Source organism: Sus scrofa, chromosome 2, assembly GCF_000003025.6.
Source record: "Sus scrofa isolate TJ Tabasco breed Duroc chromosome 2, Sscrofa11.1, whole genome shotgun sequence".
Taxonomy (NCBI): domain Eukaryota; kingdom Metazoa; phylum Chordata; class Mammalia; order Artiodactyla; family Suidae; genus Sus; species Sus scrofa.
The window spans coordinates 77,744,795-77,883,299 of NC_010444.4; the positions used below are offsets into that span (position 1 = coordinate 77,744,795).

The 138,505-nt window shown below is 54.3% G+C and overlaps 7 protein-coding genes across 12 annotated transcripts; 3 read left to right on the forward strand and 4 right to left on the reverse strand.

The window, feature by feature from the left end:
- Positions 9,023-16,642, reverse strand: GZMM (granzyme M). 4 transcript variants are annotated; one of them, XM_021077127.1, is made up of 6 exons: positions 15,658-16,642; positions 14,968-15,203; positions 11,528-11,687; positions 10,231-10,366; positions 9,803-10,066; positions 9,023-9,213 (listed from the first exon to the last, which is right to left on the reverse strand). In XM_021077127.1, the coding sequence occupies exons 2-6, from the start codon at positions 15,035-15,037 to the stop codon at positions 9,154-9,156; spliced, it is 690 nt and encodes a 229-aa protein (XP_020932786.1). In that variant the 5' UTR covers positions 15,038-15,203; positions 15,658-16,642; the 3' UTR covers positions 9,023-9,153. The 4 variants fall into 4 exon arrangements, with proteins under 4 accessions (XP_020932786.1, XP_020932781.1, XP_020932771.1 ...); XM_021077122.1 differs by having other exon boundaries at positions 9,023-9,246; XM_021077112.1 differs by having other exon boundaries at positions 9,023-9,275.
- Positions 16,793-23,538, reverse strand: CDC34 (cell division cycle 34). Its single transcript, XM_021084306.1, has 5 exons — positions 23,216-23,538; positions 20,514-20,600; positions 20,324-20,421; positions 19,706-19,840; positions 16,793-17,696 (listed from the first exon to the last, which is right to left on the reverse strand). The coding sequence occupies exons 1-5, from the start codon at positions 23,390-23,392 to the stop codon at positions 17,489-17,491; spliced, it is 705 nt and encodes a 234-aa protein (XP_020939965.1). The 5' UTR covers positions 23,393-23,538; the 3' UTR covers positions 16,793-17,488.
- Positions 31,475-38,640, reverse strand: TPGS1 (tubulin polyglutamylase complex subunit 1). Its single transcript, XM_021084307.1, has 2 exons — positions 38,257-38,640; positions 31,475-32,269 (listed from the first exon to the last, which is right to left on the reverse strand). Exons 1-2 carry the CDS (start codon positions 38,628-38,630, stop codon positions 31,735-31,737), a joined length of 909 nt encoding a protein of 302 aa, XP_020939966.1. The 5' UTR covers positions 38,631-38,640; the 3' UTR covers positions 31,475-31,734.
- Positions 39,816-44,242, reverse strand: MADCAM1 (mucosal vascular addressin cell adhesion molecule 1). Of its 3 annotated transcripts, none has more exons than XM_021081941.1 (5): positions 44,133-44,221; positions 43,671-43,946; positions 42,967-43,290; positions 41,580-41,984; positions 39,816-40,169 (listed from the first exon to the last, which is right to left on the reverse strand). In XM_021081941.1, the coding sequence occupies exons 1-5, from the start codon at positions 44,191-44,193 to the stop codon at positions 40,060-40,062; spliced, it is 1,176 nt and encodes a 391-aa protein (XP_020937600.1). In that variant the 5' UTR covers positions 44,194-44,221; the 3' UTR covers positions 39,816-40,059.
- ODF3L2 (outer dense fiber of sperm tails 3 like 2) lies at positions 59,053-66,557 on the forward strand. The gene is made up of 4 exons (XM_021084308.1): positions 59,053-60,017; positions 61,061-61,168; positions 62,872-62,985; positions 64,418-66,557. The coding sequence occupies exons 1-4, from the start codon at positions 59,891-59,893 to the stop codon at positions 64,900-64,902; spliced, it is 834 nt and encodes a 277-aa protein (XP_020939967.1). The 5' UTR covers positions 59,053-59,890; the 3' UTR covers positions 64,903-66,557.
- Positions 67,585-99,238, forward strand: SHC2 (SHC adaptor protein 2). Its single transcript, XM_021084309.1, has 13 exons — positions 67,585-68,131; positions 82,323-82,393; positions 83,917-83,977; positions 84,138-84,257; positions 86,123-86,176; positions 86,284-86,335; positions 86,425-86,551; positions 89,024-89,177; positions 89,808-89,865; positions 92,829-92,978; positions 94,423-94,733; positions 96,831-96,964; positions 98,566-99,238. The coding sequence occupies exons 1-12, from the start codon at positions 67,661-67,663 to the stop codon at positions 96,957-96,959; spliced, it is 1,758 nt and encodes a 585-aa protein (XP_020939968.1). The 5' UTR covers positions 67,585-67,660; the 3' UTR covers positions 96,960-96,964; positions 98,566-99,238.
- On the forward strand, positions 103,082-107,579 carry C2CD4C (C2 calcium dependent domain containing 4C). Its single transcript, XM_021084310.1, has 2 exons — positions 103,082-104,100; positions 104,693-107,579. Exon 2 carries the CDS (start codon positions 104,732-104,734, stop codon positions 105,992-105,994), a length of 1,263 nt encoding a protein of 420 aa, XP_020939969.1. The 5' UTR covers positions 103,082-104,100; positions 104,693-104,731; the 3' UTR covers positions 105,995-107,579.

Here is a 138,505-nt window from a genome sequence, read left to right on the forward strand (position 1 = left end):
ACAGAAGGACACACAGTGTGTGACTCCATGGATGGGAAATGTCCAAAACAGGCACATTCACAGACACGAAGAGTGGGTTCCTGGTTGTCAGGGGCTAGAGGAGGTGATGGGGTAACTGCTAATGGGGGAGGGGCTTCCTTTTGGGTTGATGGAATGTTCTAAAACTAATCGTGGTGATGAACCCTCAACTCTGAATTACCAAAACCCACTGAACTTATGCCTAATGGGTGGGTTGTATGGTGTGTGGATCATCTCAGTTAAAAAAATAGGGTGACATGGTTTGGGGGCAGTGCTTTAGATAAGGGATCTTGGGGGTGATGACTTGGGAGGTGACCTGTGAGTGAGGAAAGGGCAGCAGCAGGGGTAGGGGGTGGGGGCTTTGAGTTGAGCAGCCAATTAGGTTCCAAGGGGGTTGGGGGCAGCTGGAGGAAGAGGCCAGCAGGGTGCGGCAGAGGGGCCAGGACTTGCTGATAAGGAAGCTGTCAGGGGAGGACTGGGGAGACCCACTCAGAGGGCCTGGGCTGGGCTGCACAGAGGGGGGTCAAGAGGGACGTGCAGGACGAGGGAGGCAGCCGGCCAGCTGGCCTCAGAGCACCTCCTGGCCTGGGTGGAACTGCGTGCCCCCAGCCTCCTAGAGTTGAGGACAGATCTCTTGGGAAATATCAGGGCTGCTTGGAAGCCTTTGTCTGTGTTTACAAAACAAAGCCGAGCCTCTTTGAAGCCCTGGATGTCTGAGACCCTCCCTGCCCCCTCCTGCTCCCCATCCCTGCTCTGCTTAGTCCTGGCCCCACCCAGGTCAGGAGGGTTAGTGTCCCCTTCTGCTTTCATCAAGAGGCCTTTCAGGATCACCCTGTCAAGGGCGAGAACTCAACTGGAATCCATGAGGACGTGGGTCCTATCCCTGGCCTCGCTCAATGATTAAGGACCCAGCATTGCTGTGAGCTGTGGTGTAGGTCGCAGACCCAGACACGACTTGGATCCCATGTTGCTGTGGCCAACAGCTGCAGCTCTGATTCACCCCCTTGCCTGGGAACTTCCCTATGCCATGGGTACAGCCCTAAAAAGAAAAAAAAGAAAAAAGTAAAAAAAAAAAGAAAAAAAAAAGAAAAAAACCCAACAAAACACAGGACACCCAGTTACATTTGCATTTCAGATTTTTTTTTTACTTTTTTTTTTTTTGTCTTTTTTAGGGCTGCACCCACAGCATATGGAGGTTCCCAGACTAGGGGTTGAATTGGAGCTGTAGCTGCCAGCCTACACTGCAGCCATAGCAACACCAGATCCGAGCTGCCTCTGTGATCACAGCTCACGGCAACGTTGGATCCTTAACCCACTGAGCGAGGCCAGGGATAGAACCTCCGTCCTTATGTATGCTAGTCAGATTTGTTTCCGCTGAGCCACGATAGGAACTCCTCAGATTTAAAAAAAAAAAAAAAATCAGTAATTATTTAATATAAGTATATCCCATGCACTACCTGGTATATACTTATACTAAACACAATCTGTTGTCTATCAGAAATTCAGATTTAACTCGGTGTCCTGCATTCTTGTGTTCCACCTGGCACCTCTGATCCCATCTATTGAAGGCAGCCGGGTTTCATCCCCCTTTGCAAGTCCCTGGTCACTCTCTGACCCCCTGGGCATCCCATGATCCTTGCTGGCTGTTGCTGTGCTGGGAGGGGCAGGCTGGCTTGGGCTCGCTGCCAGATTCCCTTCTGCCCTCAGTGCGCACCCCAAGTTAACTGTGGGAGAGTGAGGATCCTATCTGGGTCCCCCCAACTCCCCCAGGCCCTCCACCCCCAGCCTCTGTGGCTCTCTCTTCAAGGGGTGGGGCGAGTTCCTCCAACAGAAGGGAAGGAAAGCAGCTCCCCACTTTGCCCAGTGCACAGACAGACCTTCCCTGGCTCCAGGGGCACAGAAAGAAGGGAGGGAATCGCTCTGGTAGCCAAAGCCAGACTCCTCCCTCCAGCCTCAGCACTTCTCTCTCCCCCAGGGCTTGGCTCCTGCCTCCTTGGCCCCAGTCCTGCCCCAGCCTTTGCCCAAGCTGAGCCTGCCGCCGGGTATGCCTTCCCAGGTCACTGGCTCCTGCTCATCATCATCACACCAGCCGCTCCCAGCCAGCCTGTCTCCACACTCACACTCACTCACACCAGCTGCTGTCTCATTACCAGGCATCTACCTTCTACTTTTTCTTATAAAACCTCTGGGACCCACAGACAAGGGGAAAAAAGACACAGGGTTTTCATTCTGTCACACCCATCTGTCCATTCCTAAAATGTTCCAGTTTCATTTTTTATGTGCATTTTTCTGAGAGGGTGGAGTTTTGAAACCCAACCCCTTCCCAGGTCATGACTGACGGTGAGGGTGTGAATTTTAAGCCCAGGGAGGGATGGTGGGGTGGGGGGAGGGGAAATCATACTCCAACATTTGGGAATTGGAGGGGAGGGGGGCCTGGAGGGGCTGGGAGTGCACCTGGGGGGACAGGATGGTACAGGGGTCCAGTGATTGCTCCCGGACCTTTGAATGGGGCCTTATTTGGACAAAAGGTCTTTGCAGATGTAACTAAGTTAAAAGTCTTAAAGTGAGGTCATTCTGGGTTAGGGGGACCCTAAATCCAGTGACCAGTATCCTTAGAAGAGACAGAAAAGGAGACACACACAAAAAAGCCACATGAAGACGGAGGCAGAGACAGCGTGATGTGGCTGCAAACCCCTGGCCACATGAAGCCCCCAGAAGTGGGAAGAGGCAGGAAGGACCTTCCTCTGAAGCCTCTGGAGGGAGTACAGCCCTGCCACACCCTGATCTCAAACCTGTAGCCTCCACAACCTTGAGAACATAATCTCTGCTGCTTCAGTAGCCCCAGGAGCAGGTGCAGAGGGATGGCTGTTTCATTCCTTTAGCAAGGGAGTGACTGATGTGGGTGGCGGCCTGCTTAGTTTTGGGGGGATGCCAGGCTGTGAGCCAGGGAGGCTCCCTGTAGGCAGAGGCCCTGAGACGCCCTGGCCAGCCCGGCTCGGCCTTATGAGCAGACACACCTGGGAAGGAATTTGCAGAAAGAGCTGCCCTCTCACCTCATTTTGCTCCTCCTTAGCTAGTGTTCTGCCCAGAAAGTGACAGGCTGTTCCCCTGAATGAACTGAGGTTCACATGGCTGTGGGCTGGTGGCCTTTCCTAGCGACTGAGTCTGACAGGTGACAACAGGACAAGACCAAAACACATGCACTGAAACTGAGACCCAGCTCCCAAACTGCAGAGACTGGCCTGACTGCGGGGAACTCAGGAGAGTCCTGAAGCCCTGGGGCTGTGGTTTAGGGGAAAATTGCTGAGCTTTAGGGTTTCCTGGCTTTTCAAGATGTCCCTGTGCACTGATGACTTGTCCTGGAGGAATGAGAGGAGGGCCCTTTGTTTTTGAGAAATCCTCAGACCTACAGGAATCAGGCAGACAGTGACCCCTTCCTGTTGGATTCCTAGCCCGCAACTGTGGTCACATTCGTGCCCACCCCCCCGCCCCCGTCTCCATCTCTGTCTGTCCTTGTCTCTCTATCTCTCCTTCTGTCTCTGCCCATCTCTCTATTTCTGTCTCTCTAGCTCTCTGTTTCTTCCTTTCTCTCTCTCTCTCTCTCTCTTTTTTTTTCTGTCTTTTTAGGGTCACACTCTTGACATATGGAGGTTCCCAGCCTAGGGGTCGAATCAGAGCTGTTGCTGCTGGCCTATGCCAGAGCCACAGCAATGCCAGATGTGAGCTGCATCTGCAACCTACACCACAGCTCACAGCAATGTCAGATCCTTAAACTACTGAGCGAGGCCAGGGATCGAACCTGCATCCTTATGGATACCAGTCAGTTTTGTTAATCACTGAGCCATGATGGGAACTCTTCTCCCTCTCTTTCTGTATCTCTTACTCTCTGTCTCTGTCTCTCCCTGTCTATCTCTATGTCTCTGCCTGTCTCTCTATCTCTCTGTCTCTCCCTGTCTCCCTGTCCCCCGGATACGGTGGGAGGGCTGGAACCGGAAGACTATAATTGCTATTGGATCCACCCTGTCCAATTTCCCAGAGGCTCCAGCCTCATCCTGCAGGGAAGTTCCCCCTGGGGTCCCAGGCCAGCCCAGGCCTGCACTGTGGCCAGCTGTCCCACTGCTTCCAGGCCTTATTCTGGGGCAGATACAGGTGCTCTGAGCACCAGGCATGTGGGGCTGGGTTTCTAGAAACTCGTGCCAGTGGCCCCTCTCCCTCCACAGCATCCAGCTGAAACCAGCAGTGACCAGAGCCCTGACTGCCACGCCACACAAATACCCTCTGTTCCTTTAGGCCCCTCAGGTTCCCTCTCACCTGGGGTGGGTGGCAGATAAGCTTCCTCCCCCAGGGGGCCCTGGCCTCCAGAGTCTGGCCTCCACTGCTCTCCAGCCAGTGGCCAGCGGGAGCCAGGTCCCTGCCCATGGCCTCCCCACCTCCAAATCAGGGTCTCGCTGGAGAATGTCAGCGATCCACAAAACATCCCCAGGGTTGACCCTGACCATGAGCTGTGCAGTCAGGGAGCAGCTTGTCCTTCCTCTGTGAACTGGAAAGTGCATGCAGTGAAGGCTGGGGTGAGTCCTGTCCTGTGGGTGGGGAGGCCCAGCCCTCTTCCTCCCTGCTGGGTGCTGAGGGTCTGCCGTGCAAGGCCCTGAACCTTTGGAGATGAGCCGACATCCCTCCCCCTGGGGTCCCCACGAGGCCCTGCTGACATGGGTCACCCTCTATGGGGGCATCCTGGGCACTGTGGGGTCTGGAGAGGGTGCCTGGCCCCCCCACTCAACACTGGAGCCCTGAGTTATGGGGACAACAGATGTCCCCAGATATGGGGCAGAAGCATCCCAGGTGAGACCTCTAGACTACAGGAAAGTGGGATGCACTGGGGGCACCTTGTGGGCTTGGCACGGCTGGCCCTCTGCCCGCCCCAGGCAGAAGCAATATTACCTAGGTGTTGAGGGAAAGACTCAGCACAGCACCGCACCCTTGGGATTCCGTCCATGCGAGTGGAACCGCAGGCAGGACCCATCTCAGGCAGGTCAGGAGCCCGGAGGTGGGGAGTGCGCTTGGCCGGGGGGCTCCTGCTCTGTCCTGACCTGGGTGCTGGGTTACACAAGGCTGTCCGCCTGGGATGTTTGTCAAACACCTAACAACCCTCCAGATTCAGAGGATACCAACCCCATCCTGGAGATTTAACTCAGTTCTGACCCTCTGCCCAAGTCAGTGCAGACTCCGAAGGTTATGGACTCAGCTCCACACAGGTCAGCACCCCCCCCCCCACAACAACCCCAAATCCATGGTGAGCCCTGAGTTTCTGACCGACCAGCTACACATCAGGGTGCCCATTCCCCCTCCTCAAGCTTAATCCGTTTGCTAGAGTTGGAGTTCCTAATGTGGCACAAGGGGATCAGCAGCGGCTCTGCAGTGCCATGCTGCAGGTCCCACCCAGGCCTGGCACCATAGGTTAAGGATTTGGCGTTACCACAGCTGCAGCTTACTTTGGTCACATCTGCTGCTCAGATCTGATCCCTGGGAACTCCATATGCTTCAGGGCAGCCAAAAAGAAAGAAAGAAAAATACGCTAAAAAAAAAAAAAGAAAGAAAAAAGAAAGACAGGAGTTCCCAATGTGGCTCAGCGTGTTAAGAACACAAATCCATGAGGACTCGGGTTTGATCCCTGGCCCCACTCAGTGGGTTAGGGATCCGGCATTGTTGTGAGCTGTGGTATAGATCGCAGACATGGCTTGGATCTGGTGTTGCGGTGGCTGTAGTGTAGGCCAGCAGCTGTAGCTCCAATTTGACCTCTAGCCTGGGAACTTCCATATGCTGAGGGTGCAGTCCTAAAAAAAAAAAAGAAAAAAAAAAAGTTTTGCTAGAGTAGGTCACAGAAATCAGGGAAAATAAACACGCCTTCCAGTTTATTACATAATGAGGGCATGGCAAAAGACACAGAGGAAGAGGCACAGAGGGTGGGGTCCAGAGGTCCCTGTGGGGCTGGGTCCCCCCCCCCATGGCTCGTGGATGTACCTGTGTGGCCTGAACTCATCAAATCTGTCCTGGAGCTGCTGTGGAGCTGGACAGGCTGATGGATGGGGCTCAAAAGTCTAGCCCTGTCATTGACATAAACTCAGGTGTGGGTGAAAGGGGCTAGTGAGGATGGTTTTAGGAGCTCTGTGCCAAGACAGGACAAAGACCATACTTGGCTATCGCCGTTTGGTCTATGAAAAGCCATCAGGCTGCTTTTTTTGCCTTTTTAGGGCAGCACCGGCTGCATATGGAGGTTCCCAGGCTAGGGGTCGAATTGGAGCTGTAGCCGCTGGCCTACACCACAACGCCAGATCTAAGCCTTGTCTGCGATCTACACCACAGCTCATGGCAATGCCGGATCCTTAACCCTCTGAGAGAGGCCAGGGATCGAACCCACAACCTCATGGTTCCTAGTTGGATTCGTTTACGCTGTGCCACAACAGGAACTCCAACATCAGGCTGCTTTGACCTGGGTGCGTTCTGTACACAGGTGACATGGCAATAGACAGCAGAAGGTTAACAAGGCACGCACCCCTCCCAAAGCCATCAATCTTGGGATGGGCTATGCAATCATGAGAAAAACATCTGAGGAAAAAATCTCCACCAAGGAACATTCTCCAAAGCCCCTGACTCATGTGCTCCACCCCCGGCCCAGACTGCCCAGGGCACATAAAAGGCATGTCCCAGAAATCCTCACAGCCCAGGGGCAGGAGGCTTGAACATCCTGTGGGACCCTGTGGGGTCCTGGGGCTGAGAGTGTCAGGGCAACCCCAGGATATGAGAATAAACTATAGCATTTATTTTATTTTACTTTATTAGCCACATCCACGGCATTCAGAAGTTCCTGGGCCAGGGACTGAACCTGCGCCACAGCAGCAACCCAAGCCATTGCAGTGACAAAGCTAGATCTTTAACCTGCTGCACCATGAGGGAACTCCCTATTTCTTCAACTTCTTCCTCATGGGCAGCAGTAACTATGCAAAAACTCAGGTCAAGATAAGCCTGAGAATTTTGCACAGCAAAGGAAACCATAAAGAAAATGAAAAGAGGAGTTCCCGTTATGGCTCAGTGGAAATGAACCTGACTAGTATCCATGAAGACAGGGGTCCAATACCTGGCCTCGATCAGTGGGCTAATGATCTGGCATTGCTGTGAACTGTGATGTAGGTCACAGACACAGCTCACATCCTGCATTACTGTGGCTGTGGTGAGGGTGGCAACTGCAGCCCTGATTCAACCCCTAGCCTCAGAAATTCCATATGCCATGAGTGCAGCCCTAAAAAGAAAAAAAAAAGTATTGGCATATAGTTTGCTTACAATATTGTGTTAATTTCAGACAGCAAAGTGACTCAATTATACATATAGATATATCCTTTTTTTTTTTCAAATTTTTTTCCCTTACAAGTGATTACAGATTATTAAGTAGAGTTCTCTGTGCTGTACAGCAGGTCCTTGTTGGTTACCTACTTTATTTATTTCTTTTGTTTGTTTTTTGCTTTTTTAAGGTTGCTCCTATGGCATAAGTTCCCAGGCTAGGGGTCAAATTGACGCAGTAGCCACAGGCCTAAACCACAGCCACAGCAATGCTGGATCTGAGCCTCGTCTACAACCTACACCACAGCCACAGCAAATCTGGATCCTTAACCCACTGATCAAGGCCAGGGATAGAACCCATGTCTTCATGGATACTAGTCAGATTCATTTCCACCACGTCGCAGCAGGAATTCCTGGTTATCTATTTTATATATAGCAGTGTGTGTATGTTAATCCCAAACTCCTAATGTATCCCTCCCTGCCCATGTGGTCATTTCAACATGGCTGTTTGAGCATTTTCATAATAAAATCAGAAGATTCTGCTGGAAAACAGCAGTTTCTCACATGGTGAGAGTCACCACACAGCCCAGCAACCTCACTCTGCCCGACAGGTGTGCACCCAGGAGAACTGAGAACACATGTCCACACACACCTGCTCGTGAACCCACGTCCAGGCAGCCAGAGTGGAAACAACCTGGATGCCCGCTGACAGGTGAGCAGAGGAAGACCATGTCCCCCACACATGGGAGCATTGCTTGTCCCTGAAGAGAAGCCCCAACACTCGCTACTACCTGGATGGACCTGGAGGCCACGATGCTCAGCGAGAGAGGCAGACACAGAAGGACACACAGGGTGGGATTCCATGGATGGGGAACATCCAGAACAAAGGCACATCCACAGACATAGAGGTCGGGGTGGGGGTGGGGGTGGGTGGGGTTTTCTGGTTGTCAGGGAAAGGGGAGGCAGGTGACTGCTGATGGGGATAAGCTTTTTTGAGGGAGTATGGAATGTCGGACTTAGAGATGCTGGTTGCACAACCCTGTGAATACTGAAAACACTGAATTACTTTTTATTTATTTTTTTAAATTAATTAATTTTTTTGGGGGGGCCATACCTATGGCATATGGAGGTTCCCAGGCTAGGGGTCTAATCGGAGCTACAGCTGCCAGCCTATGCCACAGCCACACCAGATCTGAGCCGCATCTGTGACCTACAACACAGCTCACGGCAACGCCAGATCCTTAACCCACTGAGCGGGGTGAGGGATCGAACCTGCAACCTCATGGTTCCTAGTCAGATTCGTTAACCACTGAGCCACAACGGGAAATCTCCTACACACCTTTTAAATGGATGAATTGTATGGAATGTTAATTACATCTCGATAAAGATAGTACCAAAAAAAAAAAAAAAAAAAAAGGAGAGAGAGAAATAAGATGTTTCTTCCCTGTCTCCCCTCCAGCTCCCCTGCCCCCAGCCCACCCCTCCAGAGAGAACCTGGCTTTGGAATCCAGCACTGGCCAACACCGCCCTCTGCTGTTGCCTCGGACCCTCGCCAGCTGCTGGGCACTCTGAGCAGCCTCAGAAGTGCAACCTCAGTTTTATTATCGGGGAGAGTGAGGTGGGCCCTGAGGCCCACTACCTGTGGGGGAAGAATCCAGGCAGGCTCACACGGTTTCCTCGTTACCATTTATTGGTCCTGAGACATGGCCAGGCCCCCGACTGCCCCTCCCTATGGGGCCACCCTTTGGAGCCTCAGGCAGGAGGTGGGACCCTTATCCGTGGATGACCTTCTTGATCCAGGACTTATAGGGGGCCACGGCTGTGGCCACGGGGGGCTTGAAGATGTCCGTGCAGGCCTTGGAGCTGAAGGACAGGATCCCAGCCACATGACCTCTGCTGCACACCACAGGCCCACCTGAGTCCCCCTGCCCAAGGCACAGAGCACTGCTCACTCTCGCTGCCTGTGGAGGGGTCTGACTATCCCGGGGTGGGTGGGTGGGGTTGGGAGGCGCAGGAGGCTGATTACAGGGCACAGACCCCTGCCCCGGGGCTATAAGACCCCACCCCCAGCACCCCTGGCTGTAAGGCCCTGCCCCCCAGCACCCTGTCCCTGTGCCCCACCAACTTCAGTCCCTCCTTCCTTTGTCTCTTTTAACTCTCTTTGCTCCTTCTCATTGCAGGGTCTTTGCACAGGGTAGATCCATGCCCTGATCTTCGGTGCTGGAGTTCCAAATCCAGTTCTGCCACCCCTGCCTGTGTGACCACAGGCAAGCCTCTTATCCTCTCTCTGCCTTAGTTTCTGCATTTGCTCATGCTGGTGCCAACCTTTGGGACCCCCAGAGAATGGAGGGAGCGAGGACCCAGGGAGAGTCAGGTTGTTGGGTTGCCCGGTAGCCCAGCCAAATGCCTCCCATCAGGTCCACTGCCTGGCACCCCACCCTAGCATCCTCACCTTGCAGGGGCCCTGGTTCGAGGAGTTGGCCTCCAGGCACATCATGCGGGGGGTGATGTCACCATGCCAGTAACGACTGTTGTTGCACATCCTAGCATCCATCACACGCACATCCAGCTCCCGCAGCGCCTTAGCCAGCTTCCCACCCTGGTGGGTCAGGCCCCAGCCGGCCACACTGCACCGAGCTCCTGCTGCCACCGCCCGGTGCCCTCGGGGCAAGTCCAGGGGCCGGATGGTCCTGCTGGGCTTCACCTTCCCGTCCAGCTACAGGGACAGGAAGGGACAGTTGAGTGGAGGAGGGGCAATGGGGGAGGGACCTGGGGAGGGCAATGGGGGAGGGGCCCTGGGAGAGGGGGAATGGGTAAGGGCAGCAGGGAGGGGTGATGGGGAGGGGAACCTGGAACTGTTATTTCTCCCATTGGCAGCACCTTCAGCAGTGCCAGGTCATTCTCCAGATGGGGTGGTGGCTTGTAGTCGGGGTGCAGGACCACCTCCCTGATGTGGCAGGTAAGGCTGGGGTCTCCCAGCACATGGATCCCCAGCACCAGCCTCAGCAGTTCCTTCCTAGGGGTGACAGATTAGGGTGTGCGAGGCAACCTTGCAGTCTGGGGATACCTCCACACACCTCAAGCCACGCCAGAGGCATGTGCTGTGTTGTCTAAAAATGCTGACCAATACCCCCTAGCCTGGGGCTCCAGACAGGGCTTTTGTTATGCCTCAACATCAGAATTTGTTCAGAGGCTGGTACATGACTGACTGGGCCCATCAGTACCTATCTTCATAAATTTGCCCAAACTATAGAGAAACAGGCTCCTTTTACTGGACTTAAGGAGGGCCCATCCTTGCCACCATGTGAGAGGGCTTTCCTAATAATGTGGCCAAGGGGCTAGACAGCAGAGGTGAGAGACAGGCAAACTTCTTTTGTCTGTGTGTGTGTGTTTTTTTAGGGCCACACCCCTGGCATATGGAGGTTCCCAGGCTTGGGGTCTAATTGGAGCTTTAGCTGCTGGCCACAGCCACAGCAATGCCAGATTCTTAATCCACTGAGCAAGGCCAGGGATCAGAACCCGCAACCTCATGGTTCCTACTCGGATTCGTTTCCACTGCACCACGACAGGAACTCAGAGACAGGCAAACTTCTGAGCACCTTATGTGAGTACCTGGATCAAGCCATGCCCGAAGGCTGTCTCCTCTTTTTGTTATAACTTACAGGAACCAACAGACCTCCTTTGGTTACTTTACCCTGTTTGATCTGTGGTCTTTATTACTGGCTAGACTAGAGGTAAGGTATCTCTTCTTTTTGGGGGCTTCATAATGGCATCAGGGACCCAGGTTCCTCTGTGCTGGCTCTATCATGCTCCTAGGCCAGCTCTAGCTCCATGGGCACAGGTAGGAGACACATACTTGGGTGTCACAATAGACCAACTCTGTCCATTTGGACGTTTCTTTTTTGTAGCAAATACACCTGTGGATGTGACACTAGGCTATGAGGATTCGCAGAAACTCTCACAGGCTAGTGTCATATATATATGCCTAAAGGTCGATGACATACGCATGCCTCAGCAATCAGTGGAGAGGAGAAGGGGATCCCCCCTCCCATGATGCTATAATTGGCTTAAACCTCTCAGGCCCCACCTCCTGGTGAGAATGGGGACCCTGGGATAGATGGGACAGATTTGAGGACCCCCAGGAATGACAGGGGTGGGGCAGGGCAGGGTCACTCACGGCTGGACCAGGCAGTGGGCAGCTGTCAACACCCATTGCTGGTGCACGAGGACACCCCCACACAGATGGGTGCCGGCTTTTTGCAGCGAGACCATGTATGGATGGGAGTTGCGGTTAGCCTCTCGGCCCCCAATTATGTGGGTCTCAAATGTGTTGCCTCCTGCGGTGGGGGGACAGAAAAAGCCAGGTTAGGGCTGGGTACCCCTCCCCTATCATGACCCTCTGACTCCAGTTCTGAGGTCCTGGACCCATAACAGATTTATCATCCAAACACAGTCCCTTCTGCTCCCCGAGATGATCAGGTTGACAGGATCCCTCCTACACCTTTACTCCCACAGCCTGGTCACCATCAGGTGACCATCCTACATCTATAGCACATCCCTTGCTTCTGGACCCAACCGAACCTCCCAGAGCACCACAGCCCAGCCCCTACTCAGCAGCCAGGGGAGCTGTTAAAGTGGAGAAACCGGGAGGTCCCGTTGTGACTCAGCGGTAATGAACACAGCTAGTATCCATGAGGATGTGGGTTTGATCCCTGGCCTCGCTGGTGGGTTAAGGATCCGGTGTTGCCGTGAGCTGTAGTGTAGGTTAAAGATTCGGCTTGGATCCTGTGTTGCTGTGGCTGTGGTGTAGGCTGGCAGTTGTAGCTCCGATTCGACCCCTAGCCTGGGAACCTTCATATGTCGTGGGTGCGGCCCTAAAAAGCAAAAAAAAAAGTGGAGAAATGGGGAAGAATGTGAGGTGTGAGACAGGGCGGCCACAGTGCCAACAGTCCAGCAGCTCCTCAAAGGTTAAATTATCACCTGCCCAGCAACTTCCTCCAGCAGATGAAACACGAGCACACAAAATGTGCACATATGTTCACAGCAGAACCATCCACAGCAGCCAAACTGTGGGACAGCCCAAATGTACATCAATGGGTGAACATATAAACAGACGTGTTCCTCCACACAAAGGAGCATCACTAGAGCACAAAAAAGAGAGCAGCACCAACACTTTCTACCACGTGGACGGACCTGGAGGCCACGACGCTCAGTGAGAGAAGCAGACACAGAAGGACACACAGTGTGGGATTCCACGGGTGGGAAACGTCCAGAACAGGCTCATCCACAGACACAGAGAGTGGGTTCCTGGTTGTCAGGAGTTGGGGGAGGGGAGGAAGAGCAACTGTTGATGGGGAGACGGTTTCCTCTTTAAGGAGACAAAATGTTCTGGAATTAGACTATGGTGATTGTGGCACAAGTTCGAATAGACTAAAATTCTCTGAATTTACACTTTAAATGGGCAAACTGCATCCTGCGTGAATGATATCTCAATAAAGCTGCTATAAAAATTGTTCTAAGGGAGTTCCTGCTATGGTGCTCTGGGATTGGCAGCATCTTGGAAGCACAGGGACTCAGGTTCGATCCCTGGCCTGGCACAGTGGGTTAAGGATCTGGTGTTGCTGCAGCTGCAGCTTATGTTGCAGTGGTGGCTCGAATCTGATCCCCGGCCTGGAACTCCACATGCCATGGGGTAGCCAAAAAGAAAAAAAAAAAAAAAAAGAAAAGAATATGGCATTGTCACCACTATGGCTCAGGTCACTACTGTAGCGTGGGTTCAATCCCTGGCCTGGGAACTTCTGCATGCCATGGACAAGGTAAAACAAACAAACAAACAAATAAAAAACCAGGCCTAAAACCATATATGCTCAGCAAATATGGATGGATAGATGGATGATGGATGGATGGATCCCTATCCTGCTGGGTCCCCAGTTTATCACAGACCATTGTCATCCAACCAGGCCAGGCCAGGATAGTGGGATGCCCACCACCCCCTTCCTTCCATCTCATGCTCCCAGGTGTCAGCTCTGGCCAAGCATACATGGTTTGGGGAGGCAGCCAGCTTGAGCTCAAATTCTACTCTGTTCCTCTCAGCTAGATGATCCTGGGTAGGTCACCTCATTCTCTGGGCTGTGGTTTGCTGCTCCGCAACTTGGGGTTGTGTATAAATGTGTGTCACAGATCCTACCTCCTGGGTACTGCCAAGGGGGCACATAGCCCCATGTTCTGTAAACCCAGCTCCAGGGTGAGGTGAGGAGCACAAGCTCTCCTCAGAGTCCCAGAGTCTCCCCTCAAGATAACTGCAAGGGGAAGATGAATGGTTTCACCCCAAGATGCCTGGTAAAAGTCAGCTTTCCAAGTGGTCCAGGTGACAGCACCAGGAAGTGGGTGAACACAGCACCCCCGCCAAGGTTCCTTGGGAAAATGCACAACTTGTACCCAGGCAGGGCATCAGCAGACTGGCCCTGGGGCATCACAGGACCCAGGAAAGAGGGAGAAACTGCCAAAGAAGAGGGGACCAAAGACAGCAGGACAACGGGTGACCCATGCTGGACCTCTGCTCCCACAAAGGACACCAGGGGGACAACTGTGATAGGTCTGTAGATGAGCAGATAGGAAATGACACCAAGAATCCACCAGTCACATAAAAGGACATCCTTGTTCCCCGAAAACACGTGCCAAAGCACTTAGGAGTAAGGGGTGGTGTGTCTGCAACTCACTCTCAGGCGGTTCAGAAGAATCGTGATTAAACATACATGTTTATATTTTACACACACACACACACTCACACACACACACTGACACACACACACACACACACACACACACACGGTGGGGGATATGATAAGGCAATTGTGGAATAATGTTTACAACCAAGGAATCTAGGGAAGAGAATTCAGAGGAGTTATCTGTAGGATTCTCTGTAAGATCAGAATTCGGTCCAAAGGAAAAGAATGCAGAATATCTGTCCTGAGGTGCCCTCACCTCTAGCTTGAGGCCTCTGCTCAGGCCTGGCCCTCGCCCTCGCCCTCGCCCTCGCCCTCGCCCTCAGGCTTCACCTAAAAGCTCCTGGAAATAAAATTCGCAGGCCCTCAAGTCCACATCTGAAGCTTTCAGCGCATGCGGAGTTGAGCCACAATCAGACCATGTGGTCCCAGAACACTGCCTCCCCCTAGAAAGAAAGCCAAACCGTGAACAACCCTCTTCCCATTGTAGTTTTCTTCTGTATCTTCCCACTAGGTCCTCTGTGTGCCCGGCACAAGATTCACGAAGTCCAGCTGTGTTGGTGAAAAGTGAAACTCCCCCCACCTCTGCATCCCCACCCCTGTGCTGGGGCCTCCTTCTAGAAATATCCCAGTAAACGGGGGAAGGGATTCTCACAGATGTCAGAAAAGAGCCCCGGGGACGGCAGGTTAGTTCTTGGCTTTTCCTGCAGTCTTGTGAGGCTGCTGTAGGGTAAGCACCTTGTGCTTTGGGGGGAGCTGACATCTCTTCAGTGGGTCCCCTTCTGAGGACAAGGGAGTTGTTCCAATCTCTGTTCCAACAACCAGTGCTCTGCCTCCCACCCAAGGACTCTGGGTCCCAAAGCCTCAGGCCTGGGTTCCCAGCCCTGCTCACCTGCCTGCAGGACCAGCAGCAGCAGCAGCAGCAGCGGTGGTGGCTGCAGTGAGGAGCTGGCAGCCTCCATGGTGCAGGGGAGTCTGAAGAGGTGCTGTCTGGGCCCCCGCTGAACAAAACCATCCTTCCTGTGGGGGAGGTGACATTCACACCCCTCACTGGTTCCATTTCATCCAGAATGTGTTTTTGAGACACATGGGCTCTCCAAAGACAAAACCCCATCACCACTGTTGCACCTGAAAAATGTACAAGAATTTCTCATTATCATCTGGTATTTCGTCGTGTTCAAGCCCCTCATCTCATATGTGGTGTTTTGTGGGTTCAATGGGATAATTTCCTTGCTCCTTTATCTTTTTGTGGCAAAACACACAACCATACATTTACCATCCTAACCACTTTTTTTTTCTTTTTAGTGTTGCACGTGTGGCATGTGCAAGTTCCCAGGCTAGGAGCCGAATCAGAGCTGCAGATGCCAGCCTATACCACAGCCACAGCAATGTGGGATCTGAGCCATGTCTGCGACTGCATCTCACAACACCGGATCCTTAACCCACTGAGCAAGGCCAGGGATCGAACCCACATCCTCATGGATACTAGTTGGGTTCTTAACCTGCTGAGCCGCAATGGGAACTCTGAAACTCTCCCCTTTAAACACTGACTCCCCAGCTCCTCCCCCAGCCCCTGACCCACCATCTACTTCCTGTCTCTGTGGGTCTGACTCCTCCAGGGATCTCCTGGGAGTTGAATCACTCTTTGTCCTTCTGTCTTTCCATGTCTGGCTTCTCTCATTGAGCATCATGTCCTCAGGTCCATCCACATTGGAGCTGGTGTCAGGATGTCCTTCCTTTTTAAGGCTGAATCATATTCCTTTGTATGGATGGACCAATTTGTCCATCATCTGTCCACGGATACCTGGGGTCTTCTAGTCTTTGGCTATTATGAACAAAGGTGGTATGAACTTTCCTGTGTTATTACCTGGCAAATCCCAGGGTCCAAGCCAGGCTCAGAGGCAGGGAGCACTGTGATGATGTCTGCCCTGGGCTAGGCAGGGAGGGTGCAGGTATTCATGACCCCAGGAAGTAGGCTCCATTGGTATTGGGGGAGGGGTGATCACACAGGAAACAATAATAGAGGGTGCCTGCTTACATTAGAGTTTCACACAGACAAGTAATTTTGCAGTAGAGTTATGTCCAGAAAACTTCATGGGATAACCTAGCAGTAAAAGCCGTTTACCTGAAACCCAACCCAAGGCTGAGGCCCAGAGCTGGGAGTGTTGGGACTCCAAGGCCTCAAATACCAGTGGGGTGTGTGTGCACCAGCTGGGGGGTTTTACACCCAGCTCCCACCCTTGGATAGCCCTGTGGAGGGCAGGTCTGTATTCCCTCCCCCAGGGGCTGGGGGCTGGCACCTGCTTCCACCTGTCCCACGTATGAAAGTGGTGCCATGTGACCCTGAAGGTGGTGGGGACGAGCTGTTCCTAAGCCCTCATCCTGGATCCTCAGGCAGGTCACCTAGGTGGTAGAGTAGAGACAAGCCAGCCCTATGTCCCTGTGCCCCCAACATGCACAAATCAAGCACAATGAGGGGTGAACGCTGAGTCTGGGGTGGTCTCTGACGCAGCAGTGGAAGCGGGGATGGGGAGCAGGGGTCCAAGTAGAGCAGAGGGGCTGGACTGGAGGTGTGAGGGTGATGGTAGGTGGGGTGGGGTGACTCCAGGACAGAGGGCAACCATCTTCTGCAAGTGGCCAGACACTCTGTTGCAACTGCTCAGTTCTGAGGCTGTGGCTCAAAAGCAACCAGATAGAGATGAAGAAGTGGGTGGGGCTTTGTTCCAATAAAATTTTTATTTACAAAACAGGCAGAGCTGGGGGGTGGGTCTGGCTGCTGAGGACTCCAGGGTCTCTCATTGCAAACTGGCAGCTCTGGGATGCTCAGTAGGCGACACCAACCCCGGGGATGCGGGGGGAGGAGGCTGCAGGCAACTGGTGGGACCCCCAGGACCCCTGCAGCTCTAAGACCACACCTGTAGGCAGCTGGGGCTTCCTTTCATAACCAGCTCCCTCCTGCCCAGATCCCAGATCAGCAACCAACAGAAATCCTCAGGGAACTTCCAGGCCTCCCTGCCCGCCAGGCTCAAAGGGGTGCTGCCCGCCGTGGTCACACACACATGGGCACAGGCCATGCGCCCGGACCCCGAGGTCCTCTGGCTTCTCATAAAGTCGCTTTATTTAGATTCCAAACAAACCAAAGCAGAGCGAAGAGTGACCCCAAGTTACTCGTCTACTCGAGCTGGGACCCCGAATCTCTGGCTCCAGCCAGCAGGATGGGTAGGCAGCTGGGGTCCACAGGCCCAGCTCCAGCAGCGGGTGGACGAGATGGAAGCAGAGGACCAGGGAGGGGCCTGGGGATGGCCGGGGGCCGCGCACCGCCGGGAGGTAGTCACAGCGGCAAGAGGCGCCGAGAGCCCACACAGTCGGGCGGCTGAGGTAAAATTTGTAAGTTTATTCGTGGGGATGCAGTGTCAGGACTCCTCGGTGCCCGAGTCATCCTCGTCGTCCCCAAAGCAGCTGTCGGCCTCGGCCTCGCCGTCCTCGTAGTAGTCATCGTAGAAGAGGTCCGAGCCCTCGTCGGGCACCGGGGCCTTGGTCTTCACGCAGTACTCGGCCAGCGTAGTGGGCACCTTCACGCCGTCCCGCTCTGCGTCCACCTTGGTCCCCAGGACCTGCTTCCTAGAGGGAGACGGGGGAGTCAGCTGGTCCTGTCCGGCCTCAGGGACTGGCCTGCAGGGACTGGGCACAGCTCTGGGGCCAAACAGGTGCCCCCCCCACCACCACCACCCGGTGGCTTGGGGGGACCACCCACCTTGGCCCCTCATGTGCTCCACATGGAAAACTGCCAGCAGCCTGGGGGTGGGGGTGGGGCAGCCACACTACAGGCGCATGGCCCCAGGGTGCTGCGACCAGAGAACCAGCAGACAGGCCAGCCCCATGGGAGGAAGCCTGAAATGGACAGACCAGGACACCGGGGACGCCCAGGACAGCCAGAGACTGATCCCTAGTGAAGCCCATGCCTGTCTGCAGGAGCTTGGGTTGCAGTCCTGCTCAGGCAGCACGTGGGACAGCCAGGGTGGCCTGAACTAAAGGACATGGGCTGCTCAATGATAGGCTTGTTAGGAAGACCAGGTCCCCAGGTGGGCAAGGGGGGAGCAGCCCCAGGAGAGGGCATGGCGGATCCCTCAGCAAACCCACAGTGTGCTCAGAACATCCCACCAGGGTTTTAACTTAAGCATCTTCCCAGCCAGCAGGATGTCTCTGCACCAGCTTCCTGTCCAGAGTTTCATCAACGCAGCAGCACCACTGAAGGCCAACAGCCCTGAGCCTGAGCTCTGCCCGTGTGGTTGCACAGCCAACTCCAGAGACAGGGGTCCACAGGCCTGCACATACGGCTCAGGCTCACCCTCTGAAGGTGCACATAGCAGGTAAATGTGGGCATGGGTGCAGGTGGGTCGTCATGTAGACCCATGTCTGACTTACTCACCTTCTACAAAGTAAATGCTTTCTACAGATTAAGGGACAGACTGAAAACCTAATTGGAATAGGCTTAACAAAGGGTTTAAGTTTGTCACAAAACAAGTCACAAGCAGAAGTTCCTGCTGCAGCTCAGCAGTAAAGAGCCTGACTTAAAAAAAAAAAAAAAAAGAGAGAGAGAGAGCCTGACTAGTATCCATGAGGACACAGGCTCGATCCCTGGCCTCACTCAGTGGGTTAAAGGATCACGCATTGCAGTGAGCTGCAGTGTAGGCTGCAGACTCGACTCAGATCCGGCATTGCCGCAGCTGCGGCATAGGCTGGCAGCTATCTCCAATTCGACCAGGGAATTTCCATGTGCCACAGGTGTGACCCTAAACAGCAAAAAAAAAAAAAAAAACCAACCCCCAAAAAAACCCCAAAACACAAAAACCAAGTCACAAGCTCCAGGAGGACAAGCGACAAAGGAAAATGGTCAGCACAGCTCACAAGACACAACACAACAGGGAAGATAGGAAGTCCCTTGGGGCATCGCTGGGGCAGGCCTCTTGTGCTCTGGGCCCCATACCCAGCCAAGCACCCATGGTTCAGGGAATGTTTGCACAGATGCCTCTGTGAGGATGGCTACCTGCTTCGTCACAGCAGGGACAGGAGACAATGAAAATGAGGGACAGTTAACCCTGGCAAGTTCCTAAGTAACGCACTGCTTCTATAACCAAGAAAAAACTGTTTTTCATGAAAGAAAGTATTTCCTAAACATGCTGATATCACATGGCTTTGTTCCCTTTTGCAAGTGGAAGTGACATTCACAGCTATAAGGTGAAAAAATAGATCACACAAAGCACACATGGAAAACACACTCCTGGAGGAGAGCAGCAGAGGCCACAGGCTCACAGACCTACTCTTGGGGGCGAGCATGAGGGGTACACGCAGGTGGAGGGGGGAGGGAGACACACACAGGCAGACTGGCAGGATCTCTGCCCTTTCTGTCACAAAGCAAAGGAACATGGCAAGACCCCCTGCTGAAATTCAGTGGTCACAGGATATTTATCTCTGTGCCCGTGTGAGGTATACACATGCACACACTCTGCGGTGCACATGGCACAGCCATGCTCGACGTGGACCACACACTCCCAGAACTGGAACGCCTCAAGGTGCGCAAGAGGAAGAGAAGCAAGGGTTCTCCAGAGAGTGGAGGGAGCAGGGCTCACCGGATGATGTCCGTGTACTCCCGGTCCCTGCCTTTGCTCTCTTTCCACTTCCTGTACATCACCGAGGCATCCACGTTGGCAGGTGAAAAGGTGTTCGGTTCGTTGAGGAGGGAGATGACGCTCAGGAGGATGGTCCTGGGGAGCAGGAGTCAGTGTGAGGGGTGTTCTCCGCCCAGCCAGCCTGTCAGGGGCATGTTCTCCTGGGAGCCTCACACCCTGAACCATGCTCCACCCCCCACCTCCCAAGCTCCTCAGACAAGATCTGAGGGAAGCCAATGCCAGAATCACCTTCCTTGCACTGAAGTAGGCCTGTCCCCCTCCCCAAGGCATCATCCTGCCTGGAGAGGGGGTCCCCTTATGCCACCCACTTTTGCTGCGGTCTGGGCCGGAAAAGACATGCAGCAGGAGGCAGGGTGCCCAGGCCTCTGGGGGTGAGCAGTCTGTCTGTGGACGAGGGGCTGTGATCATGGGCTGGAGGAAGACGGGGAGACCCCAGGGCAGGCAGATGAAGACGTGGAATTCCCAGAGCCATTCCTGAGGTGGGTGGGGCAGGGGTGTCAGGCAGAAGGTGGGGTCCCACGTTGCTACCACCAGCCTCTGAGCACCCAAGGACCTCACCTGACATTCTGGGTGGGGTTCCACCGCTCCGAGGGCAGCTCCCCACTCTGAGGGTCGTCAACCGGAGGATGGAGAATGGAGATGCACACGTCCCCAGTCTGCATGGTACAGGAGGGGGTCAGTGCCTGCAGCTCCAGATCTCACCCATAGCACCCCCTCCCACCCACCCCAATACAGGGGACCAGCTCACCTCATAGATGTTGGGGTGCCACATCTTGGTCAGGAACCGAAAGGCTGGTGGGGAGTAAGGGTAGTCAATGGGGAACTTGAGGCGCGCCTGGTGGGAGGCAGAGAGCATGGGCTCAGTAGGGCCAGAGCAGGCTGGCCAGGGACCTCGCTGGCCGGCCACAGCTCACACAAACCTGGGGCTTTTTTGGGGTCACCAGAGCTGTCCCCGGTCCCTGCCTGCTGCTGGGGGGCATGGGCACTGCCAGGGAGTAGCTCCAGTCCTGTGGGCCTGGGGGAGGGGCGGGCACATGCCAGCAGGGGCCTGGGCCTCAGCTTCCAGCTTGTGGGGGGATTAAAATAGCCGCGTGTTCACCGGGCAGTCATCCCCACACCTCCCTGGGCAGGCGCCCGCCGTGGGCGGACATGAGTCAGCGCTGGGCGGAGAGGCTCTCTACCCAAAGGTGTCGGTCCTGGCGGGGGGGTCAGGAAGGCGGACAGGAAGGTCACGGGGCAGATGGGGGAGGGCCCTATGGGTGAAAGCTGTGCCTTGGCTTCAGCCTATTTAAGCCCTAGTCCCAGGATCTGGTGGTGCTTCAGGCTCTCAGAGGCCAGGCAGCATACTAGGGGCCACACTGGATACACTGCTGTAGGTCCTTCAACCCATCTGTGGAGAACTGCTCTCCTATGCTGGAGACACAAGGGAAGTCCCTCTGCCAGCCTGGAACTCAAGCCTCAGACTCTGCCCTGGGGTCTCCGAAGCCCAGTGCTGGGTTTCTAAGTGACAGCCCAAGACCAACTGAAGCTTCCTTAGCAAGGCAGGGTGACAGGCCTCCCCTGACTAAGCACCTAGCACCCACCAAGTCCCAGGGTGCCTTTATTGCTGTGCAAACTGCAGCTCAGAAAAGGAGAGCACTTTGCCTGAGGGCACAGAACTCTGGAGGGGCTCCCAAACTTGGGTTTCCAGGGCATGCCTTCATCACCTGCTGCCCAGGACCCTCTGGCTCATATGGGGAAGTGGGTGAGGCCTGGAAAACTCAGAGGAGGAGGCTGGGAAGCGATGGTGGACCCCCTGGCACTTCCAGCCCCTGCTATTTCTGCATCTTTTGGGACACGAGGATCAGAGACCACCGTGGGTCCCAAGCTGGCCTGAGGACAGATGCTATAGCAGGCAGATGAGAAATGTGCAGCACCCTGAACCCAGTCCTTCCTTCTTCAGAAAAACAGGATTATTCCCCCCAAAGCCAGCCTAGAAGGCCCTACCCACAATCCCCTGTAAACAGAGAGTAATAGCCAGAACCACCCCCCTATTCCCCCCTCCCCATCCTTTCCTTTCCTTCCAGAGTCCTGGCCTGGCTGAAGAGTAGGACTCTGCTCTCCCAGCTCTGAGCACCGGCCCTTATCCTCACAGCCAGTTGTACCCAGAAGCACACAAAAGAGACCAGGGAGGGAGGCTGGTTAGATCACTTAGTGAGCAACCCTAAATCCGTGCCCTGCATGGGGAAGATGGATTCCAACCATAGAACTCAGCCCAGAGCTGTCCACACTCATCCCCCCATCCCACCTCAGCAATGCCAGTAGCTCAGGCTGTTCTGTTGAGGTTGCTGAACTAGCCAAAAGTGCAAACACAGAATCTGTCCAGGCGGCATCAGCCTCCCCACCCCCCAACCCAGGCCTCCCAGCCAGGCCTGCAGGGCTCTTGGCAGGGTGTGTGTGTGTGTGTTCGTTCCCAGCTGATGGTTCAGGCCCCATCTCTCACCCAAGGAGACCCCCTGCCTTGTCCCTCTGGCTCAAGGAGCAAAGTCCTTTTGATCTGGGAGGGGTCCCTCAAGACCACGGCTAGACTCAGATCCTCCCCAGGTTTTGGCTGGAGTCCATGACACACAAGTCCCCAGGAAAACACTTGCCTCCCAGCTCTGACAACAAGAGAGAACTGCTTGGATTTAAGCCACCACCGAGGGCCCAGAAACCACGAGAGCTTGAGATTCGGGCCACCACCGAGGGCCCAGAAACCACGAGAGCTTGAGATTCGGGCCCAAGAAGCCAACGACTCATTGGAACCTGAAAAAGGCCAGGACCCCAACCTTCTGAGGTGGAACCTGGGGTGGGTTCTGCTCCGTGGTTTCCAGGGACAGGGAGGAGGGTGGGAGTGACCGTCAGAGAGAGCAGGTTACATAAAGCTCAGGATGAAGTCAAGAGGGCCTGGCCGGCTGCTATCGGCAAGGGTGGACGCTTTCCAAGCAGGTCCCTGCTGCCAAGGCCCCATCCTGGCCTCTGTTGGAACCCGAGCAGGAGGCCGAGCCAGTCCCCAGGCCAGCGGGCCTCCCTCCCCCACTCCCTCCCTTCCTAAGCCGGCGCTCCCCGCAACAGTATTGGCTGGTTGTGGGGAGGCTTTTTTGTCTCCTCTGAGCAGCGAGCAGGGCCGGGAGGCGGGGAACACTAAGGGCTGGGGGAAGCAAGAACCCTGCACCCAGAGAAACACGGAGGGTCCTAGGTTTCCTCTCGGGGGCCTGAAGCGGGCTTAGAGGGGATGGGCGCTTCTCGGGGACTCCTGAGGCCAGACGGGGAAGAAGGGGTGACTGAGAGCCCCGAACTCTCCGGAGGCGGCCAGGCAGTGGAGCAGAGGGAGGGGGCCCCGCGAGGGGAGCGGGCAGGGAGCAGAGGTGGAGGAGGGGCCCCGAGGACCCGGAGCAGGGTCGCTCGCCCGCCCCCCTCTTCGCTGCTCACCTTGAAGTAGCCGCCCTCGTAGTAGGTGTTGGGGGGCCCGAAGATGGCCACCTCCCAGTTGTACAGATCGCCCTCGTCCACCAGGGTCACCCGGAAGCCCTCCACCGGCTCCTCCTGCAGCCCCTTGAGCTCCAGCAGCAGCGCCTTCTGCGAGCTGGGCACCAGCGGCCGGGCCATGGCGGCGGCGGACGGGCCCGGGTCCGGGGCCGGGGCAGGGGGCGCGCGGGGCCGCGGGGCCGCGGGACCGCGGGACGGGCCGGGGCCGGGGCCGCCTTCCTCCTCTGCGCCGCCGCCGCCGCCGCCGCCGCCGCCGCCCGGGGCACCCGGGGGCTCCACTCGCTCTGCGCCGCCGCCCGGCCCTCGCCTCGGCCGCCGCGCCCCGCCCCCGCCGCCGCCCGCGCCTGCGCGCAGCCTGCCCCGACCGCGCCTGCGCGCCCGCCCGCGGGGCACGATGGGAAGCGATCCCTCCCCCGGCCGCCGAGCGCGCCGCCGGGAGCCGGGGGCCGCGCGCGCAGGCGCCTTGGCGCTTCCGAGGCCCTGGGAGGCCTCCGCCGCCCCGGCTCTACGAGCTCCCCTGATGCCTGTGCGCGGGGCCGCGGGCAGGGCTGCGCTGCGCTGCCCCGCCCGGCTCGCGGCCCTTTTGGGCCTTTTTGTGACGTCCCGGCGCGGGGCGGGGCCGGGGCGGGGCCGGCTCGAGCCTCAGTTTCCATACTCATGACCCGGGCCCAGGCTGCCTCGGGCCAGCCAAGAGGGTCCCTCCACTTCCGGCCGTCTTCCCACTTAGGGTGTGCTCTGCCCCACAGTCTCGGGACCTGTTCTGGCCAAACCCCAGATAAAAACTTGACCCCAGCTGTGTCCATATCAGGCTGACCTTTGACTCCAGCTAGCCGGGGGGTGGGGGGGTCTGGGCTTCCCTCCACCTTCCGACCCCGCCTGGCTGACCTGACAGCACTCTGGCCCAGACACCCACACAGCTCTGGGTCGGAGAGGTGTGTATGTGCGCGCGCTCGGACCTGGTCTTTAGCCTTGCAGGTCCGCAGGTGACAGCTCCCCACGAGGGTGGGCATGGCCCCCGTGGCCTGTGATGGCCTTGCTGGCAGGTGACCCGGGCAGCCAGCAGCTGCACCAACACTTGAGGCTGGGCAGAGCTGATTCCCTCCCCCGCCTGCCTGTCACCTGGCCCTGGGCTGGCCCCAGCTGAGGACAGGCAGGTAAATCTGGAGAAAAAAAAAATGTCATCTCTGGGAATGAGCAAAGGAGCCTGAGGAAGAGCCATGGGCAGAGCAGTAGCTTCAGTGGCTCTCATCAATACAGGGGCTTGCCCTGCACACCAGGGGACCTGGAGGGGCCTCCCCTATAGGATGGGCCACACACACTTTGTCCAGAGTTCCAAGTATTCTCTGTCCCTTGTTCTCTGCCAGTGACACCAATGTCATAGTGTTGGTCAGTGGCAGCTTGCTGATAAATAGTAATTAGAATTAATTATGATTCTTCCAGAGAAGTTTCCCAAGATGTATCCCCATGTATATGGCAGGAATTATTGGGTGGGTGGGGAATAGGTAAAGGGAGGTACCAGGTTTACATACTCTGCATTCGGTCCCACTGAGGCTTTGTCTCCCAAGACAGCCTGCATCTCAGGCTCTGCAACGTCCTGAGGTTGTGGACATCCCAGGTTTCTGCCTGCCCATTTTCTGGCCATGGCACCTCCATTTCCTGAGGGGGCCCCCACTCTTACTCTGCAAGGTTCGAATTGGACTGATCCCTAAGCCCTGGCTGAAGTGGTTAGTTCAGCATGTGACTTGACTGTCTAAGGAGATGCAGCCTGGGATATTTTCTGGGACACAACGCTGAGATGGCTGAGCTGGGAGCCCTGGGCCTTGTGCATAGGACCATCTCATCAACATGAAATCTTTGAACAAAGCTGGCACTCAGGAAAGCTAAGCCAACTGATGAGAAAGTGCCAGTGACTGTGCTCCTGGATCCAGCCATGCCTGACCTCCCCTTGCAATGGTGCAAGTCAATAAATTTCTTTTTTTTTCCTTCCGCTTCTTACTAAGCCAGCAACGTGGGATCTGAGTCAAGTCTGCAACCTGCATCACAGCTCATAGCAATGCCAGATCCTTAACCCATTGAGCGAGGCCAGGAATTGAACCTGTGTCCTCGTGGATGCTAGTCAGATTTGTTTCCGCTGAGCCACGATGGGAACTCTTTTATTAAGCCAATTTGAGTTGAGCGTTCCATCCACGGGCTATAGAAGAGCCCTGGGAGTTCCCTGCTGGCTCAGTGGGTTAAGGTTCCAGCATGACTCTCGTTACTTTGTGGTGTGGTTTCCATCCCTGACCCAGGAACTTCCACGTGCTGCAGGTGCAGCCAAAACAAAGAAACAAAAACAAAAAACAGAGCCCTTGGAGTTCCCGTCATGGCACAGTGGTTAACGAATCCAACTAGGAACCATGAGGTTGCGGGTTCGATCCCTGCCCTTGCTCAGTGGGTGAAGGATCTGGCGTTGCTGTGAGCTGCGGTGTAGGTTGCAGACACGGCTCGGATCCTGCGTTGCTGTGGCTCTGGCGTAGGCCGGTGGCTACAGCTCCGATTCGACCCCTAGCCTGGGAACCTCCATATGCCTCGGGAGCAGCCCAAAGAAATAGCAAAAAGACAAAAAAAAAAAAACAACAACAACAAAAAAAAACAGAGCCCTGAATTCAAATCTAGGTTCTGCCTTGACTTTAGAAATGGTCCTCCAGGGAGTTCCTGTTATGGCTCATCAGTAAGGAAACTGACTAGGATCCATGAAGAGGCGGGTTCAATCCCTGGCCTCAGTCAGTGGGCTAAGGATCCGGTGTTTCTGTGAGCTGTGGTGTAGGTTGCAGACATGACTCAGATCCTGAATCACTGTGGTGGTGGTGTAGGCCAGCAGTTGTATTCAATCCCTAGCCTGGAATTTCCATATACTGCGGGTGTGGCCCTGAAAAGCAAACAAAACAAATGGTCCTCCAATGCTCAACTTGTTTATCTTAAAATGAGTTACATGAAATATAATGCTTGTAAGCCCTTGGCATGGAGCTGGAATATGTTACGGAGATTTGCGCAATAGCATTTTGCTGCAGTTGTGCCTGTTGGGAAAAGTCATCATCTCAGGAGGCAGTGGTGCTGCAGGGCTGAAGCAGGGGGGTGCATGGGCCCCTAAGTTCATAGCAGCACTATTCACAATAGTCAAGACATGGAAACAACCTAAATGTCCACTGACAGGCGAATGGATTAAGAAGATGTCCTGCGTTGCTGTGGCTCTGGCATAGGCTCTCTCTGGCCTGGGAACCTGCATATGCCGAGGGAGCGGCCCAAGAAACAGCAAAAAGACAAAAAAAAAAAAAAAAAAAAGGAAAGAGAAAGACAAATACCACATGATAGCTCTCATATGTGGAATCTAAAACAGCCACAAATGAACCTATCTACAGAATAGAAACAGACTCACAGGAGTTCCCGTCATGGCTCAGTGGTTAATGAATCCGACTAGGAACCATGAGGTTGCGGGTTTGATCCCTGGCCTTGCTCAGTGGGTTAAGGATCCGGCGTTGCCGTGAGCTGTGGTGTAGGTTGCAGACGCGGCTCAGCTCCCACGTTGCTGTGGCTCTGGCGTAGGCTGGTGGCTACAGCTCTGATGAGACCCCTAGCCTGGGAACCTCCATATGTCTTGGGAGCGGCCCTAGAAAAGACAAAAAAAAAAAAAAAAGAAACAGACTCACAGACATGGAGGGTAGACTTGCAGTTGCCAAGGGGGAGTGGGGAGGGAGTGGGATTGACTGGGAGTTTGAGCTTAGTAGATGCAAACTATTACACTTAGAATGGATAAGCAATGAAATGAGGTCTTTTCATACAGCACAGGGAACTATATCCAGCTTCCTACAGCTTCCTAGGACAGACCATGAAGGAAGATAATGTAAAAAATGGTGTGTGTGTGTGTGTGTGTGTGTGTGTGTGTGTGAGAGAGAGAGACAGAGACAGAGACAGAGAGAGACAGAGAGAGACTGGGTCACTGCTGTACAGCAGAAATTGACACAACATTGTAAATCAACTATACTTAAAAAAGGGGGGAAGGGAGAGAATGTGACCCCTCACAGGGAGAGGGACATGGAGAAGGAAGACAAAGGTTACAGGGTGGGCTTCAAGTTCAGCTCTGTCTCTTTCTGCAGTCTGCTCTGAAAGCTGGGTCCACTCAGCTACAGTAGTAGACAATAATGCCACAGAGGTCCACATCCTGACCCCAGAGCCTGGGTACACAATGCCTCACCTGAGAGAAGGAAATCTGCAGCTAAGATTCCACCCCTTGAAGTGGGATGACCTGGTTCTCCAGGTAGCCCCTGTGAAGGGGCCATGAGCCAAGGAGGCAGTGCCTCTGGAAGCTGGAAAAGGCAAGAGAATAGATTCTGGCATGGAGCCTCCAGAGGGAACCAGCCCTGCCCACACCTGGATCTTAAGACTTTTAACCTCCAGAATTGTAAGATAATGGACTTGTATCTAAGTTGCTCACTTTGTGGTGACTTGTTACAATAGCCACAGGGACTAAATACACTGGACCCTATGAGTGTCAGATTCTTCCTCTGGAAAATTGATTAATTAATTCATGGCCTTCCACGGACAATTCTAGGTGCTGGGGGTACAGCAATGAATAAAATATGCAAAAATCCTGCCCCTGGGGGGACGTGGAGAAAGGACAAAAAAGCTGATAATTTTTTTTTTTTTTTTGGTCTTTTCTAGGGCTGCACCCATGGCGTATGGAGGTTCCCAGGTTAGGGGTCAAATCCGAGCTATAGCTGCCAGCCTAAGGCAGAGCCACAGCAATGAGCCACGTCTGCGATCATACACCACAGCTCACGGCAACGCCAGATCCTTAACCCACTGAGTGAGGCCAGGGATTGAACCCGCAACCTCATCATTCCTAGTCAGATTCGTTAACCACTGAGCCATGATAGGAACTCCAAAGCTGGTAAATTCTGGTAGCAAAAATTGCTATGAAAAAAAATAAAGCATGGTGAGGCATTAGTAACAGGGGGTAGGGCAGGAGGGTTATTTTAGAAAGGGGGGTCTCTTAGGAGGTGGCATTTGAGCAGAGAACAGAATGAAATGAGGAAGTGAGACACATGGGTCTGGAGGAACAGTGTACAGGGAGGGGAACAGCTCATGCAAAGACCTGAGGTAGGGACAAGACAGACTAGCTAGAGACCAATGTGCCTCAATCAGAGTGAGGGGACAGAGGCAAGAAAAGAAACTGGGGATTCTCTTGGCTCAGCTCTCCTGAGTGCTCACTTTGTTCACAGGCCTTATGGTAAAAAGATAGCTCCAGGAGTTCCCGTCGTGGCGCAGCGGAAACAAATCCAACTAGGAATCATGAGGTTTTGGGTTCGAGCCCTGGCCTCACTCAGTGGGTTAAGGATCCAGGGTTGCCGTGAGCTGTGGTGCAGGTCGCAGACGCAGCTCGGATTCTGCGTTGCTCTGGCTGTGGTGTAGGCCAATTTGACCCCTAGCCTGGGAACCTCCATATGCCACAGGTACAGCCCTAAAAAGCAATAAAAAAACAAAAAACAAAAGACAGCTCCACCATCCAGGCCTAGCTTCTCCCAACTCAGCTGCCCTAGAAAAGGCCCCAGAGCGGCATTTCATTGGCCAGCTGGGAGTCACATGCTGTTCCTGAGCCCATCACTGAGGCCAGGGCAACTGGAGCACTCCTACTGGCTGAGGGTGCCCAGAGGGGTGAGGACGTGACTGGGCTGGTGTGGAAGGAGCAGGCTGGATGAAGCTAGGATGGCTGTGCAACCCACAGGATGAGAGAAAGGCCAGCTGAGGGGACAGGGGAGGCATCCAGATGGAGTCCCTGTTCTGGGCAGACTGGGGGGCTTCTGCAGAGACCACAGGCTCCAGAGGAGCCCCAGGTTCAGGGAGGCTGACTGGAGGCTTCCGTCTTGCATGTGGCAGGCCTGGGATGTCCTTGGCATGTCCCTGAGGAGACGCCCAGCAGGTGCTTGGCTCTCCGGAGCTGGAGCACTGCAGGGCTGGGCCTGAGATGTGAATTTGAGACTCCTTGGTGACCAGGCAGTAATTGAAGCCACAGGCCTGATGAGATGCCAGGGGAGGAAGCACGAGGAGAGGCAAGGCCCCTGGAGGAGCAGGAGGACACCCCTCTCTCAGGGAAGGGGCAGGAGGAGGAGCCTTCTGTGAGGGTTGTTGAAGGACTACACAAGGCAGGGAGGCTGAGTGTCCATGCTGCTGCTAGCCCGGGGAAGCAGGACAGCTGCACTTCCCCAGACTGTACCAGTAAAGGGCAAACCAAGACCTCTGGACCCAAGATCAGGCATGATGGTCACTTAGGAGAGGCAGTGAGGGAAGATGGCTGGGGCAGGGGAGGGGGGAGGCATCCTTGGCTGGAGGTGGCCACAGCCTGATCTGGGGTGCCCCTGGAACATGAATTGTCCCCAGAGTTGGCTGCCCCTGTGGCAAGCAGGCTGGCTCCTGGATTCTGTCACTGTCACTCATTGGCCACGCCTGCCCCTCTCTGGAGAGGCAGCCGTGAGCCAAGGCAGCTGGGGAGGGGATTTGGTGGCACCAGTGACACCTGCTACACCCTGTCCAGCCCAGTTCTGATGACCAGGAGGCGGAGGTCCCTCCCAGGGGACCACAGAGTGGCCCAGAGGATGCTGGGGCCCATGCGTCCGCAGGGTACTGCGTCCGGATCCTAGCCCCTAACGTGGGTGCTTGGCCTGGCTGTGAGCTCTGGGCTGGCGGGGATCTCAGCACAGCTTGCTCCCTGATGCCGTCCGGTCCGACAAGGTCCTCAGCCCACTCACACGTCTGGCCTGTTTTCTGTGTGCGGGATTGGTAACAGCTCATGCTTACTGAGCAGGGCACTTTTTCTGAATCTTCTGGTTATGTAATGAATGACCCCAAAACTTTGTGGCTGAATACAGTAACAATCATTTATTTAGCTCACTGACCTGCAACAGACACTGCTGGGCTTCCTCACAAAGTGGTTGCTGTGTTTTATGCCAGCACCCACAGGGGTACCTCTTGCCTTTTGTTACCCAGGCCTGGAAGCCATGTGCTGTCAGGAAAGCCATCAAGTTCAAGGGGGGGAGGGATGTAGATTCCATCTTTCATCTGCCCCTGGAGGGGATGGAGATTCAGGAGGAGCAAGTGGGAAGGCAAAGGAACCTGCGGCTATTTTTGGTTTTTGGTGGTTTTTTTTTTTTTTTTTTTTTTTGGCTTTTTAGGGACACACATGTGACATATGGAAGTTTTCAGGCTAGGGGTCAAATTGGAGCTACAGATGCTAGACTACGCCACAGCCACAGCAATGCCAGATCTGAGCCATGTCTGCAACCTACACCACAGCTTACAACGATGCCAGATCCTTAACCCACCGAGCAGGAACAGGGATTGAACCTATATCCTCATGGATCCTAGTCGGATTCGTTTCCGCTGAGCCACAATGGGAACTCTCTGTGGCTGTTTTTGGAAAGCCCAGTCAGCCACAATCATTTGCTCATGGATTAGCTGCCCAAGGCCAAGGGCAGATGCTGGGAAACAGTGAGGCAGGGTGGCCCTGTGTGATGTCCTTCAGTCAGAATAAGGGCTGTCTTGAGTCCTGTTTAGTGGGGTAGGAAATTGAGGCCAAGAGCATGAAGTCTCTGCTCGAAACTGCTCTGGGCTGGGAAACTACCCCATCCAGGAAGTGATTCTCCTGGGGGAGGAGGGTCACCTGGGGGCGGTTGGCAAACCTCACAGGTGTGCCTGGACCTGGGATGGGCCAGAGAGTGTGGCAGAGGTGCTGTGCCTGTGGGTTACAGAGCACGGCCTGGTTCAGATCCCTGCTCACCCCTTGCTGGTGGTGTGACCTTCACTACTCTGGGCCTCGGGGTTTCCCCATCCACCAAACTTGGGCAGTGGTTTACCTTCCGCACAGGGCAGCGATGAGTCAAGACACTGCCCGACTTGGATGCGGTTAGCCACTCCTGTCATCACCATCACCCCTACCTGCCCAGCCGACCTCTTCTTTTGACGGGGGGAAACTGAGGTCCAGGGGGAACTGCTAGGGGGTTGCCCTGGTGGAGGGAGACTGGGGGCCCTCCACTCCCATAAAGCTGAGTCCAGGGCTACCCTGGGGTCTCCCAGAACTGGTGGGACCTGCTGGGGGCTGGCTGGGGTGTGGCCTGAGTGGACTGTATTTTCTGCGGACATGGGCTAGGGCTGGGGCAGCACACACACAGGTGAGCCTGGCTAACAGACTTTATTACTGCTGAAGAGGGGGCCCTGGCGGGCGTGCGGGGAGGGACTCTCAGCCTCCCCCAGAGGGGGCTGGGACATCATTCCAGGTTGGAAGCTGGGTGTGGAGGGGCTCCCTTTCACCCCCGCATGCAGGGACATCCCAGTCCCGGCCCTGAGCCCGTTTTCTGCCCAGGAGCAGGTGAGTCGGACCTCGAGGACCCCAGCTGTCCGGGTGGGGAGAAGGTGGCTGCCAACGGAAGCGCTCAGCCGACGGGCTTGACCTTGGCGATGAAGAGGGCGGCGGCCTTCTCCAGGAACTCCTCCCGGGTCATGGCCGCGCTGGGCCGCCGAGCCACCAGCGCGCGGTCCATGGCCAGCGCCAGGCTGTCGGGCCCCAGACGCGAGCCGGCCTCCAGGTAGCGGGCGGGCGCGGTATCGTCGCTGGCCTGCAGGGCCCCCGCCAGCGTGTCCAGCACGGCCTGGCCCACGCGGCGGTCGGCCACGGCCAGGCCCGGGTCTTCCAGCAGCCGATAGAGGGCGCCGGCGCGCGACACGAATTCCAGCAGCACGAAGCAGGTGAGCATGCCCGCGCGGAACACCGCCAGCGGCACGGCCTCGTGGTCCCGGCACTGGATCTTGCGCAGCAGAGGCGCCACCACCTCCTCAGGGGCCTCCCCGTCGCGGCAGATGCGCTTCAGCAGCTCACTGTACGTGCGCCCGTCCAGCCCCGGCTTCTTCTTGCGCCCGCTGGCGCTCAGGCATTCGTAGGCCACGCCGACGTTGTTGTTGAAGGCTGTCCTGCGGGGCGGAGGGGGCGTCGGGCCGCGGAAGAGCCCAGCCCACCCGCGGCCCGCCCCCCGAGAGGCCGATCCGGCCTCAGGACCTTTGCCCCCGACTGCGCCCTCGCCTGGAGAGCCCTCTCCCGGGCTTCTGAGTCTTTGCTCCATGTCACCTCTGGTGCGGGCCTCCCCACTCCCTAACTCCTGTCTCTACTTCTCTTCATGGCAGTCACCACGTCAGGGGCTGTATCTGCTGGTCACTGTTACAGCCCCAGGGCCCAGAACACTGCCCAGGAGCCCGAAAAATGCCCGCTGACTCAGCCACGGCGCACCTGCCCTCCTGCCGGTGTCCTGCGCACCCATAGGGTGTCACTGGGCCCACACACTTTTTACCAGAGGTTAACTCATTGCACCTCCGCAGGCCCAGAGTCAGCAAACCACAGCTTGTGGCTCACACCGGGCTGCAGCCTGTTGGTGTTGGTGAAGATTTATGGGCAGGTGGCCACATCAGTCTAGATACACTGCCTGTGGCTGCAACAGCAGAGCGTGGTAGTCACATCAGGGACCTGCTGCAGTGCTGACACTACTTACCGCCTACCTGATGAGGATCCTGAGGTCCTGCCAGGCATCCTGGCCAGGCTGTACCTCAGAGGTGGTGAACTGCTTGGGCTGGGGGTGAGCCTGGGAGTCTAGTTAACCCGGCATCTCAATCCATCCTCACCTGGACAGCCAGCGCTCGCCTGTGGCCTGGTTCCATTTCCACTGAAGTAAATGGGAAGGGAGGCTCAGGGTGGGATGATGGTCAGGCCAAGGGCCCCACTAAGAGGTAGACGCCAGGGCTCACACCCACCTTTCCTGGAAGCTTGGCTCCACTTGGGGCAGGACATAGGACATGTACCGCAGCTCCACTCTTAACTGTGGGACCTGGCACGCTGCTCACCTCTGGGGCCAGCAGGGGTGTGAGCCTGGGACATGCCAGGCTGGAGCACAGCTGGTGTCCAGTACCCTCCCTGCTGCCCAGGGCTAGGCCTGGATGTACTAACCCCATGGGCACCAGGAATCGAGGCCCTTCATAGAGGAGGAACTGAGTCCCCAGGGGGAGGATGGGACCTGGGATCTCCCCCAGCTGCCCATCCTCACTGTGGGGTCCTCACGATGTGCTGGAGCTTTAGGGTGCCAGATGCAGTGTCACAACTGGCACTGCACCAGCTGCTGCCACCTCATAACAGCCCTTTGTAGGGGCTCCTGTTATCAACTTCTTCACCAGGACAAGGGGCTGTGAGCCACCCTGGCAGTGGTGGTTCCACGTCAGCTCTGTGGCAGCGTAGCAGTTACCCCACTCCTAGGTCACATCACAGCCTGAGTCAGAAACCAGGAGTGGCTTGGCTGGCAGCCAGGACCCCAGCCTCTGAAGGCTCCCTGTGGAGGCCTCTTCCCCTCACTACATCATACTGGTCCCCTACAGCGGGTGGCCCAGTGTGACATGGGAGGGGGCCAGGAAAGCGTGAATATGGAGGGATCTCAGGGGTGTCTTGAAGGCAGGTGGCCACACGTGACAGAAGCATGGTAGGGCCCACTTCCGTGGAGGTTATAAGAGCCAGCCCAGGAGCTCCTGCTGTGGTGCAGTGGTTAACGAATCCGACTAGGAACCATGAGGTTGCGGGTTCGGTCCCTGCCCTTGCTCAGTGGGTTAATGATCCGGCGTTGCTGTGAGCTGCGGTGTAGGTTGCAGACACGGCTCAGATCCCGCGTTGCTGTGGCTCTGGCATAGGCCGGTGGCTGCAGCTCCGATTCGACCCCTAGCCTGGGAACCTCCATATGCTGTGGGAGCAGCCCAAGAAATAGCAAAAAAAAAAAAAAAAAAAAAGAGCCAGCCCACAGCCCTTGGCCACTGGCTTGACTGTGTAGGCTCCCAGACAGTCCCTGCCAACCCTGCAGTGAGAGGCCCCTTGGCTGTGTGAGGCCATAGAGATTTCAGGTGTCTGTTCCTGCCACCAGTTCATCCTGGCAGTGCCTGAGGGTTCCCCATCCACTCTGCTCTGCTGGACAACTCCCCCAGGGGCCTGTCACTCCCTTGTTGCCTTGAGCTAATCCTCGTCCCCTGGAGGTGGCAGCAGGGGTGGGGCCCAAACCAGCACTAGTTCCAGCCACTGTCCTTGCTGTCCTGTCTGGAGAACAGGTGTCCTGGTCCTTAAATCTCAGGGAGGACAGAAGGAAGACTGTGCCTGGTGGCCCAGACCAGGCCAGCATGTGGCAGGGCCCGCGTGTGCCTGTCCTTAACGAAATCAAGCTCGTCCTGTTGCTGTTTAGCACGGATCCCAGGCCTTGGGCAGGAAGGTTCACCGGAGGCACTTCCAGCCCAGTGAGATCAGAGTAGCAGGTGAGATACCCAGAGGAAAGCCATCCCTGGTGCTAGGCTGCAGCCTCTTGTCCATCATCCGTCAGTCTGTCCGTCCTCCAGGGGCTCCCCAGCCACCTGGTCCTCAGGCTTCATGTGAGTCACCTCCCACACAGAGTGGTTTGCAAAGCATGTGGGGCTTTGTTAAAAAAAAAAACAACCTCTCAGGAGTTCCCACTGTGGCTCAATGGGTTAAGAACCCAACACAGCATCTGTGAGGATGCAGGTTCAATCCCTGTCCTCGCTCAGAGGGTTAAGGGTCCAGCATTGGCACAGGTTGTGGCTTAGGTCAAGATGTGACTCAGATCTGGTGTTCCTGTGGCTGTCACATAGGCTGGCAGCTGCTGCTCTGATTCAACCCCTTGCCTGGGAACTTCTATATGCCGCAGGTGTGGCTGTAAAAAAACAAAACCAAAATCAAACAAACAAAAAAGAACCTCTTGACAGGCTGTGTCCTGGAGTCACAGAGACTTCCTGCTGCTGACTGGGGGCTCTCAGTGGGGGTGATTCTGCCCACAGAGGACACCAGTGATGCCTGGGGACAGTTTTGGTTGTCACCAATGGGTGGGGGGCGGCCCAGGATGGCCCCCCACAGAGTGACTGCCCCCAGTGTCAGCAGTGCCAGGGGAGGGACTCTGGTTCATTGTTTGGAAAGGAACTGGGTTTTCTCCCTGCTCACAGCAGAGGCCTGCATAAATTCCCACTGAGGCAGCAGGTGTAGACCAGGGTGGCCCCGGCGTTTGTGAGTCACCCCCACCTACTGCCAGGTGTGTATTTAAACATGTGCAGCATCCCAGGACCTCAGGGGTCAGATGGTTGTGGAGCACAGTCTCCTGGAGTGAAATTTCCTAACCCAGGGGTCTCGCCTGGGGAAAATCTGTCCTCAGGGGTCACTGGGGATGTCTGTGCTTGTCATGATGGGGCTTCTGGCTGTCAAGTGGGTGGGGCCATGGAAGCTGCCCCCCACCCAAGCCCAGGATGGGCCCCTCTGCTGAAAAGGCTTGGAGCTGAGGAGCCTGGCTCAGACCAAGTAGTGCTTTTGCATCTTTTTTGGAGCCACAGTGCCCAGGTCTGACTCTGGCGCTCTCCCCTGGTGGCCCCTGCAGGTCCGGAGTCAGCTCTGTGTGTGCTCCGAGGGCCAATGCGATGCCAGCACCACCATGACCAGTCCTAGTGGCCAGCACTTCTGATTTCTCAGGCACCAGCAGAGGGGTTTTTTAACATTCTCCCCAAATCTTTCATGCTGAGGACACTCTCAAGAATGGCCCCATGGTGCTCCAGCCTACCTCTCTGCCTCGGGACAAAGCTGTCTGGCCTGGGGGGACCACCCCTCACACCCAGGACTCACCTTGACCTGGCCTTGGCTTCTGACCTGTCAGCAGAGGTTAAGGGGCAACTGACTGAACCCACCACTGAGTCCCCTACCAGCCCTGTCTCTGGGGGGATCAGGCGCACCCTGGAGCCCTGGAACATGGCCACCAGCACCTGCCATGGGTCTTGCCCACTCCTGTTCCTCTGTGTCCCCAGCCAGCACCCCAACACCCCTGCAGTGCAATGAATAGTGGCCCCCAATGCATGTCCATCCAGAACCTGTGAGTGCGGCTTATTAGGGATTAGGGTCTCCGCAGGTATAATTAGTTCAGGATCTGGAGATGAAGTGAGACAGCCTGAAATCCAGTGCCAAGTGTCCTTGTGAGAGAGAGACAGAGACACAGAGAAGAAACCACGGAAGATGAGGCAGAGGCTGGGGTGATGCAGCCAGAGGCCAAGGATGCTTGGAGCCCCCAGAATCTGCAAGAGGCAAGAAGGACCCTCCCCTGGAGTCACCAGAGAGACCAGAGTCTGCCACACCTTGATTTCAGATTTTCCTGGTCAGGGATCAGATCTAACCTGCAGTTGTGACCTATGCTGCAGCTGCAGCAACACTGGATCTATAACCTATGGTGCCAGGCTGGGGATGGAACCTGCGTCCCAGTGCTCCAGAGATGCCGTGGATCCCATTGCACCACAATGGTAAGCTGCAATTTCTATTGTTTTAAGTTACCAAGTTTGTGATAAGTGGTTCCAGCAGCCCTGGAAAACTCAAACAGCTCCCTTTGTTCAAAACCCAGGACACTTCTCAACCCTCATCTACAGAGCCACTGGACCCAGGGCTGCCGACAGCTCACAAGGTGCCTTTGTGTGAATTAGAAGCTCTGCCAGAAGGCTTCACACAAAAGTCCCCGCCTGTGATGTCTATGGGGTGGGTGGCTTGTGCAGTACCTGACCTAAAAAACTGTACACGACCCTGCTACTGACTCTTCCTCCTGGAAGTTGTCCTGGGCTGCCCCTCTCCTCTGGTTCCCTCCTCCATGTCTGGTCGGCCTTCTCATGCTTTGCTGTGGGTTTGCTGAGGCTGTGGCCCCTCAGAGTTGGATCCTGGGCTCTTCCCAGCTCCCCCGAGGCCTTCATAACCCCTCCCAAGTGACAACCTCCTGCCCCTGTCACGTCTCCGTTGCAGACCTGACTGCCCACCTTTCTGCTGCAAGATTTTCCCAGCCCCCTACTCAGCTCCCCTCAGAACCAGTGTGACCTCCCATCTCAGGGACCTGTTCCTGTTCCTGTTCCCTGCACAACTCCTGCCACCTCGGCCCCAGCAAAAGCAGCAACTCGACCTTCAGAGCATGTGCCCTGAGCTCTGGACGCTCACCAGCTTGCTCCCTGCCAGGTCCCTATCTCTGGCCACCCCCTTTTCTGGCTGTCACCTTGGACACTCCCCCCTTCCCCCTGTGGCACAGACAGGCACTCTGCATGGGTGCCTGCTCTCCATACCCCTCCCCACACCCAGGCTTCCTCCAAGCCTCTCTGTGCTCCCCTTCTTAGGAGCTGCCTCCAGATAGGGGGGCTGGGGGATTAGGCTGAAACTCTCCCCTGCCTGGCTTCCTCCCCTTCCTGAGTTCTCTGAGAGCACCTTCTTATAACGTGATCCCCATGTGAATGCTCGCCTCAGGCTCTGCTTCTGGGGAACCCCCAATCTAAGTCCCAGCCCACCTACATCCAGCAGCAACCTTGTCTGGTTGATGCTGGTTCTCTCCATCCACGTGGTATGGCTCACACATTCAACGGGTGTTTCTCAATCCCCTTCTATGGGCTCAGAGCTGGGGGTGGGGGTGGGCGGCAGGCACCATCCCCTCCACACCGCCATGCGAAAGTTCCACGGCCTTCCCTTCCCCTGTGGACCCCCACACTGCAGCCCTACAGCCTCCAGGCCAGTGCGCCTGCTGGCCTTTCCCTGTGCGTCATGCAGGCCCCTTCCCGGACACCCCTCCTGCCCGCAGGAGGCCTTGCCCTAGGGCTGCAAAGGGAAGCTCAGCACCTGCAAAAAGGCATCACAAAAGACAAAGTCGACCAGAGCTCGCAGCACTGGCCCTCATCTCGGTGGCCGAGCCGGGAACCTCCAGCTGACAGCAGTGCGCGCCCACCCCGCGCCAGGGGCAACGGACCACAGTTCCCAGCAAGCCCCACGCTATATCGCCGGCGCCGAGGCGGGGAGCGAGCAGCACGGAGCACGCTGGGAGTTGAGGTCCGGCCGCATCCCCTACCCGCCCGGGCCCGGCCCAGCCCCGCACCTCTGGGAGTGGTGAGCCAGGCGAAGATGCCATAGCGCGCGGCCCAGGCGCTGCTGCTGCAGCAGGAGCTGGCCCGGGGGCTCCCCGGCGCCGCCGTTTGCAGGCGAGCGCAGGCCCATGTTCTCGAAATAGTGTGCAAGGAAGGCAATGGGCTCCTCGGGTCGCGCCTCCAGCACCTTCAGCAGGGCCGCGCGCAGCATCTCCGTCACGCCGACCTGCCGCAGAAAGTCCTCCTCACTCTCGGCCGTCACAGCTGCTCGGGAGACCCCTGGCCGGCCGCTGTCCGTGATACTGGCCGCCTGGGTCATCGCCGGCCGCCGCTTCTCCACTGCCGCCATCTTCGCTGAGGGCGACAGGGCCGGAAGCGCCGCCATATTTCACAGTACGCTAGCGACTCGGGCCGGCCATCTTGGTTAAGGGCAGAGAGCACCCGGATCCCGCTGGGATACTGGGAAATCACCACCGCAGGCCACTCTTTCTCCTAGGTTCTAACTGGCATTCTCTCTCAGGTTTCCTCTTTACGTGTGCTGGCTGGTTTTCCTGGCTTGGGCCAGGAACTTAAATTTTGCCAGACTCCAAAATGGATCCCTAGGAAGGGCTTGGTTTCTGGTGTGAAGCTGGATTGCTTGCCATCTTGGTAGTGGGCGAGCCCTTCATTAGCACGGTGCCCTGGCAACCGGTCTCCTTGGTTACCAAAGACGCCCTGCTGAGCATAGGCGGTATGGCTCCACCCCACCTCCAGGACTAAGTAATGTCCCCCTCCCTTTTCTGATTTTCAACTCAGCGTTTGTGCTCAGCCTAATTCAGTCTACGTCTGACTGTGTAGCACTTCGTGGGGAAAAGCTCCCTCTATGCACCAGACTGTGTTCGGGGTCCACTCTGCGCTCCCTCTGCCCTTAGTCCCCGGTACGCGCCTGCTGAGTGAGTGGAGTACTCACGGTTCCCAATTATTCGCCCCTGGCTATTACCTTTCCTTCCCACCAGAGGGATCTTTGTCGCCTGCATCCTCTATAACTCTCAACTCTCTCAGAGCGCCCAGTTATAGCAGGCTGAAGTCCCTGGCATCTACAGTCCTGCCAATCTCATATCCAGCCCCTCTGTCTTGCCTTTCCCGCCACCTTAGCCCACAGCCATTCGCAAAGAGATGCTATTTCCCTTAACAAGTCACCTCTGTCTGTCTTTGCCCATGCCATCCCCAACAAATCTCCGCTGCTGCTGCTTTTTTTTTTTTTGGCCACACGGAAATTCCCAGTTCAGGAATCAAACCTGTGCCACAGTGGTGACAACACAGGGTCTTTAACCCGCTGAGCCACCAGGGCACTCTCTCTTCTCCGCTTCTTTTGAGGACTCCTAATTATTCTTTTAGCGTCAGTGTCCCGTTTCCCCCCCAGGGAAGGGCAGCAGGCAGGCAGAGTGCACACCTCTCCCCGAGCCCTGGCCAGGTGGGGCTGGGGTGTCTGTCCTTCCTTGTCTCTCTGGGGAGTCACCCAGAGCAGAGGATGCCTGGAGCTGTGTAGAGGATTCCAATGTCTGTTCTACCACAGGAACCACTGCCAAAGTTAGGCCAGATGCTCTTTATTCTCCAGCTCTGCACTGTTGGGGTGGCTCCCCAGGGGCCTCACTGAGGGGAAGCCCAGCCAGCTGGGAAGCCTGGATGTGCTGCCATCAAGGTAAAGGGTGCATGGTCAGCCCCTCTGCTGTCCATAACCCTGTCAATGTCCTCTCGTTGCAACTGAGTGGAAAGAGTCCTCCTCTTTGTGGTCCAGGTGGCGCCGGAGGCCCAGAGGAGCGTAGGCCTGGTCATCAGCTGGTGGGCCGGCAGCGTTTCCACAGGCGGTAGATGAGGAACACCAGGAGAAGCAGCCCCAGCACCAAGCTACCCGTCCATAGGGCTGCAGATGCTGGCAGGGAGCCTGGGGCAAGATACAAAGGGAGCCCTTACACCCCTGCAGGTTTGGGGAGCAGCTTAGCAGAGTCTGCTAAGGGCTCCCACATTCACCGAGTCCCCTAACATTTTACAAAGGACTTCACCATTTAGAATGTCTTTAGAAATGTACAAAAATCGCTGGACTATCCAAAGGCCCTTATTTTATTTTATTTTAATTTTTAGGGCCACAGCCACAGCATATGGAAGTTCCTAGGCTAGGGGTCGAATTAGAGTAGCAGCTGCCAACCTACGCCACAGCCACAGTAATTCCAGATTCAAGTTGCATCTGCAACCTGCGATGTAGCTCATGGCAACGCCAGATCCTTTACCCACTGAGTGGGGCTAGGGATTGAACATGCATCATCACAGATATCATCTGGCTTCATTACTGCTGAGCCACAACAGGAACTTCCAAAGACCTTTGGAGTGAAACTTTTTTTTTTTTGGTCTTTTCTAGGGCTGCACCTGTGGCATATGGAGGTTCCCAGGCTAGGGATCTAATTGGAGCTGTAGCCGCCGGCCTATGCCAGAGCCACAGCAATGCAGGATATGAGCCGCATCTGTGACCTACACCACAGCTCATGGCAATGCCAGATCCTTAACTCACTGAGCGAGGCCGGGGATCAAACCTGCAACCTCATGGTTCCTAGTCAGATTCATTAACCACTGCCCCACGACGGGAACTCCCTAGAGTAAACCTTTTGAAAAGTTCATAGGACCTTATAGTGAGAAGTAGGCTGTCCAGTGAGGGGCTACTTGTGAGGACTGCATTTAAAGCGTGGCCATTCTGAATGGACAGCACTGTTCATGTAAAATGCACATCATATTTTGAAGACTTAGTTTGAAAAAAAAAAACTGATTCATGCTTTGTTGTAGGTTACATGTTGAGAAGATAATATTTGAGATATACTAGATTTGATGCAATATATTATCAGACTTTTTTTTTTTGGCCACATTCACGGCAAGCAGAAATCCCCCAGGCCAGAGATCAAACCTGTGCCACTGCTGTAACCAGAGCCAGAGCAGTGACAATGCCAGATCCTTAACCCACTTAGCCACAAGGGAGCTCCTTATCAGACTTTTTCCATTTTTTTTTTTTTTTTCCTGAATGTGGCTACTAGAAAAGCTGAAATTACCGAAGTGGTCATATTTTATTTTATTCCACAGGCTGTTGCAGTCCATAGAGGTCAGAATTTACAAACTACTGTGACATCTATATGGTCCCAGAAACTTAACAGTTATCGCCATGCAGGCAGCTATGACTTAACAGTGTTAGGGAAGCATGGCAGACAGCTGGGGACATAGGCTGGCAGGGTGCCTCCCGGTTTAAAATCCAGACACGAGGTTTCCCTGCCTCCCAGCCTCCCCCAGTGCCCACCCCAGCCCCCAGACTCACAGATTTCTGGGACCAGGTACAGGTTGGCCATCTGGCCCCCTGGGTCCAGGCGACACTGGAACCAGCCCTCAGGGTGGCACTCAGTCCACAGCGTGCTCCCGCTGGTAAGCCAAGCCTGGGCCCCGGCCTCCCTTGTCTTGTAGGCTGCCAGCCCACCGGGAGCCTGGGTCCAGTGCACGGCCACACCTGGGCCGCAGGCCGCCTCACACAGCAACTCCAGAGTTCCCAGTGCTGACACCTGGTGGATTTCTGGGTGGCAGGGCCTGGTGGAGCTGTTCCCTGGCTCGGGGTCGGGACTTCTGGGGCTGTGGGTGGAGGTCTGTTCTGGGGTCTCAGGGGAGGTTGTGATGGGGGACTCCAAGGAGGTTGTGACACAGGGCTCCGGGGAGGTCAGGCCCTGCAGGACTGGAAACAGGGGAGCATTTGTTCTCCCTGCTGCCTAGGTGCCTCCCCTGCCTCAGCCTCTCCATCTGGACCATGTGGTTGGGCCAAGACTGCTCCCAGCCCCATCTTGGGCCACTTGGGTGAATCTCAGGGTGCCCCAGTGAATAGGGAAGGGGTGAAGGTCCATTGCTGCCCATTCCCCTCAGCAGGCATCTAAATCTCTGTGTGTCACTTTCCTCAACTGTAAAGGAGCATGGCAGGCAACATGTGCTCAGAGAGCAGGGCCTTAGAGTACTAGACTTTACTATGATGGAGCTGAGGGGTGGGGAAAGGGAAGGGGATGGCTCCACATCCATGAATGAGAGTGACACATTCCTCTCTTGATGAAACAACAGCAGGGAAGACAGATAATGGAAAAAAAATCCAACACATATGGGATGTTGATAAAAGGTGTCAACAAACCCTCTGTAGAAGAGAAAGGGCCTGTGGGGGGGGCTTGACCCCTAGGACAGGGAGGTCAGGGCAAGGCTCATTGGGAAGGTGACCTGAGAGGGGTGGAGGGCAGAGCAATGCAAAGGCCCTGGGGGTGTGTGTGTTGGAGGAGCAGCAGAATGAGTGGGGGGTAAAGAGGGAGGAGGTGAGGACAGGGAGAGGGGCACGAGGTGGGCTATGCAGGGGCCCATGGGCATACTCAGAGGAAGGTGGGAGCCCCGGAGGGCTCTGAGCAGAGGAGGGGCAGAACCTCACGAGCCTAGTAGAGGGCAGTGCTCAGCAAACATGTGGAAGGAAGGAGTGAGAAGTAGCACTCTGGCTGCCACCGGGGGACAGACTAAGATCCAGTGCAGTTTTCCCACCTGCTATGGGGCTGTGACCAGTCCAGATGGGAGCATAGCAAGCAAGGGCGGAAGCAGGATTCCAGAAGCACCCTGGGCACTGCTCATCCAGGCTCACAGGAGCTGGGGGGTGTGACCTCACCCACTTCCTGGGCGACCCCCAGACTCACCTGGAATGGACTGGCGGTGGCTCCGATTCAAGCCCGGCAGGCTCATGGTCACCTGGCAGTGGAGGGTGGGTGGGGCAGGGATTCCCAAGGGAGGCAGCAACCAGCGTTCTGTCACTTGGAACAGTGGGTCCTCATCCTCCTGGGGCTCCTCCATCACATCCCTGTCCAGGGTCTGCACCCCCTCAAGTTCCTGATCCCCCAGGAGCAGGGACATGGAGAAGACATCAGGGCGAGCAGGGCTGACATTGTGGGCTGTGCAGGCTACCTCTCGGTCCCGCCCAGGCACCAGGGACTCTGGTGACACAGTCAGCTGGTCAGGGAAGGCTGTGGAGGGAGAGGTGGGCTAAGCCCTGAGGGCTGGGCCTTGAGGAGGGGGCACTGGGGTGAGTGTGGGCTGCTGGTGCACAGAGACAGGGAAGACCCAGCGCCACACCCTGTGTGGTTAAAAGCACTGGAGTGGAGTCAAGGGCAGAAAGGGCAGGTATGGAAGGCTTGGGGTGAAGTTTGGGTGGTGGGGAGAGGGGATCTAGGGAGGAGGGAGCAAACTGCAGGGCAACTCAGGAGGACCTGCGAGGCCAGCCTCAAACTGGGGAAGGATGGGCAATCGGGGAAGCCTCCCAGGAAGAGGTGCCAGGGGACAGAGGGAAAGCAGGGCCGCTGACTGGGCCCGGTTTGTGACAAGGCAGCAGGGAGGGGGTGCTTACCGAACACCAGGAGATTCACTGTGTGATGGAAAGAGCGTTTCCCGCAGTAGCCCACGCACATGCGGGTCCCCGCAGCCGACAGCGAGGCGTTGTGCACCCAGAGGACGCTGCTGCCCGTGCCTGACTTTACGGAGCCCAGGCTGGTGTCCAGGCCCCGCCACTGCACCGAGGCCACCTGGCCGTCTGCGCAGGCCAGGCGACAGGCGAACTGCCGCGACTCGCCCACAGCCACAGCCACCTCGGGCTCCGGGGGCTCCACCTCCAGCCGCCCACCTGCTGGCAGAAGGCACCCTCAGCCCCGCCTCCCCAGGCCCCGCGCCCCCAGCCTCAGCCCCTCCCTCCTTGGCTCTCTGCTGTCTGTGGGCTCGCCCCTCACCTCCCAGAACCGCCCATCCCCTGCCTGAGCCCCTTCTTCTCCCCTAAGCCCCCTCCCCGCTCAGAACCTCCTCCCCGAACCCTCACCGTGGCCAGGCTGGAGCAGCCCCAGAAAGAGGGGAAGCAGGAGGGCGAGGCCCTGCTCCATGCTTTGTCCCCTGCTCTGTCCCCTGCTGGCGGAGGAGGTGGCTTAAATAGTGGCGCCCCGGGCTCCTTCCCGCTGACCCTCGACCCTGCTTCCCCTCCCTCTTCTCCAGCTGCTCCCCGGGGGTTTCCTGAGGGGCTTTCCCACTCTGACTCCCGACCCTGGAGGCGACAGAGAGGCAGGGGCTGGGGGCCAGAGATGGGGGCAGGGAGGACAGGCCGCCGAGGTTACACAGGCAGGCGGAGGGTCTGGGCCGATTCCAGGTCTCATTTTTAGAGACAGAAGATGGGAAGATGGAGGCGGAAGAGGAGTGACTGTCGAGGTCAACTGAATGGAAATCTGAGCCCTGCCAGGCTCGCCCCATCCCGGGAATCTCAGCCTTTGTTGCCCAGAGAGGGCACATAGCACTGGTGAAGAGCAGCCTCCCCCAAGCTTGGGTGGTCGCATTGGGGGTCTGGTCTTCCTGTGGGGAACCACTTGGAAGATGGTTCCCCCGGGGACAAGGATGTTGTGGGGGTGGGGGTCTCCTGGGGGTCATATCCTCTCCAGGGTGATGGAGCTGAGGTCCACCGGCCTGGGACACGTCACCTCCTGAGCTTGTCTCCCTCTAACAGGCAGGCCTGATGGGGATGCCCAGCCATGAGGCTGCCTCAGTGCTCTGTTCCACACAGGACTGGGGTCTGGGATCCACAGGAGAAATTTGGGAGGCAACCCACAGCAGTCATCAGCCAGTCCTGAGAAGTTCATCTTCCCGGCACCCTAATCCATTCACGCCCTTTCCCCTGGGCCCCTCAGCCTGGGCCCCTTTCCTTTAAGGTGGTTCACCACCCAGCACCCAGAGCGAATTTAGAAATACCCTCTGAGTACACAGACACCCCGAGGCTGCCTGTGGCAGAAGGAAAAATCCAAACTCCTCCCTGTGGCTGGAGCCCACTGGCCTGGGCAGCCTCAGGACCTTAGCACATGCCTCACCCTGCTGGGTCTCTGCCCAGGTGAAGGCTCCTGAGTGGGTTCCCAGCAAGTTTCCCACAGCCCCTCCTCCATCTCACTTCCTCTGGTGCCTTTTCTTCGAAGTCCTTCTCAAGGTCAAGGAGCTGAAGTCATTTCCCCCTTGAACTGGAAGTGGGAATGATTTTGTCTCCCCGTTCCCCCACCCCCGTTGTGATCCTGGCCTGATAAAGAGCAGACACACAGGAAGAAAAGGATGGAGGGTCCTGGCTGCCCCCCACCACCCCAGCTGACTTTTTTTTTTTTTTTTGCCATTTCTTGGGCCGCTCCTGTGGCATATGGAGATTCCCAGGCTAGGGGTCTAATCGGGGCTGTAGCCGCCAGCCTACGCCAGAGCCACAGCAACGCGGGATCCAAGCTGTGTCTGCAACCTACACCACAGCTCACGGCAACGCTGGATCGTTAACCCATTGAGCAAGGGCAGGGACTGAACCTGCAACCTCATGGTTCCTAGTCGGATTCGTTAACCACTGTGCCATGACGGGAACTCTCAGCTGACTTTTGGGTATGACTTTTGCCTCAATTTCCCTGATGTCAGTGTAAGAGAGGAGCAGCCACGCAATGTGGTTTCTAAGCATCCCTAGCTCTGCCTGTGTGTGTTCTCAGCATTATAATCATCAAACAGAGGCGGAAACTGGGGCCCAAAGCAGGGGCCTGGGGCAGGGGAGGGGAGCTGAGGCTGGTGAGGGGCTAAGGGCGGGGGTGGGGGGAGCTGAGGCCAGGGGGTCTGGGGGCAGAGGAGGGGAGCTGAGGTGGCGCCGGGAGGGGGCGAGGCAGGGGCAGCTGGGGCTGGAGGGGTCTGGGAGCAGGCCCTTGTGAGGGGGGCCCAGATGTGTGAACCCAGAGTCTGGCTTCCTTGGTTCCATCCCCCTGCCCCAGTACCAGGAAAGGCTGCACAGGAAAGCGGCTCAAGGTGGGGCCCTTCCCAGGCCGGAGGTTTGGGCCCTTCTCGGGAAGCTGGGCCCTTAACCCGGGTGGGGGGCAGCAAGCCTGGTGAATGGGTCTCTTCCCAGCCCCTGACCCCACTTCCTGCTGCCCAGCAGTGGAGGCCCTTGGAGGGCGTGGACCTGCCTCCCCCACCTCCGGCTCCCAGCCTCTGCTGGTCAACCAGGAACCAGGGACCTTCTGGATAAGGAGACGCAGGCCTCTAAGAGGGCAGCGCTGGAAAAGCACGATTACCAGGGCGTCAGCAGAGGCCACCCTGAGGGAGGGACAAGTGGGCTGAACAGAGAAAGAAGGTTCTGAGCAGAGGTGGGGAAGAGTCAGAGCCTGGGGAAAGGAGAGAGAAGAGGGTGGAGAGACAAGGAGAGACAGAGACAGACAGACAGAGGGATGCGGCAGGGGCTTGGAGGGGATGGGGTGGGAACTAAACTGCACTTCCCACACCTGCACCAGGGACATCTGGTCCCGTCTCTGGGTGACTGAGCCTATGATGGGAACCGGTGGGTGGGGCTCTCAGCCTGGGCTTCCCGCTCCTGTCACCCCTTCCCTTCCCGGCATCATCCCCCCACAACCAAAGTCCTCAGTGGGCACTGCAGGAAGCCTTCTTCCCACAGAGGGTCCCAGCGGCCTTTTCACCCATCTTCCCAAGACAGCAGGGTGCTCTGCAGGAGACTCAGGGCCAAGGGGGGGGATGTCCAGAGAAGCCAGTGCCCCAACCCTGGGAGCTGCCCATTCTCTGACCCCAGACCCTCTGCCCCCCACCAGGGGCTAGCTCCCCTTGCTGGCACCATCGGCCAGCTGGGGGCCTTGGGGCTCTTCTTTGAGGTGAGCTGGAGCCCCTCTGCTCTGGTGCTGGAGCCTGCCTTCTTGGGGTCACTCTCTGCCTCAGCAGGTCGGGGGAGGAAGGAGACAGAGGCTGTGAGTGGTCCTCTGATAAGCAGCCACACAGAAGTCTCTAGAACAGTACAGGGGCTGTTTCACTGGCCTTTGATGTCCAGTTGGCCCAGCTGGGCTCAGGGTGTGTGGAGGGCTGATACCCAGGACCCCAAACAAACCACTAAGGGGGAATGCCCATGAAGATGTCGTGAAGATGTTGCTTGCTGATCCTTGCCCTCCTAGCCTGGAGTCTGCATGCTGCCCGCCCCTCATCTGAGGGACTGAGACTTGAGTCATCAGGACCATCAGGAGAGTGGAGGCTCTGAGCCATGATGTCTGGGTTCAGGACTGGATTGGACAGCAGCCCCCAGAGGGAGTGGGATGGGGGTGACTCTTAAGGCCCCAGAGCTAAGCCCAGCCTCCTTGGGGACTGCAGCTGGTCCTCCACCTGGGGTGGAGGGATCAGGCAGGGACAACCCTGAGGGAGCTGGACAGGTATGTGTGTGGGGTGCTTCAAGGGTCCTTGGGTCCCCCACCTACCCCAGGAGGCAGGAACACCCTGGTGGGGCTGGAGCTGCCAGACCATTCCTGACCTCAGGCCCTGTGGCCAGTGCAGGCTATGCTGTCCCCCAGTGGCAGCTCCTGGTCAATGTGGGGAGGTCGGGGGATCCCCGCTGAGCCTTTCCTGGGTGCAGGGCCAGGTGACTGCTGGGGGATGAAAAGGGTGACCAGGAGCACCAGGAGGAGTGAGGAGCAGGCCTGTGGAGGAAGGCTGGCCTGGGAAGGTGTCCAGTGCTGAGAGGACAGGCCTCAGAGGCCAACTTGAGTGGCCCTGGCCCCTAAGGCATGCAGAGGAGTGGGCCCTGGTCAGAAGGCCAGGGGCTGCCATCTCACTCAGCTCCATGTGGAACAGGTAGAAGAGGGATCTGGAGAGGGTATTGCACAGACCACAGATGCCACATGCTGCCCCATACCACACCTGGGGACAGGATGGCAGGAAGGCCACCAACCCTTCCAGACTACCCCCAGGGCAGGGGGCAGAGAAGGCCCAAACTGACCTTAGCAGGTGTGGGCAGGGTGGAGACCTGCCCACCCAACACCCACCTACCTGTCCACAACCCCCCACCCCTCTGGGTGTTAGGCTGCCATTCCCACTGCCCATGCACCTACCGCCCATCTGTTGACTTGTCGTCCATCTGTCCTCCCCCAAATGAACACCCTGGCCCCTCCACCACCCCCTGCGGACAGACCACAACCACCACGGCAGCCCTGGGGTGGGGACCACCTGTGTCTGAGAAGGGGGGCACTGCTGTGTTCCCATGTGTGTCTGAGGGTGGAGGCACCTCTCTGCTCCCAGGGGTGTGTCTGAGGAGGGAGGCATTGCTCTGCCCCACCAGGAACGCAGACCCAGTGTTGTAGAAGAGGTTTGGGTGTTCTCTGAGGAGTGGGGAGTGCTGGTAAAGAATTCGAACTGATCATAAGGATTTGCCGTGGGTCAACAGGGCCATTGCTGGGCTAGCTGTGTGAAATTCCAACCTTGCCATACTGGAGCCCAGCTGATCCATCCCAGGAGGGCCTGGCTGGGGAGGTGACAACATTAGGGCAGAGGACAAACTCACCACCTGAAGTGTAATTTTTAATTTAAATATCAATGTAAAAACAGATATTTGACTCTTATTGGAAAACTTTAAAGATAAGCATGTTTGGAAAACTTGGGTCTATGGATCTACTTTTTCACTTACAATTTTGGGAAATCACATATACAGATGAAATACAATGGAAATTAAGTGGGAAATACTTGTAAGGGTAAAACACACACTGAATTTTGAGAATTTAGTGTGAACAAAGATTGTAAAAATCCCAGTATTTATCAAGTACTATAAGTTGCGGAGTTCCTGTCATGGCAGGGGAAACGAATCCAACTAGGAACCATGAGGTTGCGGGTTCAATCCCTGGCCTCACTCAGTGGGTTAAGGATCCGGCGTTGCCATGAGCTGTGGTGTAGGAGCCTCCATATGCTGGGGGTGCAGCCCTAAAAAGACAGAAAAGACCAAAAAAAAGTATTATAAGTTGAAAGGATATTTTGGATATACCTGGCTAAGTAAAGCACCTTTTATAAACTCATCTTGAGTTACTTGTGGCTCCAGTTTTTCTACGTGGCCACGGGAACTCTATTTCCAGTGGGCAGGGTGGGTGGATGGGTGGGCTCTGGTCCTGTACTGACTGGTTTTGTGTCCATGAGCAACAGAATGGAAGTGGTGAGCACCCACTCCTCACCCAGACCCCAGGCTGAGACCTGGGAACCCTTGCTGTGCAAAGTGGTTAGTACAGTGGTTTTCATCTGGCAGGGATACTGGGTGATGTCCGGGGACACCTGGTTGTCACACGGGGGGGCACTCCTGGCATTCAGGGAGTGGGGCAAGGTGCTGTCCAATCTCCCACAGTGCCTGGGAACAATCGGGCCCCAGTGCCAGCAGTGCTTTCATTGCCAGAGGCAGGGCAACACCAGGTGGGAAGCTGCTGGTGGATGACTTGGGAGAATCTGGTCGCCTTGACTAGAGGGGGAGGGCTTGGGGCTGGGGGTCACCATCAGCACCCAGAGCAGACCCCCTGAAGGAAGTTCTCTGCTCAAGAAGCTTTTTTCAGGTACAGGCTCTTTTCCTGTGATGTGAGTGAGACCAGAGGGTCTGGGGAGGATCTCCCAGGCTGGCAGCAAGGTCTGGGTGTTGGCAAGTTCAGAGCCCAGGCAAGGTGGAGGTGAAGGTGGTTCTGCGGGGAGAGTGTGAAACTGGGGTTGCAGGATTGTGCCTGGGTGTGTGGGGCTGGGCTCTGGAAGGACCAAGCTGGCTTTGGGGGTGCTGGGTAGGGAATGGGGCCAAGGTTCAGCATCCAAGGCTAAGGCTGGGAGCTCAGTGGTCCAGATATGGTGCCCAGTGTATGGAGGGTTGTATGGGGCTGAGGGTCAGGGTCCTGGCAGGACTGAGTGTCAGATGTGAGGGCTGATGGTCAGGGTTGGCCGAGCTGAGGGTCTGAGGTGAGGGCTGAGGGTCAGAGGCTAGGGCTGAGGGTCAGAATCGGGCCGCGGCTGAGGGTCAGAAGTGAGGCCCGGGGGTCAGGGTCTGGCTGTGGTTCAAGCACTCACTGCACCGCTGTCCGTGGCGACAATGTCCTGGGTCAGCTCAACGTGGCCCTGGGGGCCGCCGCCCCCTGCAGCCCCGAAGGCGGGGACGCTCCGGCTCCGCTCCAGCCATGGTCACCGACTCCCGCCAGTTTTCAGCTGCAGCTGCCCTCGAGTACCGATATGCCTTGTGCGGCACCGCGCCGCCGGACTACAACTCCCGGCATGCCGCGGGCGCCGGGGTGGAGGCCCGGGGCGCGTTTCCCACAAGGCCTCGCGCAGCGCAGGGCTCTCTAGCCCTGACATTCGGCCCTTGCCTCTTTAAGGTCCCGCCCCCTCCCCGCCCCCCTGTCCCCCTGTTCTGCTGCACTGGCATCGCCGTAACGACCTGACATCGGGCGTCTGGCGAGAGTGGGGGTCCTGCACCTCCGTGCGCGCCGAGGAACGCACGAAAGAACGTACCTGGGCCCAGAGCTGCCTTCCTACGCTTGGGGGCATCTCGAGTGACTGGATGGGGTCGTGACCAGGGTAGTGCGCTTGGGCCGAGTCCTGTGCTAGGCGGCCAGGGTCCTATTGGCCGGCCTTCTATGCTGGGGCCCTGAGTTTTCTCTGGCTTTGGAGAATATGTCACTGGTGTTAAAGGCCAGGGTCATGCAGAGGGTGGTTTTGTTGCAAAGACCCTGATGAGGGTCACGCATTAATTCAACAGATAGTTATTGAGCGCTCACTAGTTGCCAAGTATTCTAGATGCCTGGGTGACAGCAGAGAGCAGAGTGGGCAGATTCTGCCCCATGGGGTTTCCATTCTAGGGGGTGAGGGGCGGGAACCAGGAGTCATGAACATTAAGTGTAGTAAACAAGCAGTGGTGTGCCTATAAATGTTGAACAGCTGACTCTCCAGAGCAAAAGGCCCTTCTTTGTAGCACGTGCTAAGTCCTGGGGTGTAAATACTCCCATTGTGGCTGATTTCACACTGCTGGTGTGACATCAACTTGTTCACAAAACTACAAACTTAGCAGTCCGTTTCATGAGCTCCACCCCAACACCGTGCAGGGAGTAAATGCTCTACTCTATTAGCAGATGCTGTGTGGAGAAGGAAAAGTAAAATGGAAGCAGGGTTGGCAGTGTGAAGGTGGGGCAAGTTGTAGGAATAAGTTGGGTGGCCAGAGGAAGACTTGGAGGTGGGGAGCAAAGACTTGGAAGATGTGAAGAGAATTAGCAAGCATCTATGTGGGAAAGGATTTGCCAGGTAGAAGGTACGTTGAATGCAAAGGCCCTGTGGCTGGAGCTGCCTGGCACGTTCTAGAAAAGCAAGGAGGCCAGAGGGGCTGCCCCGAGGGTGAGAATAAAGCCAGAGAGGGAAGAAAGGACCTGGTCAGGAAGGACTTTGTAGGCTCCAGGAAAGCCTGCTGAGACCTTCTCCAGCCACCCCTCCCCCCATTTGAGCTCTTCCTTCCTCTGAACTTCACTGTCCTCATTCTTATAAGGAGGACCCAGCAGAACAGGAGGGCTCCCCACCCCCCTCCTCCCGCTTGGCTTGGTCCCACGTGGAGAGCTAGCTCTTGCCTTTCCGGGATGGAGGCAGGAGAGAGTCTGGCAGGTTCGCTGTGTCCTCATCCTGGGAAGAACAAGGCTTCCTTGTTAGAATCCCTGCGGAACAAAGGGGCAGGTGGCCATAGAGGCACGTGAGTCTGAGTCAGGGGGCTGGCGGCCGGACAAGGGACAATTGGGAGGCCCTGGGGAGGTGGGAAGTGACAGATTGCAGGCTGGGAAGGCAGAGGGAGAGCTGACACTGGATGGGGTGGCGGCCCTGCGAACACCTGGCCTGCTGCCCACTGTGTCAGCGACAGAACCACAGACCATCTACTGACCTAGCTTCCTGGGGATTTGAACTTCCTTTCACCCGTCAGACAGTTTTAGAGAAGGGCTGGGGACCTCGGCTCAGTGCAGCACTGTCATAGCCCGTTTCTTCAGCGAATATTTGTGTATCTGCTCAGGGCCTGTGATGTCCTGGATCCCCGAACAGGACCTGTACAGCTTCTCCTTCTTCCAAGCTAGGGAGCGAACCCCAGCCACAGCAGTGACAATATCAGATCCTTACGCTACTGTGCCACTAGGAAACTCCCCAAAGCCATCCTCTACTGCTCTCTCTTATGCCTAACACACCCCTCCTCTGCTCCAAACCTTCCAGGGCTCCCACCTCCCTTGGAGTAAAAGCCAAGGTTTCCCAGCACCTACAGGGCCCTGCCCTCAACTCCTCACCCCTCCCCCTTGCTCACTCTGCTCCAAGCACCCCTGTTCCTCTTCCAACACTGGGCACAATCCTGCCCCAGGACCTTTGTACGTGCTCTGCCCTCCACCCATAATGCTATGAACAACATTATTTGCAGTTGTGCCAAGTGGAAGTGCTCGAAACTCTGCAAATAAAGCTTGGTCTCCTCATACAATGGAATATTACACCCAGCAGCTTGGGACTAGACCCACACCCAACAACAGGATGGCTCTCACACAAGGTTGAGGGAAAGCGCCCTCATAAGAGCACAGCTCACAGTTCAAAAGGAAGGGCAAAACAGCCCTGCTTTAGACGTTGGGATGGTGGTTATGGTGGTGTGGGGGCTTCTGCGGGCTGGGAAGTGCCGTTGTGGTATCTGAGTGCTGGCTACGTGGGTGTGATGGGTGTTACTGACCTGCGTGTGGTCAGCCAGCTGTGGGAAGAAATGCTGGTTTACTCTTGCACCAGGGTCTCCCCTGTGAACTGCGTGGTATTGAGCAGCACCTCTGTACCTCCCCCCACCTTGGCAACCAAAACTGTCTCCAGGCATTGTCCAGTGTCCTCTGAGGGCAGGGCCAGCCCAGGTTGAGAACCATTGGACTAAGGGATTGGCTCTAGGCTAAAACACTCTATACCTGCTTTGTGCAGCACAGCAGCCACTGGCTGCGTACTGCTGATGAGTATTTGAACTGTGTGGCTGGTCCAGCTGAGAGGTGCCATGAGAGCAAAACACTCACCAGATTTTGAACGAAGAAAAGAATGTAGATGGCGTTCCCTCGTGGCTCAGTGGGTTAAGGATCCAGTATTGTCACAGCTGTGCTGGAGGTTCGACCCCTGCCTGGGGAACTTGTGCATGCTATGGGTATGGCAAAAGAAAAGAAGAATGTAGAATCTCCCATATGTAGTTTTTGTATGCTGAAATGATATTTTGGATGTATTCACTTAAATAAAATATATTCTTAAAATTATTTTTTCTTGTTTCACTTTCGTTTTTTGACATGGCCACTAGGAGATTCAGAATTCTGCATGTGGCTCACATTGTTTCTTGTGGTTGCCCTGGGTGCCCCTGAGTCCCTAACACCCAGCTCAGAGCCTGGTACACAGTAAGTGCCCAATAAATGCAGCCCCTGTCCTCATAGCCAGAACCCAGAGGAAAGTGAGAAGAGTGGGCTTCTCCTGGCACAGAGGGAGTCAGGAGAGGGCTTTGTAATCAGGCACGCAAAGGGGGAAGCTTCTGTTTTTTCTTTCTTTCTTTCTCTTTCTTTCTTTCTTTCTTTCTTTCTTTCTTTCTTTCTTTCTTTCTTTCTTTCTTTCTTTCTTCCTTCCTTCCTTTTTATTTCTTTCTTTTTTTGTTGTTGTCTTTTTAGGACTGCACCCGCGGCATATGGATGTTCCCAGGCTAGGCATCTAATCTGAGCTACAGCTGCCAACCTATGCCACAGCTACAGCCACACCAGATCCAAGCCGCGTCTGCAGCCTATATCACAGCTCATGGCAAAGCCAGATCCTAATGAACTGAACTGATCGAGGAGGCCAGGGATCGAACCCGCAACCTCATGGTTCCTAGTCAGATTCGTTTCCGCTGAGCCAGGATGGGAACTCCAGCTTCTGTTTTCAAGAGATCATTTGGTCACTGAGTGGAAAACGGGTTGAAGGGAGATAAATGAATTTTGGGGGCAGTGATGTTCTTTCAGCGACTTAAGAACCCATGGAGCCAGGAAAAGGTGGAGGGAGCTGGAAGAGGGAAGAGAGTCTGGGTTCTTAGTGAGGATGGTTGCTCCCCACAGCTGCAGTCACAATAATGCAAATAATGGCTCCACCAACCCTTTGCTGACTATGAAGAACTAGGCCAGGTTTGGGAGGCCAGGTGGCCAGGAATTGACAGTGCCTTCCAGCCAACAGCTAGCCCCCAGTCCTATAACCACAAGGAAATAAATCCTGCAACAATGTGAGAGTTCCTAGTCTAGCCTCCCAGTGAGGCCCCAGCTGGGGTCAACACCTTCCATGCAGCCTGAGCAGAGGACCTAGCTCATCCTCTGAAATTGTGACAAAATCATGGGTGTGCTGTTTTAAGCCACTGTGTTTAGGGGAGCTTGTTGTGTGCAGAGAGGGATAACCAGCAGTCCATCCTTACAGCTGCCTGACCATGTGTCCATGTGTGTCTCCCATGAAGCCCCAAGCCCACAATCCCAAAACCCAACTCATGACCAAGACTCCCCTCCCTCCTTAGCGCCCTCCCAGGTCCCACAGCTCCAGCTCTGGAGGCTCACCAGCTCACTCCCTCCCCACCTCAAATCTGTCTGCAAATCCTGTTGGGTCTAGTTTTATGTCCATTTATTTATTTTTTTAATTTATTTTGTCTGCACCCTCTGCATATGGAAGTTCCCAGGCAAGGGGTTGAATGAGAGCTGTGGCCTACGTGACAGCAACTGGGATCTGAGCTGCATCCGTGACCTACACCACAGCTCGTGGCAACGCTGGATCCGTAATCCACTGAGTGAGCCCAGGGATCGAACCTGCATCCTCATGGATACTAGTCAGATTCGTTTCTGCTGAGCCACAGCAGGAATACTGGAACTCCTTTAGTTTTATTTTATTTTATTTTTTAGGCAAGAAGTAGACGTGCAAGCGGGCAGGCACTAAAGCTCTCCTTTAGTTTTGTTTTTTGTTTTTTGTCTTTTTCTAGGGCCGCACCTGCGGCATATGGAGGTTCCCAGGCTAGGGGTCGAACCGGAGCTACACCACAGCCACAGCAACGACGGATCTTTAACCCACTGAGCGAGGTTAGGGATTCTCCTTTAGTTTTAAAACAGACTCAGAACCCACCTGCTTGTCGCCCCCTCCTCTATCCCTGCTGAGCTGGCCGCACCACCAGTCCTGGCCTCTTCCCCCATTCACCTCCACGCCCCCTACCCCGTCAGCCCTCCCACCGTTACCTGCGCTGACAGCTCTCCCCAACATCCCACCTAAAACGCTCCATTCCCATTCCCCCTCACCCCGCCCCCACCTCCCCATTCTCCTCTCACCCAGTCCCCACTCCTCATTCTCCCCTCACCCACTCCTACACCCCTTATTTCCCCCCCTCACCCCCGCCCCACCCCTCCGGGATAGGCAGACCATCTCATCCCAGTCTCCCGGCGCCGCCCACGGTCTGTTCTCCTGGAGCCGCCAGAGGGCGCCCGTGAGCACCGAGTGAGCGCGTCCCTGCTTTGCCCGCAGCCCCAGAGTTCCCGTACCCAAGGGACCCGCGCCGCCTGCGCTGCCCCGTCCCCTTCCCGCGCCCACCTCCTCCCTATGCCCCTCATTCGTTCCTCTGCAGCCCACGCGGGCCTTCCTGCGGTTCCGCTGGGCACAGTGCAGTCCCAGGCCCACCCGCCCCACCCCTCCTGGTGCGTCCTCTCCCAGGTCTCCGGGCTCCCTCCTCACCTTCAGTCTCTGCTCCAGAGACATCTCGGTGAGGCCTTCCTGCTGCACACTGCACATCTCCAGCCCCTCCTTGCCCTCCAAGCTTCTCCCTGGCAATACTCGGCTTTAACGTCGGTGATCTTATTTGCCTCCCTCACAGAAAAGTGAGGGAGGGTCCTGTTGGCCATTTCCTCAGTTCCTCGAAGTGCCTGACACGTAGCTGAGACCCGGTTGAACTAACAACGTGATTCCGGCTGTAACTGAAGGGGCACCAGCTGTATCCAGGCCTCAGCACCCCCACCGCCGCTCACGCCCAGCTGACCTTCCTCTGCCCAGTACTCCGAATTGCCCTCTGCTGTCAATGTGTCAGTTTGCATTAAAAGGGGTGGTTCGCATGCTGCTGCTCTGAGATAATTAGCATCTCCCTGCGCATTGCTTCCCTGGGGGCACTGAAGCGGTCTGGGCTGAAGTGAGTCACAGAGACAATGGCCAGCAGTGGGGGTGCCAGACAGGCTGTTCCAGTCCGTCCCCCCAGTCCTACCCCGTATTAGCACTGGGCTCCTTCCTGTGTCAGGGGAAACTGAGGTGGTCAAAGCTGAGTCCCAGCTGGGGCTAGTATCCCCAGCCGTCCATGGCTGACGTAACCTGGGCTGGGGGGGAGGGGTGACTCCTCCTTCCTCTGCCCGGTCCTGGGCCCGCCAGGCGGAGCCGGTGGAGCGTCCCTGGGCTCCTGCACTTTGGGCCAGTGTCGATCAGTGGGAGGCGCAGCCGGGCAGGAGAAGAGAGAAGTGGGGTGTCTCTGTCCCATTCCCTCCTCAGTCCCCAGTTCTGGAGTTTATGCTGCTTCTGGAAAGAAGCCAGTGGCTCATCCAGTTTGGGGCCCACAGGTGATGAGGATGGAGCTGGCTTCGGGCTCCCTGTGGGAAAGTACATCCCAGGTGGAGGGAAGGCAGGTGGAGAACCTGAGGTCCCCATCCCAAGGAACCGGAAGCGGCTGATGTGGCCGCAGGAGAGTGAGTGGGGGCCGAGGGGTAGGAGTCCAGTGCCTAAGGGAAGTGAGGACAGGACTGGGGTCTCCTGTGACAGTGAGGGCTTGAATTTTATCCTTAGGGCAATAGGAATCCACAGAGGATTTCCAGCATTTCCAGAAAGCTGAGCTGGAATTAGAACCATGGAGAAGTCCTTGACCCTAAGTTTGATCTAAATCCTGTGCCTATCCCGCCCCCTCCCCAACCCTCAGTTTCCCCATCTGTGACCACGGGTGAGACTCAGCACCAGCACTTCTCTCAGGAGATGCTGAGACAATTAGACAAGATGATGCAGCCATAGAAAGTGCTCAAGCTCAGTTTTTTTTTTTTTTTTTTTTTTTTTTAGGGCTGTACCTGTGGCATATGGAAGTTCCTTGGTTAGGGGTCCAATTGGAGCTGTAGCCGCTGGCCTACACCACAGCCGCAGCAAGGTACGTCTGTGACCTACACCATAGCTCGCGGCAACGCGGGATCCTTAACCCACTGAGCGAGGCCAGGGATCCAACCTGCATGCTCATGGGCACTAGTCAGATTCCTTTCCACTGCCACTGAGCCACGATGAGATCTCCAATTGCTCAAGCTCTAGAACATAACGTAGTGAATGGGATGTAGCAAATGCTCAGTGAAAGGTCTTTTTCTGGCGTTTTACAGATCTCGCTACCCCTTGAGTGTGTGGGTCTGCAGTGGCGCCCCTCCTCCATTCTCAACTTGCAGTGCATTAACATTGTTGGCTTCCTGATTGGTCCAGCTGGAGGCCTGGAGGCTTATCAATGTGTTCATCCTTTTTTTTTTTTTTTTGCTTTTTAGGGCCACACCCTCGACATATTGATGTTCCCAGGCTAGGGGTTGAATCGGAGCTATAGCTGCCAGCCTACGCCACAGCCGCAGCAATGCGGGATCCTCGACCTACACCACAAGCTCATGGCAATGACAGATCCTTAACCCATGGAGTGAGGCCAGGGATGGAACTCACATTCTCATGGATACTAGTTGGATTCGTTTTGCTGTAGCACAACGGGAACTCCCAAGTTTGTTTATCCTTTTAAAAAACTATTTTTTTTTTTTTTTTTATTGGCGGGAACTCCCAAGTTTGTTTATCCTTTTAAAGAACTAGTTTTTTTTTTTTTTTTTTTTATTAGGCGGGGAGTTTTTAATTCTTTCTACAGCTCTCCATTTCATGATTGTCTCTCTCTCTCTTTTTTTTTTTTTTTTGCCACACCCTTGGCACGTGGAAATTCCTGGGCCAGGAATCAAACCCGAGCTCCAACAGTGAGATTGCTGAGTCCTTAACCACTAGGCCACCAGGGAACTCCTTTTTTTAAAGTTTCTTAAGGTGAAATTGTAGGTCATTGATTTTATAGCCGTTTCTAATATAAGCCTATGTTTCATTTTATTTTATTTTAATTTTTTTTGTTATTATTTTTGTCTTTTTGCCATTTCTTGGGCTGCTCCCGCAGCATATGGAGGTTCTCAGGCTAGGGGTCCAATCGGAGCTGGAGCCGCTGGCCTATGCCACAGCCACAGCAACACAGGATCTGAGCCACGTCTGTGACCTGTGCTACAGCTCATGGCAATGCTGGATCCTTAACCCACTGAGCGAGGCCAGAGGTTGAACCCAAAACCTCATGGTTCCCAGTCGGATTCGTTTCCTCTGTGCCACAATGGGATCTCCCCGATTCCATAATTTTAAAATTTTTAATCAAAATGTTGTTCTTTGGGAGTTTCAGGTTCAACCCCTGGCCTTGCTTGGTGGGTTAAGGATCTGGCATTGCGGCAAGCTGCAGCATAGTTTTTAGATGTGGCTTGGATCCCGCATTGCTGTGGCTGTGGCACAGGCCAGTAGCTGCAGCTCTGACTCGACCACTAGCCTGGGAACTTCCATATGTCGCAGGTGCAGCTTTAAAAAAAGAAAAGGAAAAAAGTTACATCGTGAAGTGAATTGTGTAGTATGTGAGTTGTAACTCAATAAAACTTTAAAAATGAGGGTGCCAGGGTGTTCCCTGGTTAAGGATTTCATATTGTCACTGCTGTGGTCTAGGTTTGATCCCTGGCCAGGGAACTTCCAAATGCCATGGGCTTGGCCAAAAAAAAAAAAAAAAAAATTTACAGTGCCAAAGAGCTGGACAACGCAGCACAGACAAGGGTGCCACGAGAGACAAGAATTTAAATTCTTTGTGGCCAGGTCTCCTTGAGCCCGTGGAAGCCTTCAGTGCTGTCAGGGAAATAAACTCTGTACCAGGGTGCAGTAAATCCCTGTGGGCTTGTGCGAGGCAGGGGGGCTGTCCTGGTGGACCACCACTGCCTCACTGTTGTCCCTGGCAGTGACTTGTCCTCCTGCCCCCTGCACTGCATCCCCGACTCCCATCCGCTGCATGTTTGCAGAACCTTCTAACATGCTCTGTACTCAATGAATTTTGCTGCTTTCCTCTCTCCCCTCCCAAGAGTATCTGCTGCTCTGTTCCTTTCTATCCGTTCCTGTCATGTTCCCACCAACCCAAACAGAAAACAGTACTAGAAGGTGCTCAATAAATCCTCTTTGGATGAAGGAAGGAGGGGAGGAGAGAATGCTTGTTGGCCCAGAGTGGCAGCTCCCGGGGTGGGGAACCTGGACCACACCTCAGTTTTCCCAGCTGTGGAAATGGGACCACGCCACCCATGACCTTTCCCGTCCTTCCTGCCACCAGACTGTGGGTGTCGTGTTTGCAGCTCTGGTGCGGGCTGTCCGGCTTGGCCAACTCCCAGGGGACTGGCCCTGCTGACACCGGATTCTTTCCTGGACCGTCTAGCTGCCTGGCTGACACTTGATCCTGGCCCCACTTCCAGGCCAGCGACCGCCGATCACTCGGCTCAGGCCAGGGCCCCAAGATCCCTGACGAGAGACAAGGTGCTTCTGTGCCGTTGGGAGGGTGTGGTGAGGCCAAGGTTCTGCCAACACCAGCAGGAGCCGTGAGGATCTGGGACGGTGCCCAGCCCATGGCCCAGAGCAGCTGCGGCTGAGGAGCAGGCACCAGGCTGCCAGCCCCTGTGCCCCGGAGCCCCACTGTTGCCCACCATGGGGACCCTCAGCTGCGACCCTTCTCCACGACTGACCACAGTGCCCCTGGGTCGGCGGGCCACCGAGTGCCAGATCCCAGAGACCGGCCTGAGGAGAGCCTGTGGCCTGGCCACCTCGGAGAGCGGTAGGAGGGCTGGTGGGCCCTGGTGGTGGGACCCTTCCCTGCTTGCTCTGATCCCCCCACCCCGATGGGGCTTCTGGAATGTTTAGGAGCCCAGCTGGAGGCAGGAGCCTCTGGCAAGTTTCTGCCCTTCCCCAAACCTCGGTTTTCCTTCCCACAGTATGGGTGTGAATATGGTGTCCTTGTCAGCTCCTGTGCTCCTCTATTCAACAGGAGTTGAATGTCCTATGGGCCAGGCACTGGCGCAGGTGCTCAGGGTACAGTCGGCAGAGCAGCAAACATCCGGGGCAGAGAGGAGTGGGGATGAGGCACAACAAGCAGCCTTTGCAGTACTGGTATTAGTATTAGTTGGTGATAACTGTCTCAGGGATAAAGCCGCAGAGCAGGGGAGATTGTGCAGGGGGGTGGAGACCCAGGTGATCCCTGGGCGGGCCTTTGACATTGACCCTGGGATTTCAGTTATGCCCCTGCCCCTGCAGCAGTTTCTGTAACTGTAATAAGACAGCTGCAGTCAGCTTCTGTGGCCTGACATTGCAACTGTCGCAGTGTATCTCTGTGTGGGGGGCTGACTCCCCACATGTGATAGTGTGTCTCTGTGTTGGCCTCAGTGTCCCCCAGCTGTGACAGAGTGTCTCTGAGTCTGGGCTCAGTGTCTTCACCTGTGACAATGTGTCTCTGAGTATGGGCTCAGGGTCCTCAGCTGTGACAGTGTGTCTCTGTGTCCGGGCTCATTGTGTCCCACCTGCGACAGTGTCTCTGAGTCTGGGCTCAGTGTCCCCACCTGTGACAGTGTGTCTCTCTGTCGGCCTCAGTCCTCCCAAGGTGCCCCGAGGTGGGGAGGCCCCACCGCCCCTCCCTCCTGTGTGTCCTGTGACTCACAATGCCCCTCACTCATTTTCCCCTGAGTGGAGGCAGTGCCTGCTCCCCACCCCTGCCACAGAGGCTCACTGGGAGGCTGGGTGGGGGCTCAGGGGCTGGGCCCTGGGCTCCACCCTACAAGTCAGGGTGTGGGGCCCCAGACGGTGACCTGAGGGCTTTGGTTGCAGGCTCTGGGCCGGGCTTGTATGTCCTGCCATCCACCGTGGGCTACATCAACCATGACTGTACCAGGGTGGCTGGTCCTGCCTACTCACTCTTTCGGAGGCCCAGTGAGGGTAAGGCCTATTGGGAGAGGGGGGTAGGGCTGGGGGAGGGTGGGAGGGGAGCTTCCCAGCCTCCAACCTCCCACCCAGGCATTTCCTCATCATATAGATTCAAGCTTCCCTTGAGTGAGGCAGGAAGCTGGATGGGTAGATGACTGAGGCAACCCTTGCTGTGTGACCTCGGGGAAGCTTCTGTGCCTCTCTGGGCCCTTGTTTCATTACGGAAGGGGGAGTAGGGTGGTTTGCAGATTCCTTGCTGCTTGACTTGGGCAAGTTGTATGTCTGCTTCCTGCTCTGTACACACTGAGGCACTGACTTAACCAGTTGTCAGGATTAAATACACATTGGATGCCTGGAGAGGTTCATTAAGACAAGAGTAGATACCTTCAGGGAGTTCCTGCTGTGGCATCTAAGCAGGTTAAGGGTCCGACTGCCGAGGCTTGGGTTGCTGTGGATGTGTGGGTTCGATCTCCAGCTACACGCAGTGGGTTAAGGATCTAGAGTTGCTGCAGCTGTAGCATAGGTCGCAGCTGTAGCTTGGATTCAATCCCTAGCCTGGGAACCTCCATATGCTGGGGGTGCGACCAAAAAGAAAAAAAAAAAGAAAAAGTAGATGCCTTCAAAGTGGCTCCAGTGCATTGCTGCCCTGTGCCTGTTCAGTGGTGCCCGCACACTGGTGCCTACACATTCTTAGAGCGCTTGGGGCCCCAGTGGGCCGGGGCGGTGTTGGGGGTGTTCTGGGAGGCTCCTCGCTATGTGGGGACTTTGTTTCGTGTGCACAGAGGCTTGTTGGCAGCTGCAGGCCCAGCAGCTTCTTCTCAGCCTTTAGCATCAGCAGCAACCCCAAACTAAAACTTTCCAAGTTTCCCAAGGGAAACTCAGGAAGCTGCCAGAGGCCCCAGAAGGCCAGTGAGGGAATCAACACCATGTTGGGTCACACAGAAGGATTAAGAACGGAGCCTGTGGCCCAGAGCATCCTGAGTTGTCAGCTTCTAATCCATGTGTGCCTCAGGACACATCCTTGGACAGAGGGACACACAGGCTGGGGAATCAGGGGTGGTTATTGTGGACTCGCTGAATGTCCAGGGAAGCCTTCTTGGAGGTGAAGGCATGGAATCGGCTTTGTAGGATGAGTAGGAGTTCAGTGGAACCCCTCAGAGCTGAAGGGGACTCCAGGTAGAGCTGGCAGAAGAGGCGAAGGCCTGGAGGTGGGAAATGCCATGAGTTGGGCTGTGCTTATTTATCGTGAGCGTGCTTCATGTGTGCACCAGGTCATGTGTGTACACGTACACATGGTACTTAAACTAGTTAGTCCTTGTTGGACCTACTGCACTTGATTTACCCCAGAGTGTGCTTATAAACAGTAGCAGTGGCAATCACAGTAAATTGGTTCCAAGTCTTAAGTGCCAGGCACCGACCATCCCCTTCTGTGGGTCATCTCACTTCCCATGGTCTCCCCTCCCTCGAGCTGCTCACACTGGCCAGGGCAAGGCCAAGCTCTGAAGGGCTCTCCTCAGACCCTCCCTTGGGGCCTGACTGCTCTAACTCTATGCACAAGAGGAGACCCAGGGCCCCCAAATCAGTGGTGATACCTCAGTGGGCTGGGGTCCCTGCCTTCCAAGAGGGGGCGGAGGCTGCTGGGGGTGGGAGTGCCTCCTCCTGGGCATTGAGGAGTGGGGCCATCAGAGGCGCCCTCAGGACTCTGTGTTCCCCAGCATCTCCGCAGGAGACCAGCCCTGGACCCATCTACTTCCTGGACCCCAAAGTCACCCGCTTTGGACGAAGCTGCACTCCTGCCTACTCTATGCAGGGTCGGGGCAAGTCTCGGGGTGAGTACCTGGCTGTGCTGCCCCAGCAGGACCCGGCCCTCTCAGGGTCTCAGCCACGCTTGCGCCTCCCCATCCCCTTCCACCCTTGAGTTCCTGGAACTTCTTTGGAATGATGAAATCCAGTGGACACAGAAGAGGGGCAGGGGCCCTGAGAGAACCTGGAGGGTGAAGTGGGCCAGGATGATGTGATCCTGTGCACAGATGGTGCCACAAGGGCACCTGAGGCTCAGCCTTAGCATCGGGACACAATAGAGTACAGTGGGGACTGTGGCAAATGCAGTAACTGCCTTCACAGGCTTCTTTCATCTGAGGCACCTGATTTAATGATCTGATTCAAGTCTCCCACTCTTTCATCTTTTGACCTATCAGCCAGCTACTTGTCCACCTACTGATCCACAGACGCACTATTCACCCATCTATCTACTCACCAACTATTTTTTTGTTGTTGTTGTATTTTTGCCTTTTCTAGGGTTGCTTCCTGCGACATATGGAGGTTCCCAGGCTAGGGGTCTAATCGGAGCTGTAGCCACCGGCCTACACCAGAGCCATAGCAACTTGGAATCCAAGCCGCATCTGCAACTTACACCACAGCTCACGGCAATGCTGGATCCTTAACCCACTGAGCAAGTCCAGGGATCGAACCCGCAACCACATGGTTCCTAGTCGGATTTGTTAACCACTGCACCATGACGGGAACTCCATCTACTCACCAATCTATTCACCCAACCACCTGTTCATCATCCAGTCCATCCATTGATCCACTTATCCATCCATTCATGAGCCACCCATCTGCCCATCCCCCAATCCATCCATCCCTCCATCCCCCTTCTATCCATCTATCCATCCACCCAATCCATCCATCCCCCCTCTGTCCATCCACCCATCCATCTATCATCCACAGTCCAACTCTCAATCCACCTACATATCCATGAATCCATCATCTACTCATTCACTCCTTACCCATCCACTCAACCATGTACTAAGCCAACTGCTGGAGGTTGAACTGGATTTGACATGTCCTTGCTTTTTGTGAGACCCCAGTCTGGCGTGGTGGTCAGACTGCAGGTGGGATCCATCCTACCTCAGTGTGGCCATGTCTGGAGAGGGCAATGGACCCACACCAGGGGGATCCTGGGAGGGTTGTGAGGGCTCTGCTGAGAAGGAGGGTGTGGGGAGGGCAGCAGGGCAAGGGGCTTTGGGGCTGTCTTGAAGGATGAGAAGCATCCTGTGGGGTGGGAGGCATGGCTGGTAGAGGGTTGAGCTTGGCCAAAGGTGGGAGCTTGAGAAAGAACAGAGGGAGGTTGGGGAAGGAGAAGAAACACCGCAGGGCTGCTGTGAGCACCAGGATGCATGTGGCTATGGGGAGCCATGAAAGGTCTTTGAGGATGTGAGGACTCTGCCCACTGACAATCCTCCTGCCCCATTCTTACAGGTCTGGAAGTGACGCCAGGCCCTGGGGCCTACAGCCCAGAGAAAGTGGCCCCTGTGCGCCAGCGGACCCCCCCAGCTTTCACCCTGGGCTCCCGCCTCCGCCCGCAGCCCCTGGACACCTCAGCCCCTGCCCCTAACACCTATACCCTGCCTTCCCTCTGGGGCTCCCAGATCTTCATCAAGCCCAGCAGTCCCAGCTACACGGTGGCAGGCCGCACACCTGCCACCCGCCGCCTGCTGGACCCTGCTGAGATGCCGGGCCCGGGCCAGTATGAGAGCCCGGACCCCAACACCTACCGTCAGCGCCGGCCAGCCTTCACCATGCTGGGGAGGCCCCGAGCCCCACGCCCGGCAGAAGAGACCCCCGGCCCTGGCACTCACAGTCCTGAGCAGGTCACTGTGACGAAGGCCCGGGCCCCTGCATTCACCATGGGCATCCGCCACTCCAAACGGGCCACCACCATGGCTGTGGACACCACACCCTGATGCCTTTGGGGGCAAAATGCCCCACCGGCTCCTGAGCTGGGCCTCAGTTTCCCGTGCCGCACAGTGGGGTGTGGGCAGGCCCTTCCTGGGCTGGCTCTGGTTGCAGGGGGCAGGGGGCAGTTCCCCCTTCCTCTCAACTATCTGAGGCCCTTCCAGGCCACCTCCTTTCTCCAGTCCCGGGGGCTGTGACCCCGTGGCCCTGACAGGGTGAGCCTCCTTTCAGCGTCCCAGTTTCTTCTCTTTGGGTCACCCCAGGCCAGGCCAGGCCAGGCCGCTGGCTGGAGATGCAGCTTCCCATGTCCTAGAACTCAGTGTCTGCCTGTGAGGGCCTAGGTCTCTGGCAGAGCTCGGGTTTCTGCCAGACTTGGGCTCATCCCTGCTGCTCAAGGAGGCACAGCTGGCTGCCCTGGTCCCAGCCCAGAATTGGGTGTCCTGGTTCCAGCCCAGAATGGGGCTGGAAGGCCATCCCCACCCTGTAGCTGCCTGCCAATAAATCTCCGTGGCGCCAGGAGCAGCCGGCATCACACACCCATGGGCTGTTCACATCACAGGAACAAAACCTGAACATTGCCCTCAAGATCCAGACCTCTGACTCTGCAGCCCCTGGGGATCTGGATGGGACCAGAGAGAGGATCCAGGGCTGGAGGAGGACAGAGATGGAGCCAGGGCTTTGAGTGGGGGGAGCCAGCCAGGTAGGCTTCTCTGAAGAGGAGAAATTGAAGCTGGGCTCTGAAGGATGTATAGAAGTTTGGTGTAGTCTAAGGTTTGCCATCGGTAGGTGCCTACTGTGTCCCAGATATTGAAAAGATTATCTAAGCATCACAGCAACTCAGGAGTCAGGTTACCGAGGGGCTTTGGAGAGATGGGGCGCTTGTCCAAAGGCACACTAAGCACTACTGTCCTGATGCCTGGTTGTGAGTCCTGGCCTTTGGGCTCTGTCCCTTCTCTCTCAGGGATAGGAAAGGAAGGGTAGCCCAGACCCAGAAGACCCTAACCCAGGAAGCTTGAGGTAGGTGGGACAGACCACACCATGTCTCCATGGAGGACGAGGCCCCACAAGGGGGTGGGTGCTTGAGCAGGCAGAACCCAGAGGGCTCCTGGGTGGGTTTCAGCTCTCCCCTGCTCTGTCCTTCTCCCCCAGCCTGGGGACCAGACTTGACCTCATACCCTTCACCTAACTAGGTGGACACACCGGGACCCCTACACACAGCTGGACACACACTAGGACTTATACAGCTGGACACACACCAGGATCCCTACACAAACACCTGGACACACACCCAGGACCTCTATACACACCTGGGTATGCACCAGGACCTCTAGACACAGGACACACACCAGGACCCCTACACACACAGGAGGACACACCCTAGGACCTCTACACGTACCTGGACACACACCAGGACCCTTACACACACAGCAAGACACACAACAGGGCCTCTGCACACACAGCTGGACTCTCTCACATTCACATCCACGCACAGTATAAATACAAGCCAACCCTCACACAGTCCACAATTTTGTAGCCCACATCAGAGACAAGGAACACACAGGTGTCCAGGTGGGTGCCCCAGACTCCGACAAAGTCACCCCCACCGGCTGACCCAAGGCCGAGCCTTCTGCGGGCCACAATTTCTCTCTCAGCGTCACTGACCTCCCCCCACCCCCGCCCAGCCTGCCGGCCAATCACAGCCGCGCGCGCCTTCCCTCCCGCCCCCATTGCTGCCTCCTCTCGCGCCCGCGGGCGGCGGCCACGCGGTGATCTCACTCCTCTGATTTATCGATCTGGCTCTCGGCTGCCTCGCCCGTCCCCACCTGCCGCGGCCCCGGCCCCCCTCCCTTTGTTTCCCGGCAGCCGGCCCAGCCTGGGGCGGGGCTGGAGGGGGAGGGGGCGGGGAGGGGGATGGTCAGCGCCGGGCTGGGATGCTGGTCCTGGGGTGACCAAGACTGTCCGTTCTCCGTGCAGAAGCGGCAGCCGTGGAGGCCTTGGCGGACGGAGACGCTGGCTGGCCTGGAGGGCTTAGGCCCAAGAGTTCAGTTGGGTTGATGCTGCACGGGGCTACTCAGAAATGAAGGAGGAGCCGGTGATGCTCTAGCCCGTGCCGTGCCCCTGGCTTACAGCCGGGGGAACTGAGGTCCAGGGAAAGGCTGCACAGCCAGCCCAACTCGGCACTCCTGGGTCGGAGTCTGCGCTGTGTGTCCTCGGGCACATGCCTTACCCTCTCTGAGTCTCAGGTTCCCAGTTAGGAAATAAAGCAGGGCAAAATTTTTAAGTACCTTCGGTTGGAACAGAGGGAAGTGAGGGAGATGACCTGAGGGGTTGCAGCGCTCTCCTTCCCGGACCGTGTCTCCGCCCCTCTCCAGACCTCAGTTTCCCCACGTCAAAAAGGGAAGAAGGAAGCTATTTATAAGGCTCTCCCACCTCTGTCCTAGGAACCTGGGGACAAGTGGGGGGCGAAGTAAGGGGGTCTCTGCCTGGGTCCTGGATTCGGAACCTCTCTCCCTCCTTGGCTACCCGACTCATGCCAGCGCCTGTGTCCTCGTAGGGCCTCAGTTTCCCCAGCCTCCCTACCAAGCATCTGGACGCCGAGGGCCGGGGGTCCCAAGGGCGCAGCCCCCCGCGGCTGCGCGCTGGGCCGGACGGATGACATCACCGGGCCAGGGGCGGGGAGCGAGCGGGAGCGAGCGGGAGGGAGCGGGAGGGCCTCCTCCCCGCCAGGCGCAGCGCCCGGTCGGGCTCGGTCGGGCGGCTGCGGCCATGACGCAGGGTCCGGGCGGGCGCGCGCCCCCCGCGCCCCCTGCACCCCCCGAGCCCGAGGCGCCCACCACCTTCTGCGCGCTGCTGCCGCGCATGCCGCAGTGGAAGTTCGCCGCCCCTGCCGGGTTCCTGGGCCGCGGCCCCGCAGCGGCGCGTGCAGCGGGGAGCGCGGGGTCCACTGACCCCGAGCCTGAGCCCGAGCCGGCCGACTCGGCCGGCGTCCCGGCGCTGGCAGCCGCGGTCCTGGGTGCTTGCGAGCCGCGCTGCGCGGCGCCCTGCCCCCTGCCTGCTCTCAGCCGCTGCCGGGCCGCCGGTACTCGGGGGCCACGGGGCGCGCGGGGAGTGGCCGGGCCCCCGGACGCCGCCGCGGACGAGTGGATCCGCAAGGGCAGCTTCATCCACAAGCCGGCGCACGGCTGGCTACACCCAGACGCCAGGGTCTTGGGGCCCGGGGTCTCCTACATCGTTCGGGTGAGTGCGCCGGTGGGACCCCTGGGATCCCATCCTCCCTGGAGCCCCAATCTGGGAGCAGGGGCTCCCATCCCCCACTTCTTTCTCTTGCAACCCTGGACCCCGAGAGCCAGGTCTCTTGGCTCCGTCCCTCCTCCTCTCTCCATCACCCCATACCCCCACCGCCAGCCCGCTCTCAGCTGGTCGCCCCCACCTAGGAGGTGCTGGGTCCAGGTTCCCACGGCGTCACGTGGGGAGGGGCGGGGAGAGGGCGGATGGTGGGAGCGGGTCACGCATGCGCATGTTAAGCGTAGACCCCCTTCGGGTTGGCGGGGGAGTCTAGGGAGTGAGGACGAGGCTGGGTGCATCCTGGCACTCAGACCCTACCGAAAGCTCCTCTGACCGCAGAGCTGGAGACCTTGGCCTGAGGTGGGGGCTCGGGGAGGGGGTTACTGGAAGGTCCATTGCCTCCGCTTGGCTCCAGGATTGGAGATGTGAGGCTCAGGAGACTGGAAGGAGAGGTAAAGACATGGGTCTTTATGTGTCCTGGTTTTATCATGAACTTTTCGGACGCGCAGAAACGTGTAACGAGTGGCTCGCCTTTACACGGGTTGTAGGCTCCCCGCTCTGCATCTCTGGCCTGTGTGTAGTTTCCGATGAACCATCGGTAAGCAAGAGGGATGACCTCTGTGAATTGCTTCCATGCAGGCTGTCCACCCGCACTTCGTTGTAACATCGAGGGTCTGACAGTATTTGCAGCCTGTCTACTTTTTGGACCGGGATCCTGGAGGTTTCAGAGTTTGCATTTGCTTGTTCTGTCTTTGCTTCCTTTACTACAGTCTGCAACACCTCTTTTCCTCCCTCCTCCCGCACTGGGTAGAGTGGTATCCCTGCATATTCATTACCTTAGGAACCCATGGATGTGGCCTTCTTTGGAAATAGTCTTTGTAGATATCATCAAGTTAAGATGAGCTCACATTGGGTGAGGGCATCCCTAATGCAATTTCTGGTGTCCTTGTAAGAAGAAGGAGGTTATAACACAAACAGGGAAGGGTCACCTGTCAAAGGGGGAGAAAGGGAGTGATGGGTCCACAAGCCAAGGGTCCCCACTCACCACCACCAGATGCTGAGGGAGGTGGGAAGGGCCCTTCGCTGGAGTGTCCTCCACCCACAGCATGGCCCTGCCACACCTTGATCCCCAATTTCTAGCCTCCAGAACTGTTGGGTTAGGGTTAGATTCCTGGTTTTTTCTTTTTTTTTTAGGGCCAAACTTGTACCATTTGGATGTTCTGGGCTAGGGCTTGAATTGGAGCTGCAGCTGCCATCCACAGCCACAACAACTTGGGATCCCAGCCGTGTCTGTGACCTACATTGCAGTTCACAGCAACGCCAGATCCTTAACCCACTGAGCAAGGCCAGGGGTCTAACCCGCATCCCCATGGATACTAGTCAGGCTCATAACCTGCTACGCCACAGTGGGAACTCCTAGCTTTCTGTTGTTTTAAGCCCCCAATTTGTGATGCTTTGTTATGGTGGCCCCCAATGGCCTTGACTTTCTGTGCACCCCAGGCCCTCACTCCTCCATCTGTGGTCCAGCACTGCAGCCCCAGGAGGCTGCAAGAAATGCAGAGCTTCAGGCCTGGCTGCAGGCCTCAGGTTGCCCCACATTCTGGATCTGTCTTTTTTCTCCTGGCATCTTCTCACTTGGCTGTGGCCCCCTTTTTTTTTGTTGAATCTCAGCTTCCCTGGACTCGAGCCTGATTTCATGGCAAGATGTCTCCTGGGTGATGCTTGGGCTTCACACCACAGCCCCTCAAGGGCAGACCATTGTCTGCCCATTGGCCAGGAGCATGGGGATTAGGAGTGTTCAGAGTTCAGACACTTGCGTCGTAGGGGTGCAAGCTGTTGGATTATTCCAGTGATCTTGACTTTTTCATCCATGCAGCAAGCCTACCCCCCTCCAGGTGCTGATGGTGTGGTAGGAAATGAGAAAGAGCTGATCCCTGCTCTTATGGGGCTTAGGTTTCTAGAGGGAGGGAGTGACAGTCAATAAAAAAGATAAGCAGGAGTTCCCATCGTGGCTCAGTGGTTAATGAACCCGACTAGTATCCATGAGGCTTTGGGTTCAATCCCTGGCCTTAGTGGGTTAAGGATCCAGCGTTGCTGTGAGCTGGGGTGTAGGTCACAGACACTGGTCAGATCCCACGCTGCTGTGGGTGTCGTAAAGGCTGGCAGCTACAGCTCCAATTCGTCCCTTAGCCTAGGAACCTCCATATGCTGTGGGTGTGGCCCAAAAGAGACAAAAAAAAAAAAAAAATGCAAACAGGGAAAGCCAGATATTGGTGCGTCCCATGCAAAAATTAAAATCAAGTGCTGTCAGAGCTGGAGATGAACAGGGGGGTGGAGTGCTGCTTTAGCTGGGCTGGTAGGCAAGGCGCCTCTTGGGAGATGACATTTAAGCTAAGACCCAAAGCCATGAAGTGCTCAAACATGAAATGACTGGGGAGAGAGCATCCTGGGCAGGAGCTCAGCTGGCGGTTTGCAGATCAGCAGGAGAACCCTGTGTGGGGCCAATGGAGACAAGGACAGGGATAAGATTTGGGGGTGTGGGGAGAAGCCCGGCTTTGGACAGTTCTTTTTTTTTTTTTTTTTTGTATTTTTGAGGGATGCACCCACGGCATATGGAGGTTCCCAAGCTAGGGGTGTAATTGGAGCTGTAGCCGCTGGCCTTCACCCCAGCCATGCCAGATCCAAACCGTGTCTGCAACCTACACCACAGCTCACGGCAATGCCAGATCCTTAACCCACAGAGTGAGGCCAGGGATCGAACCCGCAACCTCATGGTTCCTAGTCGGATTCGGTTTCCACTGTGCCATGACAGGAACTCCGGCTTTGGACAGTTCTAAGCAGGGTTGCAGGGCAGCATTGGAGCTGAGAGGGTCTTTGCTGTGGCCCTGTGGAAATGGGCTGGAGGTGTGGATGGAAGGGCCGCACAGAGACCCAGGAGGAGGCTGGGGCGTGGCTGGCTGAGCAGAGATATGCCCTGGACTGGGGTGATGTTGGCATGGGGAGAAGGGACCACAGCGTCTGTGGTGGAGATGGAGACCTCAGGAGCTGCTGACTGATGGATGTGGAGCTCTGACTCCAGCCTGAGCCTGAACCAGCCCCTGGGAGCCCCTGTCACTCTGCACCCACATCCCCCAGGTGTCCTGAGAGCCGGGGAGTCCCCTCCTGGTTCAGAGAAGCACGACGTCAAGGTGGGAGCAGATGTACGGAATGGCATGTTTGACCCTGGGCACCAAGAGAGAGGCTGTGCTGTCCCCATTTACGAAAGGTGGGGAAACCAGGGCACAGAGGTGGGCTTGTATGGGGTGAGGATTCAGGACCAGACCCAGAGCTTAGGCCCCTATCACAGAGCCTGAACAAATACCAAGGTGGTCGGCCCCAAAGATGTCCTTGTCCTCGTCCTGGGACCAGTAGTGGTGACATCTCACATGGCAGAGGGACTTTGCAGGTGGGCCCCTGTGATGGGGGTGGTCCTGGATTCTCGGGGGCAGGGGGAGCAGTGTTGTCACAAGGTCCTTATAAGAGTGAGGTGGGAGGGTCAGAGGCAGAGAGAGTTGGGAGGTGCTGTCCTGCTGGCTGTGAGGATGGAAGAAGGGGCTGCAAGCCAGGGATTCGTAGCCTCCAGCAGCTGGAAAAGGAGGAACCATCTCTCCCCTGAGGCCTCCGGAAGGACCAGCCCCACCGCACCTGGATGAGGACCTCTGCCTCCAGAAGCGGAAGAGTGTTGTCTTGAGCTGCGCAGTCTGAGAGTTCGTCACAGTCGCCCCTGAAAATTAATGCACCCTTCCTGGTCCTTGCCATGCCTGTTCTGTCCCCTCGACTTGCAAAAGAGAGCGCCCTTCCCGCTAGCTCCTTTTGTGAATCACGATGACTTTCCGGGGAAATCCCCACTGTGTCCTGTGACATTCCCTAAATCGCCCGTGGGCATAGCCCAGACCAGTGCCGCCCAGAGGACCCCTCTGCAGCTGTGGAATGTTCTGGATCTGTGCTGTGCCATTGGTAGCTAGGTGTGGACAAGCGCTCTCGAAGGGGGCCGGTGCTCCTGAGGAACTCACCTTTAACTCTGCTTCACTTTAAGCTAAGCTCAGCTGGTTATCTGTCACGCGGCCCCCGTGGGACCACTCGATTCTAAGCGGACACTTGCCTGGGCCTCCGACCTTCTAAGAAGGGGGAGGGGGCATCCGTGCGCAGCGCGCGGTTAGTCGGCAGGGGTCTTTGAGAGCCTGTGCTGTGTCCTTCCGCCGTGGCTGTTTCCATACCTGGCACTTCGCCTTCCACGAACAAGCCCTCTCTGCTTTTCAAGGTGCCTTCACATGTGTCCTCTCCGGGTTCCTCACGAGGAAGGTTTTGAATGGGACACAGAGAAACCTAGAGCTGTCCCAGGGCCCAGTGTTTCCTGAAGGCAGGTCTCATAGATGGTGGTGTGCTGGGGACCCCGCAGGTTAAGTGGGCACAGGTGTTTTTAGCTGCCAATGCAGCTGATTTCTTGAAGGCAAGGGGCAGGTTGGCTCCAGGGTGATTCATTCAACGACTCGACCACGTCCCTGAAGACCTAGGTCTTGCCATTCTTTTGCACTGCCATTTTCAGCGTGCCGGCCTAGCTGTTCTCGTGGTCACAAAATAGTGGCCACAGCCCCAAGTATCGTGTTCAGATCCAACCATGTCCACTGGAAAAAGAGAAGGCCATCCCTTTTGTACTCCTTCCTACCCGTGGTTGGCTGGAGAGGTCAAACGCCATTTGTGGCAGGGGAGGTGGGCCACCAAATTGGCTTGAACCAATGCTGAGCAGAGTGTGGTGCCTAGACATCTGGGAACTTGTTATAAGTGCACGGTTCTCAGGTTCCACCCTAGACCTGCTGAATCCGAAAGTCCCTGAGTGGGCCTAGTGATCCGTGTTTTACAAGCCTTCCAGCTGATTTTGACACCCACTTAAGTTTGAGAACCACCTGCTGAAGCCAGTTGCTTGCACGCCTGTTGGATTAACCACTGTTCATTTAGAACCAGTGTTTCCTAACTCCCCATCCTGAGATGAACGTGGAAAATATGTGACATCCATCTGCTTGTTTATTTCCCCCTAAAATCAATGTGATGGAATAAAATGGCAATAAAAAGGAAAACACAATGACAGCAATTCACAATAATGTAGAATCTATTTCAGTGTGTAAAGGTGTAGGCTTCTCTCTCCTAGAAGCACAGAAGCCACCATTCATGTGACAGATGAATGGGGGTTACGCTGGCAACTTCGGTACTGCTGTTAGAGCTGCTGTAAGCGATGTGGTTTTCCAAAGTAGTGGACAGCTCCTGGAAAATCCTGAGCAACACAAAACGAAGCCTTCTGTCAATATACAAGTTTCATTAACTTCACTGTGTGTTAAAACCATACCACAAAGTTATGCATAGAATGACTCTACAATCCAGAAATTTTACTTCTTTTTTTTTTTTTTTTGTCTTTTGTCTTTTGTCTTTTGTTGTTGTTGTTGTTGTTGCTGTTGTTGCTATTTCTTGGGCCGCTCCCGCGGCATATGGAGGTTCCCAGGCTAGGGGTCCAGTCGGAGCTGTAGCCACCGGCCTACGCCAGAGCCACAGCAACGCGGGATCCGAGCCGCGTCTGCAACCTACACCACAGCTCACGGCAACGCCGGATCGTTAACCCACTGAGCAAGGGCAGGGATCGAACCCGCAACCTCATGGTTCCTAGTCGGATTCGTTAACCACTGCGCCACGACGGGAACTCCTAGAAATTTTACTTCTTCACATGCACCCCAAAGAGCCTGAGGATTATAAAATATGACTGGGGGAATGAGCGAGGTTGAGGGTGTGTTTGTGTGTTGTGTGTACGTCGAGGGTAGAAAATAAGTATTTTTCCTTTTTGGGATCTGAGCAGGAACTCAAATAGGTATTTGTACACCCATGTTCACAGCAACAGGATCACAACAGCCCGAAGGTGGAAACAACCCAGATGTCCACTGACAAACACTTTGCAGTCCAGCTACACAGTGGGATATAACTCAGCCTTAAAAAGGAAGGAGATTCTGGCATTCCCGTTGTGGTGCTGTGGAAATGAATCCGACTAGGGACCGTGAGGTTACAGGTTTGATCCCTGGCCTTGCCCAGTGGGTTAAGGATCCGGCGTTGCCATGAGCTGTGCGGTGGGTTGCAGACACGGCTTGGATCTGGTGTTGCTGTGGCTGTGGTATAGGCTGGAAGCTCTGATTAAATCCCTAGCCTAGGGACCTCCATAGGCCACGAGTGCGGCCCTGAAAAGTAAAAAGAAAAAAGAAAAAAAAAAGAAGAAGGAAGGAGATTCTGACACCTACTCCAACATGGATGGACCTTGAGGACTGATGCTCAGTGAGAGAAGCCAGACACAGAAGGACAAAGACTGTCTGATGCCACTCCCAGGAGGTCCCTAGAGGAGTCAGAGCCACAGAGACAGGAAGGAGGTGGTGAGGGAGGGGCTGGGATGTCAGTGTTTCATGGGGACAGGGCTTTTTTCAGTTTGTGAAGATGAGAAAGTTCTGGAAATGATGGTGGGGATGGCCGCACAACAACGTGAATGTGCTTAATGCCTCTGAGCTCTGCACTTAAAGATGGTAAATTTAATGTGTATTTTGCCACAGTAAAAAGATAAACAAAACGCCCTGCATGACATGCTTGAGTTCTGTATAACATGCAGCTGGGTTGTGGTGGTGACTGTGAAGGGTTTTTTCACATACGTCAGCGTCCAGGAGGATGTTCTGAAGTCCCTGGGGGCCCAGGACTGGTGTCAGTGCAGGGAGTCCCAGTGCTAAACTCCAGGGACGACCCAGTAATCTTGCAGGCTGCCCCTCAGCCAGCATTTGCTGAGATAGGCTCAGGCTGTGCATGTCAGGCATATTTGGAACCACGGTCTTTGCAGGTGGGATGTGGTTAAGACGAGGGCATCCTCAGGCAGGATGGGCCCTAGATCTCATGTGACTGGTGTTCCTATAAGAAGACGGAGTCTGGGAGTCCCTGTCGTGGTGCAGCGGAAACGAATCCAACCAGGCACCATGAGGTTGCGGGTTCGATCCCTGGCCTTGCTCAGTGGGGTAACGATCTGGCATTGCTGTGGCTGTGGTGTAGGCCGGCAGCAACAGCTCCAATTGGACCCCTAGCCTGGGAACCTCCATATGCCGGAAGTGTGGACCTAAAAAGGACAAAAAAGGCAGACACACAAAAAAGACAAAAAAAAAAAAAAAAAAAAAAAAAAGACGGAGTCTGGACGAAGACACACAGGGAGAGGCCAGGTGGCCAAGGAGGTCAGGACTGGAGGGGTGCATCTGCGAGCCAAGGTCTGCTGGCCATCACGGGAGCTGGAGGAGGCAGGAAGGACCTTTCCCCTAGTCGGCCAGTTTGACAGATTTGGACGCCTGCCCCCAGGACTGGGAGACAGCCACTCTCTGCTGTTCTAAGCTGCCCAGGGTGTGGTGCTTTGTCACCCTCCCAAGACTAATGCACTCATTGTGGGGGGGGACATTTCTCCCTGGTAACAGCTCCATTTGTTTCCATGATAAGTACTACATATCTGTGGGGATGTACTTTTTTTTTTCTGGTTAGACTTTCAAAATGGAAGAATAGGAGTTCCTTGGTGGCCTAACAGTTGAGGACTTGCTGTTGTCGCTGCTGTGGCGCTGGTTCAGTCCCTGGCCTGGGAACTTCCACGTATTGCAGGCTTGGCCAAAGAAAGAAATGAAGTGGATGGATGACATTAAAGTGTGCAAGACAGTCCTGTGCATGTAGCAGCTCCAGGCCGCCTGGACCCTCACTGGCACCCCCAAAGCCCCTACCATCAGAGTCCTGTTTGAACTTCACCTGGGGAGGGAGACTTTGAGACTTTTCAAATAGCCTCGTACCCAACAAAATTTTACTAACTCATATTAGCCAAAATGGACAATTCTGGCCTGGATGGACACTTTCATTTTGAGAATGATATGTTTATTTTAATGGTTATTGGAAAACCATTTGATGCCACTAGGCATCAAACCCGAGGTGTCTGGTGGCAATGTGCAGTTTCCTTTTTTCCTCATGCACGTTCAAAAAAATGAGATGTAATTTAATGTCGTAAAACTTCCTTCTTTAAGATGTACAATTCAGTGGTTCTTAGTACATTCACAGATTTGTAAAACCCGCATAATGATCTAATTCTAGAACATTCTATCTTCCCAAAGAAACCCCATCCCCATCAGCAGTCACCCCTATCCCTCACCCCAGCCCCTGACAACTAGGAACCCACTCTCTGTGTCTGTGGATGAGCCTGTTCTGGACGTTTCCCATCCATGGAATCACCCACTGTGTGTCCTTCTGTGTCTGCTTCTCTCACTGAGCATCATGGTCTCCAGGTCCATCCATGTGATAGGGAGTATCTGGTGCTGCTTCTCTCTTTTTTATGGCTGAGTGATGCTCCTGTGTGTGGAGGGGCCACATTATTTATCCATCATCAGTGGATGGGCATTTGAGTTGTTTCCTCAGTTTCCTTTAGAAATGAACCTAGTTTTGTTTATAAATAGAGTTTATTTAAGATGAAAATACTATGTAATAATGGTTTGGGGCTCATGGCACAGCTTACAGAGGTAGTGAGGGGTCGAGGGTAGAGAGCCGGATGTTTGTCCTGTGTCTCCCTGGTGTGCTGTGTGAGCTTGGCTGGGTCCTTTCCCCTCTCTGGGCCTCAGTTTCACTACTTATAAATCAGTTTCTTCCCTTACATCCTGGGGTGGGCTCTGGGTTGCTTCCTTCTGCACATGCAAAAGGGAAGGTGGGTCACCAATCCATTTGGGGTCCCTCCTGACCTTCTCTGTTGGTCTCCTGGGGCGGCTATAACAAATGACCACAAACTGCGCCGTTTAAAAATACTGAAATGGGAGTTCCCATCATGGCATAGTGGAAACGAATCCAACTAGGAACCATAAGGCTGCAGGTTCGACTCCTGGTCTCGCTCAGTGGGTTAAGCATCTGGTGTTGCCATGAGCTGTGGTGTAGGTCGAAGACGCAGTTCAGACATGGAGTGGCTGTGGCTGTGGCTGTGGCCAGCAGCTGTAGCTCCAATTAGAACCCTAGCCCAGGAACCTTCCTATGCCATGGGTGCGGCCCTAAAAAAGCAAAGTAAAAATTAAATTAAAATAAAATAAAATAAAAAAATAAAAACTACTAAAATGTAGCCTCTCCTAGTTCTAGAGGCCAGACATCCAAATGAAGATGTTGGCAGGCTGGTTCCAGGCTGACTCCTGGCTTCTGGGGGCCGCAGCCCCACCTCCAACTCCACACCTCTCTCCATGCATCTCTGTGTCTCAGACTTCCATCTGCCTTTCTCTTAAAAGGGCGTCTGTCATTGGATTTAGGGTCCATCCTAAATCCAGAGCCATCTCATCTTGACATTCTTAACCCAGTTAAATCTGCAAAGATTCCCTTCAATAAGTTTCTGTTCACAGATTGCGGGGGTGGGGATGTGGACATACCCTTCTGGGGGCCACCATTCAACACACTACAGCTGACCTTTGGAGAGTTTGGCATTCTAGGTCAGAGGTCATTGCTTCCTGGCAGGCCCAGTGCTGATTTTGACCTCTGCCTTCTTTTTTTTTTTTTTTTTTTTTTTTTTTAAGGGCTGCACCTTCAGCATATGGAAATTCCCAGGCTAGGGGTCAAATTGGAACTGCAGCTGCTGGCCTACACCATAGCCACAGCAATGTGGGATCTGGGCCGCATCTGTAACCTATACTGCAACTCATGGCAATGTCGGATCCTTCACCCACTGAGTGAGGCCAGGGATCGAATCCACATCCTCATGGATGCTAGTCAGGCTTGTAACTTTCTGAGCCACAATGGGAACTCCTACCTCTGCCTTTTTTTTCCTGCCTCCTATTTAAAAATTAAAATTTAGGAGTTCCCTGGTGGCCTAGTGGTTAAGGATCTGGCATTGTCAGTGCTGTGGCTCAGGTTACGACTGTGGTAGGGGTTCAGTCCCTGGCTTGGGAACGTCCTCATGCTACAGGTGTGACTAAAAAAATAAAAATAAAAATAAATAAATGGAGTTCCCTGGTGGTGCAGTGGATTAAGGATAAGGTATTGTCACTGCTGTGGCATGGGTTCAGTCCCTGGCCTGAGAACTTCCATGTGCCACAGGCATGGCCAAAAAAAAAATAAATAAATTCAGTTTCTTTTCATTGTTTACATATTGGGGGTTTCACACAAAAGCCCTGGATTGCAGTGTTCTGGCAGCACTGGGCACCTCTGGCCACAGAATATGCAGTTTGCTGCAGCCTCCACCATCTCCTGCAGTGCTGGCTGATACTCTGGAGCCCAGAGTGTGGGTTCAGATCCTGCTCTGCCGCTTACGAGCTGTGACTTTTAGCAGGTAACTTGATATCCTCAGGGCTCTGTTTCCCTGGAAGTAACACTGTTGTTGTAGCATGAGGATTTGGGTGGAGCAGGTTCAGGTTGTGTCTGCAGGGTGCTTAGAGGAACAGGGTCTGGATGTGACACGTCATCACTGCCTGGCACTCGCCTCAGCCTCCTGCTTACCTTCCCTGCCTTTGTAGTCTGTGCTCCGCCCTCCATGATGGGGACTTCCATCACATCTCCTCTCCTGTGCAGTTAAATTGTGCCTTCACATCATCCAGGAGGGGCTGGGGGCACCAGGAGGATTTTAGCTGCACAACGAGAGTGGGTTGTACACTAATTAGGGTGATTAGAACCCCTCACTCTGGGGCCCCGCTGCACTGACACCCCCACAGACACATACTCTGCTAGAGGGAAGGTACCTGTTGAGCAGCCAGTGCCCCATCAAAGCTGTCCACTCAGTGTGAGAATCCCCTCTGGGGCAGGCACCACAGTTAATTCCTTTGAGATTCCACATGTCTAAAACATGCCTGGCATGTAGTCTGTGCTGATCTATCTGTCTCTCTGTCCCTCCATCCATCTGTCCACCCATCATTCCTCATCCATCCATCATCCATCCATGACCCATCTGTCATCCATCCATAATCCATCATCCATCCATAATCCATCATCCATCATCCCTCCATCATCCATCATCCTGCCATCATCTATCATCCATCATCCATCCATCACCCATCCATCATCCATCATTCATCATCCGTCTATAATCCTTCATCCATCATCCTACTATCATCTATTATCCACCATCCATCTGCCATCCATCATCTGCCATCATTTATCATCTATCATCTATCCATCTGTCCATCATCCATCCATCCATAATCCATCCATCGGTCAATCATCCATCCATCATCCACCCACTCATCCATCCATCACTCATTCATCATCCATCCAATGAAGGTGAGACACATCCATTCATCCTCCTGCTTAAAACTCTCCTATAGCCCCCATTGTTCACAGTGAAACCCAAGCCCTCATCACAGTTCCAGGGCCCCATGTCCTCTCATCTCTTGCTGCTCCTGGCTTCTCTGCTCCAGCCATGCTGGAGTGAGTCGGTGTTCTTTCCAATCTCTTCTCCATTTCTGGCCTGTACTTGCTGTTCCCTTTGCCTGGGTCTTTGCTTGGCTTGCCTCCTCTCTTTCCCTGGTCACTGTCGAGTTAACCAACCATCCTACAACCTAGTGCGTGGAAACAGCAAACACTCATTATTTCTTGTGGTGCTCTGTGTCGGCTGGGGTTGGGTGCTCCCCTCATTCACATGGTGATTGACTCCATGTCCGCTGGGAAATAGAGGTGGACTGCATGTCTCATCCTCCAGCAGGCTAGCCTGGCAGGGTCGTGGGGTCCCGAGAGCAGCAGGGGAGCAAGCTCCAGTGACAGGTGCCTTTCAGGCCTCTGCTTGTGTCATGGCCAACTTTGGGCCTGGATTGGGGAGGGGAGTGACTTGTGGCCATTTTTACTGTCCACCAATGGCATCTGGTTCCTCTCCCCAGAAGCAGCCATGGTGTCCTGCTAGAGCTACCTACCCACACATGTGCATGTGAATGCGCACGTGCACACGTGCGCACAAGTGTGCGCGTACACACACACACACTGTACGTACCCGCTGTGCATACACTCTTCCTTGGCCCCACAAAAGCCACTCACTGTGCCTTCTACTTGGCACCTTGCTCTTGTCACTTGGTGCAGTGTTTTGGAGATTATTTCATATAGATACATTAAAAATTTTGTTTCTTACAACTGCAAACTCTTCCATTCCAAGTACTGTGGTTTGATAGATTTAGCAAAAATACAGGCTTCTCAGTCAAATTTGAAGTTCTAGTGAACAGGAATAATTTTCAGTAGAAGCCTGTCTCGTGCATTATTTGGGACATACTTATACGAAGAAAACATTCATTGTTTATTGGAAATTCCAACCTCACTGGCATCCTGTGTTGGGTCTTACAACCCTGGAGTGTCGAGTTTTTGGGTGTCTCCAATTTCTCGCTAATTATTCCAGGTCCTGCAGGAAGGGAGGCGCGGGTGAAGGGTGGCAGGGAACCCTGGGGTCAGCACTGGGGGGCTTAGGGCAAAGGGGGTCAGGGGTGCTCCGCAGCTCTGTGTGGGCTGTAGGGGTGGGAGGGAGCTCACAGTCAGTACCCGCCCCTGTCCCAGCTCCAGTCCTGTGGGGGCGCGGAGCCCCTCAGAGCCACTTGTACACACATTGGGAGCCCACAGTCTGGCATAACTGTGGAATAAAGTCTTGCAATGGAGTTTCAAGATCAAAGTGTGTGCATGTATCTTTTTTTTTTTTTTTTTTTTTTGTCTTTTTGGCTATTTCTTGGGCCACTCCCGCGGCATATGGAGGTTCCCAGGCTAGGGGTCGAATCGGAACTGTAGCTGCCGGCCTACGCCAGAGCCACAGCAATGCGGGATCTGAGCCGTGTCTGCGACCTACACCACAGTTCACGGCAACGCCGGATCGTTAACCCACTGAGCAAGGGCAGGGACCGAACCCGCAACCTCATGGTTCCTAGTCGGATTCGTTACCCACTCCGTCACGACGGGAACTCCCATGTATCATTTTTTAAAAATGGAGGTAAAATTCATGTAACTAAATTAACCATTAACCATTTTAAAGATCATCTTTCAGGAGTTCCCATTGTGCCTCAGTGGGTTAAGAAGCTGACAGTGTCCTTGAGAATGTGGGTTTAATCCTTGGCTCTGCTCAGTGGGTTAAGGATCCGGCGTTTTTGTGGCTGTGGTGTAGGCAGGCAGATGCAACTCTGATTCGACCCCTAGCCTGGGAACTTCTATATGCTGCAGGTGCAGCTGTAAAAAGAAAAAGAAAAAAAAAAAAAAAAAAAAAGCTCATCATTCAGTGGTATTTAGTACATTCTCAAGGTTGTGCAACCATCACCTCTGTGTAGAGGTTCCAGAATGTTCCATCCCCCCAATAGGAAGCCCCAACCTCATTAGCCTCACTCCCTTTCCCCTCCCCAGCCCCTGACAACCAGGGTCTCATTCTCTGTCTGTGGTGGGCCTGTTCTGGACATTTCACATCAATGGAATCGGATGACAAACACATGGTCCCCTTCCAGCAGTGCTGATACCTCAGTGGAGAGCTTGTGCCCTGCAGCACATGCAACCCCAGACTCTGATGTTATTCCTGCCTCCTGCCCATCAGCACTGTCCTGGAGATTTTGAATAACCTCCTGTGCAAATGGTAGTTGGGCAGGACTCGGCACACTTTTCTTGGAAAGGGTTAGATAGTCAATGCTTTGGGCTTCATGGGCCAGGTGGTCTCTGTCCAGCCTGCTTGCAGGCCCTGTCCTGGGCTCTGGGGATGCAGATGTGAGCAGGGTCACCACTACATGGTCCTGGGCTTATGTTCTAGAGGAGCAGGAAGAGCAGAAATGGCAGGCTCTGTCTTGGCCTGCCAAGAACCAACCAGCTTCTGGGGAACAACCAGAGTCCGGGAGGGCAGCTCAGAGGATGGGCCCTGAGCCTGGAGATGGGGAAGGAACATCTGCAAATGGATGGGGAAGGGCCGGCATAGGGCCTGCGCAGGGCCAGCGATGCAGACACCCTGAGGCAGCCAGGCTGGGGAGAGGACAGAGCAGGGTGGAGCGCTGGAGTGGCAGGAGGAGAGGGTAAAGAGCTCCCTGGAAGAGGGCTTGGGTCCAGGCCAGTCCCCCGCTGGGCTCTGGTGGGGGTGCCAGCACACGCCCGCTGACCTGTTCTCTCTCCCCAGTACATGGGCTGCATCGAAGTCCTTCGCTCCATGCGCTCCCTGGACTTCAGCACTCGCACCCAGGTCACCAGGTGAGCCTCCGGGTTGGCGCCAGGGTGGGTGTGCTGCCGGGTCCCAGCTCTGTCCTTGCCCACATGCCCTCCCTGCTCTCCAGATCCCAGATTCCCTCCTTAATTCAGGTGACAGCATGTCCCTCAGAGTGTGTGCATCTCTTAAGGGGTATTGAAGACGTCCCGGCACACGTGGACTGGTGGGTGCTGGCCTGTCCCCAGCTGTGACTCAGGTCAGGGCTGGAAGGTGCTGGGAGCCTGTCCACTGTCCCTGATTTTTTCCAGTACAGAGAAGGCATGTTGATTTCATGATACTCAGAGCTGCCTGGACGGGAGCCCTGCCCAGTCATGGGAACAACCAGGGCCGAGGCAGGAGGAGGGGACCCACAGCTTTTTGCAAGTTGAACCCTGACTCATCCAGTCACTGTAGGCATTAAAAATCTCTGTTGAGATATAATACACATATCAAGCAATTCACCCATTTACACTGTACAATTTGATGTTTTATGCTACTTCGCAGAGTCACGCAAACATCACCTCTATCTAATTCTGTCTCCCCAAAGGGAGCCCCATTCCCATGAGCAGTCACTGCATCCCTGCCCCAGCCCCTGACAACCAGGAAGGAACCCACCTTCTGTCTCTGTGAATGTGTCTGTTCTGGACACTTCCCATCCGTGGAATCCCACACTGGGTGTCCTGTGTCTGCTTCTCTCTGAGCATCGTGGTCTCCAGGTCCATCCACATGGTAGCGAGTGTCGGGGCTTCTCTCCTTTTCAGGCTGAGTGATGCTTCTCTGTGTGGAGGACATGTGTGTTCACTTCTTCTGCAGTGATGGGCATTTGGGTGATTTCTACCTTTTGGCTATTGCGAGTGGTGCTGCTGTGGCCATGTATGTACAGGTTTTGTGTGGATGCGTGTTTTCAGTTCTCTTGGGTGTGCACCTGGGGGGGCATTGCTGGGCTGTGTGGTGACTCTGCTTTGCTTTCTGAGGAGCTGCTGCCCCATTTTTCCTTCCCACCTGCTGGGAGTGAGGGCTTAGTTTCTCCTCGTGGCACCAACACTGTTGAGAGCCTGTCCTGTGTCCCTCTGACTTTTGGGATGCTGTAAAAGTTCCAACCCCTCCCCAGGGATTGGTGGTTTCAGAGAAGTCTGTCCCGTTCTGTTTGGGGGTCAGTTCTGGCCCCTGTCTTGGGGAGTCCAGAGCACAGGTCATCCTCTCATGCCACATACAACTTGGGGTTCAGGCTCAAGGGGCTGTGTCAGCCCCCCTGAATCTGACCCCTGTGCTTTCCAATGGGCTGTGGCTCAGGGTCACTGAGAAAGATGGACCAAGAAGAGCTGAGGGCAGGGCCGTCTGCCAGGTGCAAATGGGGTGGGTGGCTGGGAGCACTCGATCTGTGCCTCTGATCCCTCAGCAACCCCCTTCCCAGCCCCTCTCCTTCAGGGTCCACTGCACATGGCCCTCTGACCCCCCAGCCTTCTCTGAGCTCCTGCCCCTTCCCCTCCAAGCTCTCTAAGCCCCCTCCCCACCTCCGCCCACACAGGGAAGCCATCAACCGGCTCCATGAGGCCGTGCCTGGAGTCCGGGGCTCCTGGAAGAAGAAGGTGGGTGAGGGGAGAAGGTGGGTAAGGGCTGTGGTCCCCGGTGGGATGAGTGGGGGGGGCACATGGCTGCCCTGGGACCTGCCCCAGCTGGAGCTTTTTGGGACCTACCTTCCCCGGTGCCCAGGCTGCTCCCTACAGCCTCCCCATGCCCCACCACCAGGCCCCCAACAAAGCGCTGGCCTCCATCCTGGGCAAGAGCAATCTGCGCTTCGCGGGAATGAGCATTGCGGTCAGCATCTCCATTGATGGCCTCAACCTCTCGGTGCCGGCCACACGCCAGGTGAGTGCTGCCACCAGCCTCAGCCTCCGGCGGCCCCACTCCAGGCAAGCTGGGTGGGCTCACGGAGGTGAGGCCTGGAGGGGTGGTGGGTGCAGGCCCGTGTTTCACGTGCAGGTGTTGGTAAGGACATACAGACCTGGAGGCCCTGCCTTGGATGCAGCTGCCACCCTCACAGCCCCACAGGTGTCCCAATAGGGGCTCCTGGCATCAGGTGGGCAGGGGTCAGGGGTGCTGCTCCATGCCCCACAGTGCTCAGGATGGCCTCCACAGAGAAGGACTGGGCCCCAATATCTTCAGTGCCCAAGGGGACAGACCCAGGCTTGGAATCTTCTGGGGGAAACAAACCACCAAAATATAACAGCAGGAATGAGGGGATACCTACAGGAAGGGTTGTGAGGCCAGGCAAGTGTTGTGAGCATGTCCAGGGTGCTGTGATCTGGCAGGGGCATCATGGGGGGCTTCCTGGAGGTGGTGATGCTGGTGCCGATGGGGGAGGTGAGAAGAGGACAGCCAAGCAGAGGTCATTCCATGGGGAGCTGAAGCTGGGGAGGTTAGCAAGGATCATGGTGAGGAACTGGGATTTTTCCAGAGAGCACTCAGATTCTAGGAAGTTCTGGGGCTGTGATCTGTGGTCTGATATAAGCATTAACCTATGATGGTTGTGGGGGATGCAGAGGAGGGGAGCCAAGCCCAGAGCCCCCGAGAGGAGGGTGTGGACCGCCCTGGGGAGGAAGCTATGGGGGAGGAGCAGCCTGCACATCCATCTCCACAGGGACTCTGTAGGGCCTGCTGCGCTCACCCCATCTGCAGACCAGGACGTCAGCAGGGGGTCCAGCAGGGGGAGCCCTGAGGATCCCCATGGGGTGACAGGCTGAGCAAACGCTGGGGGACCTGGAGAGGTGTCTGGTGCATCAGCTCAGCCCTGCTTGGCCAAGTCTGCTGCTCACTTGGAGGGATATGACCACTCAGGGCAGTAATTGGCAGCAGAAGATGGATGCTAATAAGCATGCAAATGAGAAAATGGATGCAAACAAACATGTAAATGAGCATGTAAATGAACATGGAAACGAGTGAATGGATGCAAACAAACATGCAAATGAGCATGCAAGCGAGTAAGTGGATAAAAACCAAAAGAAAATGTAAATGAACATGGAAATGAGTAGATGGATGCAAACAAGCATGCAAATGAGCACACAAATGAGCACACAAATGAGCAGATGGATGCAAATGAGCGTGCAAATGAGCAATGGGATGTAAGTGAGCATGCAAATGAGCGTGCAATACAGGGCATACAGGTGTTGCTGCGGGGGTTGACAGTGCAGTCAGGCAGAAGCCTCTGATGGGTCCGTCTCCACGGCTACCTGGGTGTGTGTCTGATTGTGTCTGTGCATGTGGTGTGCCTGGGAGTCCATGTGGGAGGGTGTGAGGGCCACCGTGTGACATGTCAAGGTGTGAAGGTGGGCTCGAATGTATCTGCATGTGTGTTGGTGGTTGTGTCTCTGGACAGCTGGTGTCCAGAATCTGTGTGGGAGAGTGTGTGTCTGCACAGGAAAGTGTGTGCAGGGGTGTGGTCTCTGTCAGGTTTTAGCAGATGTGTCTATGCCTGGAGCTTGGGTAAGCATGTGTGAAGGTGTCCACCAGCGAGGCCTGGGTTTGTCATCCTGCACGTGTGCTCGCATGGTCTCGGGCCTCTGTGTCCTGCCCTGGCTGCAGGGCTCCAGGGCATCCTGGCATGCCATCCAGGAGACGGCTCCATTCCCACCTCCCTGTCCTTCTGGTCCCTCCCTGTGGCCCTGGTCCAGTGACTGGCCCAAGCCCCCCACCCTGCAACGGCTGCCCTGTCACTGTGGTCTCTCTCTGGCCAGATCATCGCCAACCACCACATGCAGTCCATCTCCTTCGCGTCAGGTGGTGACACGGTAAGACCAGGGACTGGGGGGTGGCTTCTGGCCCTTCTGTCCCCTGTGGCCATCGGCTCCACCCCTGCATTGCTGAGAATCCTCCCTGGGCTTCCCTCTCTCCCCAGGACATGGCGGACTACGTGGCCTATGTGGCCAAGGACCCCATCAACCAGAGAGGTGAGGCCCGCTGGGTGCAAGCGGGGCCCTGTGGGCTGGAGCGGGTCAGCCAGTCAAGGCTGCACTGACACTGGATAATGACCCTGCAGCCTGCCACATTCTGGAGTGCTGCGAGGGCCTCGCCCAGAGCGTCATCAGCACCGTGGGCCAAGCCTTCGAGCTGCGCTTCAAACAGTACCTGCACAGCCCCCCCAAGGTGGTCGTCCCCCCGGAAAGGTACCACCTTGCCTGCTCTGCCCCCCTTCCCATCCCCCTCCCCTGCTCTGTGCCCGCTCCTGGCTCATGGCCCAGCCACCAGGACCCCCTTCCCTCATCTGTAAAACCGGGATGAAAATGTCGCCGCTCCTGGCTGACGTGAGGCTGTCACCCTGTCAACGTTAGTCTGCACGGGGGCGGCCCACTGGTCCCAGCCACTGTTTCAGGAAAGCAGCCAAGGAGGATGTGTAAGCTGATAGGCGGCTGTGTGCCAATGAAACTATTTATGGATCCAAAATTTAAATTTCATCTGACTTTCATATGTCATCAGATGTCGTTCTTGGATGTTCTCTTAACCATACTTATATGGGAAAAAAGAATGGAGATGTATATTTATAATTGATGCACTTTGCTGTGCACCTGAAACTAATACAATATCGTAAGTCAACTGTACTCCAATAAAATTTTTAAAAGTTCTAAACAAAACAACAGTTTGGGGAGTTCTCATGGTGGTGCAGCATGTTAAGAACCTAACTGCAGCAGCTCAGATCACTGTGGAGTTGTGGGTTTGATCCCCAGCCTGGCATAATGGGTTAACGATCCAAAGTTGCAGCTGGGATTCGGTCTCTGGCACGCAGACGTCCACATGGCACAGGTGCAGCCATAATTAACAACAACAACAACAGTTCTATGGCTTAGAAGCGTAGAAACATCCTGAGCTCCTGGGCTGGCAGGTGGAGGTGGTGGGTTTGCGGTCGGCTATTTATTTATTTATTTATTTTGAGGCCCACACCTGTGGTATATGGAAGTTTGCAGGCTAGGAGTTGAATCAGAGCTGCAGCTGCTGGCTTACACCACAGCCATGGCAGTACCAGATCCAATCTGAGTGTTTGACCTACACACCGCAGGTTGCTGCAATGCCGGATCCTTAACCCACTGAGGGAGGCTAGGGATTGAACCCAAATCCTCATGGATAATAGTTGGGTTTTTAACCTGCTGAGCCACAACAGGAACTCCTGTGGTCAGCTATTTAAATATCAAAGCAGACTTGTTAGAATAAGTAGTGAATAAACGAACTTGTTAGCAGTCCAGTATGCACCTGCTGAAGGACAGGAGCACACAGCTGGACATGCCCCTTTGGCCTTGCCATGGGATTGCACGTCCCCCCCCCATGCACACATGCACACACACTGGTTTTCTTCACCTGGGGTGGCCCCAGCCCCTCCCAGGCTTCAGGGCCCTCCTTTGGGGCCCACACTGCAATGTGGTGTCCCTCCCTGACTCAGGGGCAGGCAGTGGCTTCCCTTCTTTACTCAGGAACCACGCTTGCCTCCGTAGCGTAAATTTCTAAGGTGCCATCCAGGGATGGAGGGCAAGGGCATTTTCTTTTCTTTTTTTTTTTTTTTTTTGTCTTTTTGCCATTTCTTGGGCCGCTCCCACAGCGTATGGAGATTCCCAGGCTAGGGGTCGAATCGGAGCTGTAGCCGCCAGCCTATGCCAGAGCCACAGCAACGCGGGATCTGAGCCCTGTCTGCGACCTACACCACAGCTCATGGCAACGCCGGATCGTTAACCCACTGAGCAAGGGCAGGGATCGAACCCGCAACCTCATGGTTCCTAGTCGGATTCGTTACCCACTGCGCCACGACGGGAACTCCTGGGCATTTTCTTTATTTAAAAAATTCTATTGTAGTTGATTTACAATGCTGTATTAACTTCTGCTTTACAGCAAAGTGATTCATATTATATTCTTATATTCTTTTCCATGATGGTTTATCACAGGATACTGGATATAGTTCCCTGGGCCATACAGTAGGAGCTTGCTGTTTATCCATCCTATATATAATAGTTTGCATCTACTAACCCCAACCTCCCAATCCTTCTCTCCCCGCACCCCTTGGCAACCACAAGTCTGCTCTCCATGTCTGTGAGTCTGTTTCTGTTCTGTAGCTAGATTCATTTGTGCCCTAGTTTAGATTCCACATATAAGAGCTATTATGTGGTATTTGTCTTTCTCTTTCTGACTTACTTCACTCAGCATGTCGTCTCTAGGTCCATCCACTTTGATGCAAATAGCATTATTTCATTCTTTTTGATGTGAGAGTGTTTTAAATGCTGAGAGTGTCACCACCATAAGCCATGGCACCCTGGTTCTAGGTACAAGCCTGGCGCTGTGCCCCAGCTGCCTGGTGGGGCAGGAGTGGGTGGAGGGTGGACACCAGATTTTCTGGGGCCCTGCTGCAGCTTAGCTAGAGCCCTAAGAGCGGTTCAGAATCTCCTTTGATGGACAGAAAGGGGCACCCAGTTCCTCTATCAGCAAGAGTTCCTGGCAGCAAGCACTCAGCTGGTGGAAGGTGGGCTCAGAGTCCCTGGCCTGGCTTGTCCCACTAACCATGCAGAGCTCAGCCTGGAGCCTCAATGCCCGGTCAGGAGCCTCCCTGTCCCCCGCATCAGGTCCCAGGGCCTATGCTCCCTTTGCTCTGTGTGTCCCAGGCTGACGGGGCTGGAGGACTCAGCCTGGGGGGACGAGGAGGAGACCGAACACAACTACTACAACAGCGTCCCTGGGAAGGAGCCACCCCTGGGCGGGCTGCTGGACTCCAGGCTGGCCCTCACACAGCCCTGTGCCCTTGGGGCCCTCAGCCAGGTCAGCCCCTGCGGATCCCGTGGGGAGGGCCACCCCTGGGGTTTCAATCCCAGCTCTTCCTTCTGCTCCTATTCTCCATGATCCTCAAGGGTCTCTCAGCACCCCCTCCCCAAAACTGTACGGATCTGCTGGGCCCTATTCTGGACTCTTGAGATGGGCGTCCCCCTTCAGACGTGGAGTAAATAATGACAGTGGAGATTCGCTTGGGGCTTCCCTGGAAGGCCGCGAAGATGTACAACAGGGAGGCTGAGTATCTGTGGTCAGGAGGACTTCCCTGAGGGCACAGTTCTGTCTGGGTCCTGATGACTCAGTAGGAGTTGCCCAGGAGAACTGTTTCAGGAGCAAGGGACAGCGTGTGCCAGGGGACAGGCCTTCGAGGTGGAGGAACTGTGCAGCTTGAGGCCAGGGAGCAGGGGATGGGTTCAGAGCTGAGCTGCAGACCTGACTTATAGGGGGGTTGGGGTGGGAATTGGGGTGTGAGTCTGGGGAGAGGGGGTGCTCCGGGCCTTTGAGGACAGTTGGGGTGGGAGATGGGGTGCTAGTCTGGGGAGAGGGGGTGCTCCAGGCCATTGAGGAGGGTTGGGGTGGGAAATTGGACACCACAGGAGGACCCCTTCCTCTCTTTTGCAGGGAGCATCTCCTGCTCGAAGAGACACCCGTGGCCTACAGTGGGATATGGGGCCCTCAGGTATTGTTGGCTGTTCTCTGGACTGTGGGCCTCCCAGCCCATCCCCACCCTGGTCCCCACTGCCCCTGCACCCCTTCTCCTCTTTGTGTCACTCCGATTTTTCAGGCAAGATTGTGTTCACTCCCCAAGCTCTTATGAAACTTGACGGGCATCTGCTCCCCCACCCACGTCATGCAGAAGAGTTTCCTTGCATTGTGGATGTAGATGTCCCACCATGTGGTTCAAAACAGCAGCATGTAAAACAGCATCCCATGAAAAGTCAGTGCCCTGCCCCAGTTTGCTTTATCCACCTCCCTAGTCAGGCGGCCACTGTTAGTATTTCCGTGATTTTTCCCCAATTGTGCAGGCACATTCAAGTCAGCTCAGATATACACGGCTTGCCCATGTATTTTACTTTACAGGTAGTCATGTGCTCTGCACGCTTCCACCTGCTTTTCCCTGGTGACAGTTTAGCTTGGCATTCCCCCCACCTCAGTGTACCAAGCCGCCCTGCTCTTTCTCGCCACAGCTTGGTACTCCACCAGGTGGAGGTCCTTGCCCACCCCCCCACACACACCTTGATCACAGACATCCGGGTTCTTTGCAGGCATTTGCCAGCATAGCAACAGTTGGAGGAGTAGCTGTGAGTGTCTACCATTCAGCTGTGCTCAGGGTTCACCCTGGGACAGCGGCGCTGTTTCCCGTGATGGGAATGACACAGCTGCCCCCTCTTTACATTCCCACCAGGTACTGCAAGCTTTCAACAAGACAGTTGAGCTTCCAGCCCCATGAGCATTTTATCCTGTTCAGCGTTGAAAATGACAGAGAAAGCTAAACTCTCCTTTGCCCCAGCTCCACGGTCATGAGCCACCTCCCCTGGCACTTTTGTGTCTCCTTTCAGAGTCTATACAAGCAGGCACCCAGAGAAATGAGGCCCTTGGAAGTGGACTGCCGGCATCCTCGATCACTCTGGGGCTCAGGCCGTCAGGGTGGTCCCCTGTCCCTGGACTTTGCTCACTTCCGTGGTCCCTTCTTGCTGGGTGTTCAGGATCTCATAGCTCTCACTCTTATTCGCACAACGGCAGATTCCCCCTTGTGCCCTCTGTGTCCCTGTCATGGGTGCTGAGCCGTGGACCTGTGGACAGTGAAGGGGAAGCTGCCAAATGGCTCCCCAAAGTGACCAGGCAGTGAGTTTCCCCACCAGCCCTGCTGTGGCTCCCTGTCTCCTCACAGCCTTGCTAACATCCGTGTTGGGCTTTTTTTTTTTTTTTTTTTTTTCTGATCTTCCTATAAAATCTGCTGAGCATCTGAACCCTCACTGGTTCTCAGTGCCTGTGATCAAAGAGCATGCATGGCATCTGGCTCTAGTCTGCTATTTCTCTGGGATGCTCACTCCTGACTCCCAGGGCTCTCTAGCATTTTCTACCCCTGAGCCTTTGCACATGATGTTATTGCTTCTTCTTGTGTCATTCTCAATTCTCTGGCCAAGAGCTCCTCTCCCTCAGTGCCCCAGCTCCAAGGCCCAGGAATTTTCTCTCTGCCAACCCAGGTTTCTTCCTTCTCACCCCACCTTGACTGTAAGAGGCTGGGAGAATCTGTGCCTCCTTTGTGCAGACTGGGAAGCCTGGGCTGAGGTTCCTCTGCCCCAATCAACCACCCAGGCCTGGAACAGCATTGGCACTCTATATTAAATCATAACTTTTGCCAGAGGTTTTAATTTTCCCCCTGACTTGTGAAGAAGTTACTCCTGTTCTCCCCATTTTGCAGACAGGAAACAGAGGCACAGAGGTTACCTGACATGTTCATGCCTACAGAGGGGTGTCTATGAGGGTTAACAATGTAATTGGCATAGAGCGGAGACTGCAGCTGCAGGCCCTTGGGCTGGATTTGGCTGCCGTGTAGCCAAAGATCATTATTTCCCTGCCAAGGATTTAAAATGGGGACATTTAGAAATGGAGGGACAGTTCTGAGAAAAGAATACACAAATGTCCTTTGAACCTAGGAAAAGAGGCTCAACCTTGCTCAATATAAGAGGAATGGAAACTAAGGTCCCATAGGACGCCATTTCTCACCTCTCAGATCAGCGAAAAATCCAACAGTCTGTTAATAGGGGTGGGTGAGGCCTTGGGACCCGGTCAGGATCCAGCAGAATCTGGACAGGGCGAAGTGACCCCATGAGAAACTCCCTCAAGGATAGCTTTTCATGCTGTGGTTTGTTTTTTTTTTTGTCTTTTGTCTTTTGCTGTTGTTGTTGCTATTTCTTGGGCCGCTCCTGCGGCATATGGAGGTTCCCAGGCTAGGGGTCTAATCGGAGCTGTAGCCACCAGCCTACGCCAGAGCCACAGCAACGCGGGATCCGAGCCGCGTCTGCGACCTACACCACAGCTCACGGCAACGCCGGATCGTTAACCCACTGAGCAAGGGCAGGGACCGAACCCGCAACCTCATGGTTCCTAGTCGGATTCGTTAACCACTGCGCCACGACGGGAACTCCTCATGTTGTGGTTTTTGAACCATGGAAATGCTTTACACATTCAAAACAAAATTAAAAAAAAAAAAAGAAAAGAAAGGAAACCTTAAAATAGAACACAAGCAAACAAATAACCTGACTGTATATTATGTTGATAACATAATTGCAGGGAGAGCAGAGTTGTACTGTTATTATTTTTTAAATGTGTAGATTTAACATAAATATTGGGCTTTCTGGCTTCTCTTGAAACCAGGAAGCTCTGGCCTCTGGGCCACCTTCCTGCCCGGCAGACAGGCATGGGGGTGTGTGGGGTGCCGGGTGGGCGGCTCCTCTCCCTCCCTGGGTGTGGATCCCAGTACCCCCACAGCCGCTGGCTGGGCTTTTATGGGGTTTTTAATTCCTGAAGGTGCTGCTCAAGGGGGCGCGGCTTCCTTCCCGGAGGGAGACAGGTGTGGGCGGGGCTCCCCTCCAGGGCCCCTCCCCTGGTTGATCCTGTACCCCTCTGGCTCCCCAGTCCCAGCCCCGCCGGGGGACGGCTACGTGCAGGCGGATGCCCGTGGCCCCCGAGACTACGAGGACCACCTGTATGTCAACACTCAGGGTCTGGATGGCCCCGAGGGCCTGCAGGCCGAGGACAGCCCCAAGAAGGACCTGTTCGATATGCGTAAGTTGGGGCAAGCCAGCCTGACCCGGGAGGCCAAGTCCTGCGCAATCTGTGGTCTGATGGGGGATGCCAAGTCAGGGGGTGGTGCGGGGAAATGTTTCCTATGGGACTCCCCACTTGGTCGGGGAGGCCTCGGGGCTTCTCCTCCATGGGACTCTCCCAGCTTCCTCTTTTTGAGAGTCCCCAGTCTGACGGGAGCCTCGTTTCCACCTTGGAAGAGTGTGATGGGGTGTTTAGGCATCTCCTCTATGGAACCCCACAGTCTGCGGGATGTGGGGAAACCTAGCTCCCTATCTCTAGGTCTCCCTAGTCTGAGGAGGCAATTTAAGCTCCCTCCTCATATGACTGCGTGGTCTGAGGGTGGAGGCCCAAGCCCTTTCCAGTGGAAATCCAGCCTGATGGGGGACTCCCAGTCTGAGGAGGGAGGTCTGATCCACATCTTGATAAAGTGACTTGCTGATGGTGGAGTCCATTCCTTCTTCTCTCTGGGATATCCCAGCTTGAGAGAGGGCTCAGTCTGATGGAGGAGGTTTACCTCCAAAACACCTTCCCCACCCTCTGACAACTTGATATCTCGTCATTGCTATAGTGACACGAGCAGCTGCTGGGGTCTGGGCCCTGGACTAAGAGGGCGGCCCCACCGGCTCCTCACAGCAATCTCAAACAGGTAAAGGTGCTCCTTCTGGGGCAGGCTGTCCCCTTGGGTGACCGACCAGATGGCACAGCAGCTGCAGTGGAGACAGGGATGCTTGTTTCCAGGCTCCCATTAGAAATCCTGGGTTTGCCTCTGATTTGCCCGCCCTGGGTCATGTGCTCATCCCTCAGCCAATCATCAGGCCGGGAATATGAGATGAAGATGATGATTGGCCAGTGCGGGGCACATGCGTAGGAGCTGGAGGCTGGGTCAGTCTCAGCTAGGTAGCCCAAGGAGTCAGGGAGGAGGTCCCGGAAGTGGAAGGAGAGCAGAGGGCTAAGCACAGACGCACCAGGGCTGGGTTCAGGGCTGCAACTCCACGCTCCAGGGTTTCTGAGCTATGCTGGTCACATCTCAGAGAGGGCGACTGGCTTGCACAGTGTCACGTTGGTGCCTGCCGGGAGCCTTAGGAAACTTCTGCAAACCATCAGAAGCTTTTCCATTAGAGTTTGGAGAAGAAAGGGGTGCCTGCTGCCTACCACCCGGATGGAGCATGTGGTGAAGGTCCTGGCCAGTGCGGCCAGACGAGATGATGAAAGAGGAGGCATGCACATTGGGAGGGAAGCCAGTGTAACAAGACAAGAAAAAGAAATAGGTGTGCACACTGGTAAGAAAGAAATGCTGTCATTCTTTGCATTTTCTCAGAAAATCCAAGAGAATATATTGCTTTACTAATAGAACCAATAAGAAGGTGAGGGAGCAGATACCCTTAGCCGAGGCCCCTGCCTCCTGCACTGTCCTCTCCCGCAGGACCCTTCGAGGATGCCCTGAGGCTGCACGAATGCTCCATGGCTGCAGGTACCGCAGCAGCGCCCCTTCCGGTGGAAGACCAGTGGCCCAGCCCCCCTACGCGCCGGGCCCCCATTGCCCCCACCGAGGAGCAGCTTCGGCAGGAGCCTTGGTACCACGGCCAAATGAGCCGGCGGGCGGCGGAGAAATTGCTTCGAGCCGATGGGGATTTCCTCGTCCGCGACAGCGTCACTAACCCCGGACAGTATGTCCTCACCGGCATGCACGCTGGGCAGCCCAAGCACCTGCTGCTTGTGGACCCTGAGGGCGTGGTAAGGTGGGCGAGGGGGTGGTGAAGGGCTTGGAGTGGGAAGGCGGACAGGGAGCAGGTGTGGGGCCCCAGGCGGCTCGGAAAAGGGAGCTAGCCTCCCACCTTATAAGCTCCCTTTAGGTTTAATGAAGTATTTTTCGGATTACAGAGCACCTTATGTTTACAGGTTATGTTCTCATTTCCTAGATACTTTAGAATTACAAAGTATTTTCTAGTTTAAGAAGACGTTTAGATTTTGCAGAGGATTTCCCCAAACCGTTTCCAGTTTCAAGGTCTTTTAGGGTTTATAAAATACATTTCAATTGTAAGATGCACTTTCCCCCCACATTCTATCATCCCTAATGTATCTTACAAATAGTGATGCCTTTGAGTGATGAATATGGTCATTTCAATTTCTAATGTATTTTTGGGTTCACAAAGCATGTTTCAATTTACAAAGAGTTTTACGGTCTATAAAGTTTCTGAATTGCTTCAATCCTTTGATACACACTTTTTTTCTTTCATTTTGACATCTCTGAAGTCTGTTTTTTTTTTTTTTTTTTTAACCATCCATTGCACCTTTGAATTTTATCCTATTGAACTTGGAGGTTTTTGCCTTTCCTTCTGGTACATGAATTGTGATGCATCTTAACAGTTGCTTTGAATCCGTGAGGCTTGGCATTTTTCAGCTCTGGAAGCATTGTAGGGTTACAAGGCGTTTTCCAGTTTTCAAGGAGTTCTGGAGGTGTGAAGCATTTTCCAGTGTCCAAGGGTCCGGGGTTTATTATTTCCCAAGTGAAAAGGTGCATGGGGTGTTAACAGCCTTCTTACAGTTTCCCAGGTGCTTTTCCTCAGTTCCACCCTCAGTGGCTTCGTATGCTTCTTGTCCCCTGCAGGGCACACTCTGGTGGGGGCTGTGTGGCCTGGCTCAGGTGGGGCCATGGCTCCAGCTCTAGGGCAGTTGTTCTGTCACTTTTCTGAGCCACTTCCTCCCTGTGATTGATTGCGCTGCTCACCACAGTGACTTCTGCCTGGTGGGATAGCAGCCCTGCCTGATTCCCTCTCCTTAAAGGGAAATAGATGGTTTGCCCTGGGCCTGGGAATGTGCATTGTAAGCCTGCTTCCTGGGTGACTTGTGCCCAGTGGGACTGGTATTGCCCATGAATGGCTGGCAGCCGGCGGTTACAGGTCTGTGCTGTACCCGGGTCTGCCCAGATCTCACTCTGAGACGCAGATTACTCTGGGATTTGGTGATTCTGATTTTTGGAGCTGTGTCCACAAGATTCCGGGGGTATAGTCATTTCCTAGGGCAGCCCTACCAAGCAACTACAGACAGGGCAGCTTAAAACCAGATTATTCTCAGTTCTGGCAGCCAGAAATCTCAGATCTAGGTGTTGGCCAGGCTGGTTCTGAGGCTCTGAGACGGGATCTGGTTCAGGCCCCTTTCCCAGCTTCTCCTGGTTGCCAGAAATTCTTGTTCCTTGGCTTGTCCATACATCAGTCAGTCGCTGCTTCCATTTCTCGTGGCTTCTCCTTGTGTTTTGTTTGTTTGTTTGATTTTATTTGTCTGAGCCTCTGTGGCATGCAGAAGTTTCTAGGCCAGAGATTGAACCCACGCCACAGCAGTGACAATGCTAGATCCTTAACCCACTGAGACACCAGGGAGCTTCCTCTCTGTGTTTCTGTGTCCAACTTTTTCCTCTTCTTATAAGGACACTGGCCATTGGATTTTGGGCAACCTGAGTAATCAAAGATGAAATCCTTTTAATCGCATCCGCAAAGAGGCTTTTTCCAAATAAGGGCCCATTCATGGGTTTCAGGGGTTAAGACCTGGACAGATCTTTTTGGGGCCACTATTCTGCCTGCTGTAGGAAGCGTGGCCCCACAATGCTGGTGATTTTGGAGCTTGTGTTCACACCTCGATCTGGAATTCCGAGGCTGGTTCTATGGTTGAGGCCCTGGAAGTCTCTGACCCAGTGGTTCTCAGACTTGAGCATCAGAGCCACCTGAGGGGCTTGTGAAAATGCAGCTTCCCATCAGCAGGAAGGGGCTGGCCCATGCGTTTGCCTCACCTGATGGGCTCCTGGTGGTGCTAATGCTGAGGCCTTTGGCCCCATAGGTGCGGACAAAGGACGTGCTGTTTGAGAGTATCAGTCACCTGATCGACTATCACCTGCAGAATGGGCAGCCCATTGTGGCCGCGGAGAGTGAGCTGCACCTGCGGGGTGTGGTCAAGCGGGAGCCCTGAGCCAGGTGCGTCCGGCCCCTCCAACTCCCCACGTGTACCCATTTGCCAGATTTTTCTCATTTTAAAAATTGAGAAAAAAATGCACACACTACACAGTCTGCCCATTTAGAGGATAAAACTCAGTGGGTTTCAGTATCTTCACAGAAATGTGCAACCTTCCCCCATTGAATTTCAGAACATTGCATTATCCCAAAAGGAAACCCTATCCCCAACAGCAGTCACTCTCTGGGTTGTTATGGTAACTTAACTGGTGGTAAAAAAAAAAATCTCTGGGAGGAGTCCCTGTTTGGCTACCCTGGAGGTGGGCCCAGGGTGGCTGTGACTGGTGGGCCTGGCGTGTGAGGTGAGGTTGGAGGGGTGTTGCCTCTGGGATCTGTCACCTCTGGGGCCACGGGTGTCTGAAATGGGGGGGGCAGGCAGGTCTGGGTGATTCTAGGGCCTCTGGCGGGAGAGGGGGGGCTCTGGGTGAGGCGGGGCCCACCTAGGCAGGGGAGGATGGGGCTGTGTGGGGTGCATAGTGGTCGGGGTATCAGGAGCAGTCTTTGGGGAGGAGGAAGAGGCAGGAACTCGGGGCTCAGCTGGGGGAGGGGAAGGGGCTGTGGAATTTCCCCAAAGACTGAGAGGCGCTTCTGGGCCAGGTTGGGCAGCTCTCCTGTCCCCATGACAACAGTCTCCTTCCTGCCTCCTCCCCCACTCGAGCTGGCCTCCTCCCTGCCCCCAGCCAGGCCTCAGCTGCAGGCAGAGCAGGGGCTCCCAGTCTGGGGAAGGACTCCAGGGATGGGGTAGTCCGTGGAACACCTGAAACGATATGCAGCCACAGGACTGTGTGTACGCATGTGCCAGGGTACCACCTGCTTCCCTTCTGCCCCCTACACTGCCTGTGACATGAGAAATAACACTGATGGCAGTAACAATAGCTGCTAAGGCAGAAGTTGCCGTGTCCAGGTACTGTACTCAGCCCTTCCCCATATCTTTTTTTTTTTTCGTCTTTTAGGGGGGCTGCACGTGCATCCATATGGATGTTCCCAGGCTAGAGCTCGAATCCTGCTTAACCCACTGAGCCACAATGGGAACTCCTCTCCCCACAACTTCATTGACTCACATGCAGCTCTGAGATGAGCATTGTAATAGTGTTCCCATTTTGGAGTTCCCATTGTGGCACAGCAGAAACGAATCCAATTAGGAGCCATGAGGTTGTAGGTTTGATCCCTGGCCTCACTCATTGGGTTAAGGATCCAGCATTGCCATGAGCTGTGGTGTAGGTCACAGATGTGGCTCGGATCTGGCATTGCTGTGGCTGTGGTGTAGGCCGGCAGCTGTAAGTCCAATTAAACTCCTAGCCTGGGAACCTCCATATGCTGTGGGTGTGGCCCTAAAAAAAGTGTTCTCATTTTGTTGAAGCAGCAGCAGCACAGAGAGGTTAAGGGATGACGTTACGTCACCCAGCAAGCTGGGAAGAGCTGGGACTTGAGCCCTGGCCCTCAGCCTGAAGCTCATGCTTGGGCCACTGTGCTGCCCTATAATTGAGTTCTCTGACAGGAGACCCCTCCCATCTCTGGTTGCTGTCTTATCTGACCCCTGCTCTCTCCTTCACTTTTTCCCCCAGGTGATGTTTCTCAGCCCAGGGCTCCCGCCCCTGCTCCCTGGATGCCCCTGTCATGGCCTTAGGGGCCACTCAGCCTTTCTCTGGACCCTGGTTGGGCTGGAACCGCCTCTGTCTCTCCTTGTTCCACATAGGTCTCTGGAATCTTCCTTCTCCAGCTGGCCCTGGGCTGGGCTGGGTCAACCGGCCAGGAGATGGGGCCCAGGACCCCTTTCTTGCCCCCGAGCCCCTGCCCGCCTCCACCCTTCATCTGGAGTGAGGGTGTACATACCAAAGACAGAAACTTTTCTTGCCTTTAAAGAAAATATATCCAAAAGCAGCCGTCTGTCTCAGAGCCCTGGCCAAGGCCCCTGATGGCACAAGGAGGCACTGTTGCTATTCCTGGCTGGACTTCAGCATGAAGACAGAGTCCTGTCCTGGCCAGGCTCAGTTTTTCCTCCTGAAAGATTCACGCACAGTTGTCTTTTGGGGGGAGAATTGAGGTGCTTTGGGTCCTCAGGCTGGGGCAAATGCTGATGTTGAAGGGGGCAGCCCTGGGGTTCACCTGGAATGATGGGGAATATCCAGGCAGCTCCACGACACCTGACCCAGGCGGGCTGAAGCCCCTGTTCTCCCAGCTGTCAGCCTGGACTGGACATTTGGAATCTGTTTGTAATTAAACCTGGGAATGACCATGGGAAGTGTGAGCCGCCTGCACTTTGAGAGGCCCTGCCAGGTTGGGGGTCCAGGGTCAGTCTCAAGGGTGGGAAGCCAGAGCCACAGGGATTTGGCCTGGGGGGGGGTTGGAGGAGGAGGGGGCCCTGGGCCCTGGCTATGCCCCTGTTCTAGGGGGATGGGGGGCAGTCCGCTCCCCCAGAATCCTTGACATTTCCCAGACCCTCTTCTGTATCCCAAGATCAAGCACACCCCACCTTCCCTGTTAAACATGCCCCAACTTGCTTTGGAAACGCCCTAGTTTGTCTCCTGTGTGCCAAAACCCCGATGTCTTTGGCAACAACCTCCGTTTTCTTCCAAATTTCTCTGATCTCATCCCTGAGGATGGCCTGACTTTTCAGGTGTCCACCGTCTCTCATCCTCATTTTCCGAGAAGCCCCCAGTTCCCTCACAGCCCCTTTGTCGACCTCAAAGCCCCTAGTTCTCCCGCACACCTGGCACCCTGCTCTAGCCTCCGACTCTCTCCTCCAGACCTTCCCTCATGTGATTTCTAGACTGTTCCTCCCAGAGAGACCCCATCTCCCCCCAGGACCCTCCTGCAACTCCTCCCACAAACACGGAGGCATCTCCCAGGCCTCACCTGCCGGCTCCCCTCGCTGCCCAGGGTCTGGCCCTGGGGAGTGGCTGTGCCTTCACCACCATCAGCAGGCTCTGCCCCAGGCCCTGTGGGGACCTGGTAAAGGTGTGTGGAGTGAAAGCCACCCCGGTCTGCCCCTAACTAGAGGTGAAGCCACCAAAAGGCAGAGCCAGAAGAGGATTCTGATGCCATGCCTCTTACTTCAGAGATTTGGACACAGAGCCGCCAGTCCATCAGTCTTCCCATCCATCCATCCATCCATCCACCCACTCACCTGCCTATTCACACATCTGTCTACGCATCCATCATTTATCCATCCATATAGTCATCCATCAGTCATTCTATTCATTGGTCCATTCACCCACACCCCCCCATCCTAATATCCTTTAATCTGCCTTCATAAGCTCCTCCCATCCGCCAGAATCCCCGGTGGGTAATTGGATGCACTATAACCAAGACAAACAGCACAGGTGGTGGTTAACAGTCAAATGACAGTCCCCAGCTGGTCACCGCTTAGTGTATAGTGACAGCTGTGGGAAGGAAGAGCCCTGGAGCTTAGGGGCCCAGAAATCCAGGGCGGTTTCTCTGTGGGAATGGTCTAGAGGACAAGCAGGGGCTCCAAGCATGGAGGACAGAGATCAGGAGGGACGGTGTGTGCAAAAGCCCTGGGTGTGTGGGGCACAACTCATTTGCAGAACAGAAGTATGGCCAGAGTGGCTGGAAGTGAGGTCAGAAGGGCGGTGGACCTGGGTCCCTCCTGGGAGCTTGCAGACTGGCCTTCCTTCAGTTATTAGCATGTGTCTAGGGTAGGGGATTCTAGGTTAAATAGAGTTTGATGGGGAAGGCTTGGGCCTCAGAGGACCCAGAGCTGGGAGGGAGGAAGGAAGTAGGGAACCACAGATCTCCAGAATCTGACGCTTGTTAACTCCCCTCAACCCAGTGCATTCCCCACCACCCACCCCCAGAACTCAGGGGGGAAGCTGTTCTTCCAGAGCCACGTGGCACAAGGGGGCCCCTCAGGACAGGAGCTCAGATCTCGGGCCCTTCAAGTCCCTCCCTGAGCCTCCTCCAAGCCTCCCTTAGACTTGCCAAGCCCCCTCCCCATACAGTGGGTGGTGGGTGGGTGTTGAGGACCAAGGCCAGCATGAGGTGGCAGGACTCAGAGCAGTGGGGCTGGTCACACAGCTTGGGCGCCCTCCCCATCTCTGATTCCAAGGCTGCAGCTGGGTGTGTGTGGGTCTTTGGGGGCTGCCACGCCCATCAGCCACAAGCCATCTTCCTCCAGAAGATGGATTCTATAGACCAGGAGAAGCTCCTGTTTATGGAAAGGGACATGGAGCTGAGCTAATGAGCTGGAAGGGCCCCTCTGTGACCCCCTCGCAGGGTGTGGTCCACAATGGCCCACAGGGCAGTGCCTCCGTTTCTCCAAATGTGATGGGGTGGGGGATAGGAGCAGGGCTGCTGGCTGAGCTGGGCTGAGGTGGGGGTCAGGGTCCCGGGGTACCTCTCCCTCACTTCCTCCTTCCCTTTGCCCCCTCCCCCTCCCCCTCCCCTCACCATCCTGGAATGATAGTCCACACTTACCTCACACATTCCCAGGCCTGTTTTAGGCACCTGGCAAGTAGTATTTCGTGCTGCGTGATTCAGAGACAGGTGTTATGCCATGGACCACTGAGGATACAGAGTCTTGGACACTTGCCAGAAGTCACATAGCAGGAAGTGTTGGCATCAGGATTTGAACCCAGATCAAGAGGCTCCAAATTAGTGTCCTGAGCAGCTTAGCACAGAAACGGGCACAGAATAAGCCCACTGCCTCATCCCTGAACCCAACCAGGAGGAGAGCCCCTACCCCCATCAAGGCAAGAGCCTGTAGGGAGTAAGGCTGGCCTGTCGTCAGGGCTGGTCACTTCCCCTTCCTGGACCACACAGTCTATGCTCTGGAGGAAGATGGCTTGTGACCCCTGCAAGCAGGGGCATTGCTCTAGGTGTCATCCTTCCTACTGAGGCACTTACTCATCTCAGGGACACTGCAGGGATAAGGCCACCACAGTCTTTCCTTCTGGCAGCTCCAGGCCCAGCAGGGGGGCAAGGAACATCGACTGAATAATTGCTCTAGGCTGAGATTGGGGCTCAGTGGGCTCTGTCAGGCTGTGACACAAGCAGGCAGGGCAGGCTTCCTGGAGGAGACAGTGAGGTGATGCCTCATTGGTCAGACAGTGGCCAGGCCAGTGTAGCCCTCAGCACAAAGCTGGGCTGTGTTTGCTGGGTGAGCAAGGTCAAGACAGCCTCTCGAGGTGTTCCCGTCATGGCTAAGTGATTAATGAACCTGACTAGCAATCATGAGGACGTGGGTTCGATCCCTGGCTTGTCTCAGTGGGTTAAGGATCTGGCGTTGCCAAGAGCTGTGGTGTAGGTTGCAGATGTGGCTTGGATCTGGCATTGCTAGGGCTGTAGTGTAGGCCAGTGGCTGCAGCTCTGATTGGACCCCTAGCCTGGGAATCTCCATATGCCTCAGATGTGGCCCTAAAAAGCCAAAAAGCCAAAAAAAAAAAAAAAAAAAAAAAGACAGCCTCTCTAGGAAGCCTCACTTTCCGCATCTGGGCAATGGAACTCTAAGCCCCACCTCACTCCAACATCATGGTCCGTCTAGCCTGCTGCCTGCCTCAGGCACTTCCTTCTGCCATTATATCAGCGGTTCTTCCAGACCAGCCTTCATCCCTTCTCCAGCCACGACAATGCTTGGGGACATTCCTGGAATATAGGAGGCTCCTGGACAATCTTTTTTTTTTTTTTTTTTTTTTTTTTTTTTTGTCTTTTGTCTTTTTGTTGTTGTTGTTGTTATTGTTGCTATTTCTTTGGGCCGCTCCCGCGGCATATGGAGGTTCCCAGGCTAGGGGTTGAATTGGAGCTGTAGCCACCGGCCTACGCCAGAGCCACAGCAACGCGGGATCCGAGACGTATCTGCAACCTACACCACAGCTCACGGCAACACCGGATCCTTAACCCACTGAGCAAGGGCAGGGATCGAACCCGCAACCTCATGGTTCCTAGTCGGATTCGTTAACCACTGCGCCACGACGGGAACTCCTGGACAATCTTAATTTAATAAGGTCCAGCCCTCGCTCCCTGCATCAGTCCTGGCAATACATTATCTTGCTGGACTGATCCACCTTGGGTTCCAGAAGGGGAAACTGAGGCTGGGAGGGAGGGAGGGTAAGGAGTGAGGAAACCAGCCTGTGGGGGGTTGGGGGATTGGGGGCCCACAGATCACAAGGGTGGAGGGTGAAATCTGAGGGAGCTGCCAGGCCAGAATTGGGTTTCTCCATGTGTGAATTGCAGGGGGGAGGGGGTCCTCTTTCACCCCAGTCACAATTTTCCTGTTAAGTTTTATCAGGGGAGCCAGCAAACCTGCAGTTATTACTTACGTGCACCTCTCCATTGGGGTCCTTCCCAGTGAGACCCTGTCACAAAGCTGGGAGCTGCACCCCAGTTTCAGCTGTGACCCCAGCGTCCAGATCACTGTCCAGCGACCAGGAGGTGCTCAATAAACATTTCTCCATGAAATAAAGCCCTCGGCCAGCTGCTTGAGTGGCTGCACTGTGTGGGTGCCCGTTTACAGGGAAGACCACGTCTCAGCGTCTAGTTCGTTATTTCCAGAAGGAAACCTTCACCTCTCTCATTTGCAAACTGGAGGTGGCTGCAGGACCGACTCACCCGTTGTTGTGAGAATGAGTTGGCGGAAGGACGTTAAGCCTGGCACTGAGAAAATGCTCGATAATGAACTCAGCTGTGGTTATTATTATTGATACTATTTTACTCGTCATCGTAAGCCAAAAAAGCTGCTCACCAGAGAAATGGCCCGCAGACGAACTGAGGCAGGGGCTTGAGGTTTCCGGGGTTGCTCTCCTGCCCAGATCCATCAGTAAGCTGCGATGACCTTCCTCCCTCCCCCTCAGCCCCCAGGGTCTGAGCCAGGCTCCCCAGTGCGACCCGCCGGGGCTGCGCAGACAGCCCACCGGTGTCCGCGGGCGTGCGAGGCGGGGGCGGAGGGCGGCCGTACTAGAAGGAATACGGCGGCGCGGCGGCCGGCTGGGCGGTTTCCCGCCGCCGCCGCCGGTGAATGAGTCCGACTGCGCTGCTGTCGCCGCCCGACAGAGGCTGCGCCCGCGTCCCCGCGCCCCCAGCCCTCGCGCCGAGACCCCAGCAGGTCCACGGGCCAGCCAGCGTCGGCCACCAGCCCCGGGCAGGTAAGTTCGGGGTCCCGCCACCTCCTCGGGGGCCTCTAGGACCCCATCCCCACCAGGAGCGGAGTCCCGCGGGGGTGCGTGGGGGGGAGGAGGGAGGGGGTCACCTCGCTGCGCCGATAGCCCCCAGACTCACCTCCTCTCACTACCCCCACCCCGGATGCCAGGACCCTCAACCCAGGGAGAAGCCACAGGTGGGTGGGAGCTTGAGGGGGGGCGGAGCTGGGACACCCCGGGGTCCACCCCTCGCCCTGGGGTGTCTTCCCTGTGGAGTGAGCGAGGAGCCCTTCAGACAGAGCTTTGAGATCCTCAAAATGGGGGTGGGGTGAGAGTGGAGCCTCTGTCCTCTGGGAGCTTCCCCCGAGTCGCGCGCCGCCCCCACCTTTGCCGCTGGGCTTCGGCGCTTGGAAGTTAAGCGCGATTCCTCCCAGAAGGGGAGAAGAGGGGCAAGCCCACTCCGCTTCCGTCCTGAGCCACAGTGCTGGCCTCAGGTGACCTGCTAGCCCACTGAAGGGTTCCCCCCAAGGAGCCCTTCTTCCAGCCGCCAGGTGCAGGGGAGCTCCCCGCAGCTCCTGAGCCCCGCTTCTTTTCCCAGACTCCGCAGACCCCTCCTGGCTTCCTGCCTGCGGCCCCAATGAAGAAAACCAACATGTGGTTCTTGGAGCGGCTTCGGGGGTCGGGGGAGAATGGAGCCACGGGGGGAGAGGGTGGGGACAAGGCCGCCAAGGGGCCCCTGTACAGCAACGTGCTCACGCCCGACAAGATCCCCGACTTCTTCATCCCTCCCAAGCTGCCCGCCAGCCCGGCGGAGCCCGAGGGGCAGGCTGAGCTGGGGCCCTCGACCTCGGAGCAGAACCTGGCCTCCGCTCCGCCCCGCCGAGGCCCTCGGAGCCCCCGACTGCCCGCCAAGCTGGCCGCCGAGAGCAAGAGCCTGCTGAAGGCGGCCACCCGGCACGTGATCCAGATCGAGAGCGCGGAGGACTGGCCGGCGGAGGAAGCTGCCACCAACGCCGACCCCCAGGCCCAGGGGGCCATGTCGCTGCCCTCGGTGCCCAAGGCCCAGACGTCCTATGGCTTCACCACGTTGGCCGAGAGCCCCCACACGCGGCGCAAAGAGTCTCTGTTCCACAGCGAGCATGGGGCTCTGGCCCAGGTGGGCTCCCCGGGCACCCGGCGCCGTAGGGGTACCGCCAAGGGCAACGGGGGCGACGGGGCGCCCAGAGAGGCCAGCGGCGCCCTCATGAGCCCGGGCCGCTGCGTCAGCGGTGGGGAGAGCGACACGGCTTCCTCGGCCGAGTCCTCTCCATTCGGGTCTCCCCTGCTCTCACGCTCTGTGTCACTGCTCAAAGGCTTCGCCCAGGACAGCCAGGCCAAGGTGAGCCAGCTCAAGCACTCGGTGGGTCGTCATGGCTCCCTGTCAGCCGACGACAGCACGCCGGACACCAGCCCCGGGACGCGGCGCCGCTTCCCCCGCAGGGCCGCCCCCGAGCCCGGCCCGGAGCCCAGCCCGACACCCCGCGCGGAGCACGCGGTGCGCATGGGTGTGCGGGGCAGCGTGCGGCTCCTTGCCGAGTACGAGGCGGCCCAGGCCCGCCTGCGGGTGCGCCTGCTGGCGGCCGAGGGCCTCTACGACCGCCTGTGCGACGCCCGCAGCATCAACTGCTGTGTGGGTCTGTGCCTAGTGCCGGGCAAGCTGCAGAAACAGCGCAGCACCATCGTCAAGAATAGCCGCCACCCCGTCTTCAACGAGGACTTCTTCTTCGACGGCTTGGGGCCGGCCAGCGTCCCGAAGTTGGCCCTCAGGATCAAGGTGGTCAACAAGGGCAGCAGCCTCAAGCGGGACACGCTGCTTGGGGAGAAGGAGCTCCCGCTGACCTCCCTGCTTCCCTTCCTGTAAAGGCCCCACCCCTCCGACCCCCCCCCCACCATGGGATCCAGGGCGGGCTCAGGGGAGGTGGTTTCCACTCTGTCTGGGTGGGGTCCTTATGTTGCAGCCCACCTTGGGGGGGAGGGTCCTGGGTAATACTGCTTGCCCTGGGTTAATTTCTCCAGAGGAGAAGAGAGGGGGCTGCCTGGGAAAAGAAAGGGCCACCTTGCCAGGCTGGGTACCGCGAGCCCCAAGTTCCATGCCTCCTCTGCTGCCTCTGCCTTGCCACTTTCAGAGTTCTGGAACTTGGGCCAGGAGGCAGCTGAAGCAGATCACAGACCCAGAGGCCACTGGTCCTGAGGCCCAAATGAATCTTTTCCTCTGCTGCACCAGTGTCTTCCTCCCCCAGGCCTGCCACCCCCCACCACCAGAGAGCTGTGCCAGGCTCAGCTTCTGCCCACGGTGCCCCATGGGGCTGCAGGAGGACCTGCTCCAGGGTTAGGCTGGCTCTGGGTGGCCCACCCACGTTCCTCCCAGGCTCCAGAGGCAAGAGATGGTCAGAGGGAGGAAAGTGCCATGTCTAAGAGCCACTTCCTGGCAAAGACATGCAGCAGTGGAGGAGGTCCTAGAAGATGAAAATGGGAGCCATGGCTCCTTTCCTGTTCCTCAAGGGAGACTGCCCTCCCATTGGCTGTTTTCCTCCATTGCCTTCTCTGCTCGGGACCCTGGCCCTGCTAGGGTGTCTGGAGACTCCCTTCCCTGGAGGGGCTGCTCAGAGAGAGGTACCAGCCCTTGCCCCATTCCTCCCAGTCCCCTGCCTCCTCCTGTGCATCTGGACCCCAGGAAGTGATGTCCAGTGACTGGTGACCTTGGCTTCACTGCACACTGTAGATAGGTTTTGATTAGGGTGGGTGGGGAGTCCCTGGTTGTGGCTTTTCATGCCACTGAGGCAGCTGCATGGGTTTAATTGTCGTGTCAGTATGTGGGTCCTTGAATGAGTTTTGTGGAGGTTTCCAGCTCAAACAAAACGGAAACGGTACAGTTTGAAGCAGGGGCCAGGCAAGGCCAGCTCTGCCCTTTGGCCTCTCTTGGGCTGCCTGCTGGGTGAGGATGGACCAGGCCAGCATGTGGGGGATCCTGGGGTGCCCCTCCCAGTCCAAACTTCATCCCCCCGGACTGGTTTGCCACATCTCATGGTGGAGAGGGTGGTGTGAGGGTGCAGATTTCCCTCCAAAGCTGGGGAAGCACCTGGCAGGATGCTTGCACTCTGGCAGGATGGACCCCTGCACCCTAGATGCTGAGGCTGAGGCCCTTGGCCTTGGGGGTCTTGTGGCCCCTCCGGCTCCCTGCCCCTGGGGACCATCCCTGGCTAGGCCTGTGGGCAGAGGAGATGGACAAAGGGCCCTGCGTGGAGTTAGGAGACTCACACTCCCTTCTCTCTCACCCTGACTGCTCCCGCCTCCAGCTTTCCCTCTGGAGGCCCCCATTTTATAGGCCCTTGTACCATTTGATATCTTTGTGTTTGCAGTTGACTGTATGTACATCTTTAAGACATCCTCCCCAAGTGTGTTTGTTTATAAATGCTGTTTTTAGTGCAATAAAGGTGTTTCAGGGATGCGGGGGTGGAGATCTGCTTGCTTTGCTGTTTAATAACAAGGGAGGAATTTTGTCTTGAATTCCGGGGAGGATGGAGGGAGGCTTGAAGATGGGTGAAGCCCTTCTCATCCTTTCAGACTCTCCAGGTCCCTTCTGCTTCGGGTGGAGACAGGATGAGGCCACAGGGACTCCAGGCCCTGTTATGATGTCTGCTAATGTTGATCCTGCAGATGCGGGTGCAGGTGCTGTCCTCACCCAGGAACGTCCCACCTCACAGGTGTAGACACTGAGCAGTTCAGCAGGTCCCCTGAAGCAGCCTAGTTAATGAAAGCCAGGATGTGAAGCTGCACCCTCGCTGTGCCCACCAGGGAGACAAATGCCATCCTGGTTCTGTCCCCTTGGGCATAGAGACTGGACATCAGGGCCATCACCACTGGGGACCCCCTCAGCTGCCAAAGTGGAGTGCCCCCACTGACCTGCCCCTCATTCCCATCTGGTCTGCTCCAGCCCCTGCCATCAGACAGGAGTCAGCAAGGAGGCCAGCCCCCACCCTTGGAGACCCCCTGGGCTGGGGCAGCAGGGTTAGCCCACTCCAGGCTGTTCACATCTGTGCCTTCCCACAGGCTGTTCCCTCTGCCTGGAATGAATCCCCGCCCCCTCTTCTCTGCTTTCAGGTTCTAGCTGAGATGGTACCTCCTCCAGGAAGCCCTCCTAGTCCTCTCTGCTGTGTGTTCCCTATCCCATCTCAGCTCATATGCTGTCTGGGGTCATGTCTATCCCTAACTCCCTGGCTGTCAGGTTTAACTCCGTCAAAGGCCATCTCTAGCCTCAACACTGTTCTGGGCCCCCGGAGAGGCTCTTGAGCAATGTGTGGAAAGCTGTGGCTGACCCAGTCTCTGCAGGGTTGCTGGGGCACCAGGGAGCTGGCCATGGAAGGTGGGGGTCCCAGCCCCCCCGCTTACTCCCCCTGAGGAATTGCCTTCTGTTTCCAGCTTGGGTCCAACTTCACCTTTCCTTGTCTCCCTTTGTGGAAGGGCTGGTTTGGCCAGAGATGGATGCAGAGACCTTTGTCCTGGTGATAGCATGAGGGAAGTGGCATCCTTGAACTGGGGGAATCCTGGGGATTGGGCGTGAGTGGGTCTGTAGCCTGGGACCACCCAGCCTTGGGGAGTGTGGGGGGCCCCCACTAAGGTGGCTATGTTACCCCCTTTGACAGATGGGGAACTGAGGCCCAGGCCACGGAATCAGATGAATGTGTTCAACAGGAATGGGGGGCTTCCTAACCAGTGCCCACTTGGGAGTGAGGGGTGAGCCAGGCAAAGCCACACCTAGGCGACAATGACCCCAAGTCTAGGAGACGGGGTGCTGGGGGCTTTGGGAACTGGGGCAGAATCCTGTCAGTCTGGGGGGCAGAGCTGGCAAGGCGGGCCTTCTGAGCTTCCACACACCAGAAGATACATGGTAGTCAGTGAGGCTGGTTCCAGGAAAGGGCCCAGTCCAGGCCCAGAGGGTGGCACTGCCACCCAGGCACTGCTATGCATCCCTGTCACCCCTTCCTCTTCAGAGCCCATGCTGGCCCCCAGCCTGGCACAGCCAGCACCTGTCATGCACAGCTGTCGGGACTGGGTGGGCTGCTGGGAGGGCAGACACCTCTGAGCCTCCAGTCCCTCTGCCAGGAGGCATTGATTGAGCTCCTGCTGTATATTACAAACAAGTTGAGTCTCAGCAAAGCCTGGTTAGGAAGCGCCACATCACAGGAGGAGACATCAGGAGCCAGGGTAGGATGGGGACGTGCCCTGCTGTGCACAGCTCCGGGGCCCAGGGCACCCACAGTTTTCCCATGGTTTTCTCCTCCTGGCTTCTCTTTGCAGCCCCAGGAAGGTCCCAGCAAGGGGCTGGCCTCCAATCTGCATGCACAGAACATGACCTGGCCAAGGCTCAGGCTGGGGACTCCCTGACTGCTGGCTTGGAGCTGAGGCCCCCTGGATCCCCACACCAGAACTGGGTTCTTCTGGGGTTCTTATGCAGGCCTGTCTCCCCTCAGACCCCAGCACTGGGTTGTGTCTCCCCTCACACACTCCGGGGCAGGATGTGTCTCCCCATAGACTCTCTTATCTGGGGCCCTGTACCAGCTCTGACTCTAGGCCTCCTTCCTCTTCCCTGTCTCTGTGGGGCCCAGACTCTTGGGCTGTCATGAAGCCACCAGGAGCCTTTGTGCGGGGCTGGGGTCCTGAGCAGCCCCCACCGGCTAACAGTCTGCTAGATGAGCCGCGGTAACAAGGCCTGGTCGGTTCCAGGATGTGTTGCCAGGGCAACTGGGCGCCTTCTCGCCTCTTCCCCACCAGCCACTCGTGGATGGGCAGCCCATGTGTGTGCATGTGTGTATCATGTATGTGTGCACACACAAAACCACGTGCCTCTGTGCACATGTGTAACTGTGTGCTGTCAGCTTTATGCACATGTGTGTGTTAGTGCAGCCACATGTATCTGAGGGTACAGTTGTGTGAGTTCATGTATGCACACAAGTGTAGCAGTGTGTCCTCATGTGCGTGCACCTGTGCTCTCACATCTACATGGGCCATGCACAAGTTTGTTTCTTGTGTGCACCACATGCATGTGTATAACCATGTGCATGAGTGTTGCTATGTAACATGTGTGGCTATGCACACACGTGTATGTGCATGAGCTCAAGTTTGCATGGGCCTGCACTGTGGCTGCCCCATGCCTCGGGATGCCCCCAGACATATGGGACTCAAGAGGACCTCCCTTTCCGCCTTGCCTCTCTCCGTGCTGGTTCCCCGCTGGGAACACCCTTGCCCATGTTTTCTCCCTCTGGAACATCCCAGAGCTCAGCCCAGGGTGCAAACAAAACAGATATCAGCGCTCTCTTTTAGTCTGGCTACCATCCTGCACCTTCCTACTTTCAGGAGGGTTGTGGGCATCCAAGGCCAACACCAGCACTAGGCACCTAATTTGGTGCAAATCACAAAACAGTGCCCCTTTCTCAGAGTGGAGCCAGCACAGGGACAGCAGAGCAAAAGATGAGGAGTTAAATGCCTAGTAACATGGTGGGCACCTAGATCCAGCTGTGCCTGAAGTCCATAACTGTGCACCATTTCAGTTCATAGGGCCAATAAAGTCTCTCCCTTGCTTAAGCTAGATTGACTTTTTTTTTTTTTTCATTTGCAGTCAAAGAGAACACTGATTACAGCGCCTCCAGTCTGAGGAAGAAGGTACAGTGCTGATCTTGAGTGGCCCAAGGGCTGACAAGGGAAAGGGAAGCAGAGAAGAAAGGCAGCATGAGGAAGGCCTAGGATTTGTACATCCTACAGAGCTGTAGAATGTGGTCCTGGAGTAAGGAGTGAGTTTCCCTCAGAGCATCAAGGAAGGATCTGGAGATGGAGCAGATTTTAGAACAGGAAAGCAGCAGTGAGGCAGCAGATAGATTCTGGAGATAGAGGGAAGGGGCCTCTATCGGCCCCGCCCCCAGCCCTGGCTCACTGCCTACCCTGGTCTGCCCCCTCCCTTGCCCTGCTGCCCCTGCTCTGAAACCTCCCATGGCCCCCAACCCTGGCACGGGACACCTGCCCCAGGCGCTGAGCCCCGCAGCCACGCACCTTTCCCCGGCCAGCATGATGTGTGTGCTGCCTCCCCCACCTAGGACGCCCACCGCACTGGCACCCCACTTCTGGGAGTCTGGAAATCTGAACCCTGATGTGCGCGGGCGGGAGGGCTCCCTGGCCAATTCAAGCCCGCGATTTCCCACTCGCCCGTGTTCTCAGGGAAAGTCACGTGGCCTGTCTCGTTCTCAGGCTCCCCACGCGGGCGCTCCAGCTGTGCGGAGCCCCAAGCTCACGCGTGGAAAGAGCTTAACGCATAGGCGCGTTCCACCGCAGCAGGTGCAAGGTAGCGAGGATATTAATATAATCACATTAGGAGTATCATTAAAGGCCACCATCAGACCCGCTGATTCCTGGGCTCTCCTAGCCTCCCAGTGCCCGCGGGCCTCTCCGCGGCACCAGCCCCCCTCCCCCCAGTGTGGGATTCAATTAAGCTTCTGTTTTCTTCTCAGCTCCTGGGCTGGGAGGGAGGGGCTGCTAGCAGCCGGCTCTGCTGAAAGGAGGAGAGAAATGAATTCAATAAAAAGGAGCAGAGTGGGGAGCCGACTGGGACGTGCATCCCTCCTGTGCGGGGCTGCCTTGCAAGTCCTGGCCCCTGTGCATATAAGCTGGCCCGGCTCTCTGGGCCTCAGTTTACCCCCCTGTGCAATGGGGTTGTAGAAGCCCACCCTTTGGGGTCCCATAAGGTACACACATACCATCAGGGTCTATTTATTAGGCCTATGCTGGTTGAGAGGGACCACCCACTGGATCCTCAGCAAAACCTTCTAGACCCTTCTCATGGAGTGGGGTGAAGGGTGGGGTGGAGGGATGAGGCACAGGGAGGCAAAGGGGCCCGCTCAAAGCCACCCAGGACAGGCAGGACACAATTCGAACCAGTGCTAGGTGCAGACCCCAAGGTTTCAACTGGGACAGAAGGCGCCTCCTCCCCTTGAGAGCCCCCAGGCCTGGCCTGGGCTGTGCAGCCTGGGTTTGGATCCTGGCAAGACACCCTTTATCTTATGACTCAGTTTCCTCAGTAGGGTCCTCCCAGCACAGACAGGGCTGCGAAGGCAGTAAGGGGGTGTGTAGAGGATTCGGCCTTGCCCCAGGGGTCTGGGAGGTGACCTGTGTCACACCTGACAGGACTGGCCACGCCAGAAACACCTTATGCTTTAGGGTGGGCCTTGGCCAGTGGCATCAGTGGACCTACAGACTGAGCTCTGCTGGTGGACCGGCACCCACCACACCTGCCTGGCCCCGAGCGAGACATGCATGATGGCGGGAGGGGCACATGTCTTGGAGGATGGAGGTGAGGCCAAGTTTCTCCCCACTCCCCACGGGGCTCCACCCTCGGTAATTCATATGCTTTTGGCCGTGCCTTCCAGACAATGATCATGCCGCAGTGTGGTTTGGGGGACCCTAAACTTGCAGTTGGTGTCACAGTAGACACTGTGCCCTCTGGCCTCTGCAGCTTGGCCAACCCTGAGCACCGCAGCTCAGCCCCATGCCCTCCTTTGGGAGCACGGGGCCTGGGTTGCTATGGTGATGCAGAAGCCCCCCCCCCACATCCCACGCCAGTCACTCCTCACCCCCATAATCCCCAAGGCCTGAGTAAGGTGACCCCGAGGCGCCTAGCCCCCATGGCCCACTCTCCACAGCCAAGCCATAGAAACTCCTTCCTTATTCCTTGAAGTCAGGGAGGCATCTGGGATGGTGGTTGCCCCCCTGCTCCCGGGCTCCCCACACTCAATATAGACCCGGGGGAAGGCCCCTCCCCTCCCGGAGCCTCAGTTTCCCCATGTGTCAAAGAAGGTGCTAAGCTTGGGCTCAATTCTGGTGGCTGGGGTGATGGCATAGCCTTCAAAATGAGAGCGGGCCTGGCCATCTGGGCTCGGGTCCCAGACTCATCCTTTTGTGTCCTGACCCACAGAGTGCACAATCCTAAGAAATGCTTGTTTCAGGAATTCCTGTCATGGCTCAGTGTGTAACGAACCTGACTAGCATCTGTGAGGACGCAGGTTTGATCCCTGACCTCGCTCAGTGGGTTAAGGATCCAGCGTTGCTGTGAGCTGTGGTGTAGGTCACAGATGTGGCTTGGATCTGGCGTTGCTGTGGCTGTGGCATAGGCCAGATTGGACCCCTAGACTGGGAACTTCTGTATGCTGTGGGTGTGGCCCAAAAAAGAAAAAGAAAAAAAGAAATGCTTGTTTCACATGCTGTCTGGGGGTCTGAGTCTCCATAACTTGGGGGCTTCCTGGAGGAGGAGACACAGGGTGGGGAGGGTGGGGAAGAAGAGCTGTGTGGATCTGAGGTCAGGAGCAATGGGCTCTGATTAATATTTTAGGGAGAGTCTTCAGCGTCTGAGACGAAGGGGCTGTCAGGGGGGTCTCTGTGCTGGTGTTGAGTCTAGTGGAGGGCGGAAGGTGCTGGGATCCGGGTGGGCAGAGGTGGGTGGACAGCTGGCGTCTGAAAGAGACCAAGGACTACAGAGTCTGGGGTGTGCTCAGCTTGCATGGGATGGCTGTGGGGTGGATCTTCTTTCTCTTAGCCCCTTTCAGACCCACCGACCAGCAAACCAGAAACTCTCCCTTCCAAACACCCAGAACCATCCTGCAGAGAAGAGGCTACTGCTGGCATCAGCCCCTGTGCACTCAGCACTTAATGTCATATGAAGGACAAGTTGTGCAGTTCCACTTGTAAGAAATTCAAGAACAGGCAAGATGAGTCTGCAGAGACAGCAGTCAGGATGGCAGCCACCAGCAGGTAGAGACAAAGAGGGGTGCAAATGACCTCTGGGGAGCTGTCACTGTCAATATTTTCATCTGAGCAATGGTTGCTTGGTGAGTTATTTATAAACATTTACTGGCTCATAAGGATCAGGTTTCCAGAATAAATTGTTAAAATTCTTACAACTCAACAACAAAAGGACAAATGACCCAATTTAAAAGATGGGCAAAAGACCCAAATAGACACGACTCCAAAGAGGACACACAAATGACCAATACTCACCAAAAGATGCTTGACATCATTAGTCATCAGGAAATACAAATCAAAACCATGGGGTGACAGCACTTCACACCCATAGGATAGCCGTGACCATGAAAATGGAAGGTGAACAGGGTTGGTGAGGATGTGGAGAAAGCAGACACTTTCCACACTGCTGAGGGATGTGAGACTGTGCAGCTGCTACGGAAAAGGGACGGCTATTCCTCAAAAAGTTACACATGAAATTACCCTATGGCCCAGCTATTTCACACCGGGTATACTCAAAGGAATTGAAGACTGTTTCTCAAACAAAAATTTGTCCATTGATGTTCACAACAGCACTATTCAGAGCAGCCAAAAGGTGGAAACAGCCCAAATATCCAAAAACAGATGGTGGATAAACATCATGTAGTCCCTCCACACACGGAGCATCACTCAGCCTGAAAAGGAGAGAAGCACGGACACTTCGCTACCACGTGGACCTGGAGACCACAATGCTCAGTGAGAGAAGCAGACACAGAAGGACACACAGTGTGGGATTCCATGGATGGGAAACATCCAGAACAAGCTCATCCACAGACACAGAGAGTGGGTTCCTGGTTGTCACGGGCTGGTGGGGGATGGGGGTGACCTTTGATAGGGATGGGTTTTTTTTTTAGGAGTGATGAGAATGTTCTGGAATTAGAGGTAAGGGCTGCACATTGTGTCTGCACGAAATGACACTAAATTGTTCACTTCAGAATGGTTTTATTTTATGTAACTTCTACTTCAATTTTTGAGAAAGTTCACTGAGCTTGATATATTTACAATTTGTGCATTTACCACATATAAGCTCTATTTCATTAGAAAGGATATGAGGGAGTTCCCTTTGTGGCTCAGTGGTTAACGAATCCGACTAGGAACCATGAGGTTGTGGGTTCGATCCCTGGCCTTGCTCAGTGGGTTAAGGATCCAGCGTTGCCGTGAGCTGTGGCGTAAGCTGGTGGCAACAGTTCCGATTCGACCCCTAGCCTGGGAACCTCCATATGCTGCGGGAGCGGCCCAAGACATGGCAAAAAGACCAAAAAAAAAAAAAAAGAAAAAAAAAAAGAAAAGAAGAAAGGATACAAAAAAATATTTCCCAGAACCTGCGTGTTTCTTCTCCCTCTGCCCACGTCTGACCCCACTACCCACTCCCATGGCTCCCCATCCACCTCCACCATCTGCCCCCAGTATGCCACCATCATATCCCATACGCCCCTACCGTACCCCCTAACCATTGGCCCCCTCCACTCCATCAGCCCTTTCCATCATCCTCCCACCCCCCATCTTCCACACTATCCCTCCTGGACCATCAGCCCCATGTCCGCCTTCCCTTCCTCCCTCCCACTATTTACCTCCATCCCTCTGTCATCCCCTCACCATGTCGCCCCATTGTATACCCCCCAATTCCCCACCATCTCTCCCACCATGTCCTTCCACGGTCTCCCCCCACCATTTTCCCCTTCATTCCTTCCCTTCATACTCCACACGCCCCCACCCTCCCATTCCCTCCTCACCCGCGCCTCACCCCTCCCGGACCGGAGCAGTCTGCTCCATCCTGGTCTCCTCGCACTGCCCACCGCCTGGTCTCCCGGAGCCGCCAGAGGCCGCCCGTGAGCACCGAGTGGGCGCGTCCCTACTCGGCCCGCAGCCCCAGAGCTCCCGCCCGGAGCCCGGCGCTCACCTCCTTCCTCTGCCCCTCGCTCATTCCGCAGCAGCCCACGCGGGCCTCCCCGTGGTTCTGCCCCGCACCGTGCAGTCCGCCCAACCCGCCCCACCCCGCCTGGTGCGCCTTCTCCTCAGGTCTCCACCAGGGCCCTCACCACAGAAAGGCCATTCCTGGCCATCCATCCAAGATGCCTCTCTTCCCCTCCCTTAATTTTCCTTCTAGCTCCCCGGAGGCCCAGGACTGCCCCGCTGCCGTCTTTCCAGGGGGTGGATCAGAGCTTGGCACACAGGTGCCCGACAGGTATTTGCTGAATCCACAACCCAGTGAATGACCGCAATGATGCCATGGTGCTGAATTTTTGGAGACTTCCGCAAGGCAGAGGCAGGCCGGCCTCCCCTTTGGAGGCAGCTGCAGGTCCCCCCCCCCCCCCCCGCAACACACACACAAACACACTCACACTGGCAGGCTCCCCCAGGCTGACTGGGATGGGCTATGTTTTACTGCCGGATCGCCTGCTTCGAGGGTTTTAATTGCGCAATAATAAGGGCAGGTCATGGGTTGGAAACCTAAAATTATCTCGGCAAACACAGCCCATGTGTGGGGGCCGCTGGCCCGCGTGGTCCTCCATGTGTCCACCCTCCCTCACGCGGCGAGGCCCCAGGGAAGCCTTCCCAGGCGCGTGCTCCAGAGCCTGTGGGAGGCTGGCTGCCTGCGAGGGGGCAGGCATCGTCTGGAACTCGGCTGCACATGCAGGGGGTGGGGGTGGCTTCCCCCTAGGGTCACAGCCCAGTGCAAGGTGTCCTCTGCCCTCCTCCACTGTCCTCACTCCACTCTGGTCTCCCTGTTCTCATAGCCGGCGCCTGCCCACCCCCCACGGCTTTCACCCTGGCTGTGCCCCTGCCCAGGCACTGTCCCCCACACTCCTCAACTTCCTTTCAACCCCTTCAGTCTGTTCAAAGTCCCCTTCAAAGTCAGGCTTCTTGTGATCACCTTATTCAACCTGCCCCCAGGCCACCTCACACCCTTATTGTCTTGGCACTCTGTCCCTCCAGGGCGTGCACAAAGTAGGTGCCCAGTGTATGCAGAAAGTGTACGTGAGTGAATGACATCCGGGCCCATGGTCAGCTCTTCCTGGAAGTGTCTGGATCAGGATCCCGTCCCTCTCATGGACTGAGGGACACCAAGGGAGTGAGGCACCCAACTCCCAGCACCACCTCCCTGTCCAAGAGGCTCTCTGGGCTGGTCCCCTGGGCGGCCTGCTGATGTGCATGCGCTGGGCACTTAAACAAGGAAACCTGCTCTCTTACAGTCTGGAGGCCAGACATCCAGACAGGGTGCCACCCTGGGAGAAGCTGTTCCAGGCCCTCCAAGGTTCTGGCGGTGCTGGTATCGCTCTACCTCTGTCCTCCATGACTGCTGCCCTGGAGCGGGGGTCTATGTCCACAATTCAGTATTCTCATGCCCACACCACATTGGACTTGGGGGTCACCCTAGTCTGATTACAGTTCAAACTCCCTGCTTGCAAATAAGGCCCCATTCACAGGAGCTGGGAACTGGGATCTGGAAGCTGGGATATGGAAGCTGGGACTTGAACCTGACTGTCTGGGGGATGTAATTCATTCACAACCCTTCTAGTCCTTGGCGGCTGGTTAAATCAGATTCTGAGCCCACTTACTAGAGTTCCCCCTGCAGCTCAGCCAGAACGAACCCGACTAGGATCCATGAGGACACAGCTTTGATCCCTGGCCTTGCTCAGTGGGCTAAGGATCTGGCATTGATGTAAGCTGTGGTGTAGCTTGCAGACGAGGCTCAGGTCCCACGTTGCTGTGGGTGTGGTGTAGGCAGGCAGCTTCGATTCAACCTCTAGCCTGGGAATGTCCATATGCCATGGTTGTGGCACCCCAGAAGGAAAGAAAGAAAGAAAGAAAGAAAGAAAGAAAGAAAGAGAGAGAGAGAGAGAGAGAGAGAGAGAGAGAGAAAGAAAGAAAGAAAGAAAGAAAGAAGGGATATTATTTCTTTTATTTTTTTCTTTTTCTTTCTTTTATTTTTTTTTTTTTGCTTTTTAGGGCCACACCTGCGGCATATGGAGGTTCTCAGGCTGGGAGTCTAATGAGAGCTACAGCTGCCAGCCTATGCCACGGCCACAGCAAAGCAGGATCTGAGCCACATCTGCGACCTACACCACAGCTCATGGCGATGCCGGATCCTTAACCCACCGAGTGAGGCCAGGGATCAAACCCACAGCCTCATGGTTCCTAGTCAGATTTGTTTCCACTGCACCACAGTGGGAATTCCTGGGTATTTTTTCCATAACATTTAATTTTTCAAATTGAAATATAGTTGATTTACAATGTTCTGTTAATTTCTGCTGTAAGCACAGTGATTCAGTCGTACACCTCTCTGTATATTATTCTAAAACTTCTTTTCCATTATGGTTTACAGTAAGGCTTTTTGTTTATCCATCCTATATATATAGGATGTGCTATACAGTAGGACTTCGTGTGTGCGTGTGTGTGCGTGTGTGTGTGTGTGTGTGTGTGTGTGTGTGTATGTGTCTTTTTAGGGCTGCACTTGTGGCTTATGGAGATTCCCAGGCTAGGGCTCCAATAACACCACAGCCACAGCAATGCCAGATCCAAGCCGTGTCTGCAAACTACACCACAGCTCACAGCAACACTGAATCCTTAACCCACTCATTGAGGCCAGAGATCGAACCCTCATCCTCATGGATCCTAGCTGGGTTTGCTAACCACTGAGTCATGAAGGGAACTCCTCCATATTTACTTTTCTGAGGAACATCCATACTGTTTTCATAGTGGTTGCACTAACTTACATTCCCACCAGCAGTGTAGGAGGGGTCCCTTTTCTCCACACCCTCTCCAGCATTTGTTATTTATAGATTATTTATTTGTTATTTATTATTTGTTATTAATGATGGCCTTCTGACAGGTGTGAGGTGGTACCTCATTATAGCTTTGATTTGCATTTCTCTAATAATTAGTGATGTCGAGCATCTTTTTATGTGCATGTTGGCCATCTGTAAAAAAATGCTTAATTTAATATAATTTCAAACTTACAGATAATTTCAAGATTAGTGCCAGACACTCCTATAGACTGCCCAGTTCACAATTTGTTGAATTTTGCCCCATTGGTTTTGTCAAATTCTGTGTCCATAACTTCCTATACCTATGTCTACAGCTATTATCTATATACATATACAAATATTTATATGGATTTTCTGACCCCTTTAAGACTACACTGCAAGTGAGAGGCCCCTTCACCCATGACACATCACTGTAACTTTTCTAAAAACCAGGATTCTTTTTTATAACCCGGCACAGTTCTCAAGATTAGGAAATTTCACATTGATACAATACTCATATCTAGCCCACCGTTCATATTCAAATATCGGCAGTTGCTCCAGTGATGCCCCACTGGGGGGGCCTTGGTACCCAAGCAGGTTGCCATGGCAGCAGATGCTGGAAGCTAGGTCAACAGGCGATAGCTCCGAGGAACTTGGGCTGGGCCTCCTAGGGAGCCAGCCTTGGGGAAGGGGGAGAGGAGGGTCCTCCCAACCCACCAAGCTTGGAGATGGTGCTGGTCCTGGGGTCAGTGTTAATAGAGCCTTGAGGACCATGCAGAGCCAGGTTCCTCTTGGTCTTCTCAGATCTCAGGGCAGTGTGAGGAGTTGAACATGTCTCTCTGGGGGAGACAATTTAACCCAGGAAAAGGAGAGCCCAAATTCCTGGAGGAATAGGGTTTAGGTGTTAGCCCAGGCACTGTTGGGTCAGGTGAGGGGCATCCGGCTTTCAGTTAGAGTCCATCCACGCTGGGCATCTCCAGGTTGCCCTTCGCCAGCAGATCCCCCGCCACTGCCCCATGCTCGATGATGTCCCAGCCCTTCCTGCTCCTGGCGCAGACCCCGCCTGCCTCTCCCTCCCTTGAGCCTGGCTGCTGTTTGGGCATCTACTCCCCACAGTGCCTGGGTGCTGGCTTGAATCCTCATTGGTGTCCCACCCCTTTGCTGGGGTTGGCTTGTGTGTGGACATGTAGCCTCTTCTGGCCAATGAGATGTGAGGGATTGGGGGAGTTCTAGAGCTTCCACATTCCTCAGTTCATGAACCCTCAGCAATGGGGACTGATCCTTCCTGCTGCCCTCTCTTCGGTTTTCTCTCTTCTGCTTCCTGCCTCCACTTATAAGGGCCCTTGTGATGACACTGACCCCACCCAGGTGATCCAGGGTAATTTCCCCATCTCGAAGCCAGCTGACTAGAAGTTTAATTCTATCAGCAACCTCCATTTCCCCCTGTCATGCAACATGATATATTCTCATGCTCTGGGGATTTGGATATGGATATTTGGGCAGGAGGGGGGGGAGTGCTATTTTTCTGCTGACCACAGAAAATTTTCTTGCTCATAAGAGTGAGGCTCAGGAAAACGGTCCCTTTCTGCCTATGGCCATTGAAGCTTCATGATGAGATGTCTGGAGCAGCTGCAGCCATATTGGTGCCCATCTGAGGACAGATATACTGCAAAAGGAAGCAGAGCCAAGGGGACCACAGAGCAGCAGAGCCAGGAGGCTTTGAGGAGGCTTTGCAGGGAGGAGTCCAAGAGCCTCTTTTTGGAGGAGAAAACAGGTCGCCTCATTACTTAGGCCCACCTGGGTGTGTGTCTCAAGGGAAAGGACTACATTTCCCAGCTGCCCTTGTGACCAGGTGTGGCCACGTGACTATGTTCCAAGAGTGGGATGGGAGCAAGGATGGCTGAGCCTTTAGAGGGAGTCCAAGCCCTGGAACCAACCCAAATCTCTGTCCAACATAGATCTAATCTCCATCCACAGTGGAATGGACAAGCGCCTGTCCATATGTGCACAGTGGAGAATGAACCTGGATGAATCTCACAGGCATAGTTCTGAGCTAAAGAAGTCAGACAGAGAAGAACATAAATTCCATGTATATAAAGTTCACACTCAATCTTATTCTGTACTGCTGGACGGAGGGGATCGGAGTAGGAAAGAGGGAGGAGGTGGGAAGGGTCTGCAGGGGTCCTGGGGGCTCTTACTGAGACAGGCTGGCACCTGGGACCTGGGATCCTTTGCTGCAGTGGCTGCAATGCTTGTAGCTGGACAGACATCTCCTTGAGCAACAAAATACAAAGAAACTATAAGGGACTAAAAATAACTGTGTGCATGCACAGTTGGGGCAAATTATGGATAATATTAAAAAAAAAAAAAACCAGGAGGAGTTCCCGTCGTGGCGCAGTGGTTATCGAATCCGACTAGGAACCATGAGGTCGCGGGTTCGGTCCCTGCCCTTGCTCAGTGGGTTAACGATCCGGCGTTGCCGTGAGCTGTGGTGTAGGTTGCAGATGCGGCTCGGATCCCGCGTTGCTGTGGCTCTGGCGTAGGCCGGTGGCTACAGCTCCGATTCAACCCCTAGCCTGGGAACCTCCATATGCCACGGAAGCGGCCCAAGAGATAGCAACAACAACAACAAAAAGACAAAAGACAAAAAAAAAAAAAAAAAAAAAAAAAAAAAAAAAAAAAAAACAAAAAACCAAAAATACTAAAAAACCATCCACCACTTCTTTTTTTTTTTTTTTTTTTTTGTCTTTTGTCTTTTTTGTTGTTGTTGTTGCTATTTCTTGGGCCGCTCCCGCAGCATATGGAGGTTCCCAGGCTAGGGGTTGAATCGGAGCTGTAGCCACCGGCCTACACCAGAGCCACAGCAATGTGGCATCTGAGCCGCGTCTGCAACCTACACCACAGCTCACGGCAACGCCGGATCGTCAACCCACTGAGCAAGGACAGGGACCGAACCCGCAACCTCATGGTTCCTAGTCGGATTCGATAACCACTGCGCCACGACGGGAACTCCATCCATCCACCACTTCTGAAGAGCCTGGAGCAAAAGCAGGGCATCGGGTGTCAAAGCAAAAGCAGGTACTATGCACACCCCCTGCACACAACACCAACAGGAGTGGGCAGACCACCTAAATCACCCCTCTGCCTGGACTCCTGGACCCATCCTACCCTCACCCCATACGAGGAACCAGCTCACCCCCAGCCTTGAGAAGCGAGCAAGGAAGGGAACCCCTTACTGGTTTTCACTGCCCCTGGCTGCAGCAGGGGTCCCAGCAAAGCCTTGACAGAATTCTCCTGTCTGGCCTCTTATCAATTTCTGTTGATTAAGGAAGCCAAGAGCCCAGGACAGTTTCATTCCCTGGGCGTGGCCTGTCGTGGGAGTTCATCAAGCTCTACACTTAGGAGACGTGCCCTTCCACACAGAAAAGTAGGAGTGTACCATGAGGAGGGAGGGGCACAGCCTCTCCTCCCCCTTCCCTCTCAGTTGGGGAGGGACTGCATACTTCCAGACATCTGTGGGAAGAAGTTAGCTTCTATTTTCTTATTTTATTTTATCATTATTATTGTTTTTGTCTTTTGAGGTCTTCACCTGTAGCATATGGAAGTCCCCAGGCTAGGGGTTGAATCAGAGCTACGGCTGCCTGCCTACACCACAGCCACAGCAACGCCAGATCTGAGTCACATCTTCAACCCACACCATAGCTCATGGCAATGCTGGATCCTTAACGCACTGATTGAGGCCAGGGATCAAACATGCATCCTCATAGATACTAGGAGAGGTTTTTACCACTGCACCACCTCGGGAACTCCAAAGCTTCTATTTTAATAAGCCGGCATCTTCTGGGGCTTTGCTGCACCATGAGGCCAGGCTGTCTATTGAGGCCTGGTACCAGGGCCCTTTTCAGACACACAGGAAAACATGTCTCATCCTTTTAAGGTGCGCAGGGGACTCTGGGCGCTGGTTCGCACTCTCTGCCTAGACCCTCAGCCAAGCCTCATTTTTGGGATCTTCTACTGTGGGAGAAAAATAGATGCTCCTCATCAGGGCCCAAGAAGTCAAGGCCAAGAGCCATGTCCTTTCAGGAAGGACGAAGTTTCTTAAATAGGAGTGAAGGACATTTTGCTATTGGAGGCAAGCGCCCTGGCAAGTTGGAGTTCCCGTTGTGCCTCACTGGGTTAAGGACCCAACACTGTCTCCGTGAGGATGCAGGTTCGATCCCTGGCCCTGCTCAGTGGGTTAAGAATCCTGCGTTTCTATGAGCTGTGGCATGGGTTGCAAATGAGCTCAGAACCAGTGTTGCTATTGCTGTGACATAAGCCCCAGCCCTGCAGCAGCTCCAACTCAACCCCTGTCCTGGGAACTTCTATATGCCTCAAGCGCAGCGGTAAAAAGAAAAAAAAAAAAACAGCAGCTGGCAAATATTTCATCCTGCTGTCCTGCCATTTGGACACTCCACCCGGGCCTCACCTAAGGAGCAGTCATTCTCTCTCGGGGTGATCCTGCCCCCAGGGGATGCCTGGCAGAGTCTGAAGACACCTGTTCTTGTAAAAGCTAGTAGATGAAATTTGATGAGGGAAAACAGTATTTGCCTTGTCTCAAAGTAGCTCCCTCAAGATTACTTATTAATTTCGGAGTTCCCCTCGTGGCGCAGTGGTTAACGAATCCGACTAGGAACCATGAGGTTGCGGGTTCGGTCCCTGGCCTTGCTCAGTGGGTTGACGATCCGGCGTTGCCATGAACTGTGGTGCAGGTTGCAGACGCGGCTCGGATGCCGCTTTGCTGTGGCTCTGGTGTAGGCTGGTGGCTACGGCTCCGATTGGACCCCTAGCCTGGGAATCTCCATATGCCATGGGAGCGGCCCAAGAAATAGCAAAAAGACAAAAAAAAAAAAAAAAGATTACTTATTAATTTCAAGGGGAAATCACAGTACTTTACTGTGGAGGAAACTGGAGCTGAGACAGGCTGGGACCTGGGACCCTTGGCTACAGTAGCTACAGTACTTGCACCTGGACAGACACCTCCCTGAGCAACACTCTAAGGGATCAAAAATAACTGCATGCAGGCAAGGCAGTTGAAACAAGTTATGGAGCAAGTTATGGACAATAAGATACAAAGGACTAAAAATCCCAACTCCACTTCTGAGGAGCAGGGAGCACACAATACCACCAAAGGGGTGGGAAGACCACTTAAGCCATCCTTCTAGAGCTATCCCTACCCTCGCCCCATGTAAGGAACCAGCTCCCCTTCCTGTAGGAGCCAACAAGCAAGGGAACCTGTTACTTGTTTTTGCACCCCCCACCCTGCCTGGCTGCAGCAGGGGCCCCAAGAAAGGCTTGCCTGAGTTTCTTGTCTGGCCCCTTTTCGATTTCTATTGATTGGGAAGACAAGGACCTGGGTCGGGCACAGGGTGACCACCTGAGTCAGAGGACAGGGTCAGCATTGCCAGCAACAGGACACCTGTGCCTCTGGACACCACCCTCCGAGGAGGACACGGCCCCAGGGCACAATCTCTCATGGTCAGGAGGCAATGTTCAAGAAGCCCGGGTTGGGGAGTTCCCGTTGTGGCGCAGTGAAAACAAATCCTACTAGGAACCATGAGGTTTCAGGTTCAATCCCTGGCCTCACGCAGTGGGTTAAGGATCTGGCATTGCCATGAGCTATGGTGTAGGTCGCAGACATGGCTCAGATCTGGCGTTGCAGTGGCTGCTGTGTAGGCCAGCAGCTGTAGCTCTGATTCGACCCCTCTCTTGGGAATCTCCATATGCCCTGAGTATGGCCCTAAAAAGGAAAAAAAAAAAAAAAAAAAAAAAAAGCCCAGGTTGAAAGACCTCCTGTAGAATAACTGAGCAGAACCCTCAATATTGTTTAGGTCCTGGAACATGGAGTGAAGAACTGTTAGATTATCGGAGATGGAGGAGACAGAGAAATATCCTGCCACACCTGGCCTGGCTCCTGGGCCAGGAAAAATAGCTATAAAGGACATTATTGAGACGTGCTGTGACATCTCAACAAGAATTCTGAGTTCCTGCTGTGGCACAGTGGGTTAAGAATCCGACTACGGTGATGCGAGCCAGGCATGGGTTCGATCCCTGGCCCGGCACAAGGTGTTAAAGGATCTGGCGTTGCTGCAGCATAGGTTGCAGGTGTGGCTCGGATTCAATCCCTGGCCCAGGAACTTCCATGTGTTTCGGGTGCAGCTACTAAAAAAAAAAAAATAATAATAATAACAATAATTCTTGACGACATAGAGGGTTGTATTGATACTACCTGCTTCTGATCCGGATAATCATGCTGTGCTTATGTAAAGGAACATCTTTGTTCTTAGAAACACACTGGAGTGTTTAGGAGTCAAGGGGCCTGATGCCTGCAGCTTGTTTTCAGATGTGCAGAAGAACGTGCAGAGAGAAGCAACTTTCGGAACTGGATGAGGGATCCCTGGGAGTTCACAGTAAACTCTTCCAATTTTTCTAGAAAGTTTGCAATTATTTCAAACAACTGCAAAACAACCAGAAACAAGGCATGCAAACAAACACCAATGAGACCAAAATTAGGTTACTAAGTTCCAGCTTTTATGGCCTATCCCAGGCCTGGGTCTGCTCTCCCTTTTTTAAAAAGGATGAGCAAAACTGGGAGAGTTCCTGCTTTAGCTCAAGGGGATCAGCGGCATCTGTGGAGGGCTTGGATGTGGGTTCAATCCCCAACCTGGCACAGTGGGTTAAGGATCCAGCTGTGGCTTGGATCTGATCCCTGGCCTGGGGACTCCATATGCTGTGGGGTGGCCAAAAAAGAAAAGAAAGAGAAAAAAATGGAGAAGGTTAAACTTTTGGGAGTTCCAAGCTGAGGCTTTCTTCCTGAGGTTCCTAGCAGGATTGTAGAAGGGAAAAGGGAGAGATTTCTCATCACCTTATTTGATATTATTTAGCACAAGACCGTATCCCACTTTAATGGCACTTTGAAGATGCCAATCCATGTCCCTGCTTTGGGAAACTTTTTTTTGTGTGTCTTTTATGTATTTTTTTAAGGGCCACATCCATGGCATATGAAAATTCCCAGGCTAGGGGTCCAATCGGAGCTATAGCTGCCGGCCTACGCCACAGCCGCAGCCACAACCATGCCAGATCTGAGCCATATCTGAAAACTATACCACAGCTCACTGCAATGTGGGATCCTTAACCCACTGAGCAAGGCCAGGGATGGAACCTGCATCCTCATGGGTACCAGGTGTTTGTTATGCTCAGCCACGACAGGAACTCCTGAGAAATGTTCTTGTAGAGGTTGGGAGCCACAGAAGGTTGCTGAGGGAGGGACAGGTTGTGGCTGGTCTCCAGGGAGATGAATTTAGGCCCAGGAAGGCCCCCACTCATTCCAGATCTTTGGTCAAGGGCGTTTGCCATAACCACTGCATTTTGCGCATTCGGCCTCAGCTGGAGGCACCAGCTGTGGCTTCTACCGAGAACCTGGGCGATTTGGGGCCCTGACTAGCCTCTCTGAGCCTATTTCCCCGTGGGGGAAAGCGGAACCGCGATGATGATGAAACGCACCTGGAGGGGTGGACTGTGTATGTGGGGTGGCCGGGGGTGGGGGTAGGGGTGGGGGTGGCTTCAAGGAAATGACGCCCCAAGCCCTTGGTCTAATATTAACGATCCCGATGGAGGAGCCAACATGCCCTTGAGAGCAGCGACATCCCGTGTCAGCCACGGGGTACTGCAGCTTTTTCCCTGTGAGAGTGCGGCTGGGAGTCCCGGCACCTACCCGCCCTAGTAGAGGTCCTAGTCGTTCTTTTCTCTTTTTTTCATTTTTTAAAAGTTTTATTGAGGTATAGTTGATTTACAATGTTGTGATAATTTCTGCTGTACAGCAAAGTGATTCAGTTTTACATAGATGCACATCCATTCTTTTTCAGATTCTTTTCCAATGTAGATTATCATTGACTATTGGGTGGAGGTCTCTGTGCAGTGCAGCAGGTCCCTGTTGAAAGCCCATATTCTAATGGAATAAGAAGAGACCAGACAGGTTAAAATGCGATATGTGTGGTCATGATACATGCTCTGAACAAAAACAAAATCCATGTAGACTTAGGTGGAAGAACAAGGAAGTTCTGCTTAGCTGGGTGGCCAGGGAAGGCTTCTTGGAGGAGGTGATATCTGAGATGACTCCTGAAGAACTCATTCACACGAAAATCCAGGGAAGGGTGACTTCACAGGTTGGTGTAATAGTGAAGAAGTTTTGTTCTATTACAAGTTAATCACTAAAGGGATGTTGCCTATATGTTTAAATTCTACATAATGGGCCCATCTCTGGGCCTGCCTCCCAGGTAAGGAGCATTAAGCTAAAGTTCCTTTGTTTAGCTTGCAGGGAACCTCCTGACCTGGCCCACCTGTGAGTGGCTGCGGGGCGGAACAGGACTGGAATTGAAGCCTGAATGCTCCTTTGGGGGAGGTGGGTCTTTGGGCTGTTAGTCTGCCATCTTCTGGATCCACTGGCTTTAAGCATGAGGTCACTCTTTTATACCCCGACACGTCATCTCTCTATTGATTGGCTTGTTGTGCGGTGAGCAGTATGAGTTTCGGACTTGTAATGGGGGCAGAAGTGTGGTGGGTGTGTGGCTCCCCTGCTGGGTGATGAGGGGAGTGGGTGTGATCAGGCCAAGGTTGGGGAGGAGAAGGGAGGTGCCAGGGCAGCCAATAGCAGACCCCACCCCCCCAAGCCCCCACCCCCACTACTTTGACAAGCTCAGGATGGGATGGGGAGGGTGGGTTGCAGTGACCCACTGTTGAGTAACACAGAGACTCACTAAAATCACAGTGTTACTTCCTATGAGTCTGCATCCTGGTCTCAGGGGAACAGCTGTCTGTTTCATGTAGTGTCAGTCTGTTCCACGCAGTGTCCCACAGGGCTGGAGTGATGGGGGCAGCTTCTCCCCTCACAGGCTCAGGAGCTCGGAAGCCTGGGTCTCCCTGGTCACTGGCCCAGGCCTTCCTGTGGCTGCTGGGGCTTCCTCCCCCAGCATGGTGGATGGAGAGGGGTCAGCCTTCCTCCCTGGTGACCTTTGCAGTGGGTAAGAGCAGGTGCTGCAGGCCCAGGACCTCCTTCTACTCCATTCTGCTGATCCAGGCATCCCCACCCAGATTCACTGGGGGACAGAGAGGTGGTGGGAGGGAGCTGGTGGAGCAGCTGGAGGGCGCCTTCTCTGAAGGCAAGCTGCCCTCGGAATTGAGACAGAGCATGAGTGTTGGCAGTATCCCCAGATTCTGGTCTATACTCTGTTCCTGATGCCTAGTTTCCTCCTTTCACAATGAATGGATGTATCTGGTGCTTCCCCAAATCGGGGTGCCTGTCTCTATAAGCCCTGCTTCTTTTGGAGCTCTTTAAAAATAAACTGGGTGGAGTTCCCGTCGTGGCACAGTGGTTAATGAATCCGACTAGGAATCATGAGATTGTGGGTTCGATCCCTGGCCTTGCTCAGTGGGTTAAGGATCTGGCGTTGCCGTGAGCTGTGGTGTAGGTCACAGACACGGCTCAGATCTGGTGTTGCTGTGTCTGTGCGTAGGTCGGCGGCTACAGCTCCAATTAGACCCCTAGCCTGGGAACCTTCATGTGCTGTGGGAAGCGGCCCTAGAAAAGGCAAAAAGACTAAATAAATAAATAAAATAATAAAATGGGTGGAGGAAATTTGAGAGATGACTGAGCTACCCAACTGCTCCTTCCCTCCAGCTCCCTCCCTTTCTTTGGTTTGTATCTCAGGTGCACAGAATTAGATGAGCAACTGTGCATTACTCCTAAAATCCTACCATCCTTCATCCCACGTGCCCCTCTCTTGTCTTTTCAGCCACCCCTTCCACCTTCTGCTCACTCATACTGTAAAGAACACCCACGCAGAGCTCCCTGGTGGTACCAAAGGTTAAGGATCCTGAGCATGCACTGTTGTGGCTTGGGTTCCATCCCTGGCCGGGGAGCTTCGGAACCCACGCATGAGAATGTAACTGTAACCACCCCATCGACAGTCCCCGCAAGCAACATCATCCTGGGTCCTTTGCCCCATCTGTTCTCCCGCCCCCTGTGTCCCATCACGTGTGGCACGTGGGCACACGTGGACTGGCTTGTTCCCCTGGGCTTTTTTCCTGAGCTGTGTCTGTGCTGCTCTGTCTGTGGCCATGACTCACTCGTGTTCCCTGCTGTCCAGGACTCAGCCGCACGGTCTCAGGCTCCTGGGCTGTTTCCCGCTCTTTGCAACGATGAATGGGGCTTCTCTGAGTAGCCTTGCTCAGGTCTCCAGACAGATGTCTGGGGGATAAATCCAGGAGTGCAGTTGCTGCGTATTAGTGCACATCCAAGTTCAGCGTTGGAGATAATAATGACATCTCATTTTCCCAAGCCGGGCCAAATTACTGGAAGAGAGATGACTGATCCACCTTCTCTCCAGCTTGTCAATGGTCAGCCTCTTGGATTTTTGCCAAATGAATGGGTGTAAAATGTTCTCTCTTCGCCTCCCTGGTTATTCCCGGCACCAGGCATCTGCTCCTTTTCCTCCTAACTTTCCTCTCTGAATGTCTCTTCATGTCTTCCTATTTTTCACTTGATTTATCTTTCTAATGGATTTATAGTTCTTTATAATGAGCTATGTGTGTGACAAATATCTTCCAATTTGTGTCTAGATTTTTTTAAGCCGAGATAAAGTTAATGTACAATATTATATAAATTTTAGGTGTAGAATAGAGCGATCCACAATGTTTAAAGGTTGCACTCTGGGAGTTTCTGTTGTGGCTCAGTGGGTTAAGAACCCAACTAGTGTCCATGAGGATGCGGGTTGATCCCTGACCTCGCTCAGTGGGTTAAAGGACCTGGCATTGCTGTGGCTGTGGTGATGTTCCCTAGCCTGGGAACTTCCATATGCCGCAGGTGTGGCTAAAAAGGAAAAAAAAAAGTTATACTCCATTTAGTTATTATAAAATATTGATTATATTCCCTGTGCTCTACAATAAATCCTTGTAGCTTATTTATTTCAAACATAGTAGTTTGTGCCTCTTACTCTGCTCCCCTCCCTACATCCCTCCCCGCTTCCCTCTCCTCACTGGTGATCACTCAGTTGTTCTCTATATCTGTGGGTTGGCTTCTGTTTTGTTATATTTATTTGTTTATTTTATATTTTAGAGTCCACATATAAGTAATATACAGTATTTGTCTCTTCTGATGTACTGAGCATAATACCTTCCAAGTCCATCCATGGAGCTGCAAATGGCAAGATTTCATTCTTTTTTATGACTGAATAATATTGCTGTGTGTGTGTATGTGTGTGTGTGAACCTTCTTTTTCTGTTTATCTGTTGATGGACACTTAGGTTGCTTCCTTATCTTGGCTGTTGTAAATAATGCTGCTGAGAACCTTGGGGTGCATGTATCCTTTTTTTTTTTTTTTTTTTGTATTGTTGCCCTTTCTAGGGCTGCACCCGTGGCATATGGAGGTTCACAGGCTAGGGGGTCCAATCGGAGCTGTAGCTGCTGGCCTATACCACAGCTCAAGGCAGCACTGGATCCTTAACCCACTGAGCACGGCCAGGGATCGAACTGAGTCCTCATGGATATTAGTTGGGTTTGTTAACTGCTGAGCCACGATGGGAACTCCTATTTATCTGTTTTATAAATAGTAGTTTGTGGAGTTCTGTGGCTCAGCCGTTAACAAATCTGACCAGCATCCATGAGGACTTGGCCTTGCTCAGTGGGTTAAGGATCTGGCGTTGCCGTGAGCTGTGGTGTGAGTCACGGACGCAGCTCGGATCCTGCATTGCTGTGGCTCTGGCATAGGCTGGCAGCTATAGCTCCAATTTGACCCCTAGCCTGGGAACCTCCATATGCCGTGAGTGTGGCCCTAAAAAGCAAAAAAAAAAGAAAAAAAAAGAAAAAAAAGAAAAAATAGTAGTTTGTATCTGCTAATCTCAAATTCCCAATTCATCCCTTCCCTTTCAGTAACCATAACTTTGTTTTCTCTGTCTGGGAGTCTATTTTTGTTTTGTATATAAGTTCATTTGTATCATTTTTTAGATTCCACATGTAAGTGATAGCATGATTTTTGTTTTTCTCTAACTTCCCTTAGTATGATAATCTCTATGTTGCTGCAAATGGCATTATTTTGTTCTTTTTATGGCTGAGGAGTATTCTATTGTATATATCCACCACATCTTCTTTATCTATTTCTCTGTCGATGGACATTTAGATTGTTTCCATTTCTTGGCTGTTGCAAATAGTGCTGCTAGATGTTGAAGTTTTTTTGGGCTTTTTAAAAAAATTATTTTTATTTTTTCCATTATAGTTGGTTTCCATTATAGTTGTTCTGTCAATATCTACTGTACAGCAAAATGACCCAGTCACACACATATATATACATTCTTTTTCTCAAATTATCTCCATCATAAGTGATTAGGTATAGCTCCCTGTGCTATATCGCAGGATCTCATTGCTTATCTACTCCAAATTCAATAGTTTGCATCTCTTAACCCCAGACTTCCAGTCCATCCCACTCCCTCCCCCTCCCCCTTGGCAACCACAAGTCTGCTCTCCAAGTCCATGAGTTTCTTTTCTGTGAAAAGGTTCATTTGTGCTGTATATTAGATTCCATATATAAGTGATGTCCTATGGTATTTGTCCTTCTCTTAGTTACTTCACTTAGTATGAGAGTGTCTAGTTCCATCCATGTTGCTGCAAATGGAATTATTTTGTTCTTTTTCATGGCTGAGTAGTATTCCACTGTGTATATATACCACATCTTCTTAATCCATTCAACTGTCGGTGGACATTTAGGTTGTTTCCATGCTATTGTGAATAGTGTTGCAATGAACACATAGGTACATGTATCTTTTTCAAGGAAAGTTTTGTCCAGACAAGTGCCCAAGAATGGAATTGCTGGATCATATGGTAGTTCTATATTTAGTTTTCTGAGGTACTCCATACTGTTTTCTTTCTTTCTTTCAGGCTGCACCCATGGCATATGTAGTTTCCCAGACTAGGGGTCAAATTGGAGCTGTAGCCACTGGCCTACGCCACAGCCACAGCAACCTCGGGATTCGCAATTACGAACTACACCATAGCTCACGGCAATGATGGATTCTTAACCCACTGTTTTTTTTTTGCCATTTAGTTGTGTGTTTTAGAGATTAAGTTCTTGTCAGTTGCATCGTTTGAAACTATTTTCTCCCATTCCATAGGTTGTCTTTTTGGGACTTTTTTATGGTTTCCTTTGCTGTGCAAAAGTTTGTCAGTTTGATTAGCTCCCACTGGTTTATTTTTGCTTTTATTTCTGTTGCCTTGGCAGTCCGACCTAAGAAAACATTTGTGCAGTTGATGTCAGAGAATGTTTTGCCTAAGTTCTCTTCTAGGAGTCTTAGGTTTAAGTCTTTAAGCCATTTTGAGTTTATTTTTGTGCATGGTGTGAGGATGTGTTCCAGTTTCATTGATTTACATGCAGCTGTCCAGTTTTCCCAGCACCACTTGCTGAAGAGACTGTCTTTTTCCCATTTTATCTTCTTGCCTTCTTTGTCAAAGATTAATTGACTATAGGTGTCTAGGTTTTTTTCTGGGTTCTCTATTCTGTTCCATTGGTCTGTATGTCTGTTTTGGTACCAGTACCACACTGTCTTGATTACTGTAGTGTTGTAATATTGCCTGAAGTCTGGGAGAGTTATGCCTCCTGCTTGGTTTTTGTTCCTCAGTATTGCTTTGGCAATTCTGGGTCTTCTATGGTTCCATATAATTTTTTGTTTGTTTGTTTTTGTTTTTTAGGGCCACACCCACAGCATATGGAGGTTCCCAGGCTAGCAGTCAAATCAGAGCTACAACTGCCGGCCTACGCTACAGACACAACACAGAATCTGAGCTGTGTCTGTGACCTACACCATAGCTCATGGCAACGCCAGATCCTTAACCCAATGAGTAATGCCATGGATTGAACCAGCATCCTCATGGATGCTAGTTGGGTTTGTTAACTGCTGAGCCACAATGGGAACTCCATCCATATAAATTTTTGGATTGTTCTACCTCTGTGAAAAATGTCATAGGTAATTTAATAGAGATTGCATTGAATTTGTATTGAGTTGCTATTTTTTTAGGGCCACATCCATGGCATATAGAAGTTCCCAGGCTAGGGGTCAAATCAGAGCTGCAGCTGCTGGTCTATGCCACAGCCACAGCAATGCGGGATCCGAGCCACATCTGCAACCTATGACACAGCTCACGTAACACTGGATCCTTAGCCCACCGAACAAGGCCAGAGATGGAACCTGCATCCTAATGGATACTAGTTGGGTTCATTACCACTAAACCACAATGGGAACTCCCTGGCTGGCTTTTTTTTGTTGTTGTTTTTTGGTGGTGGTTTTGTTTTTGGCCACAGCTTGCAGCAGTTTGATATGAGATCTCAGTTCCTAGACCATGGAATGAACCCAGGCCTCAGTGATGAAAGTGCTGAATCCTAACTACTAGACCACCAGGGAACTCTACCTAGATGTTGAATTTTATGAGCTGTTATATATATTGGATATTAACCCCTTCTCAGTCACATTGTTTTAAAATATTTTCTCACATTCAGTAGACTGTGTTTTCATATTGTAGAGGATTTCTTTTGCTGTACAAAAGCTTTTAAGTTTAATTAGGTCCCCTTTGTTAATTTTGCTTTTACTTCTTTTCCTTTAGAAGTCAGATGCAAAAAAATACTGCTGTGATTTATGTCAAAGAGTATCCTGCCTATGTTTTCCTCCAAGAGTTTTATGGTTTCTGGTCTTAAATTTAGGTCTACAATTCATTTTGAGTTTATTTTTGTTTATGGTGTTAGACAGGGTTTTAATTTCATTACTTTCCATGCAGCTGTCAGTTTTCTTAGCACTTCTTGCTAAAGAGACTGTATTTCCCCAATTGTATATTCTTATCTCCTTTGTCATAGATTAATTGACCATAAGTGTGTGGGTTTATTTCTGGGCTTTTTATCATGTTCCACTGATCTATGCGTCTGTTTTGTGCCATGCATCTAGATTTTTCATTTTCTTGTTTTTTGATGATCAGAAGAGCTAGAATTTAGCACATTTATGATTAGCACTTTTGTGTCCTGTTAAAAAAGTCCTTTCCTACCCCAAGGGCAAAAAGAAAGCTACCTTAATTTTTTTTCCAAAATCTTTAAAGTTTTGTCTTGGCCTTCAAATCCTGAAGCCATTGGGAGCTGATTTTTTTGTGTGGTGTGAAGTGAGTGTCGTGGAAAGGACAACAGCCCCAAAGATGTCCGCATCCTCATCTAGGGACCCTGGGGACCTGTTGTCTCATAATGCTAAAGGGTCTCAGACTAGCCTACGTGACCCAGATGGGCAGAACTTAATCCTGTGGGTTCTTTCTTTCTTCCTCCCTTTCTTCCTTCCCTCCTCCCTTCCTCATTGTCTTTTTAGGGCTGCACTTGCAGCATGTGGAGGTTCCCAGGCTAGGGATCAAATTGGAGCTGCAGCCACAGGCCTACACCACAGCCACAGCAACACCAGATACTAGCCACATCTGCAACCTACACCACAGCTCACAGCAACCCTGGATTTTAACCCACTGATTGAGACCAGGGATCAAACCTGCACCCTCATGGATGCTAGTCAGATTTGTTTCTGCTGAGGCACGATGGGAACTCCATTCCTATGGGTCCTTAAAAGCTGAGACCCTCTCCTGGCTGTGGTCAGAAAGATGAGGAGCAACACAGAGCTGAGGTGGGTGGAGGAGGTAGGTTGCAGCCAAGCAACTTGGGTGAGGAGCCAGGAACACCCCTCAGCTGACAGCCATCGCCACCACTGTGAGGAAACCAGTCCCTGAATGCCCAGGGGACAAGTCCTCTGCAGCCTCAGGAAGGAGCCAGCCCTTCCCAGTCTTGATTCAAGCCCAGAGAGACCCATCTGGGACGTCCGACTTCCAGAACTGTCAGATATTAAACCCCTACTGTTTGAGGAGTTTGCTTGTGTCTCACTGGGTTAAGGACCTGCATTGTTACTGCTGTGGCATGGGTACAATCCCTGGTAAGGCAGCTTTTGCATGCTATGGGCATGGCCAAAAAAACCCTACTGTTTGAACCTCTGAGTTTGGGGTGATTTGTGTCCAGTAGAGGAGGAATCTGGCAGGGATCCAGTTTTTTGGGGTTTTTTTGGTTGTTGTTTGTTTGTTTGTTTTTTTGTCTTTTTGTCTTTTTGCCTTTTCTGGAGCCGCTCCCTCGGCATATGGAGATTCCCAGGCTAGGGGTCTAATCAGAGCTGTAGCTGCCGCCCTATGTCAGAGCCACAGCAACGAGGGATCCAAGCCGTGTCTGCGATCTACACCACAGCTCACGGCAACGCCGGATTCTTAACCCACTGAGCAAGGCCAGGGATCGAACCCACAACCTCATGGTTCCTAATCAGATTCGTTAACCACTGTACCACCACAGGAACTCCAGGGGTCCAGTTTTATATTCTGCTCTGCGTACCCCAGGCCCAGCACCTGCACTGAGATGCCCACCAGCTGCCATTCCTGCTCTGTTACCATCAAAGTTCCAAACTCCCCTCAGCCTATGCTGTTCTTTATTTTCTGCTCAAAGCAATGTCATACAATCCAGAAATCACTGCCCTGCTGCATCTCAGCTCCTCAGCCATGAACTTTCTTGCTTTTCCACGTGGCTGAGCAGCAGAAAAGGACACTTTGACTCTCCCTTCGAGGGCTGACAGAGGTCTGGCCTATGGAATGCCCTCTTCTGACCCCATGTGAGTGCCTGGCTGGAAAGATTGGTGTGGGGCAATGGTGAAGGGTGACTCTGGAGACCGGGGCCGCCCTATTCCTCCTGTGTGACATTTGTGGGGAGGGGTCTCAGCCTTCCAGAGCACAGTGTCCAGCCTGCACCCCAGGCTGTAACCAGCCCCCTCTCCTGGAGTTGTTGTGGAAGGGAATGTGTTGACTGGGGTCCTGTGTGCAGGATGGCAGGTGTGGCTTCAGCTCCCTGGAAGTGAGACTGTTACCGACCAGGTTTCCTGGCCTTCCTTAATAAATAGAAATTGATGGAGTTCCCTGGTGGCTCAGTGGGTTAAGAATCCAGCATTGTCGCTGCTGGGCTCAGGTTGCTGCTGTGGTGTGGGTTTGATCTTTGGCCCGGGAACTTCCAAGTGCCCTAGGCAAGGCCAAAAAAATAAACAAATAAATTTTTTGGGTTTTTTTTTTTTTTTGGCTTTTAACTCAATGAATTTCATTATATTTATAGTTGTGCAATGATCATCACAACCCAGTTTTACAGCATTTCCATCCCAAACCCCTAGCCCATCCCTCCCCTCTAACCTGTCTTCTTTGGGAACCATAAGTTTTTCAAAGTCTGAGTTAGGATATGTTCTGTAAAGAAGTTCATTGTATCCTTTTTAGATTCCACATATAAGTGATAGCATATAATGTTTGTGTCTCACTGTCTGACTAACTTCACTTAGCATGATAATTTCTAGGTCCATCCATGTTGCTGCAAATGCCATTATTTCATTCCTTTTTATGGCTGAGTAATATTCCATTGCATGTATGTACCACATCTTCTTTATCCACTTTTCTGTCAATTGACATTTAGGTTGCTTCCATGTCTTGGTTATTGTGTATAGTGCTGCAGTGAACATTGAAGTACATGTATGTTTTCGAGTTATGGTTTTATCTGGATAGAGGCCCAGGAGTGGGACAGCTGATCAAATGGTGATTCTATTTTTAGTTTTTGGAGGAAACTCCATACCATTTTCCATAGTGATTGTGCCAATTTACATTCCCACCAACAGTGTAAAAGTGTTCCCTTTTCTCCACACCCTCTCCAGGATTTATTGTTGGTAGGCTTTTTGATGATGGCTGGTATAAGGTGGTACCTCCTAGTAGATTTGATTTCCATTTCTCTAATAATTAGTGATGTTGAACATCTTTTCATGTTTTTTGGCCATCTGTTTGTCTTCTTTGGAAAATTGTCTGTTTAGATGTGTGCCTATTTTTTGATGAGGTTGTTTGTTTTTTGGTATTGAGCTACAGGAGGTATTTATATATTTTGGAGATTAATCCCTTGTCAGTCGTTTCATTCGCAAATATTTTTTTCCTATTCTGTGGGTTGTCTTTTTATTTTGTTTAGGGTTTCCTTTGCTGTGGAGAAACGTCTAAGTTTATTAGGTCCATTTGTTTATTTTTCTTCTTATTGTCATTACTCTAGGAGGTGGATCTGAGAAGATATTGCTGTGGTTTATGTCAGAGAATGTTTGGTCTGTGTTTTCCTCTAAGAGTTTTATAGTATCCAGTCTTATATTTAGGTCTTTAATCCATTTTTTATAGGTATGTACCATTTTATTTAGTTACTTTTAAAAATATTTTTATTTTTTCTATTATAATTGATTTACAAATTTAATCCATTTTGAGTTTATTTTTGTATATGGTATTAATTAGGAGTGTTCTAATTTCATCCCTCTACATGTAACTGTCCAGTTTTCCCAACACCATTTATTGAAGGGACCGTCTTTTCTCCATTGTATATTCTTGCCTCCCTTGTCATAGATTAGCTGACTGTAGGTGTGAGGGTTTAATTCTGGGCTTTCTATTCTGTTCCGCTGATCTATATTTCTGTTTTTGTGCTAGTAACATACTGTTTTGATGACTAGCTTTATACTGCAGCCTGAAGCTAAGGATCCTGATTCCTCCATCTCCATTTTTCTTTCTCAGAATGGCTTTGACTATTCTGGGTCTTTTGTGCTTCCAAACAAATATTAAAATATTTTGTTCATGGAGTTCCCATCATGGCACAGCAGAAACAAATCTGACTAGGAACCATGAGATTGCGGGTTTGATCCCTGGCCTCGCTCAGTGGGTCAAAGATCTGGCATTGCCATGAGCTGTGGTGTAGGTCACAGATGTGGTTTGGATCTGGCATTGCTGTGGCTGTGGTGTAGGCTGGCAGCTACAGCTCTAATTAGACCCTTAGCCTGGGAACCTCCATATGCCATGGGTGCAGCCAAAGACAAAAAGACAAAAAATAAAAATAAAAAAATAAGATATTTTGTTCTACGGAGTTTCCTTTCATGGCTCAGCAGTTAACAAACCCGACAGGGATCCATGAGGATGCGGGTTCGATCCCTGGCCTCACTCAGTGGGTTAAAGATCTGGTGTTGCCTGGAGCTGTGGTGTAGGTCACAGATGCGGCTTGGATCTATGGTGTAGGCCAGTAACTGTAGCTCTGATTTGACCCCTAACCTGGGAACCTCCATGTGCTGTGGGTGCAGGCCTAAAATAGCAAAAAAAAAAAAAAAAAGTTCTAGTTCTGTGAAAAACGCCATTGGTAATTTGATAGGAATTGCACTGAATCTGTAGATTGCCTTAGGTAGTACAGTCATTTTGACAATACTGATTCTTCCAATCCAAGAGCATGGTATATCTTTCCATCTGTTAGTGTCATCTTTGATTTCTTTCATCAGCATCTTATAGTTTTCAGAATGTAGTTCTTTTGTCTCTTTAGGTAGGTTTATTCCTAGGTATTTTATTCTTTTTTTAACATTTTAAAAATATTTAATGATTTCTTTTCCATTATGGCTGGTTTACAGTGTTCTCTCAATTTTCTGTTGTACAGCAAGGTGACCCAGTCACACATACACATATACATTCCTTTTTCTCACATTATCATGCTCCATCATGAGTGACTAGATATAATTCCCAGTGCTATACAGCAGGATCTCATTGTTTATCCATTCCAAAGGGAATAGTTTGCGTCTATTAACCCCAATTCCCAGTCCATCACACTCCCTCCCCCGCCCCCTTGGCAACCACAAGTC

Excerpts from the sequence above, each read along its gene's own strand:
- MADCAM1 (XM_021081941.1), bottom strand. The coding sequence starts at position 44,193 with ATGGAGCAGGGCCTCGCCCTCCTGCTTCCCCTCTTTCTGGGGCTGCTC. Across the intron at positions 41,985-42,966 it reads CCACCGCCAGTCCATTCCAG|TCCTGCAGGGCCTGACCTCC; the intron begins GTGAGTCTGGGG and ends CCCTGTTTCCAG. Across the intron at positions 40,170-41,579 it reads GTACCTGGTCCCAGAAATCT|GCTCCCTGCCAGCATCTGCA; the intron begins GTGAGTCTGGGG and ends ATCTTGCCCCAG.
- CDC34 (XM_021084306.1), bottom strand. The coding sequence starts at position 23,392 with ATGGCCCGGCCGCTGGTGCCCAGCTCGCAGAAGGCGCTGCTGCTGGAG. Across the intron at positions 20,601-23,215 it reads ACGAGGGCGGCTACTTCAAG|GCGCGCCTCAAGTTCCCCAT; the intron begins GTGAGCAGCGAA and ends GCCTCCCACCAG. Across the intron at positions 20,422-20,513 it reads GGCACCCCAACATCTATGAG|ACTGGGGACGTGTGCATCTC; the intron begins GTGAGCTGGTCC and ends TGTACCATGCAG.
- ODF3L2 (XM_021084308.1), top strand. The coding sequence starts at position 59,891 with ATGGGGACCCTCAGCTGCGACCCTTCTCCACGACTGACCACAGTGCCC. Across the intron at positions 60,018-61,060 it reads CCTGGCCACCTCGGAGAGCG|GCTCTGGGCCGGGCTTGTAT; the intron begins GTAGGAGGGCTG and ends CTTTGGTTGCAG. Across the intron at positions 61,169-62,871 it reads CTTTCGGAGGCCCAGTGAGG|CATCTCCGCAGGAGACCAGC; the intron begins GTAAGGCCTATT and ends TGTGTTCCCCAG.
- SHC2 (XM_021084309.1), top strand. The coding sequence starts at position 67,661 with ATGACGCAGGGTCCGGGCGGGCGCGCGCCCCCCGCGCCCCCTGCACCC. Across the intron at positions 83,978-84,137 it reads GGGGCTCCTGGAAGAAGAAG|GCCCCCAACAAAGCGCTGGC; the intron begins GTGGGTGAGGGG and ends CCCCACCACCAG. Across the intron at positions 84,258-86,122 it reads CGGTGCCGGCCACACGCCAG|ATCATCGCCAACCACCACAT; the intron begins GTGAGTGCTGCC and ends CTCTCTGGCCAG.
- GZMM (XM_021077112.1), bottom strand. The coding sequence starts at position 15,037 with ATGGAGGCTGCCAGCTCCTCACTGCAGCCACCACCGCTGCTGCTGCTG. Across the intron at positions 10,367-11,527 it reads GCCCACTGCCTGGTCCAGCC|GAAGGAACTGCTGAGGCTGG; the intron begins GTGAGTGACCCT and ends TGTCACCCCTAG. Across the intron at positions 10,067-10,230 it reads ATGACCTGGCACTGCTGAAG|CTGGACGGGAAGGTGAAGCC; the intron begins GTGCTGCCAATG and ends CTGTCCCTGTAG.
- C2CD4C (XM_021084310.1), top strand. The coding sequence starts at position 104,732 with ATGAAGAAAACCAACATGTGGTTCTTGGAGCGGCTTCGGGGGTCGGGG.
- TPGS1 (XM_021084307.1), bottom strand. The coding sequence starts at position 38,630 with ATGGCGGCGCTTCCGGCCCTGTCGCCCTCAGCGAAGATGGCGGCAGTG. Across the intron at positions 32,270-38,256 it reads CTGGCTCACCACTCCCAGAG|GACAGCCTTCAACAACAACG; the intron begins GTGCGGGGCTGG and ends TCCGCCCCGCAG.